Raw genomic sequence first — 118,989 nt, 5'->3', positions numbered from 1 at the left:
TTGATCCACTGCTATTTCAATTGCATTGGATTTACATGGGAAATGATCCACTCCTGCCGCCTGAAGCTCATTAATAACGAGTGGGTAGGCGGACGCTTGGTGTCCCTTACGTGCGACGGCATGCGTGCAACGACGCAGCCTGTGCGGTCGTTTGACATGCGCTCGAGCCTGACCGCACCATTGGGAAGAAATATGGCGGTGGCGCTTCAGACAATCGGTGACTCGCGCAGCGGGGACGCGGACGACAGACCCTCGACTCCACATGCGACCCTAATAAAGCTGACATCAAAGCCACTTGTACAAGATTCAATATTAACTCATTCAGTACCAGCCAATTCTAGACCAAGTCTGAAAAGACGTTTAAAAACGTCATTGGGAGTGAATGAGTTAAACAGTAGATACCGCATGCTTGTCTGGCCTCCTAGATTGAATATGCCCGTCAGTCTGAGTTTGAATAATTGTTTGGCTGTCGATCTATCTTATAGGCCCAAAATCAAATGTCTCTCACGCAAATGGTTGCCCAAAAACCTCTCATACGCACACAACCTCACTGGCACCAAAACCCCACTCTCATGTGAGACCTCTCACATTCACACCCCCCCCCCCAAAAAAAAAACAAACTAAAACACAAAAGCTCAACTCAACACAAAAATCTCTTACTTAGGCCAAATAAACCTCTCAAACTCACCTCACACACAAAAAAACCCCTCCATACACAATTAAAACAAAGAAAGAACCCCACAACCATCCAAAAACTCATAAATACCCAATAAATAGTCTTCTCACACTCAACAACAAAAAAATCACCAAAACACTTTTAGTCGCACAAAAATAAGCAAAAAACTCGACAAAAATTGTCTGTCACCAAAAAAAAACTTTCACCATCAAAAACACCCTCACAAATACTAAAATCCTCTTCATCACCCAAAAAACACTTACCCAAAACTCTCACACTCAACAAAAAAAATCCAGTCTCAGCAACTTAAACTCTCTTACCCATTTACAAAAGTCATCCACCAAAAAAAACTCTCACACACACACACAAACTCTCTCCCTCACCCCCCCCCCACCCAAAAAAAAACCTCTCTTAATCTCACACTCAACAATAAAACTCTCACACACAGCAAAAAAACTTTTGTTCCCATTCCCAAATGGTGAGAAGTCTTCATTGTCAATCTTCCACCTTCTCCCGGATAAACCGCAGCTCTGACTCATACTTTAAAAGGTAGCGGTGAAGGTATCGAGCTCTTAATTGCTGAGCGGTTAGATTAGAATCTCCTGACCATTTTGTCTCTCCACGCGGCCACTTTGGCGAGAGCCCACCTGCAAATAAAGCGGGGGGGGGGGGGAGGCAGAAATCACCGCGGCCATTAATCTTTCATGTCACGTAATGGCATGTTCACATTACCTGCTCGCACCTCAGCTCCGGCCGAGCGAGCCCAGCCAGCGCCGAGATCGGGCCGGGAAACCACCGTGAGCATATGGAGCACTTCAAACACACTCTTCTCCTCCCCGCGCCCAGGCTGCGGTCGCGCCCATGAATTATAGAAATGATCTAATTGTTTTCTCGTTTGGAAATTGTGAGGGCCCTCCTTTTTGCGTCTGCAGTCGGAACGGCGGCACGGGATTCAGCGCCGCCAACCTCCGATGGGTTTGTTGATTCTGAGGCGGCCGGGCCGTCCAGTCAAAACAGAGCCGGGCCTGAAATTTGGGGTCGGGGTGGGATAGAGAGGAGGACGGTAAAGAGCAATGGGGCCGATCGGAAGGCACCGGTGGTTTTGGACACGCAAACGCGGCTTTTGGCAGCCATTCAGTTGTGGCTCATCAAACATTCAGCGGTGGCTCTTTCCTGCGAGAAGAGAAAATAAAACATGAAAAAGAGCAACGATAAGGCGTACTTGTGGCCGGTCAAGTTACGAGCAGAGCGCGCGACGTTCTAAGCCAGTCAAGCGAAAAGAAAACACAGAAAGGTAAATAGCGTGTAAGATTTAAAGACTCTGGACCCAGTCATGCGGCGTCAGGTTGACGGCCATTTATAAGTAGATCATTTTAAATGGCGGTCACGGGTGTGAACTTTGCCAAATGTTCAAACGGATATCCGATATGCAATAGCAAAGATGGGCAAAGAACACTTTAAAAACAAACCAGCCTGCTGCTTGTTGGCCCCGCTGGGTCGACGTGTCATTGCAGCGTCCGACGGGGCTTCCGGTTCTGTCGTTGACACGGCGGAGCAAAATTTCCCCTGCATTGTGACTCGCGTCTCTCTCTTGTCCCTAGCACTTTGTCTCATTAGCTAGGTAATGATAACGGCGCATATTTCCCCCCTGGTGCCGAGGCTCTAATTAGGACATGTCTGATTGGGGGAAAAAGGCCGAGCGTAATTACACAGACCGCATCAATGTTGTCGGGCTGGGGAGAAGGCCCCCCCCCCCTTACCCCTCCCTTCAAACAAATCATACCGGTATTTAATTAAAGGATCAAGCCTTGACACCTGGACGTCGAGGAAGAGTTGTGATGCGGAAATCAAAGAAAGTTTTCCTTCTCCTCGCTGCAGGTAAACCTTTGAGAGGGCGGACTCGACGGCTTCGCCAGCGCTCAAATAAGCTCATTGGATTTGCTCCCGTGCCAACATCTTACTTAATTAGCCGGCACACTTTTATGGGCATAAATCGCTTTTACATCGCTGCCAACGGAGCGCGCCGCAAAGTGGGTCGATCATATATTATGTTGATCCTCCTTGGCGCAGTTAAAGCCATACATTACATTTGAATTTGTCGAAGAAGCCGGAGGGCCGCTGGCATCCTTCTTCTTTGTTGTGCTGTCAGCGCTAATCTCTCCCCAGGGGTCTCGGCAGCAGCTCTCGCCTTCTCTCTTGTTGCTGCCCCCAGACTGCATGAGTAAAAGGACGCGGGGATTGAGTCGAGCCAGGAGGGCACCCACACATCTCCCCCCTCCGTGCCCCCTCCCCCACGGATAAACCTGCCTCCCACCTTCCGCTCCCTCCAGGCCTCCACTTGGAGCGTTTATGGCCGCATTGATGAACAAGTTTGCTCGACCACCTCGAGATGACGTGAAAAATACGGTGAGTCCACGTATGCTTGGATTGATGGCGTGAAGCTGAACTCGCAAAAATGTTGCTCAAACTACAATGATGAGGACCTGCAAGTAATTGTAGCCCTTTCTAAAAAGGTTTTTGCCATAGCAAAGCACTACTTTTGTCTCAATGAAACTCCTCAACTCACTTCATTACACCTTGTAGTTCCTTTTGTACCAAGATGCCACAAGATGGTGGCAAGACAAAGCATTACTTTTGTCAAAATGAAGCTCCTCAATTCAGTTCGGCATAGTTCCTTGGCACCAAAATCACATCAGGGCATTCTCTATGTCTAAATAAAGCTCAGCTCATTCCAACACTGTTCCAGGGTACCATCATGGTACCCAAGCACTGTGGGGGGTTTTTTCTGAACAAAGCTCCACAGCTCACTTTGACATAGTTTCTTGGCAACAAAATGACACCCAAAGCACTACTTTTGTCTCAATGAAGCCCGTAAAATCATTTCAACATAGTTGCACCAAGACGGCAATAAAACACTACCATTGTCAACATGATGTTCCTCACTTCACTTTAACGTTGTTCAAGGTGCTTGAGCACAAAAAAAAAACCCAACAGAACATCGATCAGTTGAATTTAACTGAAGAATGTAATTCGTCTGTCAGTTCGACTGTTAGTGTGAATGGTTTGTGGATATGTGCTTTGCAACTGGCTGGCAAGCTGTTCAGTCAGCTGGGCTAGGCCCCAGCTCACCTACGGCCCTAATGAGGAAAAAAAAAAGATGGATGGATAAATATAACACAGCATTTCGAGATCTTTGAAGTTGTTTTGATGTGAGTTCAACCGAAAGAATTCCAAGCTAGGCGCATCTCCAACACGATTGCCATCCAGCCTCCCCCCCTTGTCATCTTTGTGTTGGTCCACTAGGGGGTAGCGAAGAGCATACATTCACTTCCTTTCCATCAAAACTTGTGCTGTGTTTTGCCCCCGATTTTCCTCGGATTATCCTTCCCCAGCTGTGCCTACCCTACCTCCTCCTTCCTCGTCAACCACCTCCACTCAGGAGCATCACAAGTAGCGCTTCTTGGCCAATGTGTTTCAAACATATTCGCACCCAATTTTCTTTGCGTTCTCCACTGGTCGCATTAGCATGGAAGTCAACCTGGTGATTCATGTGTTGCCAGTTTCTTTGTTTTTGTTTTTTTTCATGCCCCCCTCACCCTCTGCCACCCAGGCTAAGCTTTGTGAGATGCAGAAGGCGGGGGTGGCGATTAAGGCGAAGAGAGGCGGAGGAGTGGCTGACCGAGTAGACCCCAGGGTGGTGGGGGCGGCTAGTGTTCGCAGCCCCCTGCTCCCCTTGATGATGAGGTGGAGCCTAATTGATTTGTCAATGTGGAACCATCTGGCACGCAAAGATGGGCCTGCAACCTGTTCTCCTCCCTGCGCTGGTTGACGGGGTAAAAGGCGGGTCGGATTACTAATAATATTTTCAATTTTATGCGCCCCCCCCCCCCCCCGCAACCCCCCCACCCAAATCACACCTTATTTAATTAAGTGTGCCTTCCTCAATCTGTTTTTTATTTCCACACTGACTTCTCGGTCCCCCTCCGTTGAATGATGACAAGGGTGGCAGAAGGCATGACACAGCCCGGAGGGTGCAGTCCACTGGCCACGAAAGAAACACTCACAGCTCTGAGTCCTAACGTAGGGCCGAGGTGGGGGGTGCGGGTTGACTGGGATCAAAAGGTCAGCGGTGCTAATGTGGGGGGGGGGGCCCTGTGGTGTGTTAATAAAAAGAGCTGGAGGAAACGGGGACAGATGGGAAAGGAAGGAACGAATGGATGCTGCTTGCTCTGATTAGGATTCACCCCCCACCCCCATCATCACCGTTAATTCCGCCCCCCCCTCCTTTTTCTTCATTTCTTCTGGCCCGCAGCCTCATTTTAGCTTCATTTGAAAGGATGCGATAAGAAGCACGAATGAAAGTGTCTGTGAGTTATATGACAATGACAGAAATGAACTCCCAATTTCTGTTTTATTAGCTGCGGTGAGAAAGCACATTTGGAGACAAAGTGGAAACTCTCGGGCCCCAAAACCGTTTGTGTCTGGTTGACTTCCAACTTGTTTGGATTTGGGAAAAAAAATGTTTGCCATGCGGGAAATAATCTCTCTGTCAAACTGTTGCTCTGTTATGAAATAATTGTTTACTCCACATCTTAATCAGTGATGCAAGTAAACTTTTGTAGATCGGATATAAAATATTTTTTGGGCATTTATTCTGAATCTCCACTTTTTTTTCTCTCTCTCCCTCAAGTGCGGCCGTTCCCAACCAGTCGATCGTGATTGACCAGTGCACGGAGGACTGGGCCCGTGTGGGGCCAAAAAAAGTCTCCGCAAGGTATGTGCATGTGTGATTTTTGAGGCATGTTTTTGTGGAGTTTTGAATAGTCCAACCTCGGGGGCGTTCACTTTGACAAATAAAAACAAGCAGTACAAATGTTTTAACCGCACGCCGCAGTCAAGCTGTCAGGAGAAGTGCGACGAGTTGATTTTGGCATCCCTCGAGCAAGTTGATGATGACTTCATTTCCGATTTAAGTCTTAAGACTTTTCACCGTGTTGTGCGTCACTGAATATGTGATTATTTGTCAAATAAACAAGTTGTCCAAGATGAGGGGGAAGAACACCTGAGGCAAAATTTAAAAAAAAAAAAGACACTGTCAGCCCACCTTGATGTGCTTTGGAAAATTTGTTTTGATTTACAACCCACTGAGGAGTGAGTCTTGTTTGTTCTGCAAAGACCGATAAGACAGTGGCTAAACAAATGCTGTGTTCCCATCAACAATTCATCGGGCAGATTAAAGCGCATGTTAATGAAGTGGCGCATCGCTGTGTTTTTAACAGCAATGATTCAATCCCCTTTCCAGGCACGTGCACACATTAGGGGTGTTCACACGGCACACATTTGCTCCGGCGCTGCACCGATGTATTTTGTTGCGATATATTTTGCACCGCAGCAAATTGTGTGGAGCGTTCACACGTACAAAGCCGCTGAGCGTGTCTGCACCGGCACAGCGTCGGTGCAGCCCCACTTGCGTTCACACGGCAGTTTCTGCAGCGGGGCAAAACGACAGAAAACAAATGAGCTGTCGTGTTGGTTCTTTTTAAAACGTATACACAACTCAAGCGACTACTGGACAGGAACGTCCTTCTCCTTCTGCTCGAGAGTGACCGCCCCCGAAAACGTAAATCAACGATGACTTCAATGACACTCAGAAAAGCAAACGCGTAATGCGCCAAACAGAAAATCAAGAGAGGAAATCACAAAATAAATTATATGGGGAGCGGGGGGTTGTGAACACACAACAAATGAACAAACTACACAAACAACTCCGAGACAGTCCAGTCTTCTACAAAAGGAAAGATGTTACCAGCCAAGTCTTGTGTCGTTATTAAACAAACACATGGCGGAAGTCCGACAGAGCACGAAAGCAACGCATTCTCGCCGTACGTAAACTCTTCACAAGCATTTGCTCTGGAGCAAATTTAACCCAGTTGCGTTCACACGTGCAAATTTACACCGGTGCTGCTTCGCTAACGAGCATTTGCTCTGGAGCAAATTTTTAAACCACCTCCCTGAGGTGGATCAAATTTGGTCCGGTGTAAGCTGTTTTCCGGGGCTACGCCGGAGCTAATTTGCACGTGTGAACGCTCTACTGGGGCAGCCCCGGCGTAGCACCGGACCAAATCTTGCCGTGTGAACACCCCTATAGACCCCGAGTGGTGCTTTTATATATATATATATATGTCAACAAGTGTCATTTTTGGGGGTCTTTGAGCACTCGAGCAAAGTGGAGTTATCTGGTTTGCATTTTTCTAGGGATGAACCGGAGAGGAGGAAGTGACAGGGAAGGTACCGGACACCAACAATTCCCAGCCAAGTCGGACAAAGGCCAAGGTTGGAGGTGAACCTGTGCGGTAGGAGTCAAACGTCAAACGCAGCAGGGAAGTAAGTGGATGTGTTCAGATTATAAGAAAAGGTGCATAAGGAGACCTGAACCCGAGTGGGCTAAAAAAAAAAAAAAAAAGAAGCTTTATCTGTTGAGTGACTCCGAAGCTTGAATCACATCTGGAGGTTTGCTGCATGACTTGTCTCGTCTCCTGTTGGTCCACACGCTTCCCAACCTCAGGGGGCGAAGGGCCCAATGCATGAAATCTCCTCCGCAATCGAACATTGTGGAATAATACGGATGTTTGACCCTGGATACTATTAGTCAGCGATTTTTTTAACTGTTAAAATTTTAACACCATATTCACTCTGGTGACTTTCATTTTGCTGACCTTGAGTGACATTCCAATTCTAGGCCCGAGACCAGTACTGTGTGAGTGCTTGGATTTCTTTCTTTATCGTTTTACCTGACTAAAATGACACTGACAGGAAATGTCAAAAGTTTTCATAAATGAACTCGTAGCAGTCCAGTGCTGGTAAACCGTGAAAACGTAAGAAGGAAAAAAAATCGTCCCCAATAGAAATAGGACATGTTAAGGATGAAAAGTTGGAACATTTAAAGGAGTGCAAAGAGACATCTTTATAGCTTTGTCCTCTGACCTCCGACAGCCAATGAGATGTCAGCTTTGCAGATGATACATGGGAGTGGGGGAAGGGGAGGGCGGGCGGGGTGGGGAGTCGGGGCGGGGGGGTTCTCTGAGGAGGAGGATGACGGGACAATGGGATTACTTAGAACGCACACACACACACTGAAGGGCGCAGGAGAGAGGTGAAATGATCACGTGTGTGTTGTGTGTGAATGTTTACCCGTGTGCGTGCGTGTGTGCGTGCGTGCGTGCGTGTGTGTGTGTGTGTGTGTGTGTGGGAGGACCAAAGCACATCGTGGTCGTGGGGATGGGGAGGAGGTTGCATGTGTGTGTGTGTGTGTGTGTGTGTGTGTGTGTGTGTGTGTGTGTGTGTGTGTGTGTGTGTGTATATATGTGTGCATGCATGCGCGTGTGTGCACAAGCAGGTGGGCGGTAGCTTTTCAAGGAGCGGACTATTTAATTGAATTCTTTTCAGCTCCTTGTTATTCCAGTCAGGACCGAGAGCTCTTCCAAGTTGTCCCAGCAGTGTGGGAGGCCTGGCTCTACCTGCAAATACACACACACACACACACACACACACACACGCACAGACTATGTGAGACCAAGGCAGGGCCTGCGATGTAATAGTGGTCACTTTGTTGTTTTTCTAGCACTACTTGAGTCGCGGTGTGGTAACGAGGGGAGGAAGTGGTGAAAGCTAAACCTTGAGCCTCGCCCTGAAATAAAAGCATGACAAGCCGGCCTCAACGCTAAAGCAATTATATCTCGTAATTTCGCCTTCAATAACAGTGTGTAGCCGTTTCACCTTAAAATAATAGCTTGGAAGTTTCGAAGGGGAACATGTTGTGAAGCCACTTGCGATGGGCCTGGGAGGTTCTGCATCTGCATTGGTTCATTTGTTATGATCGCAGTGATTTATCTCCAAAGCCGAGTTGACTTCATTTGTATAACGCTCACCCAAAACGGCAACGGTATATAGTGAGTAGGAGTAACCAGGCAACAGTGTGCACAAGGTCACCGGGAGAGATTGCATGATGACCACATAGCAAGAAGGACACCTGAACCCTTCGCGGCTCCACCGCTTTAACGATTGGTTTCATATTGCCGGAGCTGAAGGGTAATCCTCGGCGGCAATGTTTAAAGGTAGGAGCTAAATACGGCGCAATGACAATCCAATCCATCCTTTGCTACGCGCAAGGGTGCGCTGACCCCGGACTCCTTTGACCGCTTCTACGGTGTGTCACGTGTGTGTGTGAGTGTGTGTGTATGTGTGTGTGTGCACGCATGTTTGTGCTGTGTATTGATGATTAATTACAGCAATCAATATGTTGGCTGACACACATACGACAGCACTCATCGTTTTGACTTCGCAGGGAGGAAAAATAATAAAATAATAATTACTGACTCCCCCTCCCCAAAAAAAAACAAAGATTGTATTTTTTTTAATGCTTTGAGTTTTTACCACATACACCATCACAAATGCTGGCTTTTGAATTTTACGCTGACAAAAATCAGTATTTTCCCCTATGTCCATGATTTCCAAAAAAAACATTTCTGAACTCTTCAGACCACAGCAAACTTCGCGATAGTCCATCCCTGAAAAGCTTAACCCAGAGAAGCCGGCCACATTTCTGGATGTTTTTTGAAATGTGGCTTTTGCTTTACGCGGTAAGAGTTTTAACTTGCATTTGCTTTTATCGCAAATCGTGACACTCACCTGGTTCGAATCAACCAGTTGACCTGAGAAATGTTCCAAACAACCCTCCTTGAGCATTCCTCGACTTTCCTATACTTTTTGTTGGCCCTGTCCAAGCATTTTTTGGGAACATGTTGCTGGCGTCAAAATCATAATGAGAAAATATTTGCAACAAACCAAAAAAAACAAAAAACAAAACCCCAATAACATTCATCATTTTGAACATGAAATACCTCATCTTTGATATATATATATATATATATATGTGTACAGTATACAATTGATCAAGTGAACGTGCTTCATGAACGTGGCCCTTTGCACCTGCGCTCACACTTGAGACGTCACTGCGAGCGTCTCGCTATTTGGCGCTGAAAAAAAATGAACCCGACCACAAGTGAGTGCTATTTCCTCAACACGAGCGTTGCTTTTCCCTCCTCCGCCGCCTCCCTTTTTTTCCTCCTCCAGGCTTTTCTCTAAATTTCCCCGGGGAGCCTCGGTCCCCCGGGCTTGGCGGCGTGTCAGAGCCTCGGCAGCCGCCATACTTCATCAGGCCTTTGCGCCATTATTGGCAAGCGCGCTCCATATCCTCTTAGCGGTTATAGCTTTTCAATTTTCCTTTGAAATGCTGAGAGCAGCAGAACATACGGCAATATCTCCACTTTGGAGTCGTGAATGCCTGTTAAGACGCGTGCACGTGTACACACTCACACACACACACATCCCGCACATGCAGCTGCAGGCGACACACTCGTTGACCTTTTCCGGAGCTTCCAGCGACGTTTTGTGACCACAGCTACAAGACGTTGGTAATAGGCACAATTACAAGATGCTGTTTGACAGTTTGACACGGTAATGTTATGCTGCAAGCTGTCCTGTAAAGCATTATCTCTCCACTTTTCCTCCGTTCCCGCGGGCCGAGTCTCTGGGGGAGCCACCGGGCTAGATGATGATGGCGAGATCAAACCTCCTGACAGATCATTCTATCACGCAGTCGACACATCCCCGCTCTCAGATTCATATCACAACAGGTCAAATCATTGCAGCGCACGCGCACACACACACACACTCAACCAGCATTTCAGTGCTGCCCCAATATATGATTTTTTTTTTTGTATACAGGCCAGTCCAAATTTCAACTCGTGTGCCTTCGGTGTAATATATTGCACGACAATGAGGTCAACTGGAAGAGATGCAACGTAATTAACAGCGAGAGGCGGCTCAGAAAATCCCCAACGCATCTCCAGTAATAGTCCTTCCAAATGAGCAGAGAAAATATATGTGTAGGATATTTCGGTATCCACTGAATAGCTGCGAATGAGTTCATGTAACATTTAGGCTAATATTCATTAGCCTGTCAAAGGTGTTTCACACATTAAATGGTAACATAATGCGAGCAGACTTTTGAGAGAGTGATATGGTTTTGGCGGTTAGATGAACCATGTTTAATTCTCTTTTTCGCTTTAAATGTTGGGTTTTTAACAGTAAACGTCGTCTGGGAGTGACAACTTGTTGCGAGCGTGCTTTGGCTCGGGGAATCACGCCAGTGGTCTTTTGGTTTCATCAAAGTGATGCTAGGAGTTATTTCACGTGCACAAGAGTTAGAAAAGCTGCTATGAAACACTTTAAAAAGTGTATTTTAATAAGGCTGAGTGCGTTTTAATCACGCTAAGTGTTTCAAGCAAATGGGAGGATATAAAACTATGTTTTGCAGATTTTCAGCCGTTGTGGGTGCGTCTGAAACAACTCCCTGCAATAAATCCGATACCCACCCTTAACTTTCATTTAAGGGGAAAAAAAAATCACATTAGAAGTGCTTTGGCTGTCTCGGGAGACCAACCACCAAGTATTGTATTATTTTCAACTCCTCAAAGCACTATGGATTTCTTGTTGTCCATTGCATTATTAATTCATGCTGGCAGAACGGGCTGAATGTTGGTGAAGCGGGGGGAAGGTTGACCCCAGTGGAAACCTAATCTGAATCAATAGGTATGACCTTGGGCGGGGCTGCTAACAAGCAGACGGCACCAACTGGAATAGGACGCTCCCGATAGATCACTGACGGCAGTTGAAAGCGGCACTTCAAAAAGCGCAAATTGTGTGGACGGTCCGTTGGCGGCCATGACATTGGCAACCCTGCGTTTCAGTGGTTCAAAATATGTGGACGAAGCCACGGCAGCTCTTTTTTTGTCTGCGTTAGCTTCAATGCTAATGTGAACGGTTTGCGTAGGGTGGTTGCACATCTGTATGGCCAGCGGCATTTGTTTACAACTGACATGGAGTCGCTCTCCGATGCGCGTGACAGGAAGCGGCGAGTCTCGACAGAGGGGGGGGTTCGATGTCCACTACTTCAGAAGACCTCTCAAAAATGCCCTACAACATTCCGAACGTGTCTTTGCTGAGCGAAAAATAAAAACGTGCTGTTTTGAATTTTAAAACTACTTTTAAATTTATTTTTTTCTCTTCCGTTGATATAACGTCTTTATAATGAAATATAACACACACTATAAACTCTAATGACGACATCACCACAAACTACAAGTTTGTTTGGGTTTTTTTTTTATTGTGAGATGGGGAGTCATTAAAAAAAAAAAAAGAAATGAAGAAAAACGATCACAATTTTAAAAAAAGTTGGGTATTAAGGGGAGGGTTTTATAAAAGTGGGCATGGTCTCGACGTAGAAAGCAACTTGTTGGCACAAAAAGAAAAGCATAGGAACAATATTATTTTGGCTTGGCAAAAACAGGACAGTTTTGGGTGGTTACGGTTCATCCTTCAATACGACAGCACACTCATGCTATTAGACATACAATTATTTGTTCAAAAAAGTTCAGTAGCTTCATATAAAGAGAGGAAAACTAAAGTAACATGAGCATGGATGCAAAGAGGTCACAGGTTCCAATTTTTCAGGCTTTGAGGGGTTATTTGTTGGAGAAAAAAAAAACAAAAAACATACTTCAGTATGCCGTCTCATTTGTTTCAAGCTTGTGGTTATGTTGCCTTTTGAATTTTTTTTTTTTAAATCCCATACTAAAATATATTATCGTATTAATACAAACTACAGTATTGTACACTACGTAGTGTAATAAATAAACCATAAAGAAATATAAAAAAATAAGACACATAAATATAAAAGTTCTCTATGACTAAACAGACAAACCCATCTCTTTTTGGGCAAGGGGCAAAATAATACTGCAACTGCTGAACATACAGTACAAACACAGGAACTGGAAAAAAAAAAGGAGGAAAAAAAAGTCCAAAGAGAATACTGAAATGTTGAATTTAAAGTCCTGGAATTGGCCTACAATACCTGAAGAGACATTTGATCCTTTTTAAACAAGTGCACGGAACAAGCTTTGAGAAGACTGCTCACAATTCGAAGTCACGCGTGCCGACTCCGGCTCCAATTGCAAATACCGAAAATGATGCGACAGTTGTAAAATGTGACAACGTGGAACTCCGTTGACCGGCTTATCTGGAACCTGCTAATACCTGATCTTAGCTGCTAAGCTTCCGTAGCATAATGGCACTTTTCAGATGCATCGTTCTCTTTTCGCTGTTTTCTTTTTGCATAAGGCTCAGGTGTGGGGTTGGGGTTTTTTTTTTGTTGGCTTTTTGTTTTTAATTTAAAAAAAAAAGCTTTTTTGCTAGCTTTGAAACATTTAGATCACATTTTGGGGAAAATGCCCATTCACTCTCTCATCCAGGCGGATTTGTAGAAAAGAAACTCAAAGACTCACAATAGCAGGCAAAACGCATCTTGTTCGATCTTTTTGAGACATCCACGTCTGTCTACACATTAAATATGTATTGTTAAACATCTGATTGTCCTGGAGACTAACTAGCGTATTATCATAAAATATAATTTACATCCTTATAATTGTTATGGCAAAACATCCAGTCACAAATGCATGCGGACCATCGGCTTGTAATTTGTCACTGTACTGTACCAGGATCACATTGATCTAAAAAAAAAAATTAAAAAAATACAGGAAATAAAGGCTTTTTTTTAATGTTGAAAAAAAAAGTCAAATGTCAAAATCTCACAAAAAAAAGTAATAATACTGTCTTATAAGAAACAAGTTGTAATTTTGTGTGACATTTATTCTTTCGCAGGAGCATAATTGTTAGCATTATTGAGACTAATACGTCATTTAAAAAGATAAGACTTTTTCCCCTTCCAAAAAATGTTCCATAGCTTCGTTGAACTTTAATTCAGTTGTCGCCGTAGAACCTATTTAAAAAGTTTTAACAACAAATAAAAATTCTGCCCTGGTTCGACTTTTCTGGATTGAATGTGTATTCACGTCTTTCATTGACCTGCGGCTCCACAAATTTTGAGAGAGTGAATTGGCTTTTGTCCCAAAACGTCAAAAATTTGTACTGTACAAGAAATGAAAAAGTCACCTGGAGGTGGGGGGGGGGGGGGACCAAACTAATGGCTGTAAAGACCCGTCCTCTCGCCGATTTTGATTCTTAAGGCTCGCAATCCGATCCGAATGAACAGCACAACCCAAAAAAAGTGTGACGTGGTCGCGGCGGTGTCGGCATCTCTCGGGGCGCTAATACTGATGGGTAGAAAACACAACCGAACTGCCCCATCCTCACGTAAACCAAGCCACTTGTAGTGCACAGGATTTTCCTTCCAACTTAATAAAATACTGACATTTGTTTCTGTTCATTGGCAATACAAAGGTATAGAAATATCTCCCAACTGTACAGCATTTAAGGGTTAACATACGAGTGGCAAAATTAGTAACACTGACAAAAAGAAATGAACCACGGTGTTTTAGTAATCAAACGTGATCTAAAACTTGTCGGCTCTAGCTTCCAAAGTCTGTATAATGCATTTCCTTCCTTTCGTAAAATTTGCATTCTTTTTTTTTTTCTCAAATGGACTTGAGAAATCTTTTTCTTCCTGCGAAAAGTCACGAGTATTTTCCTCTGTTTCAATTTTCAGGCACACCTGGATTTCGACACAGTAGTGAACTGAAGCGAGCGAGCGGGAGTCTTGACGGCTCCTCCCGTCTTTTAGTCGCCGTCTCCTTTTTCCCGCCTCTCGTCGTCTTCGCAAGCCGCATCCGCATCTCCCCCGCTCTCTCTCGTGACCTCCTCTTCCTCCCGCGCTTCTTCCCGCGGCGCTGCCGTCGCCCCGTCTCCCTCGGCGGCGCGTTCTTGTCTCGTGTCGGCGTCCTCCTGCGCTTCGGCCGCCTTCTCCTCCGCCTCGTCGCCGTCGTCCCCTCCTTCGTCCCCAATCTGCACCACCTGGATGTCGCCCATGTCCACTGCGCCTTCCTCCTCCTCCTCCTCAAACTCTTCGCTTTCCTCGTCCTCTCTGGTGCTGCTCCCTCGTTCGTCCGAGTCCATCTGGAAGGGAGCGAGGTGCGAGCCCCGCACCCGGCTCAGCGCGTCCTCCTCCGGGCTGTCCCGGCCTCCGCCTTGGCTCTGAGACTCCTTCTTGCAGTAGGAGTAGCGATGGTTCATGTGCTGGGAGTAGGAGCCCGAGTGGGAGAAGCGTTTGCCGCACTTGTCGCACTGGTAGGGTTTCTCCCCCGAGTGGAGGCGCATGTGCTCGATTAAGTGGTGTTTGTGTTTGAACGCCTTGGTGCAAATGCTGCACTCGTGTGGTCGTTTCCCTGATGAGAGACAACAAAAAGAACAGATTGGGATCAACCAACACTTTGGCAGACTCTTCCAAAGTTAGCACAAGTACTCCCACTTTATACTTGGGTGCGGATACTTGTTCACCAATTTCAACCAGGCCTGGGCGATCTGTTTATGCCATCAGAAGTCGAGTTAGACATTCAAACGGGGCGTTATCGAGATCAAAATAAGCCATCTGTGGAGCGGTTTCTGCTTGGAGGAAGCAAAAATGCGTGTGTTGCTCAGTACGAAATTCTCCGACACCGTCATTGGTGTCTGAGCACTCGTAAGTTTGTAAAGGCAGCTGTTCCAGCGCTCACATTTGATTGAGCTGCTTTAATTAGTGGTGTTCCCCCCCCTGCTGTGAGTGTAATTTATTTTGGAGTGGGGGTGGGGGACAAAACAACAAATGGGAGGAAAACTGCATTGTGCTTTGTTTTCATAATATGAAAATGAAGTAATGAAACAAAACAATTCAGCTTCTCAAAGCCTTTGAGGAAACTTAATCCAGGACACGGAAGGGATCGTTTTCACCTAAACTGAACTCATTCAGAGCCGAAAACAGCAGTTGCTCGCCAGGTAGAAGGGAAATAAACGAGGGGGTGGGGGGGGGGGGGGGGGTAAATAGCCTCAGAGAGGGGTTGACCTGCACTTGGTTCAAAGCAATCCAAATCACTACCAGAGCTCGCCTGTTACGGCATTCGATGCTTCATCCGAGAAGCTGGCAACGCGCAGGTTTGGGAGTTGGCGGAAAGATGTTCTCAGACCTCTTCTGTGCGCGTTGAGTAATAACCTGCTGTAAAATACCCCCCCCCCCCTTCACTTGCACTCTGACTCAATGTTCCGAGCCCCAGAAGCTGACGGATCGCCAGACGCGAAATAAAACAATTGGCATTTGGTACCTGTGTGCTCGTATTTGTGTCTGAGCAGCGAGCTGCTCTTCTGGAAGATCTTGTCGCACAGGTCGCAGGCGTACATGCCGCTGTCCGTCTTCTTCATCTTCTTCCGGAGCGGGCCCGAATCAGAGTCGTTGTGTTCTTCCACGGCGGACATGCCCTCCGAGCTTGTGTCCTGCTTCTCTTCCTGGTCGGAGGCAGGAGACATGATGGAGTCAAGGTGGAAATAAACAATGAATGAGTCAGAAAACACAACACTACAGCGAAGGAAGTCGCTGAGTCAAACTAAAATATGTCCTGACAACTAATCTGTAGTCTGGTGATATTGCAATGCAGGGCCCAGTTTTACGAAAGAGACTTTGAGGTTAAATAGAAATGGTTTGGGTAGCAGCATGAGAAAAGTTAGCGCAGTTTGAAGCTATTTCATCCATTTTTGGCAATTAAGACTTAAATACTGCACTAGCCTAAATTAGTGATCAGACTTGGCCATCCATGTTTCGGTTGAGAGAGGCCACTGGAGGATGTTCCGGCTCCTAGTCTCAATTCGGGTGACGTCACCGCCGTAAAAGGAGCATGTAGTGGTTCATGGGTGTCCCATTCACAATTGCTATATCATTGACGAGAGAGCAATGCAGGGTAGTGGGTGATACAAGATGTGTGTCAAATTGTTACCTGTCATGGTACGGTATCAATGCACCGATATCAGATCGTGAAAAATTTGCTTTCTGATCCAAGTCTGTGGGGGGTGCTTCGTGGGTATGGGGTACCGAACCCCCTGATACGGGCTATTCGGTCACTATACCACCGATGTCAGAGTTTGGTTCGCATTGCCGGCAGTAAGTCGGAATCGTTTCCAGTGAGGGTAGGACTCCGCCAAGGCTGCCCTTTGTCGCCGATTCTGTTCATAATCTTTATGGACAGAATTTCTAGGCGCAGCCGAAGCGTTGAGGGCGTCCGTTTTGGTGGCCTCAGTATTGCATCCCTGCTTTTTGCAGATGATGTGGTGCTGTTGGCTCCTTCAAACGGGGCTCTCCAACTCTCACTGGAGCGTTTCGCAGCCGAGTGTGAAGCGGTTGGGATGAAAATCAGCACCTCCAAATCTGAAACCATGGTCCTCAGTCGGAAAAGGGTGGAGTGCCCCCTCCGGGTCGGGGGAGAGATCTTGCCCCAAGTGGAGGAGTTTAAGTATCTTGGGGTCTTGTTCACGAGTGAGGGCAGGAGGGAGCGAGAGATCGACAGGCGGATCGGTGCAGCGTCTGCTGTGATGCGGACGTTGTATCGGTCTGTCGTGGTGAAGAAGGAGCTGAGCCGAAGGGCGAAGCTCTCAATTTACCGGTCGATCTACGTTCCAACCCTCATCTATGGTCACGAGCTATGGGTCGTGACCGAAAGAACGAGATCCCGGATACAAGCGGCCGAAATGAGTTTTCTCCGCAGGGTGTCCGGGCTCTCCCTTAGAGATAAGGTGAGAAGCTCGGTCATCCGGGAGGGGCTCAGAGTCGAGCCGCTTCTCCTCCACATCGAGAGGAGCCAGATGAGGTGGCTTGGGCATCTGATTCGGATGCCTCCTGAACGCCTCCCTGGTGAGGTGTTCCGGGCATGTCCCACTGGGAGGAGACCCCGAGGAAGACCCAGGACACGCTGGAGTGACTATGTCACCCAGCTGGCCTGGGAACGCCTCGGGATCCCCCGGGGAGAGCTGGAAGAAGTAGCTAGGGAGAGGGAAGTCTGGGCTTCCCTGCTAAAGCTGTTGCCCCCGCGACCCGGCCCCGGATAAGCGGTAGAAGATGAGATGGATCCAAGTCTGGACTCAATAGAAAATGTTTTGTTTGATTTGGTGTACTGATTAACACACATTCAGTAAGCATTGGTGAAGTATGGTAAGCAGCTCCACAACAATTCCCATCCAAGGTGTAGTTCTAGCCTTTCCTAATCAATCTTAAGCCCCGGGCGTGATCAGCATTTCTCGAAAATTGATAAACCATTTCATTTAACTTTGGCGCGTCAAGGAAGAAATTACTTTGCCGTTCATTTACGAGCCTGTAAAATCCACCCAGTGGTGCTGGGAAAGACAATGAGTCGTGATTAAGAAACCAATACACACACATTTCTTCCAGGGCAGTCCTACGCCAATCCACTTAACCCAAACGTGTAATACAACAACCATAAGTCAACGTGAGAGGCAGAGGTGCTGCGTTTAAAAATATTCCAGCAAATCAATAATTTACTCAACAGTAAAGTGTGTCCTCGTGTCCTTTGGTTGACGGACCAGAAGATCGCTCACACACACCCACAGAGATCGAGTGACATCCATCACTGCTGCCCCATTACGGGGCTTGCGCAAATGGCGATGACCGAGGTCTGTTATTGTTATTTATTTTTTGCAAAGAGAGGTCTTCGGTGATTTCTGGATTTGATCGATTGATGACATTTTAGTTGGCGGCAGGCGACGTCTCACGTTCCTACGGCTTTGGACAGGGAAGGTGGTCTGCAATGAAAAAACTGTGCCATGCAGATTTAAAAACAGTAAGTAATTCATCCCTTTGCTATCAAACAACGGTGTTTCACCACCTTGTTGAGGCCGATCACCACAGGAAGAAGAGAATCACATTGAATCATCAAACTAAAAACCTTAGACTCGATTCAGGAAATAATGCGCCACAATAATGCGTCGCCGTTTTCAAAGGTTCATGACTGTGCAACTAATGCCTACAACCGCTGCCATTTAAAAGCGCGAAAATCCTGCGCGCCGGGAATCAAAAATGACCATTCCTAACCAGGCCAACTTTTTGACAACCTTCGCTCGGTGTACCAACTAGTCAAGATATATTCCGATTGAGCCATGTGGGTGTCGGCAGAGAATTGCTCCCCTGTGTTCGAAGTGAATTGGACAAACCTTAATCCCGTTGAGGTGGATGGTTTCCTGCGTTTCGGTTCCAGCAGGGCTGTTAGCCGTAGTGGTATAGGTGTACGCCAGCTGAGGGATCAGGATAGTCTGTTTGTTGTTGGTGGTAAGCGCCCTTAGACATTGCATGCGGCTCTGGTCGCCGATGGCCACCAGCGTGGGGAGTTGAGTGGTCACAATATTGAGGGGTTTGGCACTTGGCGGGCTGGCGTACAGTGCGATGGGGCTGGAGCCCACACGTGAGAGTGGCGACGCCTCTTTCTTTGTGCAAGTTAAATTCAAAGGTTCAACCGGATTGGTGCAGACGGAGGAAGGCGAGGGGCGATTGCGGGCTTTGACAACCGCGGCCTCGGTTTCCTCTTTGTCGGGCTTTGGCAGGGACAGGTCGAGCGGTGCATCGGTGCTGTGAGGGGCCCAGTCTTGGAGGAGACCATCGCCTCGAAGGTTGAGTGGTAGAGGAGAGGCCGGGGAGCTGTGGCTGCCATTGACCTCCGCCGGGGTTGCTTCTGTTGGACTGTCCTGAGTCGCAGAAGGACTCATGGATGCCTTCCCTTGGATCAGCGAGACCACGCTGTTGGTATCGCAAGCATCCTCCTCCTCCTCCGAAGGGGGAGTTGGCGCACCCAGTGATATTTGGCCCTCCTGCATTTTGTCAAACCACTTTTTGACCACATGAATTGGTAGGCTGACCGAGTCGGAGATCTTGGCCAGCTCTTCCTTGGTGGGCTCCGCGTTTAAGGCAAAGTAGGCCTTGAGCAGGGACAAGAGGTTCTTGGGCTGGTTGGAAAGTCCTCCCTCTGACAGCAGGGCAGCAACAGCAGACTCCCCATTGAGTCTGAGACTTTCTTTCTTGCAGTGTTTGAGGCCGTGCAGTCCGTCCAGCCCGGCGGGACAATTATCACACAGGAGACAGGTTTTAGTGGTTTTATCCTCTTCTTTTAGATCAGTGGCCCTTGTGTTCTTGATGGTCAGATCTTCAGGGAGTTTCTGACACTTGAAAGACTCTGCGGTTGGCGGAGCCGCCGAGAAGGGCTCGTGCTCTTTCTTAAGGTTTTGCGCCGTGAGCTGGCCCTGGGTGGGGTCCAAATTGTAGTTGATGATGATTTTTGCATTTCCGTCCTGGCCCACGATAGGCAAAGTGATGGCTGAGATGAGCTGCTGCTGGGAGGGGTGGAGCATTCCAGTGGTTAACCCCAAGCTGGCCTGACCCTGGCCTTTGGCGTTGCTCTCCAGGACTTGGCGAATAACGTTCCCGTCCACGGCCACTTTGAGGGCGTTCTGCAGGTCCGCTATATTGATGCTGATGGGCGACACCAGTCCCACGTTGGGCAGGACGACAGCTTGCACCGTGCCCTGCAGAGGGGCCGCAGCCCCTCCGCTGTAAACGCCGCCGTTCACGCTAGCCAGAGCTGGGGAGGTCATCACCGTGGGTTTGTATTCATAGTCCATAGGCTCGCTTTTGATCTGGTTGAGGGGCAGCTGCTCCTGCAGGGGCTTGCTGTGCTCCAGCTTCTCTCGAATCTGCGTGCGCAGGACAGAGGGCGACGTGGGAAGGATTGGAGTCTGAGCCTGGGTCTGGGCTTTGTTGTTGCCCACTCGCTGTCTGCCGTTGACTGCGATGAGGCTGATGCACTTCTTGCTGCTGATGTGCGAACTGTAGGAGCCTGAATGGGAGAACCGCTTCTTGCAGTTGGAGCACTCGTAGGGTTTTTCTCCTGCGCGGAAGAGAGCGAGCAGTGAGATGCGTATCCGTTAGTTAATGAGCAGACTTGGCTACAGAAGTTGGGGGGAGGGGGGGAAAAATCTCTCATGCATTTCACCGGTGTTGGAACACTGATGTAATGACACAATTGGGAAATGCCCTTCTTTAATTGCTCAGTCATATGCTTAAAGAAACAGTTATAGCACATTAACGAGGCGTGCACAACAGGCTGAAACATGAAGGATAATTATAGGGAACTGGCTAAAACACACACACACACACACACACACAAACACGCGCCACTTCCATGGTGACGGAGGGATTGGCCACTCACCACTGTGAATGCGTAGGTGCTCCTTGAGATGGTGCTTATATTTAAACGCTTTGCCACATTCAGTGCACTTGAATTTGCGATTGCCTCCCGACTGTGTGATGTGTCTCTGTTGAAGCAGGCAGAGGGGGGGTCAGTCAGGGGGAGAGAGAGAGATACACAATGACAACATTACCTTTGAACCGCTACTAATTCATGACACAATGTCATCAATCAATCTGGGGACAAAAGTTCATGTTTGAGCGTCATGTTTTGGAAACGAGACGTAAAGCTGCGTTTCCATGTATGGTTGTGTCACTTAGAATCGCTTTGTTGCAGGACATGACGATTACATTTCTCATGTGAGCTTTACTGCAAAGCGCCGTCCCGCCACGGCATACCCGTCTCGTCATCCGAAGCTCTCAGGGCAATGTTTTGTCGCGCACTTAAGAGCTGCTAGCAAATCGTGCTAAAAGCTAATTCTGAATCACGACAGACTGTGTGTCCATGCCCTGGTATGATACAGTGTTACTATTGCATGTCATTTGAGTTCAAACCAGCGCCATTAACTCATTTAGTACCAGCCAATTCTAGACCAAGTCTGAAAAGACGCTTAAAAACGTCTTTGGGAGTGAATGAGTTAATCGACTGATATATTCTAGAGGCTATTCCAAGTTTTTTTTCTTTTTTAACCAATAGTCAGTCAGATGTTACCTGATCCCTTCCCGGCTTGTGGGCCGTCATGTGTCTCTCCAGTTGTGCGCGATGTGCAAAAGTGTAGCTGCACTCGGGGCAGCTGAAGCATTCTTCGGTCTTCTCGTGCCGATACTTGATGTGCTCCTTCAGGGAGCTGTAACGTTTGTAGCCCCGCGAACAGTAGGGACAGGTGAGCAGCTGAGAGAAGGAATCGGGAGTTCCTGAATGGAATTTAAAAAAAAAAGAAGTCAGAAGAAGGCTATAAAGATGTCATAGCCAATGGGAACAGGGTGAGGGCAGCTTTACAAGCACATCACAACACTTTTTTTTTTTTTTTTTTTACTTTCACACCAACCAGTGAGTTCCTCCCCGACAGGTAAACACCACTCAGGTAACCAAATGGCTCTGAGTTGATGACTGAGACAACAACAAAAACAAAATAACACAGGGATGCCATTTGGCTTTTGGTCTCATAAAGTACACCCGTCAGAACCCTCGGCTATTTACAGAGGTGGCCAAAGTACTCGCTCCCTCTGCAACTAAGTACAGATACAACTGTAGAATGACTGATTTTGGAAAAGACCAAACTGAATCTCGCAATAGTTCAGCTCCCACACGGGTGAAACATTACTTTGTTAACAGGTGATGTATTAAGTTTCCCTGCGGCACAGGTGAGGGCCCTGGGATGGAAACACACACACCTTATCGCACAGGTAGCCATGAGTCAGAGCTCACACAGATGTGGCAGATTTGTTCAGGTGTTGCTATTTCTCTGCTGACACTGCCCCCCCACCCCCGCCCACCGTTGTAGCAGGTGAAAGCCACATGCCCAGAGGCCACAAAAGGCACTTGTGTGCTGCTTTTACAAATGGCGGCACGTGTGGGCAATTATGTTGCAAAGTGTTGCTAATGAAGGGGAGAGTTAGCGCCGGAGGTGAGATGTAACCAGGTAGAGAACGAAGAGTGTGAGATTCACAGCAGACAGCCTTTTGTGTCCATTTTATGTTGAAAACTTTTTGTCTCGAGGGAAATGAAAGGATGCTTCCCCATGAAAAGACGCAATCGATGAGGGGTGAAAAGTTGGGTTGTTGAGGAACGTCACTTTGATTGGATCCACGTAGATCATCAAACACTTCTGTACCGTTTTCATCGTGAATGCTGGCGTCGGGGGTGCCGTGGCGTTGCAGCTCCTCCTCCGGGGCTTCTGGGTAAATGACGGCTGTGTCGCCTTGCTGAAGCATCTCCTCCACCAAGGCGTCCGTGCTCACGTCATCCTCGCCGTCTGACACGCAGTCTTCTTTCACTAGCAAGTGACAGAGCGCACTCCGGTTAGAGAGAGGTGCATGAGCTGCGTCGGTGAAACCATCGCAGCGTAAGAAAAACGCGATGACCGCAGTCAATGTCATCGATTTATTAAAGGTGAACCTTGTGTGTGGATCCCCGCAGATTCAAACACAATTAAGGCTTTCACTCGGAAAACATTGAAGCAACTACCTTGGCCTTTAGGGCCGAATACAAAGTAGGACCGTCATGCTCTTTGAAAGAACCGAGTGGCAAACCAATCTTCATACCTCCTTGCTGAGTATGGGATACATAATTACAGATGAATCGTGACCTCCGGTATACGAATGTAAGGACATCAAATGAGAATAGAAATGCCCACACTCTTCTTTTGAGAGGCCTGTCTTTGGTATTTCGGAAAATAAGAGCCTGCACTTTGTGTCGTTTGATATGCTGGAGGTCAAGATGTTAATAAATGAAAACACATTTAAGAAAAAGAGAAAAAACATCTGAATCTCAGTTTAGTATTATCAGTGATAAAACGGAAACATGCAGTGGGCCACAAAAAAAAAGAAAAAAGACCATGTCACAAAAGTGGAAATGCGGGTTAATTTTCTACCTTGTCATCTCGTGAACGAGCATTTAAATAATCTGCCTGTCAAGAGTAGCACGAAGAAAAATTACCGGTCGTAAATAAATACTTATCAAGCCAATTAAGTGAGACTGCATAATTTAACTGCGGCACACTCGTATGCGGAGCACGCGCCGTGGGAATCTCTGTATTAAGATGTCGCGGGCTTCTGTCTTGCAACTGTAAAACAACAACAACAAAAAAAAGGCTATGGAATCATTTGCAGTGTTTTCTCCCTTACATCAGAGGACTGTGTTGACCGACAAGGCCAGCTGCGTGCTCTCCTCGGAGACGGTAACAGGTGTAGCACCAGAAGCCTGTGAATATCCGTCATCTTCCAGGGCTTCCTCTGGTGTGCCGTAACAAAGCCGCGAAACACTATGAGCGCCGTCATTTGTTGCTATGGTTATCAGGAGCATTGGACGGGGCGGGGGGGGGGGGGGGGGGGGGGGCTTCTGCGCCCCGTAATAAACCCTCTGTGCCATGATCCAGAGAAAAGAGGTTGTCTATTGGCAAACAGAAGTGCGGGGATATGCAACAGCTGAGAATTGCTGAATTCATTTCCCACAGTGGAGCGCCAGGAGCACAAGGTGCTGCTCACTCCGCATACCACGCCGCTTTTCTCCCATGACCTAAATTATGTAATAGTGGGTGACAATTAATGATATATGTCCCAAACAAAACTTTTTTTGTTTTGTTTTAATTGGTTGTGGATAAACAGTGGAAACATGCGGGGAAGCGCTGATGTAGCTGTGCGTTGCTGAGCCGCACACCTCCAGGCTCCAAAATGTTGCGCTTGAGTGTGAAGTGCGGTCCCCCCCAGCTGGGGGGCTGCGAAAAAGGTGCGACATCTTGTTTTGACTCCCTGTTTGTCGGGCTCATCTCTTTGTTCAAGCGCAGAGTGAGGCCAGGGGGTTGAAGCGGCTTTGTGCTATCAAGGCTACCTCCCCTGACATGAAACATCACACGGGCCGTTTATACGCTGACGCATACGTAAATGCACCGCTGCACAGGAGGTGGGGGGAATCAAAATCTGAGAATGTTGCACAAATGTTTTGTGCTGTAGAGTCAAATTAGAGATTAACAAAGGAAACGCTTTCCTGCTGTGTAATAAGATCATATGTGTCTCTTGTGGTTATGCGTCCAGACTGATTTGCAGCTCCTCACCATTCCATATACGTGGTGTCGTATCAGCGATAAGGATGTGCAAGGAACAGTTCTGATCCTCCACTATCATTTGCAAGACTGCAAAAGTCAAAAATAGGAAGATGTTCCCAAACAAGAACGCACTCGCTCATCGGCGGCTTGCTTCTAGCTCACTATTGTTCTGTCCACGCTAAACTACCTTTTCGCCTCGCATGACATTTTTCCTTTCCTTATGCTGATGGGTGGCTCACTTTTTACACCGCATCATGACGTAATGCGCACAGGAATGTCGTTGTTTTTCCTGTGAGTCCCCGCTGCTGCAAAGTGAACTTGAAAATGACGACACCGCTGTCATCAATGCATGTCTTGCAACCACGCAGTGAGGATTAACGCTGTGTTGCGCTCATGGTCATTGGTTGTCGTACTCGCACTCTGTACTGTACTGAACTGACTCAAGTCCTGAGTAAATATACCTGCTTTGATAACTTGGCATATAAATGATATGACCAATTCAGGGCTCGTTTGTTACTCTTTGTATTATCCGTGTCTTTAGTTTGTCATCAGTTTTCCTCTCGAGGCCACGTCAAGGGAGGTTGGCTACATCCCGCCCTCTTTTACCCTTAACACGATTGGCTATAGTTTTCTTTCTGATGTCCTGAGACACAACACCTTCACTTCTCTTGGTCCATGTTAAGTGTGGCCATGCCACCAAACATCGTTTTTGTCCTAACCTGTTTCATGTTTTTTTTGTAATTCTGTTGAACCACACTTCAATTTTCATGAATACTTCTGTCAGATTCAAGTTCTTTCCATGACCAATGTGGGCTTTTCGTACCAACAACCAGATGATTTTTTTTTAAAGCCATTAGACTCGATGTCTTCACACACTCCGAGTGGAAAAGTGCCTCATGATATCAAAAATCCTCCGACTCCACCCTGTTCATTCTGTGAGATGTAATCAGCTCTACAAGTCATCAAAAAGTAAAAAGAGAGTCCTCCCAGGCCAATACGCTCAACACTTTCCTCCCCTGAATATCTCAGCCTGATCTTGGCCTACACTTTAGTACATCCACACTGGGCCGCTCCACCAAAGCATAATCACTTAGGAGGGAATGAGTAATGACAGCGAGCGAGGCGCCCATGATACCATATAATCAAGAGGAATGAATCAGAATATGAGAAGCAGCAAGGGAGAAGAACGGTGTAAAGAGAGAAGGAGGAGGAGGGCAATCGAGGTAAAAAAAAAACAAAAAAAAAAGAACGGCTTCGGCCTGCGACAATCCCGCGAGGAGGGGTGTCGTGCCTTTAATTTGAATCAAACTTGGGCTTCGCTGAGAAGAAGATTAGTGGGTGGCGCTCACGTTTCAATGCAAGAATCTCGGTTCTCGAGTGAAACCATCGGCATGATGAGACCAAAAAAGAAAGGTTGTTTATTTAAAGGATTGCCGCTTGCGTCGAATTTCATCAGAGGCGGCGAAAGATGTCGCCCGATCGCGTTGAAGTCGAGGCAACAAAGAGTGAAAACGTTCCGTGTGCGCAAATGTAGGCGAGCGCACACACAAGGGAGGCAAAAAATGCATGTTTGCACAAGCCTAACTGTGGCGCAGAGCCAGCCCACGCTGAGCTGTGTCACTGTAACTCCCGCTTTTCAAAATGTTTAATGTTCACAGTTCCAGGCCAAACCAATGACATGATTCCTCCTCCAACTTTTACGCAAGGAGATACAGCTGGAGAGCTGCTCAGGAGAATGACATCACAGCATTGGGATTAGGCCATAACACTGCACGGCGCTGTAATTGACTTGATATCGGAATGTGAGCGTTTAAGGAGAAATACAAGCAAATGGTCATCGGTTCAATTTCAAACCTTAACTCTTACAGCTAAACACGATCTCAGGCTGCACTTGATTTCCCGAGTAATCGATGGAGGACTCAATCAGATAATTGACTCCTAAACGATTTGTTTGTGACAGCCCGAAACGATATTCTTGCTGATGAGTATGATGTTGTATACCCTTCTCCAAGCTTGAAACACCAACATCGATGTTGGGGGGGGGGGGGGGGGGTGACATATGTCCTTCCTCTGGATCTCGCTTGTTCTGACGTCATGTCAAGCAAGTCGAGGTAAAAAAAAGTTCACGGTGGCACTACAATGCCCACCATTGTCATAAACCTCTCCAGTGGTTCCATGCTTGCGAGGCTTTTTTTGTGTGTGCGCGTAGTTGAAGGTCTCTCTCTCCTCTGTTGGCATTGTCTTTGTTTAATATTGCGCTTCCTGTCATGGTTGCAAACCAACTGCTTGGACTACCTGTTTCCTTGCACTGTGACACATATACACGCATGAACAAAGTAATTATTTTCTGTAACAAAAAAAAAAAAAAAAAAAATTGGGGCAAGCAAAAGCACATAAGAGTGTAATGTAGACAGGCAGCATCGTGTGAGTATCCAAACAAAAACAAAATTAACAAACTACAGGCCTATTAGTTCCATAGAGAACAGAATACAGTATATAGTGAAAGATAATCCAGTAAGATATAACACCCATTTCCAAGGTAAACTGGATGCAGATGTAAGAAAAGCTTACTGGAACAGCTGAACTTTATAAACCGGTGGCAGGCATGTACTGTCTTGCCATTTGAACGTGCGTGAGTTGACTTTTTATATCCAGTCTAAATTAAGAGGCAAAAAAGAAAAACAATTACAAATGTTTAAATACAAATGCGTTGCGCTCATAAGTTAAATATAACTGAACTGCACTGCGGTGATTGTTGTGCGTGCCACAAGAGGGAGCTTTGAGAATCCCTGCAAGAAGGTAAAAATGACACGCAGTAAATAAATGTTTCCTTCAGTGGAGTGAAGTAGTGCAGCGCATGTTGCAGACTGTGTGTGATCATGCGGCCCACAAGCATCCAGCTGGTCTCACCTCGGTCCCAGTGCTCCCTGGGGTGCTCGTCGTCTGGTAGGGTGCTGTCACAGTCCGCCCCGTCCGCCAGGCTGCCTTCCTCCTCCACGATGTGCAACTTGTCCTCATCGTCTGAGTCTGTGCCAGCCTCCACCACATTATTGTAGTTGGTCACTAAACAGGCGGAAGGCAGAAGGCAGGAAGTCTGATTAGATTGCAGGCTTTCTCTGACATTTTTTTTAAGCGATGAGCGCAGGCTAAAAACCCAATCAGCATTTTTTTGTAAGTTTCAAAAGTACGTGAGCACAGAGTTTGAGAGGCCAAAAGAAGTGTACATAATAATACATGCAACATATTAAAACTAGGATCTCAAGGTATGGAGAGCTTTATTTTTTTATCAAGAAATATGACTAATAACAACAAAAATGAATGTAAAGAAAGTAAATAGTTTGTGTCAAATTGTTTGTTTCAATTTAGTGGGCATTCGGCTGCACCTTCTGGCGTGCACACCTTGGCCACCTAGGGGGCAGTGTAATGTAGACGTACAAATCTATTGTACATTACATACATTACATTAGTCATTCTTTACAGAGGATAAAGAATACGTCCTACTTTTAAATCACAGCGAATTTGAGGTTGACGAGCATCTGAGAGTTGTTTAAAAACAGTGGGACTACGGTAGTAGAACAGAGCTAAACCCAATTTTAAAGCGTTCTAGTCGTAAACTGTAATTGAGTACAGAGCTTTGGAACAACAGGCTGTATGATATATAAACAGCTTGCGCGCGCAGACACACACACACTTAGAGCGTGCGTTTGTGTGCGCTTCAATGTTTGTGTGTGAGCGTGAGTCCATTAGCTTGCAGGCTCAAGTGTGCAATGTGTGTTGTGTGGGAGTTGATGTGACCTGGTTGGTTAGACACAGACACTGCCCCCCCCCCCCCAAAAGAGAGTGAGTATTCGCTTGAGTATTTACCTAACCGGTAAGCATGTGTTCCCTTGTACACTTTTTATTTTGTCCATCATATTACAACTCTCTTGATGCCACCTGTGTAAGCGCCTCGGTCCATCTCATTTCTGCGAGGAAGCTGCACATTCTCTCAACAGGCCGAATCAATTCTCAAGTGAGAGCGGCTCAGTCAGCGCAACGCTCAAACTACCCGCCAAGCTACTTTATCTGTCTCTGACACCCAACACACACACACCAGCTGCCTTGGCTTGGCCAATATGCACCACAACATTCGGTTTCCCGTACTCGCCCACTTCTTTCTGGAGAGACTTCGAATGTTGGGAGGAGGTGTATCTAGGATCACCGCGATCCTCAGTCTCAATCAGTGAAGGTTTTGAATCATGTAGGTCATTGCGAGTGGTCGGGATGCAAAAGTGAATCACGCGGTGCTCGGTGAGGGGGAGGCAAGAAGGTGTTTAGCGGGTGCTGAGAAGAAAGGTGTGTGAGGAGGAGGAGGAGGCGAGTGAAGAAGCGCTGCTATTTTCGTAGGGTCATCACGCTGTGCTGCGGTCGCAAAATGGGAGTGAGGTTTATCTGGAGAGCTTTGTCATCCCTCAACGGCCTTTTATACGCCACACTATGATCTGCTTTGTGTTACCATGACGCAATCCCAAGAACCTTTACTCATTCAGCCAGTCAGCTGGGGGGATCCAGCTTTGGCTCCACTGTGTGTGTGTTTTTGTTAATTTTTTTTCCAGAGAAAGCCAAAAGATCAACAGAATCCATTTACGCCTAACTACCAGGGAGACTTTCCAACAAACTCAACAGAGCGCTGACTGAAAAATCTTGCGTTGGATCCTCATCACCGTCGGAGATGAACGCCAACTGTCTACAGTATGTCTGCTTTTTGTCCACATGGCTGTTATTTATTCGATGTGGTTGAGGTGACACAATTTTAACTCGTCCCCTCATGTGGCCTAGAGACCCACAATTAAGGGTCACAAGCTGGTGTATTTCTCGTGTCGGGTCTCCAGCCAGGTTATTATTGTAAATGACGAGCTAAAGTCATCCAGCATAAAATCCAAAACATATTCAGTCGTTAAGGACTGAGCCCTGCTGAGAATAGTGAGAATCACTTCCTCAAAATACCAACAGATGCCACAAGATAAAGGCAAAAGCACTCAATATCTGATTGATGAAGTGAAGCTCCTCCCATCTTGAGCACCAACGGGGAATGTGAGTTTTTGTTCGTTCTCGCCAAAAAAAACAACAACTAGGTGACTTTGCAATAGATGAATTTGGAAGTGCACTGGTGTGCTTCTACTACTTTTCCATCTGCTTGGCCTCCGTCAGTAGATGCTCTTCCTCAGGTGCCCGTTGGCCCTCTCGGCCTTCTCACTTTGCCCAAATCCGACGGATAGCCCAAATGGCATTTTTTGAAAATACTTTGTTCCTAAAGGCTGTTTAGAAACACACTACTCAGGAATACAATTACAAAGCAACACTCTCCACCAGCAGTGTCAAGAGATAATGATCAACTATAAGGCCGCGGAGAGAAAAATCAATACATGGATGGGAGACAGCAAAAGCAGAAGTGCTTTACAAAGTGGAATAAAGAAAAACGCAGATGGGTCAGGGGGGAAAAAAAAAAAAAGGTTCGGTGGGTAGTGTAGGTGTCTCGACGTGGTTGCGGGGGGTTATGGACAGCGATAATCTTCCTGTGCCAAATGGTTGGCGGTCTTACAACAAAAGTGTGTGTTCTGACAGCCAAAGTAACACCTAGCATCCACAAAGGCTGTAAGACCCTTCTGGCCAAACGGCTGAGCGTTTGGACAGCTGCCGTTATTAGCGCTAGCATGCTAACACGCAACAGGAGGACCACTCCTACGCATGCGAGAGGCAATTCGCTGGTAGGTGGAAGAGGTGACGCATAGCCTGCTTCCTGGTAGGTTGCTCTGTTTGGGAGACAGTCTTACAAAAGTCGGGGAATTTTCAAAGTTGGGAACGTTCCATGGGAATTCAGATATACTACTGTTAAAATGAGTTTTTTAAAAAAAACAGCGCGATCCATTTTGCATGGATGTATATAAGGAAATTGCGATCAATGTTACATGCGTGCTTAAACGTAATCTCATTGCATTAAATAACCCTCAATTCTTATCAAGTTCCTTCAATTCCAATAGAGTAATTCCCATGGAACACTTTACAGTATGTAACATTTCCAACATTCCCCACCCTAAATTCCCATTGACATTTACCAGAAATTTTCCATCCCTATGCAGGCGCCGTTGAAACACCTGAGAAAAGAATATTGTGAAAGCGCAGTTCGTGACCTGTGGCCGTAGATCACACATTACTCCTTCACTGCAACATTCTATTGATTTCACTAATGTGCTACAATCAATGCAAGCTAAATAACCTCAACCAAACATGACCTGACTAAAGATTACCTAATTGCAGAATAAGGCATGCTAGTTTCCTTTTTTTTTTTTGTGGTGTTGCTTATGACGTCTTTAGACACCAAAATACTGAGTCTAACATCATGAGTGAGTTGGAGCCTATCCCATCTGTCTTTGGGACGCCAGGCTGATCACTGGCCAATTGCAGGGCACAAACTTGTGAACACAAACAAGCATTCCAACTTACATTCACACCTGAGGATCATTTTAAAAGTCTTCAATAAACCTCGAATGCATTACTTTGGAATGTGGGAGGAAGTCGGGAGTATCAGGGGGAAACCACACAAACCCACGAGACAGGATGCTAAGCCAACACATTAAGACTGGGGCCAAAACTCGAACTCCAGATCTCAGCAATGTGAGGCAGATGTGTTCACCACTTGTCCATGGTGCCACGTGGAACTGCTCACATGCTGATTTCAAAGCACACGTGTACAATTAAGTGCATTCAGACCAAGTCTCATATCAGACCATGCAAACCACATACTTCATTTTGATTCCGCACAGGTCTGATTGATGAATAGCATACGTTTTGAATAGACCAGAGGCAATGAAAGAACCCTAACTTGAGGGAGAAAGAGAGAGAGAGAGAGCTTTTGAACATCAACATCTGAAGAACACTTTTTTTAACCTCATGTATTTCTCGAAGCAGCTCGTCAAGGAGTTGCATGTCTTGTGACCACTGTGACCCATTTTGGCTCCCAGTAACTCGAAATCATGGGTTTTCTTTGCTGCTGATTCAAAAGGACACGAGAATCAACTATTAGTTTTTTAAGTACAGGATCCCTCACCGGGGTAGACAACTTATCAAAGTAGCTCACGATGGGCCAGCACGCAGGTCGCGGTACAACTACTACCACAGGCATTCTGAAAGAGTACAGACCTTGCCGTCACAGAGTCTGCCCTTGTAGCTCGGCAATGCTATTTTCTCAGGGAAGCCAACCACTACAAAAAAACCCAGCATGAACCAAAGTAAAACAAAGCAGTGCCATTCAAAACCTCAAGTATGCCGTCTCAAGGTGAGGCGCCTCAAGTCAGCGCCGAGGTAAATGCCACTGATTTTCTTAAAACAACAGCCTTCCTTCCAGATTCAGGAAGGTCAACCCAAGTGTCGATAAAGCCAAAGATTCGGGGGACCTTTCTCGGTTGGGCTTTACTGAGCGCACCTTCAGTTTGCCGGCCGATTTGCTCTTTGCTCTTACTAAATCTTTCTGATACAAGATTGCGATGTGACACTTTTATTTACAGATCCCTAGAAACATGCATGCTACTGCTGGAAGATGCACTTGGTCTCCCATTGGTGTGTTTTGGCATCTTATTCAAATGCCTTGGCGACTTTGCCCTCAGACGAGTCAGGAACCTGTTAAGCTGCTCTTGTTTTAATGGGTTAAGATGAGTCCTCTTGTCTTTATAATGATACAGGTCAAGGTTTTAGCCCACTTGTTAATTGGCCTCTGTGAGTCGTTCATCTGTTGTCTGATGAGTACTTTCAATGACAAAACGGATGTTAATGACAACTATTGTTCTCTTAATCTACATGATGACATGGGGAAGTTGGTGTTTGTTAGGAAAAGCCAAAACATGAAGACCTTTTCTTTGCCATGCCCTTTCTGTGCTTTGCATATTAAGATTTTTGTTTTTCAAGTGTTCTTTGATATGCTCTTGATTTATTTTGCGTATTAAGGCCTACTAATCATTAGTATTGATAGGAGAGGATACGGTAGTTAAATGGCACCCATGTATTGGTCACATGGTAAAGTTGGTGATTTTCACTCCAGATAATAAGCACAGTGAGGACCCCCCCACCGCCCCACCCAAATAAAATGGGATTGCACTGCACATCCTTCATTCAATATGTGACACTCATGGATGGATACTCTAAATACGATCTGCTTGGGTTAGCCCCAGCCGCAGCAATAATCATAGTAACACTTAAATGACCGTTTAAAAGCAGAGGTCATCGCAAGTTGGCCAAAGCAAACACCTAAACCCGAAGCTACCGCCGCCTACTTATAATTCAGCCACCCTTGGTGGAGAGGCCCGCCGCTGTTATCTGTGGTGCCAGAATGTTCAACCAGTGAGCCAACCTGGCTATTCACGGTAAAGGAATGCGATTTAAAAAAGTTGCACACAAAGTACTCGGGACATGGAAAAGCATGGGAGACGCTCACAGTCCGTAAAGCCTGACACTAAAACACGAACAGTAAAGTTGGACAGTCTAATAATATAAAACAGTTAACATCTGTATATTCCTTTGTCATTCCGCGACGGCGATTCGACACAAACGTTTGAGCTAGTCTCCACCTAAGCTCGATCAAGCGCCAGGGGGAAAACGAAATGTCCCCGTCACCTCTGCTGTCAAATCCCATTCCGGCTGCAGCTGTAGTCTAATGTACTTTGAAAGCTTCAGAGTAGTATGGCGGTGCCCTTCCCTTTTTTGAATTTTGTGTCTCAGGTTGACATTTTGAGTGGGTGCCCTGTAGAGATATTATTAGAGTCATTGCCTTAAGGTATCCAGACTGTTTAAATAGCCACTTGCATCCATTACATAGCGTGTGTTATTTTATTCGCGGCACAAATGTCAGCTATATGATTTGGTCGGCCGATACTGGCCCATCAGCGCATGTTCAGTTAGACACAACAAGGGCATGCATCACCAAAATGATTAAAAATAATAATAATAAAGGAAAAAAAAAAACAAGGTATGATTTATTTAACTTCAGAAAATGTAGTTTTGTTATTTCAGGTCATTAGTAGTACGGCTGTCCTGTCCAGGTCGTGTGGGTACAGTTCACGACTCAATTCCCCAATTGTGAGAATCCCAAAATTGGTATTACTCATTGTTTGGACCCAGTGATGAAGTGTATTTGTCATTGCAACTCCACAATCTCCAAATTGCTGCCCTCCAGTCTTGTCTTGGATTACCCCCCAACCTTTTTTTTTTTGCAGCTTGAACAAATAATACTTCAAGTCGTTTTCCATTTGTCCATTTTCAATTCCACAGTGCTACACGAGGCCTTAGAGCTGAGCTGGGTTGCAATGAGGTGTGTGTTTAAATATACGCAATGAGCAATAATAGCGTTATCCAACCTGCTGGTGTGGCGCAGGTCTATATTAGGTTAGTGTAGCACAAGGCTGTTGCATTTTAGGAGCAGGTGACTGGACATTCCTTCCTGTATTAGGCCTGACAGTTTACTGTGGGGGAGTGCAAAGCAAGGAGAATTACACGGGTCTGAGAGGGAGGGAGCTAGCACTGCCAAATAACTCTCCAACTGGAAAATCTCATTAAATCTTGCTTACCTGTAAGTAAACCGCATTCGATGTGGCTATCAATAAAGTCAAACGGGAGGCGGAATGTCGCCATCAGCAATGTCAACTGTGCCGTCACGTAGCCTGTGGTCTGAAGGTGGATTAGAGTTTACCCTGAAAGTTGAACGCACCTGAGGTTGTGCAATTTGGAATGAGGGCAGAAATTTGGAGGAAAACGGGGCTCTCAAGATGCACAAGCATTCAGAGTTGGAATATAGTGCATAAGGTCGAAAGATTCAAATTTAAAAAAATGTTCTCCCCCAAACACATTTTCATTTAACTCATTCAGTACCAGCCAATTCTGGACCAAGTCTTAAAAGACGTTTCAAAACATCTTTGGGAGTGAATGAGTTAATCAAAAGATCATTTTTCATAAGTGATAAACATCACAAGGCTGTAAATTTCAACCTGGAGTGGCTTAATTCTATTTTTATTACGCCCTGAAGAATATTTTTTTAAACGAGGCCAACAGGATTGTGTTCCACCTTAAGTTGCGTCCAAATAATATCAGGTCAGAAGAAACAAAAATGAGGGCATCAAATGTAAACGGGCGGCGTGGGATGATGGCAAGGTGGGAGGAGAGGAAGTGCTAATGGCTTAAAAAGACAAAGCTGGCCTGTCATGCGCGATGCTCATCCGAAGTGATGGCTGCCCCTGGGAGGGAGTGTCACAGAATGTCAGAGCGAGACGACGACGAGTAAAGACGCAGAGAATACAGAAGAGAGAGGGATTGGCAAATGCGTCGGGATGAAAGGATCTTTACAAAGACTAAAACCAAGTGCTGATTAATAAAATACAAACACTCATCAATGGTTAAATAACACAAGGAGACCGAAGGCGGAGAAACATTAATAAAGATTGCCGCTCACGCATTTTCCACTTGCTTTGGTATTAAAGGTCAGGTGTTGATGCTGTGGCTTTGGCTGACATATGTCTCATGGGGGGGGGGGGGGGGGGGGGGCAGGCCATAGGCAACAAGGCAGGCACCGCATACACACGCATAGGGTGCACACACTCCAATTCTCAGCAGCGGATGCAGAGAAATGCCTCTGATGGGCCTTTTAATCCATGCTGTTTTTTCCAATTCTAAATGTCATCCTTTATTTCCCCTCAAATGAAGCCGAGGACCGGATGCATGTTGACAACCCACCTTGGTTTCTCTTAATTCTGACACGTACAAAAAAAAGGTGCAGGGAGAGCTTTTCGAATTCGGAGCAAATTGGCGCCTTTGTGGCATTTTGACAACAGCTGACCACACTCCCCATTTCTCGGAATGTCAGCTCAGTCACAAGACTCCCTGGGGCAAACATCCTGGACACCCCCTGACACGCACACACACACACACACACACACACACACACACACACACACACACACACACACACACACACACACACACACACACACACACACACACACACACACACACACCCCTCGCATAATCAAACACGCTGCCTCAGGCTACTGCTAAGTTGTCACAGTAGTTTCTTGTTCTTCATGTGATGCTAGGGGAGAGAGAGGTTAATGCTGTAAACTTGCATCCACAAAAGGTCTTTTGTCACCTCATTCTATCCTCTCTCTCTTACAAAGTGGTCTTTGCCCATGTGATCAGGGAGCCCCCCCCCCCCTCCCCTCCCATGTTCTCTAACACCCTCCTCCGGGGCGACTAGCGCTGAGGAGCAGTCAAGCAGCACCATACACACCATTACCCTGCTGTTAAATGACCATGAGGGTGCACTGCAGACGACGTGACTGCTGGGACAGTCACAGGAATAGATCTTGTTAAACCAGGCGAGAAGAGAGTGAATGTAGACTGTATGCTGGACCTCAGAACGTGGAAAATTAGCCCACCTGATTCTTGTTTCTTCGGCTTACTGTGATTCGCAAGACCGGGCCAAAGAGTTGCAAGCTCAAAGGCTGGCGTTAAAAGTGCGTTGCCCCTCGTAGTGCAGCAACACATTGGTCAAAATTGACATGGCTGAGGCAGCAGGTAAACTCAGGTTGTCAGCTATTGATGTGTTCAGGGTTGGTTGTGTTCACGACACCCAGAGGTGCTGGGATGGTGTGTGGGCGTGCGTCTGGCTGCCCAGACCGGCCCGGGAGACCGTGAGTCCACCGTGTCGGAATTCGACAGATGTATTGACAGTTCAGCTGGGGGAAATCGATAGTCACAAATCGCTTCGCTACCCAAGTGCCATCTGCAATAAAGCACTTAAGAGTTTGTCAGGGCCATGCTACAGCGCAGGTAAAATAAAGATGGGAGGATAAGCCGATCCATCCATCCGTTTCCTAAAGTGCTTGTCCCTCATTAGGATCGCGGGTTAGTTACACCCCAGTTAAACCATTCTGTCATTTGGCCAAGGGAGGGCCATTGAGAAAACTGGGCGAATGGCTTGTCTGACGATTTTCGTCTTCCGTTGTCGTTGAAAGGTATGAAGTGTTAGTCAAAAAACAGATTTTACATCAGACCAGACTCCAAAGACAAATTTCATAGCCACGGTACACTTCATTAAAATGCCATTCATTGTTTTAACATCACATGTACAGAGTTGTCTTTTCTTTCCTGTATTGGCCTGATGCAATTTTCTCATCCCTCAGGTCGAAAGATGGAGGCCACTGTCTCATGTTTTCCAATATGCAACAGCCAACAGGGTGGGGATCCAGGATACATAGCAAAGTGCAAACATGGGACTAGATTCTCATGTGATGTCACCAGTCACGTAACTAGGCAGGGATCATCCAGATGTTCTGTTTTAAATTGTGAGTGTACCAAAGTAATGCCATCTGAAGTAGAGAAAGACCGCTGTTCTTTTTCAGGGCCAATACAGATTCATTAGTAGTCAACGTGGCCGATAACCCATATAGAGAAAATCAATAGTCGTTTTCAGTAAAAGGTTACGTGAACATTGAAGCAAATAGCTCCCTACAGTTTTTGACAATAAATTCAGTTTTCCAAAATTTCAAAATAAGAGAAATGTTCAACTCTCAAATCAATGGATTCCGTTCCCAGCAATGATACTGACCAATCACGTTCTTGACACAGATCGTAGCACACACTCCGAAAGCAACAAGTGTCCCGCTTTTTGGAAGAGGAGCTGCAATTTTGCAAAGACTGGCACACAGTAGACATGGGCTTCTCTCATACTGACATGTTTCTACTTTTCAGGATTCAAAGCGCTTCCTCGTTCACCCAGTCCCACGACGGAAGACGTCGTCGAGATGAAAAAGCTGCTCATTCATACACGGATGACACAGCACCAGAAGACGCTTCAGGCGAGGTGAGATGACATGGAAAGAAGCTTGGAGCAGTTTGGTACGGAGGCTGAAATGGGTCAAATTGAGTTTTTTTTTTCTCCTCATGCATGTGAGTGAGAATTGTAGTTTATGGGGAATTCCACTGGCTAGTGCATGACCTCAACATTGGCCTTCCTGTTCAACTCGGGTGATTTGTGCTCGAGTCCAAAGGGAAGGGAAATACAGACAATTCTCTCCATGTACGTTTGTCAGTGTACATGGATGTCCATGCCGCATTTTTGCCAGCAAGAAAGATTGTGACAGGACAGTGTATGTCCTGTACCAGTATACAATATTTTCTTGATATGTGCCTGTGCGCAGCTGTTTCAAACAGATCGGTGATAACGCTTTTAATAAACTCCAACGTGTGTACGTTTTACTGTCTCGGCGCGTGCATCTTGTTGAAACATTCAGGCTACGTGATTGATGTGCTTCCACAGAGCAACAGGAGCACTCCTGCACATACTGTACATTGGAGGTGGGTTAAGAGGTTTAAAAAAGAAAAAAAAACGCCACATGGTCATATTCAGCAAAAGCTCGGCTAATGTTACTCATCTGAGTGAGCTGAGCCTTCAGTGTGTATGTGAACAGTACACACAAGGTCGCACTTTATTGAAACTTGAGTCAAATTGCTGCAGTATGTTTTCTGGACAGTCAAGACGCCTCTGAAGTTGCACATTGCAGAATTCTGTCAAAATGATCAGATCAGTGTCCCAGAATGGAATGTGTTCAACCTCAACAGGTTCTGTAGTCTGTGATCAGGTAACCACGAGAAAAATTGGACTGAAAAGAGATTGGAAAAAAAGTGAACAAGCGAGGCGGGAAATTTATTTTGGGGTTCCTGAACTGTAATCAGCACCTACATCTGCTTCCTCCCAGGTGCTGGACATCGACCGAGGAGACACACGCTGCACAGAAGAACAGAAAAAGAAGAGTCTTCTCCGAAAAGAAATGTACTCCCTTGAAGGTGAGGCATTGGCGCTTGTTTTGTTCAGAATTAGCTTTCATTTCCATATTCTGACTATGGAAGAAAGACAAAATTTCTACTGCCAAACCCCCAAGGCTTGGGGGAAGTTTTATCTTTGCAGCAGGAGGAAGTTGGGGGGTGAGGTGGGGGGGGGGGGGGTGCGTTAGAGAGCTGACACCGCACTTCCACTGGCTGCCCGAGGAGGCTGGATGGGCGACTACTTTTAGAGGAAGCTAGTCTCACTCTTAATCCTGTTAGACATCTTGTGATTTGCTCAGTGACAACGCATCAACAGGTGAGGCGAGACAACATGAGTTCGTCGAAGCCATGAACAATGTTTTCCTCTTGTTCTGTGAGGCGACATTGCATCTGTGAGCATAAAACGCTTTATGGTTATTGTCTGCAGAATCCCTCAAACCCTGAATTATAAAACCTTAAAATCTTGATAAAGTTTCATCACCCACTTAAGAGAAAAGAAGCATTTTTTTTCTTTAGTTTTTTTTTATGGAACTCTTCAAGCAAGACACGCCAATGTATGAAAAAGCAAAAGGGCCGGCCCATTTTGCATCATAATTATTTCCCACTGCCCAAACTCTGATTTTAAAGGAGGGGATTTTCGAGCTGGACACAAAAAAGGGGAATTTTGAAACTTGGTTGTCATGCTGAAAACAAATTCTACCACGGTGCTTAGTGGAGTTGCCTAACTGTCACAAGATATAAAAATAAAGCCAAAAACCAAAACACAACAACTCCAAGAAGTGTGCCTCATGACCTCATTGCTTTCAATCATGTATTCTTTTGCAGAGCATGTTTTCATTACCTTTGATTTTCTCCAATACGTATCACTCACGTTCTTCAATCGAAACAATATGCAAAGCAACGATGCAACGTCTCATGGCAATTATGATACGCCATCCTTTTTCAAACCGCTTCTCCTCACAAGTGGCGTGGGGGGGGGGGGTGCTGGAGCCTATCCCAGCTGTCTTCAAGCGGTAGGCGGGGGACACCCTGAACCGGTCGCCAGCCAATCGCAGGGCACACAGAGAGGAACAACCATTCGCGCCCACAATCACACCGAAGGACAATTTCGAGGGTTCCATTAACTTGCCATGACTGTTTTGTTTTGTTTTTTCGGAATGTGGAAGGAAACTGGAGTCCTGGGAGAAAACCCACGCCGGCACGGGGAGAACATGCAGACTCCACACAGGAAGGACGGAGTCGGAATCGAACCCTGGACCTCTGCGTTAACCAGTCACCACCGTTCTGCCCCAAGCTACACTTACCAACCAAACAGCTCGGGTGAGACAAGTAAGCAAGCACTGCATCCCATAATTAACTCACTTTCACAGTGACAGTTTAAAAACATAATCAGTGCATTAGCACTCATGTTCCACATTGCATCATGAATAAAAACACAATCAATCATGGACTCAGCAGCCACACCCATACTGACTTTTTTTAGATGTTGCTAGTAATTAAAAAAAAAAAAAAAACATCATGCAATGGTTCATGGGTGATGGAGATTTTTTTTCTCCATTCCAGAAGGAGATCCCCCAAAGGTATGAACTTCAGGAAACTACACATACATCGGGAAAACATCCATTTGAATCAAATTCCATTAAATTGTCTTGGTGACCAATCCAGTGTATACCCGACCTCTCGCCCAAAGTTAACAGCAATACGCTCCAACTGGCCCAAAACCCAAATGAGGTTGTAAACACAACAAACAAAGGCACATCATACAGTCTGGAACTTTTAGTCACATCTTATCATCTGCTCACGTACAAATTCTCACTGTACACATTGCAACATTGTCAACCAGTTAAATCTTAAGCGCTGAGCCTTTGATGCCACCGCATAAACCATCAGATTATAGATGATCATCAATGGACACGCGGCGACTGTTTGCTGTAACACCCATTATCCGTGGGGATAGTGATTAGTGCAACAAACACCGCATGTGTTTGCCTGTTTTGAAATGCGACTTCGCCATATAACAGTGGGACATAGGCGCTAAGTGACAAGATGGGGTTGATTGCGAAGCTTCTTGGTCATGTCTGTGCAGTCCCTCCCCACACACAAAAGAAAAATGATGCCATGCTGAACGATCTCAATAGCAGCCTGACACACGTTGCTAGAGTGGCACAGTGCCAGCCTGACCCCTCCTCTCGAAACATACAGTCACAGCGGCGAAGTTTACCGCCTGTCTGCCCCCGTCACTCTCCTCTGCCAGCAGCAGTGTGAGGATTAAGGGAAAATCCTGACCTCCTCATCCACCTCTCTTAAATGGCCGCGCTCATTTTAACCAGCTCCTGCAAAGCTGGATTACCTATCCGGTTGCCTTCTGCTCCACATCGCAGATCAGCAAATGTTGCGCAGTTATCATTCGTGGTATTGACATGCAGCATGTACGAGCCCGAGGCTGTGAAAGAGACACGATTCGGGATGGTAGGCCGTGTGATGTGGCGATATTTAATTAACCTGCCCTCCCCCTCGCGCTGAACATACACATGCACGCCTCCCTGCTCAAAATTCCTCCAGCAGGGCAAAAATGCAGACTCCTGTCCATCACCCCGGCAACATTGCTGGCATAGCACTTTTATTGTCATTTTCATCACTATATTCAACCTCTCCGCCTATGATCAGCTGGCCCTTTTCTCCCGAATGCATTTTTCCAAAACTGGCTCACCGCAGGCACGAGGAGTTGTGGAAGGTGGGAGATGTTGACAGTTTTCTCATCTTCAGTTAAAATGCGCTGACTTATGTGAAGACGAATGCCTCATTTTCATTGCAATACTTCCAAGGTAAAAAAAGTAGCATCATGGTTCTCTGGTGCATTGGCCAATCAAGACAATTTGAAGGTTGGGTTTGTACCACCGTGGCAAAGGAAAAACAATCAATCAGCAAACTCAGAGAAGGCACAGGCCCCCTAATTATGATTTTGTTTTCAAACCACATGCTTCCAAGATACTGCGCCGTATTTACATTTGCTTTGTCTGGTCACAGATGAAGCTTGCAGGTACCGGGAGTACAGTATTCGGGGAGAGGTGATCCTGCATATTTCATTCATGCCTGCACATAAGTTATGCATGAAAGACTTGCAAGGGAAACTCACACTGTGGCCGTTTGTCTTTCTAATGGAGGGGGGGAAAGAGCAGCGTCTACGGGCAGGGAACAACTCTCATGCTACTTTAATGGGAATGAATAAAGGATGAGTCGAGGCTCAGACACCAGGATAAGAGGCTGCTTAGCACCTCTGGCTTGAGGCCAGGTGGTGGAAGAAGATGATGGTACTGAGTGGACCAAGACAGTGAGAAAGGCAGCGGGGAAATCAGCAAACGGTGGTGTAATATGGTGGATTCAGGGGCTGGGAAATTGCTCACGATTTTTCGGTAAATCAGTGGCGATACAAACGATATTTAATCATGCGTCAGCTGATGTGTGGAATCCAATCGAATCAAAACAAGCCCAACAGAACAGCCCTGAGGTCATACAATTCGGAACTCAACATTTTATTATATAATATATATACGTACTGTATACACTTATTACATAACAGTTAATATGTAATTACATGTCACGTATTCAACTTTGGTGCAGTAACTACTCTCAATTAAGTCTTTCTCCAGCAGTAAATTCAAGCAGACTCGGAATATCCAGATGGGCTGCAGGGTTATAAAAAGCTACTTGTTGGCGTTGACTCTCGTGCTGTATGCCTCCACAGACCTTCACTGTTTGATCTGCCAGGGGAGAAAAAGCGATACAACAGAGAGCAGGCACCCGAGCAGAGCGATCTAAAGCAGCGCCTCTGGGAAAGTCCTGGTGGTGTTGTAGAGGAACAGGTGGTAGTGGGAGTCTGCGCCTGGCCGGCCGAGTTTCGTTAGCTATGCCAATAGTTGCATTGAGAGCGGACCGAGAACAGAATCTGGCACAGTGACGACAGAACCTGCCAGTCTGCGGCATGAGATAGAGCCGTAATGGCTGCCACCTGCCTCGAGTTACGGCAAATAACGCGAGCTTCTTACAGCAGCTGGCGGCACCTGTGCTCAATTGTCAAGTCGCCACATCAAAACAAGGTTGGAGGATTAGCGGGAGCTGGGGGTGGTCAAAATGCACACAAGATGTTTTTGTTACTGCATTGGCATCGACGGTTAGTCATCTGTTGCCGAATTCAATCTGCCTACACAGTCAGCCCCACATACTCGCAGTTCGGCCTTTGCAAAAGAACCGATTCAATTTTTTTTTTTAACCAATCCTCCTTGCTGTGACTCAGCGAAATCGCGTTTTTTTGTGCTCAGTTCGTAGCAAGAAAAGCTGGAGTGAGTTGAGGAGTTTCATTTATACAAAACAGTGCTTCCTGTACATCTTGTGACATCTACAGGCAACCTCAACTAATAACTATTTGCAGCAAGGCTTACTCCCTGTCCTACAGGAAATAACGGGGAACACTGTACTTGAGCGCGCATAACTTTTGCAGGAAGGAAAAACAATATCAATATATTGTTATGACAGGTTCAAGACAGAGTATGTGAGGTGCCGCGATTGACTACTGGTGCCCATGTGACACAGTCTCTTATTTTAGAGTGCGAGGTTGAGATAAGGTGTTAAAAAAGGGGAGGGAAAGGAATGCTGAGTTGTCCCCATGTGCCCCTCCGTAGTCCCACTGTGCATGCTCCGCCCTTTCGATGGAAATGTTTCGATTACAACCTCTTAAGGCCTGAACCGCATTTGTCCTGATCCTGACCATTTCCTGGGACCATTTCACCGGTCCACTTCAAATAGGGGATGCCTTCTGTTTGAGCCTCTCACTTTTTCTCTTTCTCGCTTGCTGTCTCTGTGTTCAGCAGTTTATTTAGCTGCCATGTTTACATTCCAGCCTCTCCCGAGGGAGGGTGACTGAACCAAGCAGTGTGTCTGAGCCTCCCATCCCCACCCCCATGGGTTTAAGTCACTTTCACATCACGACGACCGACACTTCCAAATGATGTGACCAACCAGTCGATACAAGCGTGTAAACATTAAATTAGGCATAAAGGGCATTCGACACCAGCACTTTAGACGTAACTCAAACGTGACGACAAAAAAAGTGAAATCTTGTGTCTACGCTCCGAAGTAATACAACAGATTGGTTGCAAGGCAAGGGAGCTAAGTGGATGAAGCTCGCGGCAGTCCTGATCGCTCAGGACCCTGGCACTTCGCTGGCCTCATCATTAGACTGCCTGGCTCCTGTGGCCTCCGGCAGAGCGCTGTCTGCACGCCCTAATGACCGCTGACTCACTCAGCACGCAGCATTGCCGCCACATTCGTTCAGCCCAGAATAGCCCCAAATAAAGAGAGATGGGAGAGGAGCGGTGATGGCTGGGGCCTGCTCTATTCCTCCAAGATGTTAGTCGAGGCCACCGTCGGTTCAGTGGAATTGCGTTCGGTTTTGTTATTACCCATTGCACGTTGCTGGGAGACAAAATTAAAGTCGAACTTTGATTCTTCTAATATTTTGATAATCTGATAGCAATGAGAATTTTTTTTCAATTGGCTTTAATAGTCATAGTTACCACAATTCATCCCAAAAAGTGTCCTACAATTGTTCATGATGGACAAAAATAATGTCATGGCAAAAAAAAAAGAAAAAAAATTATATTTCCCGAAACCCGAAAGCTTACTCCAAGATTATGTAATACTACTCCTTTATGGTACTTGAAACTGAAATGAACAAGACCTCAGAGTGTCATTTCAGATCGTCCGCTGCTGTTCGACACTGGAAGTCTTTAAATGTGATAACACTGTAAAGGGTGTTAAATGGTGTGGGGAAGAACAGAGCCTGACTCGGGGGGACATGCAGGGTTAACCTGCTCGCTGATGCTGTGGTTTGTGTGTGCTTGTCCATATTGGGCGAGTACAAGAAAAAAAGTCACACATGATTCAAGAGGAAAATCTCCCCCCCTCCCTTTTTTTTTTCTTCCTGTGACCATACACCTGTGTGTTAAGGGCACAGAGGGAGGACACATCTGTTTGGGATTTGGAACTGGGCTTTTTCACCTCGTGTCACGCGAGACTAAGACAAAGCGGGCAGAGAGTGTGAGACAGACGCAGCCTGTTCCGAATACACAAAGAGTCAGCCGAAAATACTCCTAACAAATCAATACAGTCTATTGATTACATCTCCAGTGCGCTTTATGCAACATCCCCACTTCAGTGTATAAACTATGGCAAAATCACAGCTTTGTAACCCGCAGAGAGCAAGGTAACCCTTCCACGCATGTCATCAAACGAAACAACGTGAGCCAATGGCCCGGAAAAAAAACGAACTGCTTGCATCCACCCATTCATATGGGGAGGAGTGTTAAGTTGTGTTCTCAGATTGCTTCACCCATAGAAATAACTGTCAAAGAGCAATACTTGTAAATCAAGCAAAGAGTTGGTCCATCAGCTTTAAATGCAAGTCCAAAATGGTCAAGCGTGGCTAATTGCGAGTGAGACGACTCATTGCTTTCTAATGACCCAGCCCGCTCCTACGCACCCCTGACCTCAGCCCTCTTACATTCCTGAAAGCATTTTTTCCCCCCAACACAGCAACATTTCCGCCGGGGCTCCGATGGAAGCTCAGAGATGGCCCGCGCTTAATCGATAGTGCCAGGTTGCCAAGACAACCTTGATTTCCTGTCACAGTTTTTTTGCAGCGTGCCGGTGATTGCGCCGGGTGTCCATTGCACCTGCCGCCCTCTCCTCTTCCTCTTCCAACATCTCATCAAGCTCTCCCTGCCCCGTACCGCCTTGCCTCCCGATACACACAAGGGGACAAATATACAAAGGCATCACGGATTAGACTCGAGAGGTTCAATCTCAACATAGCGCAGAGTGTACACGCCCTGTTATCTCTTAACTACGCCGAGCTGCGACAGCTATCACATCTACCTTAAGAGGGTGATGTCATTGCACCTGCGGAGCTTTTATTATCAGTATCCCTCATGCACGCATCTACACAACCTGCCTCCCTCTTCTCCACAAGAGGTTGGCACCTTCTGTTTTTTTTCATTAATGGAGAGCTCATTAATCGTGAGTGATAACGAGGACATGAGACAGGGACATGATGAAGAGGCTTTCTCTCCTTTAGCTGGCCGCCCTTGGGAATAAATAGCCAACGGGGTACGTGTTGTAGTGCGTGTGGTCCGCATGTTAAAACAGGTAAAGGACATATTGTATATCTCGTGCTATCACGAGGACATTTCTTGTGTTGGACCCTGAACATCAAGTATGCCCAACACACCAATTGCCCATTATACCTCCGTACACCTTCCATTCGTAACTGATTAAAATGCTTTTTGACAAGTGTGCTAGTAAACCGGATGATGCAGATGAAAAGAAGAGAGTGATAATCCGTGACACCGTGCAACTGACCCAAGCAAATGTAATGAATGAAACCAATCCAGAAACATTGCAGGGTGACGTGATGTCACAGGAAGAGAGCAGAGATCAGGCCCAACATCCATGAGGGCTTTGCAGTACAGCAATCATTTAGCCTTACACACACATTAAATCCAATCTGTCTGGACCAGGACCTTAATCCCCTCTCCTCAACCATGGACACAAGCAGACAGTAATCCTCCATATTTGTGTATTAATAGCAAGAGTCTCAAGAGCGGACTATCTATGCGATTGTGATGTATGTTTTATTAGTTGGGTAATCTGCTTGTCGATCAGAGGATCTGGTCCATTTAAAGCCGGACTTTAATAAAAACACAGCCACCGCTGCCTGGGGGATAAGCTGCCCAAGGACAAGGGAAAGAGCATGGTTGTGTTGAATAGACTCATCGCCAACAATAAACAGCTCTACATCAACGTTATTTGTCATGCCGCAATACAATTATTGTGCGGAATCCAGCCCCGGGCCTCTGCCCTTTCCTATGAAGAGGGTTAGATAAAAGCCTGACCCAAATATAAACCTGCTACCTTGTTTCCAGGGTGTATGCTTCACTTGTCTCTAATGTTATTTCAGAGGTGCACTTAAGATTCATTGTGCGCCTCCATAATAACGTGGCGTTGCCCTGAGAAACGCTCCCTGTCCTCCTGAAGAGCTGACCCTTACATACTCCAGAGGAGCAGATGCCGTTCCACATCGGCAGACAGGACTGGCGCAGAGGTGAGATTCCTTCAGATCTGAATCACGTTGGGAGTCATCTGCCCACCTCTCGCCCTGTCTCGACGCTGTTTAACTCATTCACTCCCAATGACGTTTTTAAACGTCTTTTCAGACTTGGTCCAGAATTGGCTGGTACTGAATGAGTTAACTGCCACGCCCTGCTGGACATCGGTCCTCATTCAATAGCTTTATCAGACAGACGTTCGATCAGAAGAGCGCTGCTTTGAATTAGCAGGCAAGTCAGGGAGAGATGAAGGAAGACGAGACCACAGGGCCATTACCGCATTGGAAACGCCTTCCTGCTTACCAACAGTCTTTGGTCCCTTCAGTCACGCCTGGATTTATTTAGCCTGTAAACGCACAGTCCTCGGCAATGCCATTACAAAAATCCCCATCCGCAAAACACATTAGCAGAGTGTCCAGCAGTGATGCTACCGCCCCAAACGGAATGATCCTTTTAGCCAATCAGAGGCCTGAAGAAAGTCACATCCAGTAAAGGTGCCATAAAAGCAATGCCAAATTACTTGATACTGACAACGGCAGCTAAACTGTTACAAAAGTCACCGCAATGACTTTCTCCCGGATTATGAATTGCGGCATCAGCATACCGTTTTTACAAAGCGTTTGTCTTTAGATAAACAAACAAATCAGTTTTGAGAGGGAGAGAGAAAGAAAATGATTAGGCACCCTTGGGAGAGAAGTGATTTTCCTTAAAGATTTGTTGATTAGAAGAAAGGAGGGGAGTATAATACCCCCCCCCCCCCAAAAAAAACTAAAAAGGCTAAGTCGAGCCGGTTCATCATCAGGTCATAATTCAAGTGGAGGTCAGAAATCCACTCCGCAAGATTGTTTATGAAACTGATCCACAAACAGAGAAAGAAAAAAAAATAAACAAAAAGCTTGCCTTGACACACATTACAGTCAAACCATGTGACTCTCACGGGGTAATCTCATGGGAGCATCCCCCACCCGTGATCTCCCTGATGGACTGTAACAACAGGAAGTCAGCCTGCAAATGGCCTGAAAACTACCACCACACCTACAGATAAGTGAGTTCTCCCTCACGCACACATCACATTGGGACGCGGACACACTCGCAGCCAAGTAGAAGGCACAAACAAACACTGTTCCAGCTTCCCTCAACCCTCAACATTCAGACGTCACATTAACGACGGCCATTTATCAGTCCGGTCAGTGAAGTCTATGTTTAATCCCTTTAAAAGAACTAGCAGAAGAATCAATGGCGCCGTGCCCACTGCTGCTAGCGTCTGTGGCAAGCAAGACGCACTGCAGCCTGGCACTGAAACGCGGAGGGACCGAGGCGGGCAGGGGGCGGGTTTTTCAGGGGCTCAATAGCTCTTGTTTGTCTAGGTCCCTTTGGGAAGTAAGGACATAGCAGTGAATAGGAGCCAGTTAGCAGCGATAGCATAATAAAGAGTGGGGGGTGGGGGTGGGGTCATTGAAATTCTGCACAGGCTACTGTCAAGACCAAGTATCATTGCCAGCTGTGGCAGCAACGCGATGGACCAATGGGGGTGTTCGACAAGGCTCAGGTTTTGGCTGAGAATCGTAACGTTTGGGAGATAGACAATCTTTGATCAGACACGGCTTTGTCAGCAAAAAATATTTGATCCGGGTTGGAATCTGTAGTTGATTAGACAGAACTGAGACTAGACCGGCCAGGCATGTACCGTAAAAGTGACTCATTTAAGACATGAATTTCCCGAGGAGGATGACACTGACATGACAGGCAAACAGGGCAGGCTTTTTTTTCCCCATGTAGGCGTCTGTCATAATGTGTAAAGACCCTCGGCTCTGTATGAGGTGATAGTAAGTGCCGCGAGACACGACAATCACAGTGTTCTTCACCCCTATTTAACTCATTCACTGCCATTGACGGCTACACAAGTCCAAGATTCATTTTAAATGTCACGACCGGACAGCTTTCTGCAGAAATGAGTTATTTTGAGGGGTCACCTGTTCATCGAAAAAGACCTTCTTTGTAATGAGTCTGACAAGAAATGCTTACTCATGCTTACTAAGAGTCAAGAGTGTTTTTTATGAGACATCTGTTATATTATGCGCGTTTTCCAAACGAGTGCAGCAGCTCAATCTTAATACCACCAAGAGTGGCACTCAATGACTTTACCTTTCGCCAAGGGAGAAATGTGGTCTACACAGCTCACACTAAGAGTGCACGCAAAGATAAACCACAGCTAAAAGATTGAGTTGACTGTTGGAAAACATTAGGAGCACTGTTTTTGTTTGTGGTTGTTTGTTGTCCTTGGACCAACTAATACACGCTGGCAAACTGCACCATGTCCACTTTTTTTTTTTTTAAGAACAATGCAACGGCATCTGTGTAACTGTCTTTATAGTCAAACCTCCCTCTGCTGCCGCCCCCCCCCTCCCCTCCTCCACATGTAACTGCTCCCAAAAAAATATCAAAAAGCTAATTGGGAGGCAATTAACTTTCAAGAGGTGGCTCATGCATTCAACTCTGCAAGCAGCCAATCATATTGTGCCCTGCTTAGAAGTCCTTTCCAAAAAGAAGAGATGAGCTCATTACCGATGACAGACAGAATTAGCGGTTATTGAAACCTTGACTTTTTAAAACCGCGGCAAGTGTCAAACCGGTAGTCGGCCCATGGCTCATCTGCACCATCATTTTTTTTAAAGTATAGAACCAATGGGGTATGAGTGGCTGCCATAAACTACTTTTCACACTCACCATGCAAATTTACTGGCTTCCTTGAGGCAAACGCAATACCATTGAAGTTGGGATGTTGTGTAGAACGCAAATAAAAGCAGGTAACAATGTCTTTCAAGCTACAGCACATTCAATGGAATGAACTTCTGTGCCGCTGTTGCACCGTCATCAACATAATTGAATTCAATGTGCTCTAAGTGGCAACAGGGTACCTGAAGGGTGGCGCTCAACTCGCTTTAGTTCACTGATGAATCGACAGAGAAGCATGTCGAATACAAACAACTGTTTCGTGATGTTACACTGCCCCACTATTTGCATAGCTTAGGTAACCAACCATCATCAAACAGCCTACACGTGAAGACAAAGGTCAAAGATTAACAGTTTGCACTGACTTGGTGTGTATCATTTGGCGCTAACCTAATCGTTCTTATTTCATAAAAGTGTAGCAAACTAAAAGGTTTGGGTAGGGTAACATCCTGGTTTGTGGTCTTCGCAGCCCCTGATGAGGAGCCTTAAATAGGTTGCCACAGGTGCTGGGGGGCGGGGGGTGTGTGTGCAGGGGGTGGGGGCAGCCTGGATGGGAGCCGGGCCGCAGGAAGCTTCTTGTTTTCACAGAGATAAAGGGCTTTCAGGTTGCATCCTGGGCCGTAATCTCCCACACACTTCCTGGTTTTGTTCAAGGCGAGGCGAGAGAAAATGACAAACTAACCTTCGCCACAAGAGGCTGATCAATAACTTCGGATGAAGCCGGATGTGTCTGACATTTGACAAGCGTTTAATAGCAAAGTGACTTTGATTGAGATTATTATGGAGGTCCTTGATTTGAGGTGATTTATGTATTCATTTATTCTGAGTGCTGGTTCATTAGCGATGACGATAAAAGTGTGCGTACACGTTATTTTCTGACCCCTTCCGTTGCTTTAAAAGCATAATTAACATTGCTTCAAGCTCTTATATCCTAATTAAAAGAAAAGGTAGTGCTTCCTTTCTCCAAGTTCAAGTCCCTCCTTACAGTCACTTAGCGAGAGCCTTGTGCTTAAAAAGGTGACTTTACGCGATATTTGCATGAGAGGGTTTTATCGAAAACTCGCATCGAGGAGGAGCACCAACACACATCAGAAGAATGAGAAACACTCAAAAGTACGAAAGCCCACATTCCACTCCACAATTAGAATGCCAGCTTTTCGACCGCAAGACACACCCTGTTGCCGGAGGAAACTTTCAATCTCCTCTCAACCTCGCTTTGGCCGGAGCCGTGGCTCTCTCATACTTTAGTCAGGTGTTATTTATGAGTGGTGTATTGCTGAGTAGCTGCATGCCTACAGCACCTGCTGGTTTGGGAGAATCTGAGCCAAGGCAGCTGCTAGAGACTGGAATAAGAGAAGAAGTGAAGGGTAGGAAGAAAGACTACTCGGGGCTCGGAAACAAGCTGATGAGTGAGACTTGATGAAGGGACAAGAATGAAGAGAGTCGAAAATGCTGGGAGTTAAATCACACCGCTGCTGAGCAAACTTCTTCTCCGGCTAATGAAGGTTATTATGATGGGAACAGAAGGAGAGAACAAGCAAGTGACGAGGAAGCGCTAATTAATAGTGTTGTACAACTCGGAACATAATCAATTAAAGGCCATGCTTCATTGACTCACAGGCAAAAGCACTGGCGCCAGAGTAACTAGGTGGGGTGAGGCTGGAGGGATGGGGGGTGGTGGGGGGGTTTGTTCGTCAGCATGAGTAAAAGGACAGATGTACAAGAGCTCGAGTAGCATCCTTCTCCTGCTCCATTTCCACCACGTGTTTTTAAGTGTGAAGAAGTGATTCTTGGTCATGGTTGCGCTGAAACAATTGACTCAAGGCTGTGATAAGGCAATGTGAAAGTCGAATTGCACAAGACGCACGCATGCCTGTCAATAGCAGGTTGAAATGGGTCAATTGGTCTGGGTAGTGATTAAGGAGCAGTTAAGATGATTACACAGCAACTAAATACGAGCCTCTTTGTATTTATTTCTCACATTTAAGCGTACAGTAGAAATACAGTAGCGAGTGTGCCTCGTCTCGGCTTTCTTAGATTGTGGGTCACACTCGGGGGGGGACTGCGAGCTACCGAAAAATACTTGTGGGTTAAATGGGGCGACGCGGTTGCTCCATGCCTCCCTCTATTACACCCTCCCTCTGCTTTCAAGCAGACTATTCTCCTCTCATTAATCCCGTGTGGATGTTTATCCATGTTGACATTCAGCATAGCAGACGGCCCTCTTTCTGACTAACAAACAGGGTGACTAAGGTTTTCTTTGCTTGAGCTGTCATAGGGCTCTCGCCTAGCCCGTCTCGTTCGACGTACAAGCTCGGGGGGGGGGGGGGGGGCGTAGGGGTGCCACAGGAGTACTCTCGATTTGTTAGTCATTGTGACCCTTGGGACATCAAAGTCAGGCTGCGCAACTGGAATCAGTGTGCGAATATGAATGTGTGCCCCCTCAGGAGGGCCATTATCAGTTGTGTGTGCTATGGAGAGGAAAATCAATATGGTCATCATAATGGGCTGGCAAAAAGCCAGCCACTGGGCTGTGTTCAAAGCACAAGCACAGCAACGGATTACTTCTCATCTGATGTCATCCAATTTCATCCCTGCGGACCGAGCCGCTGTGGGACGACAATAGGGTCAAGCACATAAGAGGGGGGCGAGCCGACAAACGTCTTTGTGCAAGGAAAAAAAAAGTTGACAAACTGACAGTCAGGTGCTCTGAAGTGATGCTCTCGCAGAGGTTTGCCCTAAAGAGCTTTTGCTTCGCACAACACAAGCTGGCGTGAGCGCCTTACTGAGCCCGCCTTCTGCCTATTGTGTCCGTTCAGTCTTTTTCATTAACCGCTCCAGTGAGGACCACAAGCCAAGAGGGAGGGGACGGACGGATGGATGGGCAGGCGGGGAGAGAAAGGAGGTGGCGGTAATGACAGGGGTGGTCAAGGAGGGGTCTGCAGACAGACCCGAAGTTGGCCTACCAAATGCAAGCTTAAAAGTAAACACAGACAGCACAACTGGGGAAACCATACACAATGTATGACTGTATTCTTTATACCACTAACGATAGCAATTAAGACTTAATCACTCCTTAAGTATACACATCACTCGAGAACATTATCTCACCCTTGCACCTGTTGGAAGCGGCCAAGGGGGCAGAGTGAAGAAAAAGGAGAGAAAAGTTGGCCAGTTTTTGTGGAGCTGAAGTCATCTTGCGAACCCACCTGTGCCCATGACTCACAACTTTGGTGTCAGGCTTACATGATACACTGAACCGAGCTCTGCTTCCTGTGCTGTGCCGCTTACATCGGCATGTGTGTCTGCATCAGGGTCGTGGCTGCCTTGGACAGTTTCCCAAGCGTAGAGCCGGGGGGCCACAAGGGGTTCTGGGTCAATTTGTTTTGATTTTGTCACCTATTGACATCTTAAAATGCTCTTCGATTGATCACCACAGAATTTCCTAGCAACTGACTTGTAGATTTTATGAGAAACTCAGGCTGACTTTCATGAGTTTATATCTAAGCACTGGTCTCACTAAAGTATAGTCGACGATACTCAACAAGCCCTGGGAAGCAGTAGCTCATGCTTCTCTTCCAAGGGGGGGGGGGGGGGGGTGGAGTGAAGGGGTGGGGGTGCATTTTGCAACGGCTGTTGTTTTGTTCAGCTCATCAAGCTGACGCGTTGCTGCAAGCGACCCCCACCGCACCCCACAACCTCCAGGATATTACTCCCCTTTCAGAAACACACTGTTGCCGGTCTGCGGATGGTACGTCGCCCTCATTTGGGGGGAGTTCAAGGTGTGCGCCCCCTCCCCGTCGCATTGTCCTCGTGGCTCATGCTTCAGATTGAGTGAAGCTCCTGCCTACCGGGCCGTATTAAGCCTTCACCCTGGCGCTAAAAACAGCATGTTGGGCACCACCGACGTGCCCACTAAAATACACAGGACGGAAATGTAATGAGCAGTATGTAAAGGGAACAAGCGTGACGTCCATGTAAGCTACATTTACAAGATAAAAATGTCAAGAGTGCTACAATGCGGGTCCTTCAGGGCCTTAGGCTGTGTGGGAAGGATTTGATGAATTCTGCTTACGTTCCGCGGATTCCTCCCTCGCGGGGACCTTCAGGAAAAGAATGGGTCATATGCAAATGGCATGCACAGTATGGAGAAGAAATTTCCCACAAGCCCAGTGTGAAAAGGGCTCTCCCTCCCCATGCCAGGCCCGCTGAAAGGGCCTTTTCTTCTGCCACTGAAAGTGAATGAGGTAGAGCAGGCTAACTGCAAAGGTAACTAGGCTCTTTCTCCTCGGGCTTTCTCACTAAAGCCTCAACACACAATGGTTCATTTACGCATTCAACCACACAAACCACAATAAAGCACATCCAAGCGCAGTTAAGGGGGTTACTGAAACTGACTCTGGGTTTCAAACTCCTCCTTTATGCAGGAAGAGCACCTTTTTATAGGCTAATGCTCTCTGCCTCCGTGGGGGCAGCTAATCATTAAGCAGCCATAACAGAGGTGGGATCGTACATCATATAATTCTAATTTCAAGGAGCAGCCCACCGAGGAAAGTAACTCTTCTACCCTGACAATCTCACTTCGCCGTAAAACCTTTCCCCGAAAAAGTGTTACCGACATGCGATAACGTATGAGTCTCTGACACAGTCCGTAATCTACTGTACCAGAGTGCCGCTGCCATGGGTCGTGTTTTACATCTGCCATCACCGAGTCTTTCAGCTGTCACCTGTTCTAAACGTCTTTGGACACCTCCGCCGCTTCTCGCCAACTCTCCATCCATCCCCCCGCCCCCACTTGCCAGTCCAGGGGGAACCCGTAGCTCACAATTTAAGGGGTCACCAAAGAATGGACAGAGAGAAGGAGGGAGAGGAGAAAGGGCCAAGGGCTCCAAAACTCCCTCCCTCTCCTCCCCCGCTCTTCCCCTTTCATTGAACAGACTTAAACACAAACACAATTGGACATGCTGGAAGCCTCACAATGGCACAGGGGAGGAAAGTGAAGTCATACTCTAGGCACGCTGGGTGCCTAGGTCAGGGGGCAATCAACAGCACCCATGGCTACTGTGTCTTAACCCCTCAGCCTTCTCTCTCTCTCGCCCCAAAATAAAGGAGAAGCTGGGGGGGTGGAGGCGGGGCGGGGCAATTTCTTCTTCCTTGGCACTTTCAAATGAAGCTGCTGGGGAAGTTGGTGAAAGACTGTGAGATAAATGGAATATTTCCTACACTGCCAAAGTCTTCACACAACAGGGGTGAACCTTTTAAATGTAAACACGTCTTTAAAAACACTCGCGTGAGCACGTGGGGCCACACCGCCAATCACCACCTCCTCCAAAAGCCATTGCTTGTTTCATTTGACAAACTGTACCCGAGGCTCATATTGTTCCCAAGCAAACTTACAGCATGTGGTTGTATTCAAAAGTTTTTTAGGCGTGGTGACAGAGTCCAGCGCACTCGGCATACTGTAGTTTCAGCAAGCCAATAAACAAGTACTCAACATCACACAAGTAGTTGCCAAGTGCCGACCTCATTTTACTTATTTGATGGGTGATTCATCGGGGGTGAAATAAAAGAGTGGGGGAGAAAAGAAGCATTGCACTTTATTAAATGTTTTGATGCAACAGCTATTGAGAAAGAGTCCAAAAACCATCCCAGTGACGCCCTGTTTATTTTTGCAAAGAATGTTAACACCGCTCACATTCCTCTATTCCCAAATTGCTGTGTTAAATTACCATCGCGGGGAATGGCAACCATTCCCGAGGGGTGCGCAACGGAGAGACGCGACAAAGGGAGCAGTGGTATCCCACCAATTGCAAACACCTGTCATCCTGCGAGCTGTTAACACCTCTCTGTTTACAGCAGAGAATGGAGCTCACCTTGAGCGACGCTACACATGATTGCGAGCAACCTGGCAAAAGCCACTGAACGTCATTGATGAGGCACACTTATGACGGTCCAAACGGTGACTCATAAAAATTGTATTCAACTTACGATAAGAGCATTTCACATTATTATAAAAAAAAAAGGTGTAGATATTACTAACATTCCCATCGGAATTCCATTATGATGGTTTGTATCACTTGTCACGGGGTAAAAGGAAGTATGGATATTAGGGCAAATGCAAATGAGGTCAAAGTAACAGACAAGACATCTGCCCGGTCACGGACTTTAAATATCAATAGGCCTGCGTAAAAGCCTGTCAATTCAAAGGGGGCAAGTACACATTTGGAATTCTTTGTAAACGTGGTTCCATTTTATACATTTAAACAAATGTGTTTATTACAACGCTAATCAGAAAGCCTAATTGAATAAAATTACAAAGCTCAAGTTTGTGAAACTCTGCTCTAGAGTGCTTGTGTTAAAAAAAAAAAAAGTTCTTCGCTGTGCTGTTATCTAAGGCGTGTCCACATGTTTACACCCAATCCCCAAAGACGACACAGCACAGTGAACATGCCTCATAACAAACTAAGATGACAGTGGAAAAAAAAGAAAAGCCATTTTTAGACAATGCTGTGACAAATCAGCAATGAGATAAACATGGTTTGGTGCTATGTTACCGCCCACAACTACCATGCCTGACTTTTCCAGCTCAGCACATCAAAACCGGCAGACATTCCGCAAGCTTTTTCCACCTTGCCATTAACTTCTTTCACGTTTGAATCGTCATTTCAGAGTAACACTGCAATTTGCACATCACTCCAGTGCCATTATTAATATAGTCACCATTATAGCTCTCACTAATCTGCAACATTTGTTTTTGATTAGTAATACCACACGACTGGACAATTTATACTGTTTAGTGACTTGCTTTGTGTTCTAAATGCTGTAAAAAGGGGCTCCAACTACCTTCGACAAATTCTTTTGTGCGTTTTCACATTCTCAGCCAATGAGAATGATTCTGAGACTTAAGAAACGGCACGTGTTATTTCCAGCATCACCCCACTTCCTTGAGGCTACACTGGGTGGCACAATACACAATACAAGATGCAAAACAACCTCGTCACTTGTCACCGTTGAACAATTACAAACAGAAAGCCACGCAGAGGGATGCAAGTGGAACTCACATTTTTGGGGGGGAAAGTAGAAAGCGTGGAAGCAGCGACATTTTGTGTCACTTGCGGACTATCTCAAAGCGCCACAGAAACGCGAGGTCAATGAATGCGTGAGCAAGTATGTGTGACAGTGATATACAAACGCGCCAAATGACGATGTATTTTGTTTTAAAAGCTGGCGAGGTGACAACTGTCCCAGTGGAATCAAAAGGATTCCCAAACGCCACAGGCGGAGAGCCGCTGTCCTTATATGGACTGCGCGCAGCTCACATAAACAGGCGCGTGAGCTGTGCCTCGCGCTCCGGAACCTCAGTCAAACGTCGACGTCTTTCTGATAAGCTTTCAGTTCCTTATTGACCGTTAGTGATTATGAAAAAAAAATATAATAAAAAGACAAATAGAAAAGGTTTCAAATAATGGGCAAAACAGACGCGTTAAACGCTCGACGGCGATTGCGTTGGACAACATGGAAATAAGTGTTCCAAACAACAGTTTGAATCACCTCTACGCAAAAACAACCAGGGTTTCTTTGATAAAGTTGTTCAAAGCGCTTAGCATTGCTGAGCAGCTTCGATAAGGCAACCCAAGTTATTCCGCCCTACGGTGCAGCAACAGTGTCCTTCGCGTTACCTGCTCGGAGTACGTTAACGAAAGAAAAGAGCATAAAAGAGTTGTTGTTTTTGACTTTGATAAACACGAATCCATCCACTGAAGCACAACAATGCTCGTGGGGGGAAAAAAAAGAAAATAAAACAGCCCGTCGAGAACTGTAATAACAACCAGGTAGAAACAGGTCCGAGTTTGACGGAGAGGGGTTTAACTCGACACAACTCGACCAATAGTATCTCTTTCTATAAAGAAAAATCGTCCACGAATAAACAAAAACGTCTTAAGGTGAGATTAAAGCGCTGTCCGTCCGTTTATAACAGGGTGAGGTGCTAGTAACGGTCTCGGGTGCAGCGGACGGCTGAAGAAAGATAAAAAAAAACTCGACAGAACGTTCTTAAAGCACGTGAATAATGGCTCTAAAAGAGGAGGAGGGGAAGTATACTAAAAGATAAACATAAGATAACAGCGTGTCCGTTTCTAAAAGGCTGAGGTGCAAATAACGGTCTCGGGTGCAGCGAACCGCTAGGCGGAGGGCGAGACGCGACCCAGGTATAACGGTACACCACATAGGCAGCAATACAGCGCTCACTTGCGACTTCACAGCACTTTCAGTGACTAAAAAAACACACTTTTGCACATCCAAAGTTATCACCAAAGTAACCGATGGGCACAACAGCGTCCCGATTGTGCCCCCGAACGGAACGCTCCTCATCAGAAGTAGTTTTTACTCACCGTTGTTCCTTCTCGGGTTCGCCTGCTTTCTGCGCTTACACCTGGGGCCATCCGCCATGATCCTTTCGTTGTGTCTAAATGCTGCCGGAGAGTCACCTCCTCTCTCACCCCCTCTCCCCCTCCGTGTCCTCCCTCCCCTTCACCTCCCCTTATCCGCACCTGGTTTACGACAACTAACACTTTACGACATCACCTTCCCGTGTACCTCCCCAGCCCGAAGTTGCATGCACCGGTCCCATGGAACGAAGCTCTGCGAGTGAGAAGACAGAGACGGTCGGGCAGCTTGTGCCGGCTTCACCTGACCAGCCTCTCGGAAGTGAGCTCTGTAGGTTGGCTCTTTTATTTCTTCTTTGTTTTGATCATCAAAGGTAAAGATGATAGATGTGCTTTGCAAGATGTGCACGTCATAAAAGCACCACTACATGTATGACTTGAACACACACACGCACGCACACACACACGAGTGCAACACTTCAAACTTGTTTTTCTGCCTAGTTGCATCCGCAACGTGCAGCGCATTTTATTTGTTTGTTTGCAGTAAAAAAAAAAAAACAATCTATTACATTTTTATGGAACATAAGGTCTAATCAGTCTTGTGTTAACTAAAGTACCTGAAAGTGATACTTAGGAAAAAGCACAAAAACCCAAACAGAAAATAAATGGTTGCTGTCATTTTGTAGCACACCGTTGGAGTAAAAGTTTTAAAGTATCTGACATTTACTGTTCTTAAGTATCAAACGTGATTTTCTAATATTAATTTTAGGGGTAAATTGCTAGGTAGAAATTAAGCAAAATAAACTGTTCTCAAAATGTACACAATGATGATGCACGTCCGCAAGGCAAAGCAGACCAATGGCAAATACTATATCATCACTCTTCTTAAAATAATGTCCTAAGTTATAACAAATTTTTTTTCGCCTTCAATATCTTCTTAGTATAATGGCCATCTCTGCTCAAATCGTCTACATCCTTCGTTAAACAGATCATTCTTTTATATTCCTGAAAATAAATTATTAAATACAATATATTGAATAGATCTTCCATGGCCCTAGTGAGGGAAAGCGGTGAATATGGATGATCTGTATTTATACAGCAATAAAATAAAAGTACTAGTAATGAATAATAGATATGTGATAAGGCGGCAGGTTGTTAGCACACTCGCCCCACAGTTCTGAGATCGAGGGTTCGAATATAGCCTGCGGCCCGAGCCTTTGATGTTTTCCGGGTACTTTGGATATCCCCAAAAATATTTCTGACTTTTTTTTTTTGGTTTGTTTATTGAACATAAAACATATACAGTAATAATAATATGTCTGCGACCCCAATGAGGATAAGTGGCATATAAAATGGATGCATAGATGCAATAGTAAATAAACATTTAAAAAAAACTAAATGTGCTTAATGACTGAAAGTAAAAGTAAGTAAGAATCAAGCTAAGTGTGTCGATCAATTCAAATTGAATTTCAGTTATTCCATTTACTTTAGTGGCGTAGTTGTCCCTTTCATGCAGGTAGCCCAGGTTCAATATTGGCCGTTGACCCAATGTCCGCCCACAGCCGGTCTCAAGCACTAAATAGCAACGGAATCGGGCGTATAAACTCTTCCAAACAAGTCATGCGGGTGACTCACCGTGACAACTCCTGATGGGGCATGCCGAAAGTCACGACAACAACTTGAGGGTTGTCGTTGACCGTCAACTATATGCCTTAACTAAGCCACTTATCCTCATTGGGGTCGCATGATGATGAAAAGAGCATTGATGTTTTGACTTCATTGATATCAGTTGCATAGTTTGATGATTCTTGGGCCATCTGCACTCTTCATATCGAAAGTGCATTTTTATAATAAAAAGGGACTAAAAGCAAACGTTGCACCACAGTATCAAACCAAAATGTCAATCCAGGTGGTTTATGAGTCCCTTGCTGCAGTTCCCCATTACATACCAAAGAACGTGAAGATTTCTGTTTCTGGTATTTGGTGTTTGTTGTCAAGTTGGGTGACTTTATTTAAATGTTTAAATTTTTTTTAAAAGAAACTCTATTTCATTTATCAGCCAAATTTTAGGGATTCCGCTCACAGACATTATGTAAACACCAGTAAAGCATCTTTGTTTAGTTTTTTTTCCCCTCCTTTTATTTATTTATTTTTACTCATCCTCCACTCGTATTTGAGTGTGTGAAATGTGTGTTAACGAGAGGAAGAAGTCATGAGACTGTCGTCACTGATTCAATCCTCCGCGTAAAGAAAGACCCCGCTGTTCTTCTATGTAGCGCTTACCTCAGACGAGGAGGACACAGGCATGCCAGTGCAATCAGCAGGTTCAGGCTGCTTCCAATCAGATGAAACCTTCGTTCACAAACACACAATGCTTATCACACCACGCTCTGAGCAAACTGCAAGAAAAAAACTGCCACATGTCTGAGGTGAATTCGTCTTGTCAAAAGGAAAGGTGAACTTTATAGACTGCATGAAGGGTCAGTCACATCGACATTTAGAGGTCGGGGGGGGGGGAGTCGCGGTTGTTCTGTGGCTATTCTTAAAGCAGACAACTATAAGGTTTCGATTGCATCAGTCAGTTTTGTCGGAGTTGGGGAGATTAAGAAACGTACCTTCCGTTTGATATCCTGACTCGCCCAGTGTGGTTGTTGCATGGCTCTGTTATGTTTTGTGGTCATCCCAGACCAGTTCATAAACCTTATGCATGTTTTTTGAAGGTACGGGGGAAGCTGTGACCTGAGGATTCTATGTTCTGTCATGAGGAAAATCTGCAGGCCCCGGGCCATCGTCTTCCTTTTAGTGCAACTCATCCTTCAGCTACGGGTCCACGTAACGTATACGCACAGACAATTGGCACTCCTTAAGACTGAATAATTCAGGAAGAGAAGAGCAGGCCTGCTCTAAGGACAGGCCGACCAGCCAGAGAGTAATAGCTTTAGCATAAACAACACCTCCAAACTTGCACTCTTCCAATAATTGTCTAACAAGGGGAGGGGGGTGGTTGCCCAGACACTGCATAGCTTGCTGAAAAAAAAAGGCCCCAGAAACAGTCTGAATCAGCAAAGATCAATGGCGAAACTTTCAGCCATCCACGTGGTCCTATCGCGGTGGCTCCTTGCACACTGAGCATGGAAAATAAGATGCTTGTCAGCCAATGGAAAGTCCAATCTTTTCCCATTTTCCTTAGAGCACTCCACTATTAACATGAGGGCAGCGCCTGTGGAAAAAAAAAAAAAAAGAATAACAATTGTGCGACTCCACGTAATTTAAAACAGCCCGAAGACACCATCTGATGTCTCAAAGAAAAGCTGGGGATTTTTTTTTTTCTCGCCGGCAACTGGCGTGGACTTCATACACGATTAAACGGGGGATGCAATTTAATAGGTACAGTACATACTTGCAAGGTTTCTGATGTCTCTTGTATTGTATGAACAAAGCCAAGACATGGTAAATGTAAAGAGCGGGATTTTATTCAATTGGACACTAATGGCAAGAATAAAACCGACTGCAGCAGTCAAATAGAGACCAAAAGCGAATATGAAGAATCCCGTCACTTTTTTTAGTCGCAGCAAACTCTTTTTTTACATTTTTATAAAGTAACCTGAGAAGTGTGAATCTGTCTGTACTGTCAACTTGTTTCGCAAGATGTTCATTTGTAATGGAACTGAAATCTATTTTCAGTTTTTATAGTATATCCATCCATCCATTTTCCGAACCGCTTGATCCTCACTAGGGTCGCGGGGGGTGCTGGAGCCTATCCCAGCCATCTCCGGGCAGTAGGCGGGGGACACCCTGAATCAGTTGCCAGCCAATCGCAGGGCACACAGAGACGAACAACCATCCACGCCCACACTCACACCCAGGGAGAATTTAGAGCGTCCAATCAGCCTGACATGCATGTTTTTGGAATGTGGGAGGAAACCGGAGCACCCGGAGAAAACCCACGCAGGCCCGGGGAGAACATGCAAACTCCACACAGGGAGGCCGGAGCTGGAATCGAACCCGGTACCCCTGCACTGTGAAGCCGACGTGCTAACCACTGGACTACCGGGCCGCCTTATATAGTATATATATTTTTTAAATACAATGCAGTGGAAAAGGTGCATAATACTGCTGCATTCGCTGGTACAAATCAGTTGTTGGCTTTGTATACTTTCGATAACATGCTAACCGCATACGTAAATTAACCAAAGATGGATCCAGTAAGTCAGCTGTCTCATCTGTTTCCAGCCTTCCTGCAGTTACATCACCGTGATCCTGTTTAGGGCCAAAACTGTTTTGCTCTGGCCATACAAACCGCACTAAGGGGGAACTGGAAATAAGGCCAACCCCAGAGATGGGTTGAGTGTTTAAAAAATGCACTCAAATAAGAGGAGGCTACTGTTATGTTGGTGAGTAACTTTTGATTTTTATTTAATTTTTTTAATTCGAGCAAATGAGCATTTCTTCTTCGCAAAGGTATTTCACATCAAAACTACTCTGACAAATACAATTCATTCAACAAGTTACTTCAATGAATGTCATGGAGTTAATGTAGCACGTTACTAGCCACTTCTCGTCAAACCTGATGACACATTTGACGGTCGGATCGGACCGAGCTTGGATCACTGACCGCTTGAGTTGATCCAAAAGCGCACTTTTCTGATGACAATGACGCCCAGATATCGTCTTTCCTAATGCGGGCCATGACATGGAATGAAATGAATTGCAGACTTTTGTTCTTTCTGTAGGGAGTCGAAACCGAAAGGATGAGGGGAGGGATAAGCAGCCGTCCTCTACTACATTAAGGGATCATGCTGCTCCCTGAAAATGAGTATTGATCCTCTTAGGTGCAGGATCGTTTAGGAGATTAATGTGAGAAGTGGTTGAGCTCCGTAGTGCTCCACCAGGACCGGGGGGGATCAGCTCAGTGGGACAGCCGAGCCACGGGTGACAGAGGTGCAATTGCGCAATAGCGCAGAGAGGCTGGAGAGAGCAATTCGGTCCTGTACATCCTCACTAAAGTACCGCCATCTGGGCTATCAGCTAAGAGCGCCAGCTGGACGTACAGGTTAAGAGGGAAGGTGAGGAGGCCAGAGCACGTCAGATAGAAACGGTCTGAAGAGAGAAAATGAAACAGCTACGTGTCACGGACAGGCGGCGTGGATAGAATGAAGGGCAAGGTAAGGAACAGAGGAAATGAGAGTAGAAAAGAGGAACAGAAAGTGCAAAGAGGAGGACGACGGAAAAGGTACACCGTGCACTACACCGAATAGCGAGGAGGAACAAGACGCCGTGGCAGCGATAGAGCGACACAGAACAGACCAAACTGCTTAATCTCTCCCTGGAGACGCCGGCTACCGGTAAATGTGAGGTTCTCCTCTTCTGCTTTCCACAGACCACCAACCCCCCACAGAATACCGCGGCACTCTGCTCAGCTGCAGTCGAGGCTGTTATCCCGCTAAAAGCCACAAGCGCAAACTAAAAGTGCATGAGCGGAGCCCACTTTGAAAGGCTCACTTTGAGCCTAGCTGTTAGGCCAACACTGCACAAAATTAGTTGTGAGAATGATCAGTGATTTTGTCCACAAAAACACTCATCTAATGATCCTCCTTGCAGCAAATAAACAGATCCGATTGCAGGCCTGAGATTTTTCTCATATATCTCCCTCTGGGGGGTGTAGCAGTCCTGGGGTGGAAACTCCTAAAACAAATATTAGCTCAAGTATTCAGCTGCAGTTGAATGCGTGCTGTCAGAGTGCGAAACCCAACAATGCAATGTTTTTAGGACGAGATGTCAATCCGATTTTTTTTCTCCCCCACCAAGCCAGCAAATTATCAGCACACTTCCGCCTTCCTCCTGTATTTCTTTTTTTTTTTTTTGGTTTGTTTCTCAAGACGGGAAGTTTCTGACACAAAGGTTGAAGTCAGCCACACCCCAAACATAATTTGGGAAAGGAACAGTGAACCGATATCATGCATTTTCACACCCGGGATACCACCGAAGAGGTGATATGTATGTAGCCCGATCATATGCTTCTGCAAAGGTGGGCGGCCGCACGACTTTGAGTTCCTGACCCATGGGTGAACGTAACGCTGCCTGTCTGCACTGTGGTCCCAGATATATACTTGTTTTGGCTAGGAGGATGTGCGCGTGCGTGTTATCCTAACACGCACGCGCACATCCACACAGTGCACAACTGCAATGGCCCAGAAAGCCTTGCCCCAGTCATATTTTATGGCTGTCAATTGTAGAAAGCCCGGCTTCCATTTATATTGTATTCGTTGGAGCGCCTGTTACATTCTAGCGTCGGTGTGTCCATGCGCTCTGTGCACATCAAACTAAGCATAAAACTTCCAAGTATCAAGGTGTTGTTTCTGGCTCACTCTCCCACTCGAAACCAGTACACTGTCAAATTATCGGTGTGAACTGAGGTGTTCGCCGCACCGATATGGCAATGACTAGTCTGCTGTATAATCCTACTGCAATAGGATAATGGTCTTTCATTCGTCTTCGTACGTAGAAGAGAATTACACAGTGTACATTTACTAAAGTACATCTAAATTCCTCTCACGAACGTGCATGAGCTCAATGCTAACATACAATGTGAAACGTCACAGAGGGGCGAACAGAAATGAGCAAAAATGTTGCGGCAATTCTAAACCTTCAAACCACTGCTAATTTGAGCCTTGGTCTAAACCATTTAAAAATATTCGTCGAAGGAGCATAAACCTGAAGTCTGGGGAGAGACCCACCGCCCCCTTTTTTGTAAAAAGCATTTATGATGACCATTTCACAGTCAATTACTCGTGTGACATATTCTCTCTGCAAAATGTTGGTTTTCAAATTGCGCAACCTTTAGGATTTTTTTTTTTTTTTTAAATTTAGAGGTTCTCCTCTAAAACTTTGCAGTGAGGTAAATGTTGGGAAGGCTTCAAATGAACAAGCAAAAGTATTAAAAACAATTTTTTTGTGCTTAAAACAAACATGATGTCCCCACGGTTGATATCAGTACAAAGGATTTGAAAGTGTGCTTTGACATTTCCTTGTTTCTAGGTGCAAGTTTAAGGCTGACTCTGAGAAATGTGTATGTGGTTTATGTTTGCTTGGGGTCTCATTTTGTGATTGGCCAATACTCTTTCACCGGGTGAGTGTGAATACCAAACACCTACTCTTTTCCCACATGTTCTCGTAGTCCATCAGAACATTTGTCGAAAGTCAATGCACGAATAATGGCGCGGTACTCGAAATGAACATTCAAAATGCCAGGCAATTACTCTGGGTGTCCCTTTACTCAACCTTTGCATATTAAAGCCCGCTTGTCAAACAGATTGTCTTCGCTGCTCTGAGCAGCCCTCACTGTGAAACAATTTTCATTAAGGGCCGACCGCATGGACCTTCGGCCGGCAGCCTCATGTAATTTCATAGCCCAGCGTCCCTGTGACCACTTCAGGGTCCAGCGGTGGCCACCCACACCTTTACAACAGCCAGAGAGAGGTGCTGAAAAGGTGACAGACTGCTAGTAAGTTTTAGGCCTGAAAAGGGAGTCCCAAAATGAAACCCCAGTCCAGGAAATGACTGCTATCATAACATTTAAGCTTTGGGAATGAAATATGTAGTGGGGCGGTCCTCATTTGCGCAGGTGGGAAATATTCCTTATCTTCTGTCAGAAGGGCTTCTTCTCACATTCCCAAAACATGTTATGCTAACTGAAGACCTCGATCTTGCAGGATCACGCACACGATGGTTGAAACTCTTCTTTTTTTTTTTTTTCTACAACAGTACGCAAAGATGTGAGCCAAACAAATCCCCAAAGTCTCTATTAGAAACATATGCAGGGCATCGCTCATCGAAATGTGTTACAGTGTTACAGCCTCAGCAACGTTTAATGTGCACAAAAAAAAACAACTCAGGGACATGCCTTAAACCCATCCATCCATGATCTTGTTCGGGTTAACGGGGAGCTGGAGCCTATGCCAGCGAAAGGAAGACTATACACCCCGGACTGTTGGCCAGTCAATCACAGAGGGCACATATAGAGACAACCATCCACACTTTCATTCACTCATCCTGTCACAGGATGGCAAGTGACTTAAGTGAGCGAACCACCGAAGTGTCAGAGACCACGCCCCCAAATGTAAATCTCACATTTGCATGCCATGCACCGTATGCCGCTTTGTTTGATTCATTCATCAGAATCGATTTTCAGTACTGTGAGTAAGTGATGGCGGCGGTTGGCTGAAGAAAGCGCTTGAATTTGTATATTTCGGACTTAGTTCCTGTTGCTTATGTCAAACTTTTTGCCAAGTTGTGCTCCCCCCTCACATTTACAATAAACACAAGTGACAGTGTCAGAGCAGTGCGCATCTGACAAGACACAAAAAGGGGGTGCTGGCACTGGGTATGGCTTATCAGGGCATCCAGACACCTAACTTTGTTACTTTTAGCAATATCCTAATCCAGCAACACAGGAGGGCCGAACCTGATGCCACATACAATAAAATATTTGAAAAATGTGAGATGACAGCAATTTCTAAACACGGCAACACATGGAGGTGGCATGTAATTGGTTAGAATTACACTACAGCTGCACTGCGGGAACACAATTTGGATTCAAGGCTCAATATTGCATGCCACAAATAGTACTCTCGTAGAAGCCAAATTCATCAGTTCAAGTGAAATTAAATGTTGGGGTTTTTTTCCCCTCACAACCCAAACAGTTTTTGTGTCTGCTAAAACAGATTGCTCCATTTTGAATGATTTAAGATTGCAAAATGACCCCAAAAATGAGCAGTCTTTTATGGCATTATCAGAGTTTGTATGTGAAAACAACAACAACATGATATTGACATGTGTCAACTGTTTTAAATTGCATAAGACACCTCGTTTGACATTTTGACAAGAAAATCCCAATTAATAAATTCCATCCCCCAAAAAACACTCTCTATCATAATTGAACCACGTCAGCTAAAAGGAGTCCAAAATGGCAATCAAGTTAAGCCTCACCTTGTGGACCGTGAGCGAGGATGCTCATGCTTATTCAGTGTGTCCACTGAGGTGTGCAGACACTTCATTTAATATTTCCATAAGGTTGCATATGAGGGAACGTGAGGCATGCCGGTAATAGGGAAGTAATGCATTCCGTGCCAATGGCAAAAAGGAACGCTTGAAATGAGCAGCAGTGCTCAACTCGACAGTGGACACATACATAATTAAGCTAAGTAAAGAAATGCATTTTTCATCCCCAAACATCAAAACACCTCAATGTCTCTCATAATGAGCGAGGTACATCTTTTTTATTCACTGAGGGAATGCAAAACGAGAGGTGGGTCAATCAGAGTGCCTTGGCGGAAAACTATGAAAATACAAATATTGGCAGAGGAAAGAAAAGAAAAAAATGATCCACATGCACAACTTATTTTAAAGTTAAATCAAGCAGTGACATAATGCAATGCATCCTCGGGGGGTGGGGGGGGGGTCGGAGATTTTTACGACGAATCTTGTTAATAAGATTAGATTAGTATAATATTAGTGTCACTCCGAGTACTTTTTGCCCAATCTAGCTCTACTCATGCAAATCGCGCACAGCCCGCAGTAGATGCAAGAAAAAGGACCTCTTAAAGCGGGCTCATTTCATTGAGATTCAAATTTGACTCAAGTCGACTAAAGTGGTTTTTATATTTACCAGCGTGTGTTGCATTAAGGAATACGTTGGAAATGGTGGGAATCTTAAAACTACCCAACTGCATATGCCATCAATGTGTGACTTTTTATTATTATTATTATTTTATTATTATTTTTTTTTACATGGTTGAATTGAGGCTAGCCCTTCTTTTGAAATTAAGGTCACCAAAAAACGCGACAAACCAAAGAAAAAGCAAAACATAATTCTTTGATGCTCGTTGAAGTGAGATGTCATCAAGTGTTTAGAGATCACGCGATTTAAAAATTTGTAATTACAATTTGGTCAACTTTTATAACATCAGGGCCAATGGACTTGAGCGGGTGCAATCTACTCTGCAATAGCTTTATATGTCTACGTGTTAGAAGACAATGTTCAATAGTGCTGAGGATAGCGCCGCTACTGCCGTACCGTCTTTGAGAACATTACATCGACCATCCTGTGTGATTCAGACCGTCTCCCTGCACACCTTCGTAGATGGGAATTAACCTGACACAGCTTAAAACGCCTTACTGGATGTTGGTCGATAATGTCATTATCCTAAAGCAATTCTTAATTCTATTTGGACCTCGGCTAAAAATCCCTTTATTGATCTCAAAGTCGGATGACACGACTACTTTTTCTATGGTTACGACTTCAATGTGCTTCTACGGCCCATGCAGCTCAATACGCGACTGATGGCTTAGAATATAATTTGAAATGCTTTAACGTCTCTTTCACAATGATACTTGGAGGATTTAATCAAGAGTTACAGTTAGCGGCTCGGCAAATGCTGCCAAGTGATAGCTGTGTCGTTCATCAAGGCTTACAGAAAAAGCTATTTCATATCCTATTTAGAGAGATGAGAAATATTGATATGAGTCACAGAGCATTATCAGCATGAAACAGAAGCAACCGAGCCTCTCTTTTTCTTCTCAATCCTTCACTCTACTGCCGCAGTCTTTATGTGAGCGAGCGCTTAAAAAGAATAGGAAAAAGAGCCCTAAGTTGCAGAAATGCATGTTTTCGCTTTTTGACCGTCATCAACACGCACAAACAAACTGACAGTCAGAGAGCACCTGTCACAGGCGATCCTCTGTAGGCCGTGACAGTGGTTAACAGAAGGAGACATGTGTAGCCCCAGGTGACTCAAACTGCAAAACTAACAACACCATGCTTCACTGCCCAAAGAACGCGGTGCGAAACACTAGCAAAAAGGGTCTGCGTAAATGTGCACATTCACATGTATCTAAATGTTTTTTTATGGATTCATTAGACGTCAAGTAAAAGTAAACATTGGTGCTGGATGTCATTTATGGCATGAATTACTGTAAATATTGCACACAACAATTCTTGCAATAAATATGTGCTCATTGTGAACCGTGGTTAGATTTAGACTGAATGTTTCAAGTGACACAATTATATATTTTTAGCATAATATGTATATACGTCCTGTAAAGAGAAAAAATAACCTCACTTTGGGTAAAGTGTGAATGTCAGTGTGTATACAGTAATTGGATCAGGTTCGACCTTAGGAAAATAGCAGCATTTTCTCCAATGTACTATTTAAAAAAGTATATTATCCCACGTTTTTGCGAGGTGCTTATGACTGGGTTTGCTTTGGGATACCCAAAATTAACATCAACATCGATTATTTACTCGCAACTCTGCGCTCCTCAAAAACGCACGCCAGCGAGAGAAATACTGTGGTACAATAGTTTACTCCCAGGCTGAGCTCTTGGCTGCAGACTCGCAGACAGGTGGGCTGTACCATTTCTTCCCATGGGAGGTATTATAACCTCAAACATGTCTATAAAGCACCTTTCTTTGACCGGTCTCAAGCAAAAATAATCGATCTAGATAATACCGCTTTTCAATCTGCTGCATAAAATGTATATGAGCCGATTTAATACAAAGAATAACAGATGGTAATTATCCCCTGCATATGTGGCACCCCCATGTAATCTTATTGGTGGTTTGACCCAACATGGCTGCAGCGAAACAGAAATGAGAATCGACGATTTTGCAGAGTATTTTCGAAAATGACCTCGTCTCTAGAGTGAAAGTGGAGCCTCCAGCTCTCTGGAGATCCAGGTGAGACACCATTCGAGGTAACGCAACAGTTAAATGGAGCGTGCTGCTTTGAGTCACGTCAACGGAGCCCAACAGGGCTGAGTTTGAACTGTTGTCAGTCACCATAGCCGGTCATGTAGCTCGAATGTCTTCATGAAGTCATCGTTTACTCTTTGTATAACACAGTCAAAGTCGAGAAACAACAACATGCAATACAAGACCACTGACGTACATGTGCACATGCACCAACTTGTGCGATGGTGAACGCTATCGTAACATCTGTCAGTTTGTGTACAGTTAGTGCAGCGCAGGCCCGTGCTAAGCCTACGGCATTGCTACGCAGACCACCGTCACTAAGTTAGGCTTCCAGCAGCAAGCAAATGTCACAAACAACCTCAAAGTGATCTGCAGAAATTGATCGCCGTTTAAGGATGCTGTGGATCTCGTGCGTAGAACTCGTCCTTGTTGTGTCTCCAGTGCTGATTCGGTGTTAGGGTTTGTTGTTGTTTACAGACTTTGATGAAAATAGTCCCCCTTGTTTACTAATACAATACTTTTTACAATGCACACACATTAGAGTCAATTTATCAGTAGCCATTCTTCCAACAGAGCAGTGCAATGTGTTAATTTCATTTATTTCTTGCACTTCGAGCAAGATTACGAAAAACTAGTGAAGTAAATTTCAACCAGGCAGTGATGTTTGTTTCAATTCATGTATTCGGAGATACCCACATTCATAACACTTGCCCTTTTGCCACTGCAAGCTATCATATCTTGATTTTCAATCAAATATGCCCGCTACCTTTATTATTATACTGCAGGGCAATGGGTTCATTAATAAAGGTAGCATTATTTTTTAAAAAACAATCTCACAATTTACTCGTGTAATATTAGTCAACTACTTGCGCCACAACAAAACAGCCTCCTTAAAAAGAAAAAAAAATAAACTTTTTGGGTGTTATTAGAAAACCACAAAAGCTTCTATAAATTATTCACTACCAAAGCTGTCAAAACTGAGCATTAATTCGGTTGCTTTGAGGTCCAATTTAAGGGTGTGCTACTCGTGACACTGTGGAAAAAATACATTCAGTGTCTGTATTTCTGAAATCGTTTTCACTTTTTTACAGGGAGGCTTTCAGGACCGAAGCGCTGAAAAGGTGCCCTACGTGAGTGGGGTTGCATTGATGGATTGTGAGGCCCAAGTTTTACGAAAACTGGTATGTACGTTTGTGAATCCTTTCTGCCATATATCAAGGATGAGACGTGGCTGGTCAATTGTGTATGAAGTGATATGTTTCATAAATGGGGTCGTGACACAGGTGAGAAGTGGAGCAAATGATGCACTTCACACTGTTTGCTGCCTATCATACATTCTGGTAGGCCTGTGACGATTAATTTAATAACCCAAATCCATTACAGAAAAGGTAAAAGATAAATCTCTGTCTCAACCCCAGCGTGTAGAAATAAGTTGACATGGACCACAGAGTGCTTGAAGGCTGCTTCAAAATAATCTATTTGTCTCTCAAACAAAAGTGCCTCCACCTCACAAGCTATGAGTCCATCATTCTCCTATGCAAGTTGTAATAAACGAAAGCTTTGGCGTGATAATTCATATTCTTATTGCAGCTCTTAACCTAAAGTATGTTTCCTGTAAAAGAAAGTGAGTGAGTTGAATTTACAGACTACATGCACGTTACAGCGCATGGTCAGGATGGCACCACGTATGACTCAATTTGCACCAGGAAAAATCCAGCAATCCTTTTTTTTCGTATTTTGTTTAGTTGAAAAAAAATCTATATATATTGATATCGACCCAGTATGAATTGCTTATATCACGATACACTTTTCAACCATATCACACCCAGCGCTCCTTCAAATGGAAGATTATGATACTCGACATACTGAAGAAAAGCCTCCAGTCAGTTTTGCAGTGCCGTCCCGATGTCAATTGGCAAGCCGTGGCCGAGGAAATGATAAGCTGACAAAAACTAAGCTCATGATGGACTCAAGTCTTTCCAAAAGATACCTGAAGTGAAATAGAAAAACACCCTGTATGGACGTCGTTGACTGGTTAGAAATTACCCCCAAAAAAAAAAAGTGTGTGACGGATCCATGGGCTAGACTTTGGATATACCTGTGCTGGTTGGTTTGGATGAATCTTTCAACTTCTTTGTAAAGGTTTGCAAATGTTAAACATTAATCCTGCTCATGTAATGTGTATTTAGCAAGCTGGCGCGTTTATTGACTCAACAATCAAGTCTTAGAATGAAGTGACATGAAGTGAGTTTTTTTTTAGGGGGGGGGGGCGGTTGCCCCTATAATTAGTGAATGTACATGTAACTTTAATGAAGAGGACTCTGATGGCGAATTCATTATGCTGGTAGTTTATGAAGAGAAATGTGGCGTGGTAGTGTTAATAAATGTGCTTCTTTTCAATCGAATAGTACAGCGTGCTATAATAAGAGCAATTTGTTTTGAGTGATTAACTGGCAGTTGCCCAATTTGGCTTGAGTTCAGAATTCCGACAACCAGTTTTGGCTTCAAAATAGAGGCCGAATGTAACCTCTGCGTGTGTGCAAGAATACGAGTAAACCCGTTCGATGCGCATGCAAAAAAATATTGACTGGCTACTTGTCAGATTGTCACGTTTCTGCTCACTCTGTCCCGTTGTTGATTTGTTGGGCCCACGCTTGATGTTAAAGACACAAAATGTGTTCGATCACCGTGCAAGTTTGTCTTTTGAAGTCTCTGCCATTTTTTTTTTTTTTTTTTTTTTTTTGCCGTTTTTGTTGGCGCGTTTCCAGATAAACATGTGAAACAAATTATTTTGTGGAACAGGCCGGCTGCTGTATCCGTTTCCCAATCGATTGCTGACTGGAAGCTTTCTGCCTGATCAGTCACGGTTGGCAACTGTGAGCTTGCAGTATGTCAGTACGGATGTTTCTCACAATCAGTGAGTCAAAAAAAAAAAAGAAGTTTAGTTTCCAATTCTTGGGAGGACTAAGCATACTTATTTTGTTTGAATGTTTGTTGTGCATTTGTATGCCAGCGATAGTTGAAATGTATCTTCGATGTTCATGATCAGCTGTGATAAATTGAAGATGTGTCATGGGGAGGAGAAGCTGAAGGAGAAATCCCCCTCCAAGCAGGGCCAACATACTGAAACTGGAAATAGCTCACTGTGGCGTATATTCCAGAGGGGGGTTTTGGTTTTCCTTTCCAGGTACAAAATATTATTTTCACCATTGCCAGGAAGCCAGGTTTTGTCACATTATAACGAGCTGTAAAGGTCAGCAAATCCCCACATGCTGCAACTCTTGCAGGAAGTTTTCATTTCGCACCCCTTCAAGACCTGCACTTTTTTTTTTTTCTGAGCTGTTGCCATTTCAAATGTCTAGCTGTCATCGCATGTTGCCCCCAAAAGGCTAGCGTGCATTTACCCTTCACTTGCCCCGACTAATTTTTTTTTCCTGTTGAGCTTTGGGAGTGGGGTCTCGTGTCAATCTACTGCAATTCATCATTCAGGGTGTATTGTTTCCTGATCAAAGAAAAAAAAAAGTACCGTAGTGTGTTGCTTGAGTCGTGTTTATATACAAATGGAAGTGTTTACAAACTCTGTAACTCTGTACTGAGTGCATTTCCGGTATATAAGTCAGTAAAAATACATCATAATCTGTAAAGTATGCGTACAATTAGATTCTGGCTTTCTAGTTCGTTTCAAAGCAGCTTACTGCTCACTTGGAAAATTGGTTAGCTGACACGTTTTTTAAGAGTTTTCACAGGCCCAGTGCAGCGCTCAGCTTCTTTGGAGGAGCCGGTCACAGTTGGACTGTGACAGCCTCGTTTATCACGCCAACCGTGGCAAATCGCTCACACTTCTCGAGGTGCGTCACAGACAATGGCTCGAAGGGAGGAGGAACATTGTCGTATTTTTCATCCCTCCCAACATGAGTAAGCGGTTGGCATGTAAACATGGCACCTCCTGTAAACAAAGTCCATGCCATTGGGCCGGTTGCGATGTTGACTTTGGCTTCTGAGCAGTTCCACTGTGGTTTCTCATGTGGCAAGATGAGGAGGGTGGAAGCAGGCAAAGGAAACTTAGATTAATGCCTCGCGTTTCCGCTCAATCCTATGATCATATTACGATATAGCGCGCGCGCACACACTTGCTGTACTTTCAGGCACCACTCATCACCGTGCTTTGAAAAAGCAGTCTCATTATTCAACAAAGAGCTGATAATGGTCAAAAAAACGTCTTGCCCTTTTTCAACAACAGTGATTTAAAGGTCATTATGTACAAGAAAGCGAGCAGTAATTTCCCTTTTTGACCTCAAGATGGGGAGCACTTGTTAGTACTTTGGCTTTATTTTGGGAAGCACAATAACCGGTTGATGTTCATTGCCATTAGTGACGCAGCTTTCTGGCTATGGGGCCAAGAAATTTAAAAAAAAGGCCTATGCTAGTGAGGCTAAGCGGTACAGACAACGCATAAGTGGATATTACGTGCACACGTGAGCTACTACGTCATAGAGATGCTCATTAAAATACGTCACAGCCCAAGAGCAATTAACACTTTAGTCACTCCAAGACACGGGACGGGCATGTGCTCTCCACTCCCTAACCCTTGTCGCCGTAGCAACCTAGCTCAGCACTAATTGCGAACCAACTTGGTGCGTTCCCCTTTCGAAGATGGGAAGAGGTGGCGGTGCTTGGCAGTCCAATTGGCTCTTTAGACAAGTTGTGTAGATTGGCTGCAGTGCAGTTCTCAAGGGTAATTCCAAAGTGTTCGCGTCTATTTGCGTCCCCAATTGCAGAGCATTCCAAATAAAGGCTGTGTGCATTGACGCATTCATTTCGACAGCCCGAATATATATGTGCTGTGTCACCCCACCTGGCAGCAGGGGGGAAAGAACTTTGGGCATCCCTGCTCTAATCCAATTGGCCAAAACGGTTGAAGTTGGCTTTTTTTTTTTTTTTTAAAGCATCTTTTCTCTTTTATACCTGTCTGCTCATCCGTGTTTTGTCGAGTAAGTGCTGCCCAAATACGTCAAGAGCGGATGGTTGAAGAACAAGGAAAGCGCATCTCAAGTCTAAATAATGAATGACGACCATATGGTGGGTGGAAAAATGAGTTTGTGGCTCAGGAATAGTCAGGTGAAATTGTTTAATTGTTTCTCAGCGAAGACTTATTAGACTTATGCTTTAAGGTGGAATGATATCGGACACCAAATGATGAACTTTAGATATCGGGGCGCTTCTTTACGCCTTGCTCTGTCATTCAACAAGTCAAATCATTGTTTGATATTGTAGCACCAAAATGGCATTTGATGACAGCTTCTGTGAAATGCTTTTGGTTATGAGAACAGTGTTTCGCCTTTCTTTCAAAACTTGCCTTTGAGCAAGATATTACCTCAAACTATATCATCACACTGGTTTTATTATCTTTTAAATGGAAAGTAATTTGTGCTCTAATTGTGTTTCGTTTCTCTGGGTGTGTGTGTGTGTGTGTGTGTGTGTGTGTTGAAGCACTTTGTGTTGTGTCTCAGAGTCTATTCCGGGACAATTAAGATTTCATGATTGCTTCAAAGTGACCTTGAAATTGATGATATTCACTTCCATTCATTTAAGAAAAATGCAATAGAAATTTACAATATGAATGACGAGCGGCACTTTGGATGACTTCCGGGCCAAATCTTTCAATTCGGAGGAGGAGGACCAGCAGAATTGTCATGTTGGCGAACGTACACAAAATGTTGCCTCTGCTTTTGACATACATAGTGGCGTTTATTAATAATAAATAATATTAAGAGCCCGGGGGGTATGGGGTGTCGATGTCTTGCTCGAGGACACCACAGCCGTATGTCCGAAAGATGTTGGGGATGGACGGTCTTGAACCGGAATCCCCACGACAGCAAGCGGCGATCCTAACCACTTTCGCTCAAGAAATCGGTTAACATGCAAGACATGTTTCTTCTGTCTGATACGGTCTTATAAAATATGAAACCTTAAGCCACACCCTGTCATTCCTCTGAGGGTCCTCCCACTTCAAGAGGCGCGGTGCATTCATGAATGGCAGCGTCCCTTCCGTCCCGCGCTATGAGGCGGTTTCCAAAATAAACTGCCCCCCTGTTAATTTCTTTCATTACCCCACCCTTTGTCTCCTCAGCCTCTCCATCTTCCTACATATCCGTCGAGCGTACGCATTCTGCGTGTGTCCCGTTCTCCTTCCCACGCAGCTATGATTTAGGCGTCACGGTCGCGCCCACTCCCTCCGAGCCCTGGATCACGTTACCCTGCCATTACTCAGTCGTTCCCCTGCAAGGGTCCTCCGTGTCAGCAGTAGTGGAGCCTTGCCTGCCTCCTTTGGGCCTGCAGACGAGCACGATTTAACCACAGACGCCCATGGTCAGTGGAGTTGCTCCAGCTATGGCACAGACGCTCTGGAAAGTTATGCAGAGTGAGTGTCAGGCAGCGAGCTTCGCTGCTTTGCAGCTGCAATTTCTATTTCAAGACTTCTTTGGTTGCACAACAAACTGATCGCGTTTCAGATATGTGAAGAAATGTGTTTTTTAGAAGGGGTGAGGACAGATTTGTTCTCACTGTTTTATGCGCTTGTTGTCAGTTTTGCTGATGAGTGGCTTCATTCTTATGACAACGGTGGAGAGATGCAGGCAGTGTGGCATGAGGGCAGCGGTATTCCGTTTGGTCCTGGAAGGATGAATGCATCTACCTGCGTTAGCTAACGCACGGCTCGGCAGAAATTCCCTCGGTTTAGGTTTGTGAATTGATGAATGCCCGCTAAGTAAAGCTACTGTATATTGTCAGGAATTGTGAGATGCTATCGCTTTAATTTATGAGAGGTAGTAAGTGTGTAACCGTGTCTCTGCCTATGTATTCTCATAGGTTGTAAACTTTATAGATGCCGGGGCCAGCTCCTGCTATTAAGCTTGTTGTGCGCTCGTGTGGGGCTACAACTCCTCTCGTGCGAATCACCTTTCATTCCGCAACTCGCTAAATTCATCTCGACGTGACACATTGCCGTCCTGGGTGAGGCAAGCTAGCATATCACTGCACGGGAAGAGCCGCTCTGCCTGGGATAATCTTCTCTAATTGATAAGGAGGCATCGTTGAGGGCCGGTGGCTTCTATGTGGCTCATCCCGCTGCTTGTTTTGCAGTAATTAGACATCTGGGGCTGCACAACAGAGATGTTTGTAGAGGACTGTCAGAGGCTGAACAACAGAGCCCGCCGCTTGTTTACAAGTTCCTGTCCGTGATTCATTACATTTGGGAAACTATCGCAATGTGCTAAAATTCAAATTTGACTACTCAGGCAAAATCACACCACGGATTACAGCCAGATTATGTGCGTCTCGTGACGTACGCCTGTGGAGAGGCAACGGGAAGAACTGTAAAGACCCTTTTTCAAATGTGTATATGCAGCTGCAGTGTCGGGGGCAAAATCGCAATAATTCTTTTTCTCAAAATTGTTCAACCCAGTTTTAGTTCTGAATCTACAAAACAGTACAGTTCAATTCAATTGTGTACGATTTGTAATTTGGTATGCAACAGATATGCTGGGCACCCTCCCATTGGGGGTACCAACCCCAACAGTCCTGAACGAAACAGAATCACCACTTCCTTCCAGTAATGGAATAGGAACAATTGGGGAGAAAAAAAAAGGAGGGATGATTCAAAGCCGTTTGTGTTTATCAGCACACAGCACTGACTGTAACGTGTTGCCTTCCTCTTTTTTCAGGGGGAGGTGGGGGGCTGAATTCAAAGGTTGTGTCACCATTGTACAAAGTCACTCTGTTTACGTGACTCAAACATACACAGGGCTCCGACTAATTCCTACATTCCACATATCTGAGTTAGATTTGTAATCGTTTTTATTTGTTTCTTTGCCATTTGTATCCGGCAAACATAATTTTGACAAAATTAGTCAATTAATCGGTCATCTGAATTAGATTCTGCCAAATATCGCAATCAACATGGGCCTAGGGAAAAAAAAGTCCATGTAGGTCGGGCCCTAGTTACTACCTCCGCCTTCTTCTGGCCGTGTTACTTTGCAGTGCAATCAAGCAGGTCCGCGGCTACACTCCAGATCCACCTCGGCCCACTAAGCCCTCTGCAACTCACCAGAGGCCTCTCTAAATTGCTGCTTTTCATCACCAGAAAAGCACCTCGCATGTTTGAGTCGGATTTAAAAAGAGCTATTTTTCTTTCCCCCCCACTTTGATCCCACTTCACAATTGCAGACAAGGATTCTGATATACACTGTAGCAAACTGCAGGCGTAGTCCATCTATCGTTTAAGGGCCACATCGCTTCACGAGTCGCCCTGCTCAGAAAACCACACTCTTTTGCACCTGAAAAGCTATAAACCGCCGAACCTAGCATCGATACTTGAGAGGCTTAAGGTTAACACTAAACTGCTGTAATTCATTATTTGGTTGGTTCAGAGCAGAGATAGCAGTGGTTCAGCATGTACCTGTCAGTACTAAATGATTGCTCATTTCCTGCCAGAGAGTGGGGGTGAGAGTAATCGCAAGCAGCTGCCTCAGCTGGACCTTCTCCCTCCTCGATCTCAACGTGTTCTTCTCAAGCGAGCCTCGGTGCCAAGAACGCCTACTTCGTGTTCATGTTCCGCACAACCTGTTTGAATGTGTCACGTCTGATCAGACAATGCTTCAGTGTTGAAGTCATCAGGTACAAATGACCGGCGTTGTTGGACTTGAAAGTCTACAAAACCATTTGTATTGTTTTATCATTGGCCATTTAAATGTATTTTTTGGGATTAGCAAAATGTTGAATCCATACATCAAAGCTGAGGCACAAGGAATGAGGGAGCCATTTCATCACCTACCTCCTTGACTCTTTCACTCAACATAAATCTGGGGCATGCGTCCGTGTGATTTCAAGTCTACTGCATAGACATAAGGGGCGTAGGAAAGAAAGCCAGGTTCTGCTCCGCTTTCCTCTGGCAGTGGAAACCCATAGCTGGAGCTCTCCGGGCTTTGCTGATATTTGAGGGGGGGAACAAAAATCCCACCTTCAGGCAAAGGCAAACGTGCAAATCAGAGTTACAAGCGCTTTTGAAAATGGGAAAGAGAATGGGAGAGATTGTTGAGGAGCCCTCTCAGCAATGCAGAGGGACTTCGGATAGACCAAGGCTTCACCTGTGAATCAGCTCATGAGGTCCAAATCTCTGCTCCAGGATGGACCGTAAACTGTCTATACATTAAAATAGGCCGTCAAAAGGAAATCCCTTCCGGTCACGACGGGCGTAAATGAAAGCCTTCAAACCCTTTCCTCTGTTATCCTCACCGCACGTCTCACAAGGGACCATCTGTGAAGAGCGAGCGAGCCAATGTTAAGCCGAGCTGCAGCCAACGTTGCTCCAACAGAAGCTGTGTTCATAATGCATCCACTATACATATTTTAACTTATTTCAATAAATAATGTCACTCCAAGGCATAGTTCGATCTTGCCGGGGCGAGACTGACTGTAAGGCACACCACATGATCTCATTTCTTTTATGGCAAATGAAAGATAGGAAACGGTTTCTTCAGGAGGGCACTGCTCAACACGCACTGACTGGGCGCAGGAACCTCACCATGTGATGGATGGATGGATGTGTCTCTTATTTTGGTGCTACGGGCTGCAGAAATATCACTGCATATGAATTTAGTGTGCACAAGGATTTGAATTTAGCGGTTAAAAGGGGAAAACATTATTGTTGTTGCAAACCTGTGTATTTTATTGCGTATATTATTATTAGGGATGATCCTCACAGTGGTTCCCACAAACCCTCACTTTTCATTAGCAGTAAAGCAAAATGCTTTCGATGTGCCTTTAAAAGTGAAGAAGAGACAGTAAAATAAAGCAGCAAGGCGGAACAGTGGACGGAAACGAAACTTCCTATCACCTATGCACACGCGCAAGTCTTGCCACATAAGCCGATTTGAGGAAGAGAAGGCTTGTTGTCAGCAGCCACAGTTCAGGACGGTGGAATTTCTCTATTTTTCTTGTGACTGGGGAAAGGTCCATCCTGTGTCGGGGGGGGGGGGATAGATTCAGCCACCGTAGCAAACATAAAAGATCATCAGGTATCCAAAAATGCGCACTAACAGATCAGTCATTCGATTGTTGTGCACCATTGGATGCCTTCCCAAACATCAGCTTGCCGCGAGCTTTGTTGCTAATGCGAGCTAACCGACGAGCCATAACGCTAGCAGTGTCAGCCCGAGGGCGCTTTGATTTCAATTCTGACAGCAGAGAGTTTGGCATCTCTGCTTGCCGGTAGTACATCATAAATATGATCTGTGGACAAAAAAAAAAAATGTCATCCCTGGCCCCTGACTTTGTGCCTCTAATTCAGTATACAAGAAAACACTATGCCTGAAGAACAACAATAAATATGTGAGACAAATACTTTTTCACCGCACTGTATGTTTTGATGCGAATCGGTCACGTCGGTATTCAATTTGCAGAGATGAACTGTTAACAGGCTCACTTTTCGGTTTGCATATTTGTCATGGCCTAAATGACTTCCTCTTGTCTTTCCTTTCAGGCAGGAAAGGGTTACTCTCCATATTTCCTGTCCAATTCCCTGAGCAGTGGCTATGTTCTGATTGCTTTCTAGATGTTAAACATTCCCAGGCTCTTATAACCTTCTTGGTTTGCCTCTGCTGTCCAACAGCTGTCCCAGGTGAACAAGTGGGCGAACCTCCTGTTTTTAAGGCTACAATCGACATTTTTTTCTCACAGGGGCAGGAGATACCGGCACGGAAAGGGGCAAGAGGCTCTGAGATGAGACACGTTCGTTCGTTGCGTTCTGCTAAGTGTCTCTGCAAGACTGTGGGAAAGTCTATCCCAAACATGACATTGTTGATGAAATTGCGCTCTACCGTCCGATGGAAAAATGAAATAGTCGACATTGGATTCCACGGTATTAAGCCTTAGTTATAGAGCATAAGGGAAACGTTTCCTTTTAGGGTTCCTTCCCACTCCTGGCCTCACGAGACACCTGATCGACAGCTGAGTTATGTTATCTCGTCGGAGTCAGCCAGCGGAGCCTTCGCATCAGTCATGAAACAATCCAGATTGTGCTAACATATGTGCGTGGAGGCTGCATTGTGGACATGACCCAGGAGCAGAGCATGGCCAAGCTGCACTATATTTAGCCCAGCGATGCTCGGGCTAATTGCCCTCCCAGGCCTAATCATTTCCAGGCTCTGCCGCTCACAAGCGACTGAAGGGGAGACCAAACACCCTCACCCCCCGTGTTAAAGAGATGTCAGCATCATCGGGTCGGTCAATGCGCTTCACAGACAAGACGAATGATCCGACTACGCTTTCGCCTTGTATTTTATGAAGCTGTGCTACAAGTGGATTGTAGAGGAAATTGTGGCGGAGGATTTCGACCACTGTGTTGAAAAACACTTCATAGACGTTTGGCAACAGTGCTGGATTCTCGTCATCTCGTGGACCGTTAGCATACTGTACGCGTGGCTGTCCTGGGCTTGACTGGGTTGACCAAGTTGGTGAAGGTGGAAAAGTTTAGCCAGCTTTGTTCGGTTGTTATGTTGTCCCATTCCCCACTCGGTTTATTTGACCTGCAAGCGGAGTGAAATTCCTGTTCTGAAATTGTGCTTTTTAAAGTGTGGTTCCCAACGTCTTGCCCCGGGTCAAACGGGGCCACACTCATAGTGGGTGGGGGGGCTGTTGGATGGGATGGACAGCTTGGTCTTCTGGAGACCTTCCCTTTTATTAGCGCGGGTCATTCTTCACAAACTCGCCTATTTTAGTCCATGAAAATGAGATCAAATAATCCAGAAGACATTTTTCGGGGGTAATGTTTGAAAACAAGCTTTATGTTTTCAGTCATGAATTCAGTTCTGAAAGAGGCAAAGAAGGGGTGGCGTTAAAGAATAAGTGGAATGTATTTGGCAGCTTTTTAAGTCCTTAAATTGATTGTCTTCATTCTAATGACAAGCTAATCCCCCTCTCGTGGTTCCTTCGATAAGAAGTAGAGTTTCTTTTTTCGGTACGCCATTGTGTACACTGTTGAAAATTAGCACTCATGATGAGCTTGCTCTCTCAGCAATGAATTGACCGCACCACGCCCCCCACCACAAATGGTTTTGTGCCAACTGCGTCCTGGTTATGTAACTTTGAATTTGCCTAAGGCTGCCAATTCCCCCCTCCCCAGTTGATTAAATATATTGCTTCATCAATATGGTCACCTGAATGAGGTCTGTCGTACTTTTGTTGATTACTCAAAACAGCTTCAAAGGAACCTATGATTAAAAACTTGCCAGCCTAAGCTTACAATTACGAGGGCTGATTTTCTCATTTATGTTTGGGATCTTCCTTTCTTTGATGATTGCCAGAAACATAGTGCCCCCCCCAAAAAAAAAACGATGGAGGTGACCGAAAAGGCGTACATCTACACTTTGACTGTGTGTATTTTGTGCGCACGTTGGCGAATGGTTAGTCGGTCGTGAGTTTGGCAGCCCGCAGAGTCTCTGGGTTGCTCTGATAGTGCTCGTTCCATTGAGAGCTAAACACGACACCATCTTGGTCCAGGGTCTGATCTCAGGCCAGCTTGAAATGATCCAACATCCCCGCTGCCAAGACTTGGGCAGAATAAAGATACACTCGCAATTGGGTGAGCACATCTTCATATGGGCGCCCGGTGGTTTGACAGCTGATACCACCCGCACTCTTCACACTGGCTCTTTGCTGGAACACATTGATGCATCGATGCCCCCCCTCGGCAAATGGGCCCACCCTCTTGTCTAGCTCACCTCTCTTGATCTGCCACAACTGGCATCTCTCCCTCACACCTCTCTGTTCTTTCTGTGCCCCCCCCCCCCCCCCACGCAAAACAGTCTTTCTTCTCTCTCCCTCTCCTCCCAGTTCCTCATCAGATCCGTGGGGCCGGAATTTTAGCGCTTTTCTGCAAGTCCTGCGAGGAGAACCTTGAGGGTCTCAGTGGGATCAATTTAAAAGGGAAGTACTTGTCTCTCCTCCTCTCCTTGGCCCTCTCGGCTGATTGGATCCGCTCACCAGAAACTTGCAGGCTTTTGATCTCACCCTCCCCAAACCTACACCTTCTCAAAGTTTTTGCCCAAGCCTGGCTCAGGGAAAAAAAAAAAATTCTGTTCCACTTTCTGAGAAAATGGCCCCTCAACCCGTTGCGTCTCACCTGTGAGTCGTGATGGAGAAGTTTTGTAAAGCCACTGGGTGGTTAAAAAATAAAATAAAAAATGAGCGCGTGCGCACACACGCTAACTTGAACATAACTGATTTCTCTTTGAAGATAGGAGAATGATCCCGCTTTTGTACAACTTGCGGTCTTTGGGTGAGAAGTTACTGTGAGCGGCAATAAATAATTTACAGAGAGAAAAGGAAAGGTAGGAGGTGCCGCCTTGAACGAGTGTGTTGATGTCGCCTCTTCCTTTGTTCGCCGTATAGAGACAGCCGGGCTGAAGCACCTTTACCAGTAATTTCAAGTTTCCCTTTAGGTGTACCTTACTATTGCAGTTTTGTGTCCCACCGGGCATTCTTCTGTCAGGTTACTAGAAGTCAAACAGTTTTTGTTTATTTTTGTCTTTGCTCACTGACCGTACTTCTTCTTGGAAAAGCCCTGTCATGATCGTGTTACCAGTCCTGGTAAATTTAGCCAAACCTGACCACAAACTCCGGTGTTTTTGTTTTTTCAAGACACATTTGAAGAACATCCCCTTTTTTTTCCCTCCCCCCGGGGTGAACTTTTCTCGTCTGTGGAACCACACTGGAGAAAACTTGAAAGTTTGAAGTGGCTCAGACACAAGCATTTGTCATTTGAAAGAAAAGTAAGCCTTACTTTCAAGACTCTTGACTCCCAGTGTAATGGCATCATTGGCGAAGCGGTGCGCTAATTGAGGTTTAATGCTAGAGTAGACCGAGCAGGGCTGTAATTTTTCCGCCAGGGCCCCGAATAGACAATGTTTTCATGTGGTCCCAGTATATTTAGATTGCAGTCTTGTCCCACTGTGGGACACCTGTTTTATTTTTCGTCTTTCTCCTTTGCATTAAGAAAAAAAAATGGAAACGTTTTTTTATTTTTTTTTTTGCCTGAACATGGAATTCAGTACAGAATCTGTGTCGGCAGTCACGCAGCATTCATTAACTCATTCACTCCCAAAGACGTTTTTAAACGTCTTTTCAGACTTGATCTAGAATTGGCTGGTACTGAATGAGTTAAATGGGATTGGTGGATGTCATCATGATCAAAGTAAAAAAACGAACCTGTACGTTCACTTTGGAAGTATTAAATATATTATTATTACTAAGCAGATGTACTTTGCTGGCCTTAGACAAAATTTTCATAATCCACAATAGCCAAAAGAAACAATATTTTTAATGGTGCAGACAAGTGTCTCAATGTCCCAAACCAGTTTTTGATGCCAATGTCATATTGAGGGCTGGCTGACCGATACAGGGAAGGTCAGAAAAAACTCTTAGAATCATTGAGCATTTTATTGTTTCTCTTTTTCACTTTGTACAGGTAAAATATTAGAGTGTAAAGAACTTTGCGGCTTGTTAGCATCAGTTCGTGACACGTTGATGACTTCCTGTCCCTTCTGATCTCAGTTCAGGCGGCACAGGGAAGCATCCAGTGCATTACTCCGTTGCGTGTGCCGCTCTCCCTTTCTTCAATAATTCATCCAGACAAGTAGAATGATTATTCTATGAATATGCAGTAAAAATTCATTTCTCGTGCTCTTTCTGTTCAAGTGTGCGCATGCCAGTGTGAGCTCAATTGTGTGGCCTTCCGCACGTGCGTTGCTGTGTGAGCGCAGCTCTTTTCTGCTTGAAACAAAGGAGGTGTCAGGCCGAATTAGCCCCCTTATGACTGAACGCCCAGAGAGCTTAGAGATGCACCACAGGTTCTGCTGAGTCGCTCATGAGCCACAGTGTCGGCTTCGTCGTCGCTTTCTGCCCCCCACCCCGCGACCCCCTCCCTTTCCACTCCGGAGTTGCTCTAACAAGGTTGTTGGAGGAGGATAAGGCGTGTTAAATGAATAATTTACACACAAGAGCGCTCCTTATTTATTTAATATGGATGGATCTGACTGAGTGGACAGCCTGCGTCCCTGCCTGCCGAGACACTGTTGGCTAAACGAGCGCTCGTTCTGTTAAATGGAGTGTGTCTGCATGTGTGCAAAGCCACGTGTGAATCATGTCCCTGCCGAGAATGTACTCGTCGCCGCACCGTGTTACTCTTTACACTTGAGATCGCTTGAGAGATCTTTCACCTTTGTCGTCGTCGCATTTCACTATTTCGCAGCCAAACACACTGCGAGGGAACATTTGTTGAATGCTTGCGGGAGAGCCGACGCGTGTGCTGCGTCGCGCATCCATTACAGAATTGTTCATTTAGATTATTGTCGTGCATGTAGTTGGGCATGTGGGCTAATTACATTGATCAGGAAGCACATAACTTTGTGTCGGAGTGTAAGCGCTTGTGAGCTCGTTTCCGTTCGTACCTGATCATTCCATCGCCGTTGACGTGGATACTTTAGTTTTTGCTTTCTCTCTTTACATTTTGAATCTAAAGGGGAAATACTTGATCTCTTTGCAGGGGGATTGCGGAGAGGTGGAGGGGGGGAAGGACCACAACCCAGGATCCACCTAATGACGAGGGAAATCATCAAATAGGTAATCTTCGATGAGTTTAATCCGATTTTGAATAAATAGCCTCAACTACAGGGTCGGAATTGTTATTTTACCCGATTTACGTAGAGGACATTGTTAAAAATGTATTGCGCAGTTGCATCATCCTACCTCTGCCAATTTCTTCTGTTGATGGAGGTAGCCATGCACAGCAGGATACATCACTACGGCTTGTGTATGGATGTGTGTGTAATTCCCAAGAGGAAAAAAAAATCCCATAGCTCACGCTGACCTCATTATAAAAATAGCTCATCTATCCACCCATCACATTTTTTTTTCGATTTTCCCTCTCCTCTGCAATCCTTTAGACATTGTGATCCTTCCTACCTTTCCCTTTCTACTTTGTCTCTGTCGGTGTTTGCAGTGGATTTAACACAAGATTAAAAGCTTACGCAAGTCTTGGTAACATTAAGGTTTCTCCTGCACCTGTCATTACCAATCTAGTCCTAATCTGGGATCATAAGATTTCTTTTAATCAAGAAACCTCTCAGGATAACATTTAAGGGGGGGGGGGGGGACGGACACACAAAACAGTTTTTCCGTGATGTGTCGACCGTGTCCTTTAGCTACAAATGAATCTACCCTGTATCCTTGTGCATTCTCCATCTTTTCTACCTGGTCTCTTGCATCGGTTAACTTTGCCTTCCGTCATTAGAGTGCTCACATCCTTTTTAATTAACGGCAACGGCAAATATTATGGACAAGCATGTCTTTGATGTTGAGAGTCTCCTCCAATTTCGCTAACAACCTGTCCACATTTTCAGAAATAGGTAGTTCACAAAACATTTTCAGTCGTGCCATTTCAGTCCGGACGGGTGGGCAGCCACTCGAGAATCCCAACTCACAAAGTGAGTTTTCCTTCAAATAATTGTATAAATCGATGTCCCCTTTTCGAATTCTTCCAGAGCGATGATATCCTTCCGATCAACTTACATCCAAGTAATCATCAAAACATGATATGTGTGTCTCTTCATTGTTTGATCCGTTTCCCATTCGTACTTGTAAGAGACCTTGGAACGGTCAGAAATATCAAAATATTCCTAATTCTAACATGAGTCACAATTTAGGCCAAGCAGGTCATTCATGCACTTCTTCAGAAGATGATGCTGTTGCCAAGTTGGCCTTAGAGACTTTGAATGTTTGATTTGCTTTGAGTCACGTCACCTTGTGAACACAACTGAGCCCAGAAGTGCCTCTTGTGTTGCAGAGGAGCCCAGTCTCACCTCAACGGGAGAACTGGAGGGATCATCTGCTTTTTCTTTTGATCTTGCACCATGTCTGGAGGAGCAGATGTAATTAAGGAAGTTTTACAACATTCCCATTTGTCTCTCAAGCTGAACCGCAAACATGTGGCGCTTCTCTGGTTGGTACTTCACTCCATTTGAAGTCCTTCGAGACCTTGCGTCCACATTTTTCCTCGCGGTCACGAGTCTGGTTAAAAAGCTCAAAGCCGCGCTTGCGTGTCCGACACTGCGTCGGTGATTTGTGTCTGTTTTGGGTTGCCCTTGAGGTGCATTCCCCCTACCCCCTCACCTCCGCCTCTCATTTGTCCTTCTTCCTACCTTGCTGTTTATCTATCTCTGGGTCCATCAGTCCCTGAACCAGCCGTAATTAGCATCCACATAACACTGTTTATTTACTCAGGTACTGGGAGAAGGGGCGGGGGGTGAGAATGAAAGAAATCGTTGGAACCAGAAAGCCAAGGAGAGAGAGAGAGGCGAGGAGGGCCGGGAGTAGGAAGAGAGGGATGAATGATTCTGAAAATCAAAGCACTATGAGACTCTCTTTCATATCGGATGCATGAGATAATGATACGGAGAATGACACGATGCAAAAGGAAAAAAAAAAGTCAAAAATGAGATGCGCCAAACTTTTCCTGCTTCTCTTTGCCACTCTCCCTTTTCCAGTGTTTCATCATGAAATGCAGCGGGCCTAAAATTAGCATGATGGCATCTTCCTTCCTCTCGGATTCCCCATTGAATTTGTCCCATTGAGTCGAGTGATCATCAAGGTGTTTGTGTCCCAGTTGAGGTTGCACCGACGTCCCCTTTTCCCCCGGCAGTGTTAATAATATGAACAAAACTCTCAACTATTGTAATGTTTAAATATTACAGCGACATCCAACGTTTCAGCCTTTTGTTTTTGAGAGGAACATGCAAAATCCTGATGTATTTTAAGGGGTTTAGTGGTGGGTTTGGGAGAAAGAGCAACTGCCCCCCCACGCACCCCCCAGTTCAGATGCTTTTTGTATCATTAGCAACGTGACGTGCCAGACTCAATCTGTAACACGGTGTCATTATATCAATGGAATTCTTTTGATCAGATTCGCCGCAACTAGATGAGGCACAACCAAATTTTCTCGTTCTTGATAACCTTTGAAGACGAAGGTTGTGAAGTCCTGATTTCAACCACATTTTGAGGGAATGGGCCTCTTTCGTCGCACGGAATATCGAATGTGAACACACATGCATGACCTCATGCCGACATAAAGCTCAAGCCCTCGGCCGAGCTCGTACGCTTCCGTTTTGTCAGGGAGTAAGGTTACCACCAAAGATTTAACAAAGAATAAAAAAAAAAAAAAGCAGTGATCCTGAAAGAAAAAAAGACTAGTCTCGCAAGTGAGAGAGCAAGAATGTCACGCCCCGCCCCCTATTAGCATATGTGATCACCCCATTTGTTATGAATTTGGACACCTCTTGTTTCTGGCGACAGCTCTCAGTCAACTTCTCTTCATCTTGAATTTTTTAATTTTTTCCCATGTACCTCCCTTCCGTTTTTCTTTCCACACACTTTAGTGCTGTTTGACCGATTCGAACGAGTCCAAATGTCACCGCGTAAGGAAAGGTCAGGTAAAGGTTTAGCGTTGCGAAGTCTGGATGACTAAGGCAGTCTGGCTGCCTGGGGAGGGATAGGGTGTTAACACTTGAGACCACGAACACGCATTTCTAGACATGCTCTTGGACGCACCGCTGTCACCTTTCCTCCACATTGATGCCACTCACCTCCTTTTGCCATATTAATTGTACATGCGCACGCTCGCAAGTATCCTCATTTTGTTTGATTTGTGAACTTACATACTGCGGAGGAAATCCAGCTTTGCCGAAGAGTGAGTCAAAGGTTACTGGTTGTTAAGGGTTGATGGCATCCTGACATCAATAAGCAACGCTTTTGTGTGTGTGTGTATGAGGCCAACAAGGTGGGGTTAAGTTCATTCAAGTCAGTTGAAGGGATCCCGTATGAGGAATAGCGGGTTCGCAGTGGGGTCTCTTATCGATTCAGTTCATCCACACGCAGGCTAAATCGGCATGCTCCTAATTGGAATGGATTTCTCCCGTGCATTGATTTGCTCAGGTGACACAGTGGATGACATATGGTTGTGTGTTTGTTTGTGCACGCCATGCATACCATATGGTGCCGTGAGAGAGAGCAGCACCTTTCATTGTTGTCCAATGGAAAGACAAAATAAGCAGCTGGATGCTATCAAATCACGATTGGTGTGTGCTGTTTCATCCGGCATGAGCCATGGGACGAACCGAGGACCTCTGCAAACAACGAGTAGTTTTTATTTCCCCCATCACTGTGCCTGCTCTGGACACGAGAGAGTTTATCTCTTCTACACGCACGCACACACACTTGCAGTTTTACATGTAGCTGAAGTTGAAGACTGTTTTCGCCCAACAGTGATTGAGCAGTTTTGCATAGTGTGTGTGTGGGGGGGGGGGGGGGGGGGGGGTGCTATCTAGCATAGATAACACTCGATAAAATGAACAGTTTGACCAAAAACGACAACTGTCAGAAAGCTTCACATGCATGAACCTCACTCACATGTTTGCATGGAGGAAGAGGATTGTGAAAGATGGCTGCTAGACATGGCTTCTCACAGCCGGCTGGCCCCGACCCCCCATGATCCGCCCTCTTATCTAGCCTAGATCCTGGCCTTTCATCTGCGCCAAAACCTGGGGGAGTTTGGCCTCTGCTGTGTTTTTACCCCTCCCGCACACAAACATGGACACACAGTTCATTCCAGACCAGCTCCATCTCTCGGCCCCATCTTTGAGTCCCAGATGAGCGCTGCTTTCCCCTACCAAGGAGATAACAAACCTCACAACTATGCTCTCTGCTGTCCTCTCCTCAGAATACAAGTTCCGTTTAAAAAAATGTATAAATAAAAAAGAGGGAGGGGTATGCATGTCTTTTTTCCTGCTGTCAATCTTTGGAAACTTGACTGTAACATGCCAGCATTTAGGTTTTTATTTTTATTTTTCTTGGGATAAGCATAATAGATACATTGATCTTTGAAACGGGACTTCAGAACTGACAAGAATTTCGCAAGCTCTGAAATATATTTGTAAAGTAATTAAGGGCATTTAGTGCCGAGACATCTTGAATGTGTCTCCACAAAATGATTGATTGTACCGAATTTGAGCTCTAATGGCTTTTTTTTTAAGGCACTCTTGGAAAAAAAAACGCACTGCGGAAGACGCAGCACTTTCCACATCTCTTAAGCACAACTTTAACCTGGCTCAACATCACTAATGACTGAATCCAGTTTTGTCTGGCATCTTATTTTTCTTGCAGGGGCTACATTTTTGCATGCGTCCCAGCTCTGTTTTGGCAAGCCAGCCAAATGTTCTTTTTTATTTATATGCTCACTTAATGCGCCGTCTGCTCACACACTGCCCTCTTATTCAACCCTGACCTCTTCCATGCATAAACATACGTTCCTCACCTCTCACCCCTCTGGCTTCACCTGTTAATCTGTCTCCCCTTTCCCTCTGTCCACTGCATTCCTGACAAAAAAAACAGGTTTTCTGCATCATCCTAGCCCTGACCTATGACCCCAGTCAGATTAAACCTAATAGCGTTTAAAATCCATTGGCAGATTGAGTGGAAGCTGTGACTTCCACATGAATATTGTCACATGGATAGCTCGTTTTGAAATCAGAATACCAGTCAGCAATTTTTGTTAAAAGTGAAGCTAAATTGAAAGAAATAGGAAGTCGACCCACATGATTTGCCTTCGTGGGCCCCACAAAATGATGGCGTGGGCCGGATCTGGCCCGCGGGCCTGGAGTTTTGAAACTTGTGCCTTACAAGTTGATACCAACACTCCAGTCTTCTGCTCATTGTTGACTTTGTAAAATAGTCAGACCCTTTTTTGGGGGGGACACACGGTTTTGTTTTAGGTGTGAAACCTCATATATTCATATGAGGTTTCAATACACGTATTCCAACGCTTTGCTGTGTTATTGTACAGCAGACGCCCCATAAACCGCGGCTATAAAATTTGGAGCTGGTCAAGGGAAGACTGCTTGAGACGAGAGCAAAATGAAACAATAGTGTGGAAAACCGAAAGTCTCATTAGATGTGACTTTGAGCTTCAGAAATCCCCAGGGGAAGAAGGAACTATTGCACAACTACATCAAAAAAAAAAGTTGAATGTTTTCATCACATGTTATCTGAACAAACTATCTCCCCATCAAGATCTCATTCAACTGTCAAAAAAGACAGATTTATGCATCCAGTGGAAACACAAGAAGAAAAGGTGAGCCGCACTTATCGAGTCAAAGGGGGTTTGACTGACGGACTGGCAGCAGCTGTTTTTGGAGGTGTAACGGGAGACTACAAAACCGCACAGTGTGTTTGGTGGGTTTTGTGCAGTCCACTTATTTAGCTTTGCACCGCCTTTCACAAATGGCTTCATGTGGAGTTTTTTTCTGATAGCAGCAAACATGCAAAATTCATGCAAAAGTAAAAGTTGAAACGTCATTTGTTGAATGACTGCTGCCAAGTCATCAATGACACTAACTTGGCCAAGAAAGACGATTCAGATTCTGTTTTTGCAGGCCGACTATTATTATTATCATCATATTTTTTTCAGCCATGAATGCACACCGTTCCCTTAATCATGTCTTACTGCACACTTTGAGATGATGGAACGAATTTCCTCCAAGACATTCAAATCTATGGCCACGTAAATTGCCCCGTAGACCAAGCATGCCTTGGTTAGATTCCACTGATCGTTCGACCGCAGGAACAATCAAAATACTATCAATTGTCTGCCGTATAGAGAGAAGGAATACCTCCAGTTTTATGGAGCTGTCATGTGGTCGGGTACCGCGTAAATATTCTTTGCACAAAAACACTTCCAGCTGTTGAACATTATGCCTGATGCTGTTTCTCATGACTGACTCTTCTTGAAAAAGATGTTATCTGTCTCACTTGAGTTTCTTGTTGTATTGTTGCAGTGTTTTTTGGTGATTTTCCCCCAGAATGCTTTCTATACCATGTGGTATTAGAGTGTGGTGTTGGAATAATTGCTCTTCTAAATGCTTCAATGGAAATCAGTGGTCGTTGTGAAATTGAAACCGTCGCATGGTCTTTTCGCTCTTGAGCTTTGCTGCATTCCAGTGCCGCCACCTTTTGAAAGAAAGATGTGGTATTAATTTCTGGGAAGTCTGTTTTAATTGGGATTTGACTGACTCTACGGATCGAGTATACTGAGATCGGAAAGGTTTGCTTCTCTACTAGCTGTACTTTCCAGGAAGTGTGTTGGGGGGATGCAAGGAATTCACCGCAATGGCTCAGTTGGAACTATGACTACACACTGAGTTCAAATCAAAGAGGGCATTCTGCCCTTAGCCTCGGGGGACAAGATGACTGCTCTGTGTGACCAAAGCGATGTAGCTCAGCAGACAACTGGTCACACTAGTGCAAAGACTTTCATTTCTTCTCTCTTATATTTGATTTTCCGATTTGAGTTGCGCACCGGGAAATGAAATTTGTCGTCCAACTGTTCATAACAATGACTCCCAAAGGAGATGTTTGTTTAATGTCCACGGGCGAAAGAATGCACGGCACCTGTAGTGCTGCAAGGCTGTTATCTGCGGTGTTTGAGAGTTTGGCCCCAAATAATAGCTGATCCAACAATTTGATATGTCTTTCAGCTGGTTTCCAGTGAATCCAGCCATTCAAATGAAGAGCCTTCAGTTCCGCAACATCGCCCCCAAGGCCCCAGTCATTGTGCCTTCCCCATCCTCTGCACTTCTCGCCTGCCAACCTCCCCCTGCTCCCCTTGAAGCTAATAGCGGCTCCAGCCCTAAATCCATCGTCGTGCCAACCCAAAACTATGCACTGATGCAAATAGCTGGCCAGGATGGCACATTCTCTCTGGTGGCACTGCCCCCTCCTGTCTCCTCTCAGACAACACAGCAACAACCACCTCAACAAACCCAATCCATCCAAAAGAATCTCAAGCTGCCCATACCCAGATACAAGCCTGTGCGGAGAGCTGGGGCCACGGAGAAGGTTAGATCAACACCGATAGCTCTCAGGGTGAAAACCGCCTCTGAGGTCGGTGCGACAAAAAAGCCGGTGAGTGCCATGTCTTTGTCGAGTAAGGAAAAGAAAGAGGAGTGTGCTGTCACTCAAAGTCAAAAGCAAAAGGAGGAACCGTCGGAGCAGGTTATTTTTATCGACCCGGCTTGTTCAGAAATCTCTGTCCCTACTCTTTTACCAGACAACGCTGTCTTGTACCCAGGGTCCCAGTTAGAACAAGCCCCACATAAAGCTGAACAATCTGCCATGACGGGCGTAATTCAAAATCTATGCCCCCCTTCTACTCTCCCAGCGGCTCTCAAAACGTCGCCGGGCAAATCCCTGGAGCAAAGTGGCACGATGATGAGGATGTGCCAAGCTAAGCCTGCCTCAGCTCAGCCCGCGAACAGCATCACCGTTATCTCTCCAGCCATCTTCGGTAAAGCGGTGCAGATTATCCCTTCCCCTCCTCAGGGTAAATTGCCCATCCTGCCCTACTCTAAAATGAAGACCACACTCATTCCAGCTGCCAAGCTCAACGTGTCCCAAGATAACAAGGATTGCTTAAACCAGTCAGGTCCCATGAGCCCCAAAGATCCCACCTCCTCCATGCGCGAAACATCTCAAGCTTGGGTTGGCAGCCAGGTGCCAAACTCATCTCATCAGCCTCAGAGTAAGAACCCACTCATCCCTCTGTTGGGTAACCTTCAGAAGCTGCCGGGAAGGAAAAGAGGCAGAAAGAGAAAGACAATGGAAGACATCTTAGCATATGAGGCCCGAAAGAAGAGGTCCTTGTCTTTTTTTCGTAGAAGGGTCCCTGAAAAACCATCAATGGTAGTTTCAGGTTCCAAGGAAAAAGAAGTTGACATTTCAAAGAAGTACCGTAGCATTCAGCCTAAGCCCCTGTTGGTGATGGAGGCTCTTCCGCAGCTACTTAGCTTGCCTGCCAGCGCTTCGGATGGTCAAGAACCAGAGCTTGTCCCAAGTCATCACCCTCCCACACCCACCAAGGACCGAGATCGTCCTCCGCAACATCCTCCGGTCTCTCTCCATCTGAGCACTGCATCTCATCCCAGAATTTTGGTCGCCAGCCGCTCAATCCATCGTTGCCCCACCTGCAGCCGCTGCTTCCAGTTCAAGCATCACCTCCAGAGCCACATGAACAGTCACACCAACAGTCGACCGTACGTCTGCCCGATGTGCCGCAAAGCGTACGCGCATTCGGGCAGCCTGAGCACCCATATGAAGCTTCACCATTCTGAGGCTCGATCTCATCGGTCGCTGAGCTGTGAGTTCTGCAGAAAGGCCTTTGGGTATGTGGGCGTGTACTTCAGCCATCTGCGAGAGGTGCACAAGGTCTTGCTTACCGTGGAGCCATCCATTAAACGTCACGAGAACGACGTGGCCGTGAAGGGGTAAGGCAATTCTTGTCACCTTATCAAGTTGTTTCAATAAAATCCAGCGGGGCCTCGAGATAGGACTTTAATCCGTTCCCCGCCAGTTCTAGTAACTCAAAATGCTTGAATTTCAAATAGTCTTTCCTCATTGAAATGAAAGGAAATGCATTTAAAACAATCCTATTTGTGTTTTAGGTAAGGGAATATTGTAGTCTATACGACTGCACTTAAAAGCTGCAAGTAATTAACTTAATGTAATGACATACATTTTGTGCATCATGATTTAATGCTGCAGTCCAAGTCGTCGTTTTGCTCCTTCCGGTGTCTCTGCCTTGGCCACCAGGAAGCAGTGTAATGCAGTCATGCCAATACAAACGAAGACTACTTCTACTTTTAATGTGACTCAGTAAGATGGTGTCATATTAGTCGTTGATCGGATGAGGATAAAGAATATATGCCTTGCCAGTCTTGTTATATTATCTGTCAAACACACACACACACACACACACACATAGATGTCACATTTGTGTGCGTGTGTTTGTGCGTGCGTGTCAATCTTGAACAGATATTTGCTAATTTGGTCCCAACAGGGACAACTCGGAAGCATTAGATGAACAGGATCCTGAAGAATGTGTGGAGCTGCAGATTAAATGCGGGCGCTGCCAAGTGGTCACTTCCAGTTTCGCCGACATGAAGATGCACCTCGTCTATGTTCATGGGGAAGAGGTCATGATCCAACTTCAGGCGGGGCAACCCTCACCGGGCGATGTAAACACTGAGGAAAAACTGGTCAAACGTGCCGCACACTACTGGCGGCAGCTCAACAAGAAGCGCAACCGTGTCAAGTGCGGCAACTGCGATGAGGAATTCTTCTCTTTTGCTCAACTCAAGAGGCACATTTTGTTCCACCACCGCGGAAGCGAAGGGGACGGCAGAAAGACCGCGCCGACGTCGGATGCCGTCGGATGCCTTGGGATACTCGCAGCGGGTTCGGCCTTTAACTGTGTTCTCTGCAGCCAAGTGTTGAAAACTAAAGAAGAGGTCCTGGAGCACTGGAGGGCTCACCACCACTGTGAGCAACCCAGCTTACTGTGGGCTGCCCTGAGCTCCTACTCGGGCCTGCAAGACGATGAGGCCGACGGGGGTCTGGACACTCCTGTTCCAAGTCCACATTAGCCTGCCCAACATGGAGCCCGTTTACTGGAACTTGTCATCATATTCACCCACTCGTAGCTAAGCAGGGATTTAGAGTTTCTCTCATGTTTCACAACTTTGCGCGTCCTTCAAGAGTCCACATTTATAAACGACGCTCAGTTTATGTTGCACTGTTTTTTAAAAGTTATTTGATGTTTATTTAAAAACAGTAAAACTGTTCAAATATCACAAGTAAATATCTCTATGATATAAATATTTGTAACGCTAGCTATGAATGTAGTTTTGGTCCGACTTGTCTGGGACGTCTGCATCCATCAACGCCATTGCCTTCACGGTCTTGAAAATGGTTCTAGTTCTCTGTAGTTACACAACGGCACCTTATTCCACAATGGTTTACAGGTTATTCTGTTGATATGGTCAGGAAACCGGGAGGTTTTTTTCAGTGCATTAACAATGTTGCAAAACCAACCCCAAATTATTTGCATGGTGTTTCACCCTCAATGGAAGGTGTTCATTTTCTATTGTTCTTGTCTTTTGTGTAAACCAAGGGATGTAAGTAGTAAGTAGCGAATAGACTATCTACACTGGAAGACCATTTAATCTGTTGGCCCAAGAGTTATACAGGTAAATCGGAATCTATATAACTATATTGGTACTGCGATGAAAAATCATAGCATTAAAGGCAGTGCTTTGGGTGGCACAATCTGTTCGGAGTATTTGGGCAACACTGGATGAAGAGTCGTAACTTCCCATACCGCATCAGAACAATGTGCATCTTTATCAGAAACTCAAGGCACATTCAACTGATGACCGCGTCAATGTGCCAAAACATTGACATTTTTTTTCACGTCACATGTTTTTTCCCTCTCACAGTATTACAACTCTACTCTCATATGAATGAGTTCCTCTCATTTAGTACAATTGTAACTTAATTCCCTCCATGTTGAGACTTTATCCTTCTTATATCTCATTTCTAATTGTAATTCAAACCACAGTATTTCCTTTTTTTTTTCTTCCCTTCCTATTGAGTCTTGTTCCAATACTCCTTCAGAAGGCCCGCTGCCAAATTGAACCCAACCACACACCTGACCAGCACTCATGTGACTGCCTTGTGGCCTTTCAAACGAATCAATCCAAGTACTCCATGTGTTTTGTGGCTTCACATTTGGTGGCCAAGAACTCCTTTACTCGTTGATTGCCTACGTGTGTATTCCAGGGCTGTGAAATCTCCGCAGATTCTTTTGTGAAAAAATATGATTTTCTTAAAACCTTGATTTTTACATGAAAAATCATTGGGGGAAGGGGCAGCCCTGGTATTCTGCGACATGCCAAGGTTCTATTCATGCAAGTGATTGTCCACCCGTGTTTAACCACTGACATGATACTGTTTTAGCTCGTAGATATTGTTGCCAGCTCACGTATGCACCTGAGCAAATCTATTGACTCTCTGTAGAGTTCACGTACTGTTGCCCAGAAAAATATGCTATTTTATACCAAATTATTGTCGAAATCTTTTAGGACGCGTTTGTTCAATGAGGTGTCACTCAAAAAGTTGAGTCTGGTTCAAATATAGTTTCTTGGTTGGGTGGTACTGTAGTTAAAATTGGGGGTGGGGGGGGGGGGGGGGGATAATGACCGGGTCAAACGAATGTACCTGTTTTAAAAATCATAGTGACCGTATTCGTATAGATATACTGTGTGTGTGTATATATATATATATATATATATATATATATATTGATATATAGATAGATAGCTAGGTTGTGAAAATTATAAATGCCGTATACATAAATATATTTAAATTATCTGCTGCTCTCTTTGGTCACAACAGAACACAAAGTTGCCCTCAGTTTGGCACTAAACTTGGAAGTGGCTAGACAGCAGTGCTCATTGAATGCCGTGTGCGTGTGTATGAGTCTTTTTTTTTTCTCCTTCCCTTCAAGCCTCAACACCAATAAGGAAGGTGGTTGAAAGAAAGAGGTTGAGTCGAGCCTTACATTTGCTCATTGCATTTAAAACATGCCGTGGTGGGTATCCCTCTTCAATATCATGAGTAACATCCAAAAGTTAAAAAAAAAAAAGGCTTTGTGGTTGTGCTCGTTCGTATGTGTTGAGAACCAGTTTTAAAAATAAAAACATGCTTTGCTGAGACGGCTGACATCACTTGACTCATTAATCGCGTGGTGTTTATATTTGTAATTAATGCAAGTCTACTGAAATTTGGAGATTGTTGCGAATCTTTCGTTTGAAGTATAGTACTGTGCTACTTAGGTGGATACGTTTTTTGTTTTTTTTCTCTAGGCATTAAAGTATTTCTCCAAAGCTCATTAATTTACGATGAAATCACATGACAGAGGTCAAAAAAGATCCATTATGTCTTTGTATCTCACATGAAAGACATGAGGGGTGCGGCGGCTTACAGGAATTTGACTTCCAAGTACATTTTCGTAGGTGTGAAAAAATGCCTGTGAGCAGGCTGTTTCGCTTTTGGCAAGCAGTGACATCACAAATGTGTTTGGAGATGTGTCTGTTGGCGACAAAGTGCCGCTTCTGCAAGTGAAATTTCCATCCGTTATTCTGTGTGATTTGCTTTTTAAAACCAGCACTCAACAACCCCACTCTACATTTGGCACTTTAAAACAGCCGCAGCTGCATACGAAGTGCTGTACATGGAGCAAATATAATTTGTACAACAAACAATAAAGCAAATTAATAAAGACGGTACAGTTCAACTAAAACTTAAGTATCATGCTGACTCAAAAGCCAAAGAATAAAAATTAGTTTAAAGATGGGCAACGGGGGGGGCTTGTCGTCATGGTAACAGAAGCAGTTCTCACTCCAGAAAGGTGTATATACTGTGCTGTGTGTGACCCTAGAGCCTTGTTCGCTTTTAGTACCCTTTCCACTTGTATTTTTCTTTTTTTTTTTTTTTGCTAACTTCACTCCATTAAGTTTTATCCTTTAACCCTTTGAATTCCAATGAATTGGTACAATTTGCATGTGTGAAAACAATGTCAAAAGAACCCGTTTTGTTTATAATGCCTTAAAATTCTCTTGAAACCCAACCACTTTTTCCACTGTATCGGTAGCTCCTGAGTTTTGGTTATTTTGTCTTTTCCGAGATGAATGTGAGTTTATCAGTTTCCCAGCAGAGCATTTGAACAGCAGCAGTATTGTTTTTGATTGCGCCATATTCAATATGCCTACTTGTCTTCTTGTTCTCGCAAGCGACATGAAACTCCACTCTTTTTTTCTTTTTTTTTTTCCAAGTCCCAACAGACAGCAGTGAGGAAAATAAGTCCAATGAATGCAAGCTCGAGCCTTGCCGCCACCGTGTCGAATGCAGGTCCTTGACACTCATTGTTTTGGAAGCACATGATTCTGTGTCACGGGTCAAAGGGCACCTTTGGCAGGGTTTCTGCGGCTCGTCAAAAGACAAAACCTCCTCAACCGTGCGTGCCCTTATTCTCTTTTATTTCCCTCTACTTTGCAAAGAAGGTTCTAAATGAGCCACTTCAGGTGGTGCTTCAGCCGCCGAAGGTGCAACATCAGTTACACGTGGCAGGCGCAGATGAAAAGAAGCGCGCTATACATTGATGCATATTTCTCTTTAATCAGAGTCAATGCGCAGCATAGCCGTCACACAAGCGCTCTCACTTCCTCATGGATCTCAGAGGGATGAGTCTGATCAAAGCCCCCCCCCCCCCCCCACTTCGTGATCAGTGAGAATGAAGAACTGAAGCTTTCTCTTTTCTATCTTTGCATCCGATTCTTTGTGTGCTTTCTGCTTCTTCGGCCTTGGACGTTCACCAAGTTTTTGTCATCGTTTCAGTTCAGCTCAGTGGTAGTCAATCACTTTTCTGACACCTGGAGATATCCCAAGACCCATAGACGATATGAAATGGTCTATTTTCGCCTCCTCTGTAAAACAGAGTGGAAGCCAAATCACAAACAATGTGCACCAAGACCCGAAAAAGGAAAGATGGCATCACTGGTGATTTATTGGCCCGTAAAAATGTGATCCGCTGACCACTGAGAACATCTTAAGTGGCGGTGTAATGTGAGCGCAACATGCAGTGTTTTGTTGAACATGAGCTCCACTCCTCTTCACTCACTCCTCACCGGCGGTTGCCAGTCTGTCTTGATTCTTTAACGTGTGTGACGACTCTGTCGGCACATGCGGCGTGTCGGTGATATGTGTGCGCGTTCATCAAAGTGATTCTATGGTGACATGAAAGATTTATAAAGAGCCGACATGTCATGACCAACATGTACAAAACGCTAGGCCCGTATTTAAGAGCGCTCCCTCCCCCGTGCATCTCTTTATCAATATGGGCACGTGAGCCTCCCTTCCTTTCCCCTTGCTGCCTCTGTGCCGGTCTCGGGTTTCAAAGTGTCCAGTCTCCCTTGGCCCTCAGAGATTAGTCATCTAATGAGCAGTCGGGCTGATCAGGTGAATAATTGATGACGGTCGGCTGGAGAAAGTCATCGATCCGCTGGAGCTCCAAATGGAGTCGAGAGGCAGACACCTCAGGAAGATAAGCTGTTGCAGTTACCGCCAAACCAAAGACCGAAAAACACGTGCAATGTATCCAATCCATTATTTCTGTCCTCCTTAGGCTCGCAGGCTAGCGGCAGCCTATCCCAGCTGAGTTTGAGTGCTTAGGCAGGTTACGCGCCAGCCGATTGCAGTACAGTATATGGTAGCCTTATGATTTCATTACGGCTGTGCTGCAGCATTTGCGTTACGGCTCAATGGATACAAATGGCTAAAGAAGGTTTGGGGTTTTTTCTTCTAATTGTTTAAAAAAAATAATTACGTTCAAGGGTTTATAAAAGCCACTCAAATGAACCAGGCACTGGAAGCTTCGTTTCCTTTCTTCCTCACGTATTCCATGTTTATATATTCATCGACGCCTCATGTAGAAATACCACGATCGTAAGATAAGAGTAACAAACTCTCTGGTTCAAATCATCTACCTTAACTAAACATACCATCGACCCGCCCCCCCCCCCCCGCCCCCACCCCCAACTCCACTTCCAGTCTGGATCCATTTAAAGCTTCCTGAAGAGCATGAGAGATGACTGCACACTTCCCAAAGCCAAAACCAGAAATATGCTTTTGATTTGTATGTCTGCCAAGCTTGGCTCCATACATTCCAGCAAGTGCTTACACTACATGAGGTGATGGACAGCTTACAGAATATTCCTGAGATTTCCTTCCAATCGTGCATGCTTCAGAACTGCAGCTCCACTGCCCCCCACCCCCACCCCCACCCGCGCACAACAGCTGAGATTGAAGAAATGCTCAGCATGTGTGCGTGCGTGAAACATCGGGTTTAACTCTTTGAGTGGTAGATGTGGTTGCGATTTAATTTTCAGCTGGAACCCAGCATGAGATTGCCAAGGCAGATGATTGGATCACGCAACCTTTTAGTGTGCTTGACACCTATTAAAAACTGTTGAGGCACCCACCCACTTAGGTAGGCGCCATTCTCAGGAAAGCTTTTTTCTGATCGTTCTTTTATACATAGGCAACGATAATCATTAGTGGGATAGTGAAGACAACTTGAACGAAATTTAGCCTACTGTACAGAACCCCCCCAACCACCCACGTAGCACTGATGAAAAATTGTGCCGCCCTCTAGCATTTAAGTTGCCCTTCCTTGGTCTAGAAAATGGACTGATTCATGTAGAGAGACAGCGCCTACTGCTGGATTTGGTCGGACATGCCCCCCTCACCCTGCCTTCGCCTGTTCCTAAGACCCGATTCTCACATGGCTCATGGACATAATGTCGGTGACATTGCTCCAAATGGGCCTGCCCCCTCTCTCCTTTTCCATGTCGCTTAGTGGGCAATCCTCTCTGGGATGCTGCTCGTTGCCTTTCTGTCCAGATGGTCAAGAGCTCCCAGTGTTCAGTGGGGCAGGCGCCATTCGCCCAGGGGAACTCCTGCCATCTGTTCCAATCTTCCCCTCACTTCTCATATGACTCAAAGTCTGCTATCCACTTCATGTACAGGCTCATAATCTTGCATTTATCGATTCATTCTGGCAAGTTTCGCCCTTAATCGCAAAACATACATTTAGAATCCTGAAAAAAAAAATCGGGATAAAAACATTTATTTTTATTACCTTTCCTGTCCAGATCACATCGCCTTATTCTACTCGTGTGTGTGCGTGCGTGTGTCAGCATTTGCACGTGTGTGTACAACAATGCTTTAAATGAGACGGAGAGCATCTTTCCGGAGTCATCTCAGCTCGGGGGAATATGGCGAGATAACCGGATGCTAATGCCGACACCGCCTATGGGGAATTACGGGGCAGTAACCTACATTCACTGCGTTGTCTCCTACATGAGGTTAATGAATCAGGCCTGCTGGAAGGACGAGCGCTCTCTCCACTCGAGGCGCACGCACGTGCGGCTAATAACCATCATCAATACAATAGTTCTAGACGCAACTCACAACAAGGATGTCTGTGTTTGCTGTAGCGCAAAAGCTAACAAGGTTTGCAAGCAAGAAACCATCTGAATCGCTAATTCAGTTACACAGTCTGGCTCCAAGGAGTCGCGGATGCGTGGGTAATAAGAGGGGGAGTGTTTTTCTGCATAGAAATGTGTTTGAATGTTTGCCTGTGTATGTAGGAGACATACTTGGGTGCATTGCTGTTGTTTTAGTTATTGCCTCTGTTTTTATTTGACTGTTTTCATGCTCGGTGCAAGTGGGGCGCAAAGCGTGGTGTGGCTGTGCACATGGGTGGAGTTTTCTTTCTATTGCTATCGTTGTAGGTGCACACACGTAGAGATGGGTATCTGCGCCATTGTGGGCGTGAACACAGCCAGTTTGTTTTCTCAAGCGGCTCCCATCATTCATTTTAAATTCAGCGCAGGAAGTGACGCGTAGAGGGTTCTATTGCTCGAGTCCTTGCAGGAAATTGGCACGTGTCAAGTATCTCTTGTGGATGAGGTTAAATTGGCCACCGTGAAGTAGTCACATGGACACCGCCTTCCACCCTGGATAGTGCGTCCGTGTCAAAATAAGTAACCCAACCTTGGGTAAAAATAACCCAATCTGCTCAAAATTCACAGCAACCCAGTGAGCGTGTTCGGAAAATGTGCATTTTTGTAGACGCAACAACCATTCACACTTAGATTCACACTCGTAGACAATTTCAAGTCTTGAATGAATCTAACATGCATGCAAGCCTACTCAGGCCGGAGTGAGGCAGACACTAATACGGCCCCTTTCTCAAATGTTCACATTTTTACTTTACGTTGCCGCCGTATAAATGCACAGTTGGTATTTTACTAGAGAAGTGGGATCATCTCCACACCTCTTTCATACCTCAGCCCCTTTCCCTCCCTCCCCCTCCGTAACGGTGACTCTGGCTGGGATCCACTCACCGTCTCCCCCCTGGGAAGAACGCCATCTGACTTGGGTCGTCAGAATCAATTATACTCATCCCCCTCTGCCCTCCCTCTTTCTCCTCAGCAGCATTTACGTGAGTCACATTTTTTTCAGACTCCTTCCGTCTCCCCTTTGCCGAGCGCACCTCTTGCACCTCGCCCCGCCTTTCTCCAAACCCCCGTCCCCACTAACCCGAGGCTCCCCTGTCAGGATCCAGGAATAATTCCACTCCTTTTGCATGCTTTCGGGAAAAAAATATATAGTGTGAGGTGATAAATCTGCAGTGATGTACAATAGGAGGGGAAAAAATAAACGAAGGGGGTTGAGAAGAAAACCCGGAAGGCACTTTTGCATGCTCAGCACAGCAGGAAAAAAAATGTGGTGCCGTCCTTTAAAGGGTTGGGATGAGGAAGAAGGGTTAAAAGAGTAGTCAGGGTGGCCAGTACACTCGAGACTGACTCATCTATGTGCCCTCGCTGTTCTGACAAAATTGTAAAGCTGCAAACTTGCCTGTATTGCGTTTGTCAAAAATTGACATGAACACAAATTTAATAGAATGACTGTTGACTTTGTTTCATTCCTTGTTTGCTTGCTTTCTCACTTGCGAAGCCAGGATTCGAACCCAAGGCTTTCAACTGTGAAGCAAGCATGCTAACCACGACTGCACACCACTGCGCTGTCCCCATTTCCTGTTTTCCATCATTTGTTCCTTTCTAATTTCCTTTTTCAGTTCTTCCCTTCTGGCCAACGTTTTGGTCCTTATTTCATTCCTTTAGTTCTGCTGTCTTTCTTCTGGGCTTGCTTCCTGTTTCTTCCCAAATACTTTATATTTTGTACTTTCCTCTGCTGCCAGTGAGCATAACAAAAAACACATTTAGCCCCTTAAACCAGAGACTTGTTACCTTTGTCAACAGTTTGATCGATCATTTTCAGTTGAACAAATGCACAAGATGAATGACACGGGCACCCCACTTTTTTCCGCGTACGCGAAGATACTCAAAAGCATATTATTGGCGAGAGCAGAGCTTTTCTGCGACACCCAACTGTCCTCTTATTTAACAGATGACTGATTCCAACCGCACTTCATGGGCAGACGGCAGGTTGAGACGTGGGGCGGGGGGGGGGGGGGGGGGGGGGGGTCGATACGTTTGAAGGATTTCTGATGCAAACCTGGACCACCTGCCTGACGAGCAACACGAAATCCAAACAATGGCGGGTGTAATTGGCATCGATGTGCTTTAAAAGCCCTCCTGCTCCCTGACAAACACCTGCAGCTCATGAAGCCGGGCGGCCCCACGGGAAATCACACATTAGCATTTAGCCGTTTCATCTGCCGCTCTAATCGGAGCCAAACGTTTCAATAATACAACACAAGAGCGGTTACGCAACGGCGAGCAAAAAGAGGGGCACTCGGTGAAAAGGCATTTGCAGAGATGTGTGAGTGAGTGAAGTATTTGGCTCAATATCCGGAAGGTTCTGGCGGGCTACAAGGTAAGCGGCTCTCCGTGTTGTTTATATAATCACGGTGTTACTAATTGTACTTCAGATGGCCAGAAAATGATTGCATTAATGTAGCATCTAAATCAACAGGTCAGGAAAGTACGGCCTTGCGAGCAGATGTGTAACAATACACACAATAGCAAACATGCTTGGGAATAAATAAACGCTGACCTTCTCTCATCAAATAACGTGTTCTGGTGCAATAACTGAGCCAACAAAGTCAGTCGCCGTCAATGTACGCCATTCCGCAATGGAGCAAAGTGTGAGAGGAGAGTGAGGGCCGTTAACTCATTCACTACCTGCCCCGTTAAAAGGGATCTCTGACATCTACCGCCGTCAGTGGCAGTGAATGAGTTACAGATAATATAACCGCTGCTAACTAGTAGAATGCTACTTGCCTGTGCAGTTAATCAACGTTTTATGGCAGTGTTTCCATGGGAGCGAAACATTTCAAAAACATAAACATGCTTGACCTTTTTTTTCCCCGAAAACTCATCTATTGGCTGTATTTCTGCTCGGGCCAAAGCCCTGTCTAATATGAAAGTATTGTTTTGACGGCATCTTGATGCCATGGAAATATGTTGAAGTTAGAGGAAGAAGTCATGACCTTTTTCATCTTTTCTAGTTCATTGCAAATCCCTCCGTTTTCTATAGCCCGTATGCCCGCAAGGATTACCTGGAGCCTGTCCCAGCCGACTTATGGCGAGAGGTGTGCTACAATAGGCTGTTGGAGTCTTCTTTACAGAACTCCTCCAAGCATGCCTTGAAATTTGGCGTGAGTTGCGACTACATTTCGGTTTAAATCTGAAATAAAGCTCACGGCTCTTCCCGCTTCCAGTAACAGGCAGGTTAGTTCGGCTTCCACCCACTCTCAAACCACCCACCCCATCATCCACCTCACAAAGATTCCAAGCTTGGCAGCTCCCGATGAGCCTCTCTGGACTGCAACGAGCAGCAAATAGCCCATTGTTGCGAGGTAATGTGAATTCTAATGTTCTCGGCTCTCTCGCCGCGCACTCTGTCCTGACGGCCTCGGCGCTGTGGGCAACGGTAGGCGCCGAGTATATACAAGCACCTGCCAAACTCAGACGTCCATCAGTGGTGCTTTTACCGAGGAAGGGAGGGGATTCCCTGAAGACTTGTGGGGAAACAAGCACCTCTCCCACAGTTGTTTCACGAAAGCTCACCTCGGCGCCCACTCAGTGCAACCTTGGAGATTTTCTCTCATCTCCCGCAGCTCGTGTGAACGAGCTGCGCATTGGAGGCGATTGCGGAAAAGTGCGGCGAAAAACATTGACGGAAACACGCCTGTTTGTTCCCGCCGGAACGAACCTGAGTCAAACACTTTTAGTCTCTGCTCAGCGTGGCCGTTCCCTTGGAATCTTCATCTGGTGATTATTCAATTCGCGAGGTAACACCCGCGGTGAATCATTTCCCAACCTTTCATTTCAGCAGCAATATTCATTGCGATAACCTTTTGCAAAGACGTTTTTGAAACCAGCGTTAAAAAAAAAGTTCAGGGACACATAAAATAATCTCTGATTAAAATTTGCTGTTGATCGGTGTCATCAGATGTCACGAAAAGTAACCTCCCCCTCCTCCCAAAAGAGTCACCAGTTAAATGTCAGCCATTTCCCCTCCCTTGCAGTCAAAATCAGCAATGGCCAGATTCTTGGACATCCCTCAAAGATTATTATTTGTGAATAAACGTCAGAAAAATCTTCCTCTAATAATCCAGGCTAAACTAAACTCCTCCCCAACGTCTTTCCGTCCAGATGCAATACTTCCAACATGCTTCCTTGACACAAATTCCTCTTTCAGCAGCAACTTGGCGGCATCTTGTAAAAAGGTGAATTAGTGAAGCGTGGCCTGTGAATATACAGGCGGGATTACTGTTATTACAGATGAACAAGGCGTTTCACGTTTGCTACTCGGAGCAAAACAAATGAAAAAGTTGCACCTTTGAAGTCCCTCGCTTTCCTAATTCAACAGCGTTTTACTGTCATCATCCTTGAGGGGGGAAAAAAAGTGATCCTCTGAAATATAATGAGGTGGATTTAAAGTTGGGTTTCCGGTAGAACACTTGACAACCTTTGGTTTGGCTGAGGTAGCATTTTACCTTTTTATTCATGTGTTGTTTGAGATAAAAGGTTCTCAGGCAGCATGGAGAAATGCTCTGAGAACTTGAATACTTCTAAACAGGATTCCCCAAGAGGTAAAAGATGTCGAAGGCGGCGTATTCAGGTAATAAAAGGCTGTTAATCTGTCAGATTAGTGACAAAAATTGAGTGTGTGGGATTAAGGTAAAGCATGTGCCTTCCTATTGCTTTATTACTCACATTACATACTCGGGGTTCTTTTTTCTTTTTTTTTTTTTTTGGAGAGGCTCTGCACCTAAATGGATTAAAGTCACAATTCACTACTTGTATAAAAACAGACATTGAAGCATACATCCTCCTCTCGGTGTCTTTGTGAGTGCACGCTTTGATGCTCCAAGCAGACGCCCACCGTCACTGTTTTAGAGCTCCGCAATTGTCTCGCTCACTGGCGTTTGGGTTTCCCATTTTTGGAAACGCTTAACACCGCCATCCCATTGTTCTTCTCATGGCTGCGGATCATATTGTTGGGCGAGCATTGATGAAGGATGCCGCTCATTGACTTGGGTGGAAATGTTTAGAACAGTGCAGCACATTTTGGTCACCTATGAGTGGATAGTCAATTATTTTTACTTTGTTTTACTTTATTATTTGCATTCAATTTTGTCGAGGATCTGGAAACATTTCCTTTTTTTTTAAAGTATATAAAACTTAATCTCAAGGCAGTGTTTGGGAGAATGAGTGCTCGCGAGCAAAAGGAGCAGCAGGCCTATAAACTTGCAAGTCGACATAAAAGCAACAAAGCTTTGCCTGGTGTCGCCTCTCCGCCTTTTCCAGTTAATTTGACCGTAATTACTGTCGTGCACTAAAGCGGGAGAGATTATAGGAGTGAGTTACACCTGATGCTTTTGGGGAGTGTCAGGAGGCGGGCGGTGGGGGGGGGGGGGGGGGGGCATACATTAAATATTTAAGCACTCTTTTTACCGTGAAGCAAATGAGGCAAGGCAAACATTGCATAATGGCAATCAAGATCTGTGCGTGGTGTTGTTCGTTGACTCCATATTAGAATATTGCAATGAATGCCTGCTTGCAATGCATGGCGTGTGTTATATGAAATAAGTGGGTACGGAACGAACCACTTGGGTTGGCTCCGCGCCAGGATAATTACATTACTCGCTGTCTTTTTAATTCCAATTTGCCTTCTAAATGGCAGATGAGAAATTACAAAAAAATTGTGTAATGGAGACACATCCTTGCGGAGCATCAGAATTGAAGAATTGGTCCGCTTTTTTTCCCCGCATAAGCACTTGTTGGTAGGCAGCATTAATATACATTATATATGTGTGTGTGTATATATATATATATATATATATATATATATATATACATACAATCCAGGGCTCCCAAGTGTGGGTGGACATGTGTGTGACTGAACGTAGGGTTCCGTACACCTGACCAATTCTATACCATGACCGTGTGACAGTCAGCCTCCGCTTACTGCGGATACAAAACTGGACATTGTTCACCACCCCTCGGTCATTTTGAGCAGAAGCGGCTTTAGCGGCGCATCACAAGAGGTGACACAATCAGGCTTGCAAATCTTCAAACGCCTTGTATGTTCAAGTGACCGTGAAATGACCATCTGCAGATTTGAAGTGGCCTACAATATGGTCTGAGGTCACCTTTGCTAATAGAGGCCAGTGACTACAATGACTGTGCCCCGCTCAAACTCAGGAAACATGACCTATTCCATCTTAAAGCAGCAAATGACTTGTCTGCTCCAGGCCGCCCTCTACAGTTTGCAAATATATTCACTTTGAAGTCTGCACTGTAGAAAGAGAGAGCGTAGGAAATGAAACACAAGCTTTTTTTTTTTTTTGATATCAGTATATTTTAAGGATCGTTTACTATTATCCTCTTTGGCGTCACGATGTCTTAATCTACTGTGCATTGTATTTGAACAAGGAAGGGTAGGAATTTAAAATGCCAATCACAATCAAAGAAGTATTGTGTGAAGCCCATGTTGAGCTGGCTTTCAAAAATGTTCTTCTCTGCCTTCATCGAGCGGTGACATTGCGCCAGAGTGGCGTGCTGGAGGGTTGACGCCATCTCTGCTTTAACTGCACTCGTCCACCTGTCAGGTTGACAACGGGTGACGCTTGGCTTTGCCGCCATGACTGAGTCAGCTTCCGCGAAAAGACATTTAAACAAGCAGGCAACATTAGAAGAGATGGCCAAGTCTTGTTCTGTGGTTAATAATACCGATGTCACTCTGTAGAAGATCCACATTCAAAAAAAGTAAAGCTTCACTCCAGCGGAAGAACGTAAAATGCTCTGTTTGTTTTTCTTCTTTTGGACGTGACTAAACGGAGCTTTTTGTATTACACTTCGGCGTGCTGGTATTCCCCAGATGACTCGCTCTATGTTTCCACTGTTGCCGTGAGACTTGTGTAACGTGTTAGATACACATCTATTGCCTAGTTGAAGTAAATGTGCAGCTGTTTCGAGCCTGCATGCCAAATCCGCTATATTGACCTTTGGAGGATTTAGATCCTGAAAATGTGGGAAATGTTTTCCAGATTGAGAAATACTGCGTTGAGAACTCAGACTGTAACTTGGAAGCAGGTTGCTAACAGGTGATTCTAGAACATCGCTTGTGAGGCCTACGTAAAAATACAAATTGGCATTCAAACTCATTACAACAGTTCTCCAAATAAAATGTTTCAAGTAATTTGTCATTCCCTATTTGTTTACCGGCACTGTACAACTGACATAGACAACCAACACAATCTTTTATTTGATCAAAAATCTATTAGCATATTGCTAATATAAAAAATAGTGTTTGTTTTTCTTACATGGCTTTTTCAGCACAAAGTTTCATGAAAATTAATTTGATCCCAGCCTGCTCGCTAAACAAAGGTGATTCTCCCCCCCCCCCCAAAACGATACATTACCTCTACTGTGGCAATTATTAATGTTTGAACGTTGTCATTCAGTCCAATTGGTTTTGTGCACTTTTTTTTTTCTTCTCCCGGCCCACCCCGAGAGAGTGAAAGCAGAGAGCCTGGTGGAGCGGGAAAAGGCCTCTCGACGTCGGATAAGTGATGGCTAAAGTCGAGGATGCGTCCGTGCAATAGATGCTACGCCCCTGGAGAGCAGAGGAAAGGAGGGATGACAAAAGAGGATGAAGACATGGAGGAGGAGAGCGATGGGTGAAGCGTTTCAAGTGAAAGGCAAGTGATCTCTTCAGGGAATCGCCACTTGCCTTTGCGCTTCGCTCGGGGTGGCTGCGCACACTTTATTGTTGCGAGAGCTTTCGGTGACGGCAGACAAACAGACTGATCAAACGGAAGGAAAAGTCAGAGCAAATAAAGTCACGCTCTCCCTCTTTTGTTTTCCTTCACATTGTGCCAGAATGGAGTGGATGTCGAAGGAAGAAAGGCCTTGTTTCCGTACAGAAACTCTGTATGATTCATGTTTCCTCCGCTTTGATCTGTGAGCTGTGCACAGCCTCGGGATAAACCATTTCAGGTTGTCTAAACAATTTCCAATCACCGTTTCCATATTTAGGCTCTTATATGAAGCGGAGAAGAGGCGTGAGAAGGCAATTCTTACTGAGCAGCGGACAGGATTTTATCCAGCCGGCTGATGGCGGCCACGCAAATAAACACGCGCGCTTGTACTGTAAGTGGCACACCACGTGCCCCCTTGAGGTCAGCTTAGCGGCAAAGTGAGACCCTCTTGAAACCGCCCACCCCCGTCTTTCATCCCTGTCTCCAAATGCACATCTGTTCCCCAGTGTCCCAACTCTCATCACCCCCAGCCCACCTCGCCGCCGCCACCTTTTCCTGTGTGAAATCCACACAGGCTCTTATTAGCAAACCTCACCACCCCCAGACCCACTTATGCACTCCCTCGGCCCCAAAACACCCCAACGCTCTCGTTCAATGTGTCCAAACTTTTCCACCGAGCAAAATCAAACGATCTATTGACACTGTAAAAAACACAGCTTGTCAATTATATAAATGTAAATGCTCCTAGACCTGATATGTATGTAAATATATATACCTTGAGAAAAACCGGAGTACCCGGAGAAAAGCCACGGAGAACATGCAAACTCCACACAGGAAAGCTGGAGCCAGAATCGAACCTTGCACCTCTGCACTATGAGGCGGACGTGCTAACCAGTCGCTCACCGTGCCGACTATTATTATTATGATGTTTGTTGTTAATATTCCATCCATCCATTTTCCGAACCGCTTGATCCTCACTAGGGTCGCGGGGGGTGCTGGAGCCCATCCCACCTGTCTTCGGGCAGTGGGCGGGGGACACCATGAATCGGTTGCCAGCCAATCGCAGGGCACACAGAGACGAACAACCATCCACGCTCACATTCACACCTAGGGACAATTTAGAGTGTTCAATCAGCCATGCATGTTTTTGGAATGTGGGAGGAAACCGGAGTACCCGGAGAAAACCCACGCAGGCCCGGGGAGAACATGCAAACTCCACACAGGGAGGCCGGAGCTGGAATTGAACCCGGTACCTCTGCACTGTGAAGTCGACGTGATAACCACTGGACTACCGGGCCGCCCCGTTGTTATTATTGTTTTTAGAAAATGTCATGAACCAACTTTGGCCAGCTGGCCAGATTTTGGACATGGCTGCTGAACACTAATTCTGGCCAACACCTCAAGTTTGTACTGTATCGAAGCGTGTGTGTGTGTGTGTGTGTGTGAGATACATTACATCATTCAGCTGTTCCTCTGGGCACGACTCCATCCAACTAAATAATCCAGGCCAGCCCCATAAAGCAGGGAGTGCCGCCACATTCCCCGAGCCATGAAATATCAAGTGGTATTAAGTCACCGTAACTGTCAGCCGCCTTCCTTCCTATGCACACACACACACACACACACACAGGCACAAACATCCACGTACGCACAAAGAAGCATGCTTTATGCACAATCAGCTTCTTTTATTCGGCGGAATGTTGAGCAACCAAGTTGTATTGTAGATCACACAAGCAGTTCGCATGCAGTGTGTGGCTCCATATTAAACTTAGGCCACTGTCTGAGCAGCAGAGTTCACCTCAAGGATCTGGTTTCTTTCATCCCTTCTTCCCTGCATCCCCATGGACCCCCCCCCCCATTATAAATGACATCAGAGTCTCCCCACAGCTGAGGCCAGAGTAGCGCATCACCCACAATGCACTGTCAATATCACCTCGTCACAAACACGTTGCGATTGTGTGTCTGCTTCATTTTGTCGGCTCCAGTGAAATCCAGCGGCACGTTGGTGGAATTTTGGCCCGCCACGGTTCACTCTGAGGTGGCCACGGTCCCACTGGATGAAAATGCCCCCCCCCCCCCCCCCCCCATCTTCTTGCTTTGACGTTCTACTCGGTCTTCATCTACTTTGGGACAGGTGTGCATTTTCAATAACTTCAAAATCAAAATTAAACACTGAATTCACGTTCAATGCATTTCAGCATTTATACTGTGACGAGGAGAAACAGGTGTGATGGACTTTCAGGTTAAATTTTCATTGTTTAGAAGCCGTGACTGTTTTTACTTCCCGCCTTAGCATTTCAATTCCACAAGCACTGTGGAATGTGAACAGGTGCTGGCTCAACTTTCGAGCCGCAAGAAGTGCGACAGGACCGAAGAACTTGAGAGCGCACCTGTTTTCCACCAGGCTTGGGGGAATGAGATTGCATTTCCCAGATCACACTTAAAACAAGGCACTTTGAGCCAACATTTTTGTTTTTCTCACAGCTTTAGAGAAGCATGTGCAGTTTGCAAAGTCCTCGGGTCCTGTGTGATGGACAAATTATGAATAGTGAAGAAGGATGTGGGAGGAGTTGTGTTTTGTAAGGGGCGGGCTCACAAGCAACGTAAGCGTATGATGTCATGGTCAGGTAACCGCTGTATACTGTTTTTCACACGACTGCTTCATATTTATGGAAAATACACAGACAATGGTCGGTGTGTTTTTCAGTGAATGCCATTGTGAAAATAGTTGAATTTTATTTTGGATTTCGGTGTGTTCGGCTTTGTACCTGTATAAACAGCGTACCAAGTGAATTCGAATTAGGAAATATTATGTATTTTCCAAGGAGACAACATTGAACCCCGTTTTACATTAAATGAGACTCCAGTCACTGCTTGTCAGACCAAATGATAGATTTTTTAATGATGATTTTCCTGCCAGGATCCATCATGGGTCTGTGACAACATTATGCTAATCAGTTGGCCTTTCGGCAGTCACACACAGAGAAGCCCTGTTCGGGTGTTTTCAAATCGCCCTCAGATTGATGTTTAGTCACGGCAAGTTTGAGCAGAGATGAGTGATGGCCCAAACTGCATCTGTTGATGTGTTGACGGTGAAAGAAAGCAGCCCTTCCCCGGAGGAGTGCTCCGCCAGAGACATGTGTTACGGCTACCTAATAGACACACACACTCCGTTAAAGAGAGGCAGAATTCCTGATTTCGGCTTGGATCCTTTCCAAGGACCCGTAGGTGCTGTTGAGACATATGGATCATCTGGGTCACCACCTGCACTCGGAGGTTCAGAGGTGACTCATTTTTCATTGACATTAGATTAGACACATTTAACCGGATTTAAGCGGCGCTCCCTGTTCCCTTCAGCCTGGTCCTGATTCGATTTGAGCTTATCTTGTAAGTCAGTGACTGCAGATAGGAAGAGTGTGCAAGAGCCTTTCACTGACCATGCAGCAGATTTGACTCTTGCAAAGGAGAGAAGCCAAATATCCTCTAATTGAGCTCGCTTTCGTCAAAAAATACCTAATGAAAAAAAAAAAAGTATACTCAACACAGCCCGGTTTTTTGGTCTTGCTGAAATTAGCCTGTGTTGATGCAAGTGAGACACTGCTCATCACACCCTGCAAAGCAGAAGATGCAGGCATGCTAACGCTAGCTCACCATGCCGTTCAACTGATTTGATTTGATGTCATTGTTCCACATCTTGCCCTATCTTTCATGAAGAGTCCTTGCCGCGTTTACTTTTGGTAGGCTGTACTCCAAACGGATGCTAAATGCTGTACCAGACACAAAAGCCGATGATGCGAGTTGAGATCTCGCTGGGATGAAATTGACTTTGCTCGTTCTCAAGTGGCCCCCCAAACTAAATGCTCCTCACTTGACTGAAATGACCTCTTGTCTGCCGTCAGCTCTTCATTACTTCTCTTCATCTGCATATGCAAAGTGAAGACAAGTGGCCAACGTACATATCATGCTGTGAAGTGCGGATAAAAGTCAAAACTATGAAGTGCAGAGTGGCATCGCTCGCAAACAGCCCTATGAGTGAGTCACAACAACCGAATGTCTCCCTTCAATGAATCCAGCCAAGGCTGCTTGATTCATGTAGTGTAACTCAATGTGCTTCACATCAAAAGGCAAAATAGGACATTTAAAAGCAAAAGAAAATAAGACAATTCAAAAACTAAATTTTAGGCAAAATAGGACATTTAAAAGCAAAAGAAAATAAGACAATTCAAAAACTAAATTTAAGACATTGAGAAGCAAAGTAGAGAAATAAAAAGTGGTTGACTAAAGTAACTCAAAGAACATACAGCGCAAAAGCTGTTGGCAGCTTATTCCATTTGCATGCAGCATAACAGTGAAATGCTGATGCACCATGTTTGCTTTGCACTCTGGGCTCTACTAATTTGGCCTACTGGGGTTTCTATTCCATAATAATGCAGCGACAAAGCACCGTCAAATGAATTCAATTTCACAAGTGATTTATATGCTGTGTCACACAGAGTTAAGAATGACTCATTTGGACCGGAAAGATTATATATAAGATATCCTTTATTTGTCCCACACTGGGGAAATTTACAGCCTCCAGCAGCAAGAATGTAGGTAGAAAGAAGTAAGAAGAAAAAAAACAAACAAACACCGTTCAATTAAGATTTGATGTGACTTTAGAGTTGTTGCCTTCTAGTGAGCCATATGATGTCTGTCTTGACTTTTAAGATTTTGAGTTACTAAGTAGAAAATATTCCTTGTCCTGCAAAGGGTTAACCTTCACCCGCGCTCGCTGTGCAAACCCCCATCTTGCTTGCTCTCTTAGTTCTGTCTAACTTCACTTTGATTCAAAGTACCAGAGCAGTCAAAAGGAAAATAGCAGTCGTTGCATAAATTCAGTCCACGGCGCGTATTCAAAGCGGGTAAATGAGAAAAGCGAAGCAATCGAAAGAAGCAAAGACCCGAGTGCATGCCTATTTAAACACAGCCTAATAAGATCTGTGCCGTACAGAATGAATTCTAAGGCTCCTTTTTTTGTGTGTGTTGATGTACACCAGCAAGCATGCACGTGCAGGAATGACAACAGTGACAGAATGTCTCCACCAGCCTGCTCACAACAGCATCAACACAGCCTCCATCTGGTGCTACTTCTGAAAAGGCTGCCTGAAACATGTTTTGGGCAGTTGCTCCTTTTTTTTTTCTTTTACCTTTTCTGTGGTGGTTTTAAAGGTAACATTATGTGGATTATATTTTTTTTTACACAATCTGGCTTCTAAAAAGACAGAAAGCTTTCGGTTAGAGGCAGCCTTTAGCTGTTTTATCACAAGACACACAAAAGTAGGGAGTGAAAAGTAGATGAAAAGAAACAACTTCAAAAAAATTTCCTCACTCCAAATTTCTGCCCATCTTTTATTTAGTATGTGTTAAAGCACAGAAGTAAACTCAAGGCTTAAAAAAAAAACCCCGAAAACTAACTTCGCTGCTCGGCTCACTGTTTGTGTCTCTGGGTGAACTTTCAGGTTTCCACGCTAGAGCAGGTTAGCCATTGGCTGAAGATGATAGGAGACATCGCAAACATCTCTTTTGCCAAGGAGGTGGTTTGGAATGCAGGATGTGTGGCCCACGGGTCACCCGTGTCTGCTTACTTGTACAGCTTTACAGCGTCATCCCAAAGGGGAAAGGCACAAAAGCCAACATTCTCACGTGGGCTAAGTCCACACGGGTGGAAGCCAACGTGCTCCACTTCAGAACCGAAACCACAGAAGCAACCAAACTCAAACGAGAGCACTTCTCGGAGGCTTGGAAGAGAAACCCGGGCTCCAGCCTAACCCAGTCAACCGGTCCTGACCACATTGTGGAAACAGATGGAAAAGAGAACCTCCAAGAAAACAAAGACTCCGGCGTGGAGCTTTTCCAAATCAGTGCCTGCCTTTGAATTCCACGTTGAAATGCGTTTTGACATCAAAGCCCGAAACCTTGATTGAAACACAATACATCAAATACTCCGCAGGAGGTTGACTCGGCGCACACGAAGTGTTCGGATTTGCGTCACTGAATTCGGTTTTGTTGTATAATTTGTGTTTGGATGACAATATTTTATGTTGCAGCAGGAGTTCACTGGCCCGAAGGACAAATCTGGCTTTTGGATGTGGATGTTAAGGTTACTCCCTCATAAGGTTACATTCTTTGACATCTATTATTAATATTATTGAATGACCGTTCATGTGCACATTCACGCCGTTGGGCACTTTCAAATCTTCAATGAAGCGACGGAACATGAGAAGTCTGAGGGAGGCAAATGCGCTCCCCACTCCCGTGCTGCCTCTGTCTGCTTTTAGTTATTTGAAAGCATTTTCAAAGTTTCCAGTGAGACCAGCTCCTTCACTCACACGTCGTGTTGTGCTTTTTTAAAAAAAATATCTAAACCGAGCAAATGAAGCGACAGATTATGTTATTACAGTCACCCAATATTCTACTTTCTTTCCTTTTATTTTGCTTTCTCCTTTTCTCTTCCTGTCAGTCTTCCCCTCTTTTTTTTTGGTGTTTTCCAAGTACTATCATTATTATGCCATTATGCGTGTCAGAATATGGTGGTCAATTGGTGGTTTCTTAATGCTATTCTTCAGCTCGTTGGCAGTACAGGTACCCTGGTGCCTTAAAAACCATTTGGATTGAATTTGACATATATGTAATGGAACATTGCACGGTCTGCTATTTACTGTGGTCAGTCCAGAGTTTTGAGAATGCAAGCAAAACGCGTTTACCTTTCAAAGATGTTAAACAGAAACATATGTTTTGCATAGTTTTTTTCTTGCTTTGTTGCTGCAGAACGTTTCACCCAATGCCAATTGACTCATTTCAGATGACGACGCATCAAGTTGATTGGCAGGAGAGGCGCTGAAACACGTGGAAGCAAGCGCCACGTGAGCACTTTTTCACTCGACGACCACATGCATATCAGCCTTCATTTTTATTTTGTAAACTCTCACTAGCCGGACAACACCCTTTCCCAAGTCCATGCTGAGCCTGAACTAATGTCCACATGGCACACACACACACACACACACATATTGTGGCCCCCCACAGAGAGGAAGCGAGATGAGCTTTTTGTTGCTACTGTAATTCATTTATCCCTCAATGCTGGAGGCCAAATGGCAGACAGGAAGGAGGATTCTGCTGTGTCTGTGCTTTGCTTATCCCTTTAATACACAGGTGAATGCCTTTTTGCTTTCCCCATCTTCAGTACAGCGCTCTACAGTAGTCCCGATGCCTCGGGCCATCGTGGATGCCCCCCGCCCTCGCCACGAAGCTGCCATCTTAAATCCAGCGGTGAAAAAGGGTAATTCAGACATGGTTTCCCCCCGCGGGAATTTTGCCACAGGCATGGCGTGTTCTTTCATGCCATCTTTGCGGCCACGCAAGTGTCACAAGTACTCAAAGCTCATGCTAAACCGCAGGTGTCCAACGCAAGGCTCAGGGGCCAGATCTGGCCCACCCAAACATATTATGTCGAAAGCAAAGAGTGTGTGCTTACGTCACGCTTCTTGCTCAACGGTTTGTTCTTTCGTTATGGCAGAAAATCCTGACCCCAAGAATTTATTTTTCACCATATCCTTTCTTGTATGCAGCATATGCTGTGTATTTCTCAAGTATTTCCATTAACTCCCACCCCGAGCCCCCACACTACACGGGCAATCCTATTTTTTACAGTGTGCTGGATCAGGAGAGAAGCAATAACAAACTTTTCGTTTCAATGGGACTGTGGACGAGGTCCATTCAAATACCGGCACCAGCCAACAAAATCATCTCAAATGCCAATGAAAAAAACGACGTCAATTCATTAAAGCTAACAACACCCACAAGATTCGACAAGATACTTTGATTCCCTTGGCTCGAAAACAAAAATAGTGAAAGAGGAGGTTTTTTAAAATAAATAATAGAGGTTCCGCCCCTCCCAAAAAATTGTATAATAAATTAAACTCCAAATGCCGAAGTGCGAAAAGGTGGGAGGTTGCCGTTGAATAGGTACTGCATGCATTTGTATAGTTTTGACAGCCATAACAGCCCCTTGTGAGCAAAACCATACATCGAGTGTGGCCCATGAAGAAAATGACTTTGACGCCATCTAAACAGTTTGATTGACAGTTTTTTTTTGTAGGAGGTCCCGGCGACTGTTCCAAACATCATCAAGCTGCAAAAATTGCAAGCAAACGTACACTTAGCAACCATGTGTTGACTCACACATTTGCACGCACGCAGGTTAGCAACAATCTGGGGTCGGACCTCCTGCAAGGCCAAGCTTGTTGGAAGGAGGTCACGTTCTCCAAAGTGTGTCTAAACCAAGATGACATGTGGATGTGTTGGCACGAGAAGGCGCTGCAGGCTCCCCACCACCGCATCTGACGCCTCTCTCTGCAAGAGAAGCCGACAGGTTTGTTTTCTTTCCTTCTACCTTCCCCCCCCCCCTATTCTCTTTACCCCCCCAAACAGCATCTCTCAGCCAGAGAAAACACAAGAATTGTTTGCTTTCGTGGTCGTTCCGTTCCTCAGCTTTGTACAGACTTAAAAATGATGAATCAAGTGGAGGATGAGCTTGACAACAGCAATGATGCTTGTTTTGGAAGCGCGCTCACTTGCATTCTTTTCCCACAGGGATTTACTTTTTGTATCACAGTGTACCCTGCAGCCCCCGATATCACAAATTTTTCAGCAATCGTTTTCGTTGCTTTCTACAATATGCAGGATTTTGAGTTGCTGGCCTTCAAAGTCATAACAGGTTTTGTAGCTATCGTTAGTAGTTACCATTTATAATCCCGATAGGATTTAAGATAATTTCTGTGAGCCAGTTGACAGTGTTTTGCATTATGACGTTAGCAAAAGGCTAGCAGAATTTTCTTGGAAAGCACGATGTGGCTTGGTGTTTAAATATACAATGTTTGATTCTGTTTTTGTTTTATGTGTCAGTTTTACAGTAAATTTCCAATGGGAGTGACAGACAGCCACACAGTCAGACGTTCGATGGATGGATGGAAAGATAAACAAAGCAGTGGGGTTTCTGCATGTGTGCTCTCCCACAACTGTTGTTTACATCTCCTAATGACATCACTGCAGAGAAAACAAGCTGAACACAATCCTCACAAGCTCACCAAAGTCTTCACCCGCTATTAAAATGAGTAATGTCCTCCTGGTTTGTGTCTTGGGTCCGACACTGCGTTTCTATACATAGCCTTCTTGCTGATTCGCCGTTAAGAGCTGACAATGCAGGATCACGGCTATCTGGTAAATGGAAATGCGACAAACACCCACCACACTCAGCGGATTGCTTTGGCTTGCATCATTTTGGCCGAATGAGTGCTTAGCAAGTGCTCATAAAAGAAACGTGAGCTAGAACACCAAGTTGGTCTTGAGGACCTCCATTGGGGAATTAACCATGTATAGTAAGCCATTTTTAGCCAAAAAACAACAACCATGTACAGTATAGTAAGGCATTTTGGCCCAAAAAAAAACAACGCCCATGTATATATAGTAAGGCTTTTTTAGCCAAAAAAACCACCATGTATAGTAAGGCGTTTTTGCCGAAAAAAACGACCATGTATAGTAAGCCATTTTTAGCCGAAAAAAACAACCATGTATAGGAAGGCGTTTTTGGCCGAAAAAAAACAACCATGTATAGTAAGGCGTTTTTGGCCCCCCCAAAAAAAAAGCCCATGTATAGG

General features: G+C 45.3%; 2 protein-coding genes across 13 annotated transcripts; one reads left to right on the top strand and one right to left on the bottom strand.

The window, feature by feature from the left end:
• Positions 1–12,045: 12,045 nt before the first annotated feature.
• Positions 12,046–57,783, bottom strand: zeb1b (zinc finger E-box binding homeobox 1b). The gene is made up of 8 exons (XM_086102630.1): positions 57,693–57,783; positions 27,473–27,625; positions 22,634–22,795; positions 21,511–21,713; positions 20,821–20,926; positions 18,776–20,499; positions 15,886–16,066; positions 12,046–14,976 (listed from the first exon to the last, which is right to left on the bottom strand). Exons 1-8 carry the CDS (start codon positions 57,748–57,750, stop codon positions 14,372–14,374), a joined length of 3,192 nt encoding a protein of 1,063 aa, XP_085958756.1. The 5' UTR covers positions 57,751–57,783; the 3' UTR covers positions 12,046–14,371.
• Positions 28,645–118,454, top strand: znf438 (zinc finger protein 438). Of its 12 annotated transcripts, XM_086102633.1 has the most exons (10): positions 28,645–29,293; positions 37,334–37,445; positions 38,341–38,428; positions 39,574–39,736; positions 57,906–58,017; positions 60,407–62,080; positions 70,530–70,619; positions 85,037–85,113; positions 92,076–93,860; positions 94,433–96,598. In XM_086102633.1, exons 9-10 carry the CDS (start codon positions 92,104–92,106, stop codon positions 95,016–95,018), a joined length of 2,343 nt encoding a protein of 780 aa, XP_085958759.1. In that variant the 5' UTR covers positions 28,645–29,293; positions 37,334–37,445; positions 38,341–38,428; positions 39,574–39,736; positions 57,906–58,017; positions 60,407–62,080; positions 70,530–70,619; positions 85,037–85,113; positions 92,076–92,103; the 3' UTR covers positions 95,019–96,598. The 12 variants fall into 12 exon arrangements, 6 of the variants coding, with proteins under 6 accessions (XP_085958759.1, XP_085958760.1, XP_085958762.1 ...); XR_015099071.1 differs by lacking the exons at positions 28,645–29,293; positions 37,334–37,445; positions 38,341–38,428; ... (3 more) ...; positions 92,076–93,860; positions 94,433–96,598 and adding exons at positions 69,276–69,423; positions 109,048–109,234; positions 115,384–115,449; ... (2 more) ...; positions 117,533–117,704; positions 118,238–118,454; XR_015099072.1 differs by lacking the exons at positions 28,645–29,293; positions 37,334–37,445; positions 38,341–38,428; ... (5 more) ...; positions 92,076–93,860; positions 94,433–96,598 and adding exons at positions 103,809–103,896; positions 109,048–109,234; positions 115,384–115,449; ... (2 more) ...; positions 117,533–117,704; positions 118,238–118,454.
• The last annotated feature ends 535 nt before the right edge of the window (positions 118,455–118,989 follow it).

Source organism: Hippocampus guttulatus, chromosome 21 (assembly GCF_054856545.1).
Source record: "Hippocampus guttulatus isolate MCC_2025c chromosome 21, RoL_Hgut_1.0, whole genome shotgun sequence".
In the NCBI taxonomy this organism is placed as follows: domain Eukaryota; kingdom Metazoa; phylum Chordata; class Actinopteri; order Syngnathiformes; family Syngnathidae; genus Hippocampus; species Hippocampus guttulatus.
Note: the sequence above shows the minus strand (reverse complement) of the source record. Positions and strands in the feature narration are given on the sequence as shown.

What these genes read in the sequence shown, in the direction of transcription:
- znf438 (XM_086102633.1), top strand. Translation starts at nt 92,104, where the DNA reads ATGAAGAGCCTTCAGTTCCGCAACATCGCCCCCAAGGCCCCAGTCATT. An exon ending in AACGACGTGGCCGTGAAGGG is followed by an intron (nt 93,861 to 94,432) that starts GTAAGGCAATTC and finishes TGGTCCCAACAG; the next exon opens with GGACAACTCGGAAGCATTAG.
- zeb1b (XM_086102630.1), bottom strand. Translation starts at nt 57,750, where the DNA reads ATGGCGGATGGCCCCAGGTGTAAGCGCAGAAAGCAGGCGAACCCGAGA. An exon ending in ACAAGCCGGGAAGGGATCAG is followed by an intron (nt 20,927 to 21,510) that starts GTAACATCTGAC and finishes CTGCTTCAACAG; the next exon opens with AGACACATCACACAGTCGGG. An exon ending in TCCACCTCAACGGGATTAAG is followed by an intron (nt 16,067 to 18,775) that starts GTTTGTCCAATT and finishes GCCTCCGACCAG; the next exon opens with GAAGAGAAGCAGGACACAAG.